Source organism: Caretta caretta, chromosome 7, assembly GCF_965140235.1.
Source record: "Caretta caretta isolate rCarCar2 chromosome 7, rCarCar1.hap1, whole genome shotgun sequence".
Taxonomy (NCBI): domain Eukaryota; kingdom Metazoa; phylum Chordata; order Testudines; family Cheloniidae; genus Caretta; species Caretta caretta.
This window is the reverse complement of record NC_134212.1, coordinates 8,930,802-9,068,150: the sequence shown is the minus strand read 5'-3', so window position 1 is coordinate 9,068,150 and position 137,349 is coordinate 8,930,802. Positions and strand designations below refer to the sequence as shown.

Below are 137,349 nucleotides of genomic sequence, written 5' to 3'. Positions count from 1 at the left end.
CTCTACCACTTAGTTCGGTAGGGGTTGTTGTGCTTGATGAATGTGCACTTGGCATGGTTGGGTTTAGAAATGAGGGCTGACTTTCACTCACAAATCAGAGTGAAAAGACTGCAGGATGGAACTGTTGCCCGTGTGGTGGTTTTATTATGAGGTAGCAGTGACTGAGTGGATTCATATTTGAAGAAAGATACTTGGATGGATTTGTGCTCTTCAGAGAAGCTTGGGTATGGGGAACCTGCAGTAGGAAGGAAAAGGATTAAAGTAAAATTAACATATGCACCTTGACCCTGTAGGGTGTTGGTTACCTCCTGGGGGGTGCAGAATTTTCACAACTCCCACTTATTGTTTATAAAAGTCATTGACAGCTGAGATATCTCAGCACTTGGTACGATCACGCTCAGAACTTTCTTTAGCTGAACGAAATAAAAGTAATGAAAGACAAGGGGGTCATTATTTTAATCAAAGGCAAGATGGGCCAAAACAAGGGTAGGCGTCTTTCATAACACAGTGTAAGCATTGTTAGGAGGTAGATGTTATGGCCAAAATGTTCACAATTAGGGTGACATCAAGCACCGGCACTGAGATTTCCAAAAACAGCCGAAGGGAGTGAGGCGTTTAAATTGGAATGCAATTCAAAACCTATTCCCTTGTCAAAAGAAAAGGAGTACTTGTGGCACCTTAGAGACTAACCAATTTATTTGAGCATGAGCTTTCGTGAGCTACAGCTCACTTCATCAGATGCATCTGATGAAGTGAGCTGTAGCTCACGAAAGCTCATGCTCAAATAAATTGGTTAGTCTCTAAGGTGCCACAAGTACTCCTTTTCTTTTTGCGAATACAGACTAACACGGCTGTTCCTCTGAAACCTGTCATTCCCTTGTCAGTAACACAAATGCTATACCTTTGGGTTATACGCAGAAAGCATGAAGGGATCGCTGATATGCAGAACGAGCAGTCTGCACTTAGAGTACAGTGTAACAAAAAAAAAAAATCCAGCACATTTTGCATAGTATTCATGAAGAAATTTAGCATGATATGAGTCAGTCCCTTTTTATCCAATGAAGACAGTAACTTTAACATTATCCTTTCTTGGCTGCTGTAGTCTAACAGGTATTTGGATGCAACACACTCACTGGAAGGGGATTTATTGCCAGCCCTCCCGCTGCCTACTTAGTAGCAACAGGAGGGAGGCAGAGTTCATTTGGGGGGCTACCTAGCTGGTCATTGATTTGGGTTATTTAGTCTGGATGCTGAATGCCGTGGGCCAGAGTTCTTTTGCTAAGTTTTTTTTTGCTTGCTCTTTGATTATCATAGCTCTGAGCATTTGGGGGGCAGGTAAAGTATACTGTTTGCTAATTTATAGCAGGCATGGAGACCAAACATTGGCTTGTCTGCAGCAAGGGAAGGTCGTTCCCAGGGCACAGTGGCAGTTGTATATTTTGTGCATAGGGTATGCTCCTCAAGACGCTCTGGGAGTTATTGTTTTCTCCTGGTGATTACAGGAGTTAGGCCTGAAAGGGGCAGCACTTGGCATGAAATGGCGAGGCCACCTTGAGCAGATTCTCACCAGGTGTATATCATGATATTTCCACTTATATCCATGGAACTGCACCTATCTTTATCAAGTGAGGGACTAGCCTTGATTATTAATCCATTTGGGTTTGATGAACATTCATTTGCAACTTTGGTGGAGGCCTTAGGTGGGGGGGTTCCTGTTTTGATAAGTTTTGGGGCCTAATGATAATTGCAGGGTGGATTTAAATTGTCTGTAATGTTGAAACTTACTAATAAAGATGCAGCCTCCTTCTCCTGCACTGTGCTGCTGCCCACCGATTCATTTCGTGGGGCTTATCCGTGAACAGAGAACTACCATCTGTTACGTGATAAAGGAGCATGGTGTGTGCATGACAATGATTATCATTGGACATCATTCATTATTCCATCAAGAATGTAGAGTGTTGGTCAATAAAAAGGCATGTTTATTGAGTTGACTGCTCTGAATTGTTTTTTTTTCACCACTTACCATGCCAAGACCCTGATAATATAATGAAATATGCCTTTTACCTCTCATTTCATCTTTGTCAAACTGACCATACATTCTCAGTTTGTCATAATTAAAAGTACTTGAGCAGCATAAGAAAAATAACAATTAATCATGCCTTACTGCAGAGGGATCTGTGGAAGAGTCTGAGAGAGTCAGGACAGATGTTGCTAAATGAAGGTTTTCAAGACCAGATGAAAATGTTGTGTTGAAGAACATTGGTGAAAGGGTGAATCCCAAGCTCACTCAGAGCTGGGGAAAGTGTCTAGTGATTTCTCCTCCTTAGCCACCTTTACATGAAGAGTTGTATTCAGCCTCTCATCATTTATTTATCATGGTGTTAAGTTACTCTAAAGTATTTCATCTTCCCTTTCTGCCCTCTTACATATACATCCTTTGATGCATCATAATTCATTATTTAAGAAGCATGGATTCTACTCAACTTCTTAAAGCTATTTTCCGCCCTGTAGCTTAATGTTGTTGGTCATTTGTATAATTATGTCAACAGCATTTCAACAGGCGACAAGTGTTGATGGTTAGTAAATCCCTCTTTCCTGAATTCCTCAACCCAGTTCCCATCCCCCACACACATCACCTGATGATAATGAGGCATCAGTGTAGGCTTTTGAGAACTTTTAAAAAAAACATGGAGGAAGGGCAGTGGGCTACCTCCGGTGCTGAAATATGGTCAGTAGAGCACCTAAATATGTGCTTAACTTTATGGAGGAGTGCAAGTGCTTTGTTGAATAGGGATTGACTTAAGCACGTGCTGAATCAGAGCCCAAATGTTCCTCTACAAAAAAAAAGATGGAATGGGTTAGTGGTGAATGCACCAGAGTGGGAATCAGGAGATCTGGGTTCTATATTACTGGCTGTGTTGGAGACTTTTTTGGTCAAAATCAAACCCTGCACCTTTGGTCAAATTAAACCTTTTTGTGCCTTTGTTTCTCGATCTGTGAAATGGGGAAGTCTTACCACACAGGAGTGGTTTGAAGCAAAATGCATTTATATTTGTAAAGTGCAGTGGAATCCTCTGATGGAAGGTATTGTCGAGTACAGAGTAATCTCTGTTGACGTTGTTAATTACTAATTTGGATAATAGCTGTCAACAGAAAAAATCGCAGCTGAAGAATGCATCAGCACATCTTGAGGACTGAGAGCAGTGCTATAATGTGAACTGTGGTGAGTAATCTATGTGTTCATTGGGTATAGTGCTTGAATGAATGCCAAATGCAGGCATTTGGTTTGTGTTTTTCTTGAAGCTTTACATGAAAACTCTGTAGGACGTGTGTGCAACAGGTTATCGTCTCTTCAAAGCGGATCTTAATTGTTCACCCTATGTCTTTTTCCTGACGAGAGAACTGCAGAATTAATCCAGTGCAGAATATTAAACATTTCATTAAAATACTGCTAAGTAAATCAAGAGTAACACAGATGCTCCAAATCTCCTTCCGGTGCCCTTGGTTGCAATACTGCCTTTGATATTATTCAGCATTTTTAACATTCAACCCTGTGGAAAAAAAATTGGGAACACTAGACTTTTTAATTCATGCTTCAAAGAAAACCATTTCTGAATGTGATGTAATAAATCAGTCATTACTTACTAAGTAACCTTAAAGCTTTCTTTTTGAAATCAAGAATCCAGAGGAGAAATAGGGATTTTAAAAAATTGACAGCTTTCTGGGCATTTGATGTAAAGCCTGTTTTATTGATCAGATTTCAAACAGTATTTGATATTAGTGCCATGCAGTGACATCAAATCAGAATGTTGTTCTCGCCTTAGAAACAACAGTAGAAAATATAGAATCCCCGTATGTCCCAGAAGCTTGATCTTTCTACAGAAGGGACTTATGGTAGTATTTGAGTATTTCTCAAAGTATTCCACTGACTCAGCTGTCCACAAGCCAACATCTTTTCCTTAGTTTTTTCTGCAATGCAAACATTAGATCGTGAGTTTCTTTTTTTAGAGCTTTTGTGGATAGCCCCATCTTGATAGACCAACATTTACTCGTTCAGGATCTCTTTCTCGATTATCTAGCAACACATCTACGCTGTTTGCATAACCAATATTCTTCACCTTCTCAAATTAGTCAGGTTTTTTTCAATACAAAAATCCGTGTTGAAATGTCATAGAGCCATGAAGTTTAAGGCCAGAAGGGTCCACTAAATCATCTAGTCTGGGACCTGTATATCACAGGCTGTCAACATCACCCAGTGCACTAAACCCAACAACCAAAATGAGACCAGAGTAGTCTCCTATGGGCTGTAATACACTATTATGTGCCACAGACAGAGAAGTTGAGGTATCAAGGTGTACCAGTGTCTGTGTCCCCCCCTCAATGGAAGGGAAATTATTACAGGAGATATATCCAGATAATCCTGGCAAGCAACCCAGACCCACAGGCAGCAGAGGAAGGCAAAAAATCCTTAAAGTCACTGCCAATCTGACCTGCCAAGACTTTGGGATTTCTGTAGGATGGATACATCCATGGATTTAGCAGCCTGTACCGTAAACTCTTGCTTGCACTGGAAAATAGATCCTTTGCTGGAAATGCTTTTCAGCAACACTTCCCCCTAAGTCACTTCCAGTTCTGGCTTAAGCATAAGGCCTTTTCTGTGTTAGAAACTGTAGAAATTGTGTTAATTAGCCTAACACCACTGAAACCTGTATTAGGACTGGTGGGATTTTTTTCTAGAACTTCCCACTGTATACGAGGCTTCAAACTAAAGCACACACATCCATTTTAATAGTTTCACAGAAATGTACTGGAGGCTGGCCTTAAGCCTCCGTTTTGAAATGGTGTTAAAATTAATTTTGCCTGCTCTGCAGTTCACATTTAAAATGTGTTTGATCATTTTCAGCAATCGTTATTGTAGTGTAGACGAGGTTTAAGCAGCCAGGTGTGAGACCCTCAACACCATCCTCTATATTATTGAACTACATCTCTTCACACTCTGAGATACAAGAGTACTGCTTTGATTCTCAAGCCTCTTGTGCGTTACAAATTTCCAACTGGGAAACAGAACCTAAATCTACAAGCTGCTATTCAGCATGGTATTTCCAGTCTATTAAAATGGCATTTCTAGTGGCTGCATCTCAGCCAGATGGGTTTCAGAACTCGAAACACTCGAAACACAACAAAAGTCACTTTTGTCTACTCAGAGAAGGCAGGGAAACAAAGTGAGTACCCCAAGTACCAGAAAGAAAAAGCCAGGCAGAAGAAACGCATTAAAATTATATACTATTAGCTTGAGGTGGGTTTTTTTTTTTGCAGGACTAATTCTATTTTCACATACCATCTGTGGTACAGGGGAAAGAAAGCCTATAAGGGTATTGTTGTCCGTTGGATATGAAACAGCATACTCAAGTCAGATACAGCACACGGTTTCTAAGCCCTTCAGAGCATATCATTCAGATCAAATTCTGCAATGTGGGTGTCTCTTCACAGCTTCATGAAATGTGATAAACAAGCTGGAGCAGTTCAGATCATTCCCTCGCATTTTTCAACAATGAAAGTTGTCTGCCTGTTCACCTACTCTGTTGGGTTTCTTTGGAGTTCTTCTGTCTTCTCAAATCTTTATCACATACTTTTCACCCCACTTTTCCAGCTCACTAACGAATGTATTAATCATTAGTGCAAATCATTTGGGCCTCTTCCCTCTTAACCCTTTTTCAGTGTTGAAAACAGGCCATTTATACCTCACTCTTTGTTTCTGTCTCTTAATCAGTTTCTGATCCACAACAGTACTTTGTCTTTCATACCATGGCTGCTTAGTTGTATCAATGGCCGCTTGTGAAGGACTTTGTTCGAGACTTTTTGAAAGTCCACATAATTTATATCTACCACTTCTCCTTAACCACTATTTGGGGGTACACTCAAAGAATTCTAGAGTGGAAGCCACAATTTTCCTTTTACAGAGCCTAACGCTGAGTCTAAGGGTTTTAATTTACTCAATTTTGCCCTTAAGGATTTCTTGATTAGCTTCCTCTTTTCTTTTTTTTTAATTCCCCCTTTCAAAAGTTGTCACCATACTCATTTTTAGCACTATCTCTCCCCCAAAGACATTGAATGTTATTATATTTTTGTCACTATACCTTGCTGTCACTAATACTTTAATTGCCCAACGGTAGTTAGGACTTGAACTGTTCCCATCATTCTGTCCCCGGAGAAAGGGCTGGTTGGGATACTTCAGTTCAGGACTGAATTCCAATGTTTGGGACTCTGAAGCCTGATGGCAACTCACTAAAGGATGGGATCACCCTGACCTGGATGTGGGTAGTGAGTTTTTCTGTGCATTGGAGTTTAGTAAAGTTCTAGCTATTCACTGAAACCATAGTCAGTTGTGGGGAGAATTTATTCCCCAACCTCTCCATGGCAGCACAAATGACAGAGAGGCTGAAGATGTAATGACACTTGTAGTAGTATAAATTATTTACCGAACAATAGATAGGAGAATGCCATCTACTGCAGTGTGCTTAACGAATCTATAGCAAATACTTCTATAGTCATGCAAGATCATTTTAAATGCAATTTCTCCACCCAAGCATTTCTTGAAATATTTCTCAAGAATATTTTGTTTGCCAGGAAACCAATTCCTATCGTACTCTTAACATGCTGCTGGATATGACTGTTTATATGTATTGTCACTTTGAGGGAGGCTTGTGTCGTTGTTGCTTTTTAAATAAAACTGGTATATATTTTGTCTTGGAGATCTTCATTCTTTTGGGCACCCGTGTATTAAGCTTCCATGTTTTCTGGCATGTGCTGTTTATAGAAGTTCATCAGTTAGCAATAAAAAGGCATGAGGAAGAGAAAATATTTGGTGTTAATTTGTAATAGATACAATGCAAGCTCTCCCCACTTTGCTGACATTCTACTGTATCAGTTAGTGAGGTTAGACTAAGGGGATTATAAAGGAATTCCTACCATTGGTTTTCCTGGAATAATCTTCTTTATGCAAGGGTCAAAAAGGATAGGGATTAATAAAGCAATTAGGAATCAGATACAACATGCCATTCTGTTTGCCTACTGTTTATAGAGTCTATTAAAGTGGAGGATGGGGAATAAATCTAGACTGAAAAGGAAGGCCATTTACCATTTTAAATTGAACATAGTCACTAGCACAAAAAAACCCACAGATGACTCTGTGGACTTCAGCACTTTTGCTGACCGTTAAGGGCTTGGTCCTACTCCCACTGAAGTCAATGCAAAGACACCTCGGGATCTCAGATCCACCTGTTGATAAAAAATAATCTCAAAATTAAACGTTGACAGACTTTTTAATGTGTCTCCCCCAAGAATGCAGATCGGCTGAGTATGTACATCTCTCTAGAGAGAGTTTTACTTTTTTACGTATGGAGCATGAGGTGTGGCCCCTCAGTTCTAATTTTCCTTTGGGTGTGCCACAAAGAAAGGGTTTGGCAGGACTTCATTAGCAGAAGGATTGTTGCCCTGGGTGATGCTGAGCAGTCATGCCTATGAGGAAAGACTTGGAAGGTTTGCTATGAAAAAAGGGTGTACAAATATTTGTCCTGGCAAATAGCTTTTTTAATATGTATTTGTGTCACAGTATTGAGTAGAAGCTCCCATCAGCGTCTGGGACACCTCTTTGTGCTGGGCACTGTGCATTCACATAATGAAAAGATGGCCCTTGCCCCTAAGAGCTTACACCCTAAAGCCCTATCCTGCAAAGACTTTTGCACGTTTTTAGCTTTACGTGCTCCTTGTGGTTCAGTTGACTTCAGTGGGACTACTCCTTTTCCATCAGATTAATCACATATGGTGTTTGCTGTATTGCCCTGTTGGAGCTGTTAAATTTCAGGGCAACTGCACCATTCTCTAGTCCAACAAGGGCACCCAGTGTAGGCTCCTGGCTCTTCAGCCTTCACTGTCTTGCCTCTCTCTCTCTCTCTCTCTCTCTTCTGACCAGGGTAGTTTCAGGCTGCACAGCTCCCTGCCCACACTGTGAATTCCCCAACAAAGTCAGACTCCTGAAGCTGGCCTGCGTTACTTTTTTCCTCAGAGATGGTAAACAGTGCAATTGCCCCTGTTAAGTTACCACCTTCCTAAGCAAGCACATTTATTCTTAAGGTTAAAGCATTACAGAGAAAACACTAAAAGAATCTAGAGGCCTGCTAATGAGTTTACCAGCCAGCCCCGCCCCCCACGCCAGCAAGGCCTCCGGTTGGTGACCTTCAAACCTCACATAAGGGTTTCTCCTTTAGTCACAAATTGAGCCTTTGCTTGGAACTAGCACAAAGATGGGCCAAGTCCTTCCAACCCTTCCCAGGAAGAACTGCTCCCCCGCCTTGGACTGAAGGTGCTGTCCATATGTGAGATCAGAAGGGGGCCCTGAGTCAATTTAAACTCAGGCTACTTATTCAAAAGCCCTTTTCTTTGTATACTGGTCTCTGGAGAATCCAGTTTGAACCAGTAGATGCAAGTCTCTCCTGGGGGTGACACCTCTCTAGAGGTGTTACCATCTGAGTGAATTTGCCTAATCGCCCCCCACCATTCTTAGTTCCTGGAAGGCTGTGGTTCCCCCTTCCCATGGAATTACAAACAATCCCTGGCCCACAAAGATGCATAAATATTTGCACTTTTAATACAATGAGCTTGTAAAACACTTAAACTTAATTCAGTAAGATTTAATTTAATTTACTACAGTTAGTCCAGGGTATTGTGGGAAATTATTATATCTGGCACCGGGGCCTAACTCAATCACCTGTGTAAACAAACTTCCTCTGTCAGAATTGTTAGCTGCCTCACTCTGAATTAGAACGGAAGTGCCAGAGGCCGTGCTCCATATGGGGGAACAAAGAGTAAGTCTAATACTGGAGAGAGACCTACACAGCACTCTGCACATTGCCTTTCGTTGCAGGCCCCACGGCCTGAAGGTGAATTTCACCCAGAGTGCTGTGTCAGTCGTTCAAACAGATCAGCAGTGCAAGGCAAGAGAACTGAATTTTAGTTCTGCTGCACTGACTGTGTTGTTATTCATAAAATGATAACATACAGCAGCAATCCAGATTACGCCTAGAAGACACAGTAACTGCACTAGCTTTTGATTATGCCCACTCTGAGGTGCTTCTGTGCTAGAGGATTTTCAGGTTCTAGGAGGTTGGTATTAACCGTGATATACATGCAGATGGTCATATAAAGAAAACATCTGTTAATAGTCTGTACTAAAAGCATTGTTACTTGAGTTAATTAAAAGATAATGTCAGTGCAATTGGACTGGGTGACTGTCTCCAGCACGAAGATAAATACTAAAAGAAAACCAAGGGGATTCGTAGAAAATAAATGTGGAAATGGTAGAATGCTTGTTTTCAGAAGTAGCAGGAGCCCACTCAGTCACACTGTTACATGTCATTAATTATATTAATATTCCATATGATGTGCAGCATATCTAACAAGAAAGAGTGAATGTGGCCCTTTCACTAATCTGGTGGGTTACTCTACATTTAAGTGGAGAAATGGGCTCAGAAAAGCACATTCCGTTTTGGTTTCCAGAACAGGTAAGTCTATTTGTGGGGAATATGGACATTTTTCACACATGGGTTTTACTGTGTCCGTAAATGCCATCGGGTGTTTGGTGCTAAGTTTCATGCCCAAAAGAAAGTCTTTGGAGTTCCCTAAAAGTAAAGATTGACTTGTCCTTTTTCACTGAACCTGATGCCTACAATACAATACACTCAGCATTTCCTAAGGGGGAAAAAAAAACTGGGTCCAAACACACACCTTGTAATTTACAAACATATCATATATAATAAACGAGCCCTTTCCTCTGTGTCCATATAAGTGGGCTGAGGGCAAAAACTATGTGAAATAAAGCTCTCTGGAACATAGAGACTAGACAACACAATGGAACAAAATCATGTGTGAAACTGCCTGAAAATGCTGACTAGGAGTTTCAGTCGATAGAGAGCCTTAAAGAGGAAATATCTCAGTAGCTGATAAAAGCACCCATTATCTTATGCAGCTTCTGACCTAGTTCTTGGAGTCCTACCTCTTCCTAAAAGGGATGAACCACACTTGCTTCCACATCCAATGTTACAATAGGAGCCATTTCACCCCGGCATGAATGTCAGAATGGCTGCCTCCAAAGTACTACGCACCAAAATGCCAAGCAGTTTAACTTCAGCCACTGCCGTGGCAGGAGGGAGCAGTCCTGCTCTCATGAATCCATGTGCTAAAGACCCAGTTACTAGATAAACTCAGGCTCACAGGGAGCAGGACCCGGAGCTTTCATCCCCTTTCAGTGGTACAGAGCCCTCACCACCGCTGGGTAATAGCTGTGTGAGGGGAACATGACACAGTGCCGGTACATGACGGCTATGTGACATTGCCCTGTCAGTGAACGTCAGAGCGGCACAACAGAGTAGCAGCAATCGGTTGCTTAACTAGACACAGCTGCAACTTGGGCTGATGCTATGCCAGCCTGAGCAAGCAACCCAGAGAAAGATTTTTATGTAGGAGAGAGGAAAGAGGTTGTTGAATTGCTATCTGGCCGCTGATGCCCAGATGGGTCTGAAGTGGTTCCCCCAGCATAAGAGGTAGGGTCCTTAACAGTACAGTACCCAAATAAGGATGCATATTGATCACACTGCCTATCAGTTGAGTCAGGGCAGTGGTTGAGAAGGGCCATTGCTTCAAGGCCAGTTACTGGGGCTTTCTTGTCATCTCCACAGCATCCTCCAATTTAGGAGTAACTAGTTGTTCCAATAACAAGGTGACCGGCGTGGGCTGGAATTTTGGAAGTGACTAGTGACTTTGGGTGCCAGCTGTTTACACCCTGAACATCTGCATGGGTCAAGGGCAAATTTAATGGGTGTTTCTTGGTATAAATGTCCATTTGACAGTAAATACAATTATTCAGTATTGTTGAAAATTGGAAGTTATAGTGACCTGTATCAACCTGGAAGGGCTGTGCTTTTCAGCTTCTGAAAAAAGTTCTCTATTGCTCTGGTAAAATGTTTGCTTCATAGAATCCCCCATTTGCAACAGCTGTAATAAATGTCTGTTTTAACGATTGTATCTCCTGATCATTCTCTGCAACGATTAATGTCGTTTAGCCCTTTGATAGTTTATAACGTGCTATTGTCATGCTTTTAAGACATATCTGCAGCTGCAGGTATTTTTAAAGACACTATTCCTTTAAAAGGTCGTTTTAAAACACAGTTGGCACTGGGGTGTGTGATGAATTTTTAATAGTTAAAAACCTAGCCAGAGAGCAAAGAAATGATTTAATGTTGTAAATAAATCTCTTTGTGGGGTTTAATGTGCAAAAATGGACAGCAACAACTTTAAAAACTTTCCACAAATGCTTAGATCTATACAACAGTACACTCTGTATATGTATATCCCTAGCCAGTAATGGTTTATTGTATCTTTTTAGGTTTCAGAGTAACAGCCGTGTTAGTCTGTATGCGCAAAAAGAAAACCTGGATTTGTGCTGGAAATGGCCCACATTGATTATCATACACATTGTAAGGAGAGTGATCACTTTAGATAAGCTATTACCAGCAGGAGAGTAGGGTGGGGCGAGAGAAAACCTTTTGTAGTGATAAACACCCATTTTTTCATGGTTTGTGTGTATAAAAACATCTATTGTATTTTCCACAGTATGCATCCGATGAAGTGAGCTGTAGCTCACGAAAGCTTATGCTCAAATAAATTGGTTAGTCTCTAAGGTGCCACAAGTACTCCTTTTCTTGTATCTTTTTAGGTAGTGAAGAAGGGTACGAAAACAATGGTTTCCTCTATTCTTGCTATGACAAAGTTCCTCCTCTACCTTGGTGGGTCTTGCGCTTATTGGTGGATTTGCTCGCCTTGGAGCTTCACAGCAACCCTCAGTTTGGCTGTTTTCGTGAACCCACAGTCCAGGTCAACTCCTCCTGTGTCTGACCAGGAGTTGAGAGGTTTGGGGGGAACCCAGGCTTGCCCTCTACTCCGGGTTCCAGCCCAGGGCTCTGTGGATTGCAGCTATCTAGAGTGCCTCCTGGAACAGCTGTGTGAAAGCTACAACTCCCTGGGCTACTTCCCCATGGCCTCCTCTCAACACCTTCTTTATCCTCACCATAAGACCTTCCTCCTGGTGTCTGATAATGCTTGTACTCCTCAGTCCTCCAACAGTACATGTTCTCACTCTCAGCTCCTCACACGCGCACCACCAACTGAAGTGAGCTCCTTTTTAAACCCAGGTGCCCTGATTAGCCTGCCTTAATTGATTCTAGCAGCTTCTTGTTTGGCTGCAGGTGTTCTAATCAGCCTGTCTGTCTTGTCTCCAGAAGGTTCCTGATTATTCTGGAACCTTCTTTGTTACCTTACCCAGGGAAAAGGGACCTACTTAACCTGGAGCTAATATATCTGCCTTCTATTACTCTCCTGTAGCCATCTGGCCCGACCCTGTCACATTGCATAATAACCATTAGGTTTGGAGCAGCTAGTTTGGATCGTCCAGGGAATGTTCATTGTGGTTGGAGTTCATCTCTCGATCCTGGGTTCTCAGATTGTGGCCTGTGCATTACTGAGAGGGCCACGTACCCCTTCTCGGGAAGCCATTCTGAGACTCACATAGTGGAGGAAGAGATTGGGAATGTTGGGAGGGAAATTGTGAGTCCGTAGAACACCCTACTTGTACAGCATGATCCATAGGATTTAACACTGGAGATCTCTGCCCTGGAATAAGCAACAAATTGATACAAATCTGTGGTCACTATGACCAAATTTCCAGATTAAAATAGATGTTCTGCTACATTTCTGCTAAAAAAACAAAAAAACTCCTTGTTATCGGTGACATTAGCTCATGGCAAAAGGTAGAGAATTCCTTGAGGAAGAGGTAATGCAATGAAATTATTCGTGTAATTGATTAGCATACTAGTTTAAAATAAAGAATAAAGATAACTTATTTTTTTAATTAACCAAATGTATTGGGCTGCATGTAATGTACAGCTCTGCCTAAGTTTCCTGTCCATGAGAACCTGGATTTCTGTGCTCTGTCAGCACAGGTTTCTTCATTTTCAGAGCACACGGGAAATCTATCTTTCCGGCCAACCCTTCCTCTAATCTAAGACTCTGTATCTTCTTCACTTTTTCTGAGCCGTATTAATTCTTGTCGCTAATGGTGATGAATGTAGATGCCACAATTATAGTGCTATTGTAAATTAATAGATAAAACAATATAATGAAAGTTAATAGGAATTGTGCTCCTAAGTCACTTTGTCACTTTTGCAAATCCCACTGGTGTCTAAAATAAGGTTAAATATGAATTATTAGTGTGTTTGAGGTAGAGAGAGAGTTTTAAAAAGGAACTGAAGATTGGGGGACTTTGTTTTTGGGCATCCACTCTGAGACGCTTTAAAGGGCAACGATTTTCAGAGGGCAACTGCTCAGCAGTTTTTGAAAATCAGGCCCTTTAAAGTGTCTCAGAGTGGGATTGGATGCCTAAAAATGGAAGCCTCCAGAATCACTAGTCACTTTTGAAAACACAGGCCATAAAAGTGTGTGTGTGTGTAAGTATATGTAATATATTAACCGGGGGCATGAGACAAACTTAGCTATAGGAATCATCCTGTGCTTTTCCTATAATATAAATATAAATCATTACTGTGACACTTTGGAGGTCAACTCAGACCAGTAAGGGGTTCTGCACCACCTGCCCCGTAACCCTGGGTCCCTCCGTGTTGTGCGGCTTTGGCTCAGAGCCCTGAGACCACAGCAGCACAGTGGCCTCAGGCTGAATTCCCTCAGCCTGGTTATTCCTTGCAGGGTGACACCAACAGCCCTTCCAGTCCTGAGTCTCCCCGAGACTGTCAGCCCTGCCATGTCCAGTGCCTCTCACTGGAACACTCGCAAAGCCTTATCTGGTTCACTGCTCCTTTAAAGAGACAGAAGGCAGCACCCGCCTGTTAGTGTGGCTGAGGATTTCGCTCTTCACTTTGAAGCACAGCATTGAGATGCTTGTGCAATAAAACAAGAGTAAATGAATTAACAAAAAACAGAGCTTTCAGTGAAGAATTGGGATAGAAATGGCTACTTGCAACCAAAAGGAAAAATACATTTCTAAGACTTAACAAAGCTTAACAAACTAGAGGCTTTTGTTCAAAGTAGTTTTCTCACTTCCCGTTGGGGCGGGAAGAGTGAGGGTGGGGGGGGTCGAGCACCCCCTGGCACATCGGAAAGTTGGCACCTGTGAATGGGACTTCCATTGTTTTGGTTCCACAGTGTTTAATTTACATTGCCTTCCCTCCTGTCTGGCAGGAAACCTGTTTCTCCCTTTGTTTGGTCTTCGGCTTTCAGGGCTCTGAGCCAAAATGGCACAGCACAGAGGCCCACAAGGTTACAAGGCAGGCAGTGACAGAACACCTTACAGGTCTGGGTTGACCCCACAGTGCCACAGATCCCTAAAACAAAACTATACTAACAAAAGCCATATACCAGCTAAAACAGAAGAACCACCAAGAACCAGTTAACTAAATTGATATAACTTTTTCCACCCTCTGCCCTCATCCATCCCCGAGATAACAAACCCAAATAGTTTGGGGTCCTGCCCTGCTTATGGAAGGCACTCTGCCCATCCCTGTGATATTCATGTTATGAAAATCTAGACAGAAATATAAAATACCAAAGATGCATGCTCTGGCTTACGTGGAAGCATAATCTCAGCCCTCGATAGAGAAGATATGAAATAGGTCCACCCTTGTTGACCTTAATTGCCATGGGACATAGATTAGCAGATGGTCCCATGGATAGACTGCTGCTATATTATTTCATTTGGAGTTTCTATAAATATCCCTAGTTAATTTATGCAAATTTATTCTTTTAACCTCCTCTAATGTGTCAATATCTTCCTGGCAGTCAGGTATCCAGAATTTAATATAATGTACAAGGTGTGGTTGCACCAGGGCCAAATTAAGGCATATGCACTATAGGATTTTCCCTTGAGCCTCAGGTCCTGCATCACGTGAGTACATCACAATCTCAGCTCTCCTTGAAGGAAAAAAGTAATTCTCTAGCCCTCATGACTGAAAAGAAAGAAAAGAAAGGCTTGAGAACATGACCAGAGCAAACTGAAGCCAGGATGTTTGCCTGAGTCTGCAAACAACCTGAAACAATAGCTATGAGAAGAGTAAACGGTACCATGCATCTGAATGGCGTCTTAAATCCAGAGCTCCACCAGCAAAGGACTCTGTATGTGACAAGAGGAAAACACTGCAGCAGACCTACTCACCTTTCCAAGTAGATATGCCCTGGCTGCTGGGTAAATACTGGGCACACCCAGTATGAGTGTGTTTGGGGGAAAAAGGGGGGCGCTTGCACCTCCTGGGATGGAAATGAGACCCCATGTTGCTACCCTTGTTTCACTGATAGTGACCCCTGCTATCACCATGCCTAGTGAGAGGCATGTTCACACGGAGGAAGTGGGGTCACAGGTGTGCAGCCAAAGGGTTCCCAAATTCTGGTGTGTTTAAAACCCTGGTTTGCCTTAATCCAGCTGTGGGTTGTAACAATATTCTACAGAAACCTCCTAGCTCTGTGATGTGTGATTGTTTTATCTGCTGCATTCCCAAACTTCATCAGCCTTTTCTGTTCAATGTCCTATTGCAACCTTGTGTCCAATTTGCTGTCCACTGTCACCTCCAAGCCTCATCCAGTGGCACCCTTTTCCAGGGCTGTCCCTCCTGTTGAATATCTGTGTCTCAGATTATATCTCCCGTGGGTGGATTAACTTCCATTACTTGTGGCTACATCTCACCTTATTTTCTATGTGGTTTTTTTTAACCCTTTCTGCATTTTTGCTGTGTAGTTGATTCTGTATCGTTTGGTGTGGTCACCTCCTTGCTCTTCCATTTCCATTATAGTCAGATTTTTGGGACAGTCCTTTGTGAGGCCCTGCTGGCTGCTGCTCTTTGTTCCTTGCATTTGTCTTTTTCAGAGGAATTGCCGCCTATTGCACCGTAACTACTAAATCATCATTGGGATTCCTGAGACTTCTGCCATACTGGTGGATTTCAGTCCTTCCTTTTATTACCACTGCTGCTTTGTGCATGTGTCACCTAACCCACTGACCTCTCACTGGGGCTGGGACCTGCAGCACCAACGTTCCAATTCGACAAGGTACTTAGGCATGTGTCTAGAGCTGAGCATATGAGTAATTCCATTGAAGTCAATGGAACGACTCACATGCGTAAGTAACTTGCTGAATTGGGGTCTAGGGCTATAAGCATCAGCTTCCACTGATTGAGCTAATGGAGTAACTCCAACAGTTGGCAGATTTAGTAGGCTCTTATCCTCTAATTTCAACCAGACAAAATGGGGACAAAGACTCATGGTCTTCTTGTGTGGGATTCATTGATTCGAAGTCCAGAAGAGACCACTGTGATCATCTAGTCTGACCTCCTATATAACATGGGCCATAGAATGCCCCCACAATAATTCCTAGTGCAGATCTTTTAGAAAAACATCCAATCTTAATTTAAGATTTGTCAGTGATGGAAACTCCACCACAACCCTGTGTAAATAGTTCCAGTAGCTACCCACACTGTAAAAATTTAAATCTTATTTCCAGTCTGAATTTGTCTAGTTTCAGCTTCCAGCCATTGAATCATGTTATACCATTCTGTGCTAGATTGAAGAGCACATTATTAAATATTTCTTCCGCTTGTAGATACTTACAGACTGTAATCAAGTCACCCCTTGACTTTCTCTTTGTTAAGCTAAATTGAGTGAGTTCTTTGAGTCTGTCACTATATGACCTGTTTTCTAATCATCAAATCACTCTCATGGCTCTTCTCTGAACCCTCTCCAATTTATCGCCCTCCTTCCTGAATTGTGGGCACCAGAACTGGACACAGTATTACAGCTTCAGTCGCAGCAGTGCCAAATATAGAGGTAAAATAACCTCTCTATTCCTACTCAAGATTCCCCTATTTATGCATCCCAGGATCTCATTAGTTCTTTCGGTCACAGCGTCACATTGGGAACTCATGAGTCAGCTGACTCCCAAATATTTTTCAAAGTCGCTGCTTCCCAGGATAGAGTCCTCCATCCTGTAAGTATGGCTGATGTTCTTTGTTCCCAGATGTGTACATTTACAATTAGCCTCATTAAAACACATATTGTTTGCTTGCGCCCAGTTTACCAAGAGGTACACATGTGACTCCTATTTCTTTCAGTGCATGCAACAGCAGCAGGATAGGGCTCCAGATTTCTTAATTTCCCAGATTCTTTACCTTCTTGGCATTAGTACCATGGTATTGCAGCCGTCTGTGAAATAATTCCTATCATAGGAGCTCATGTCCCCTGTTACTAAACTTCCCCGAGTCTCTCATTCAGTTCCGCTATCTGGGGGAAAGCCAGGATGGCTTCTGTGGTAGAAGCATTTACTTTTTGGATTGTAGATTTAGCTTCTATGTCATTTAGGAGCCTCTTGGAATCATGTTTGGCTGTAGCTGTTATCCAACCGTCCAGAAGCAGACTCTTATTGACATTTCGCTTTTTGCTTTTCATGCCTTGTGTTTCTTACCCAAATAATTTTCCCCCATCACTGCTCTTGAAGCAAGCACATCCATCAGCATGTGATAGTTATCATTACAAATAGGTTAAGTTCAGGGAATCTTTAAGTCCAGTTTTCCCCTTGTAATCCACTAGAAGATCCAGGAAGGGGTAAATAATTAATTAAAGCATTTGATAAACAGATTAGGCTGGATATTTGAATATGGGGGAGAATTTCAGGTTTATTTATACTAGGGTACCATCCAGAGGCCCTAATTAAATATCTGGGTCCCATTGTGCTAGGCATCTATATGCATGTATAAGATAAATAATAAAGACTTGCAGAGTGATAGTTTTTGAATCGTTATGTATCCCATCACTGGATCAGAAGCACATATTGAAAGACTAAGGTCCAGATTCTTCTCTCAGCTACTCTGGAATAAATCCGAATGAACTGCATTCACTTCGGTGGAGTTGCTCTGGATTTACAGCCATGTAACAGAGCAGACTTTAGTCCCTGTTCACTGTCATTATACTTTTCCATCCAGAAAGGAAGATTGTTTCCAATCTTACTTAAACTAAGCAGCTTTAATCATTCAGTTTGGACAGCACCAAAACTGGTGTGTGTGTGGGGGAGAAACAAACACCACAGACATGAGAATCCTATAATCTTTGGTTTAGTTGTAATGAAATTTTCCAGAATGAGGAGGAAACAGATGGATTCTGATTAATTTCTTACTGAGAAAATTAAGTATAGACCTCGGCATCCAATGCTGACATCAGTGAGGTGCACGAATGTCACTCATGCATCCAGAGTACAGAAAATATCACCATTAGACTGTATTTCATTTGCCTGTTAGATGCTGAACTCCGAAGTGCACAAGGATCCTATGCATTGCATTTAGCCATGAATTAAATATACAGACATATGTAATCCTTTCCGGTATGCCAGGTTGCTTATCAAAATTGAACTTGATGAACTGAACGAAAGCTGTATAGCTGCCATCTTTTCTTCTCACTATAGAGTCATTATTTACTGATAGACAGAATATTAAGACAAGATGCTCCTCCTAGAGAGAATATTCAAACGTCTCTCTATAGAGTTTGAGTCAGGAAAAGTAGCACCGCTTACTCAACTCTGTCAAACGATGGGACATTAGCTTGTAGGGCTATATTTTGATCTCACATCAGTGTAAATCAGAAGATAACTCCACAGTGGCTTCATTGGAGTCATTCTGTGGTTTCACTCATGCAGTCTAACCCAGGGGTTCTCAAACTTCATTACAGCGCAACCCCCTTCTGACAACAAAAATTACTACACGACCCCAGGAGGGGAGACCTAGGCCTGAGCTCGCTCGAGCCTCACCACCCAGGGCTGAAGGCCTCGGGCTCAGGCTTTGGCCCTGGACCCCAGCAAGTCTAACGCCAACCCTGGTGACCCCATTAAAATGGAGTTGCAACCCACTTTAGGGTCCCGACCCACAGTTTGAGAACCACTGATCTAACCTATATAAATACATGTTAAAGAAAATGTAATTCATTCACCAATTGTTAGGATGTGGTTGAAGCCAGATGGATATAAGAGGCTACAGCTGCTTGCCTTATTTCAATGAGTGGTCCCACTGAAGTCGGGGGACCATACAATGTTAGTAAAGTGAGGGAGACCTGATCCATGTTGAGGAAAGATGTTCATTATGACTAACTTACATTGTTTTAGTTAATTGCACTTGACTGTTCAAAAGGATGTCACTTGCATAGCTACCAGTGCATTTCATCACAGAACTTGATGACCGAACATAGAAAGTAGGGGACTCAGATTTTTTCTGTGCTTGGATATTTTTTCTCCCAAAGGAAAATCAATAACATTATATTATAGATGGGTGTTTCCTGAGCTTTGAAAGCTCCCCTACTGGAAAATGAAACTCGAGGGACCCCTGCTTCAGCTCCACCGTGTGTTGTTAAATGTCTGCTCATCAAATGTATACATGTCCCCACTTCTCTTTTGCAGGATGCTGCTGTAGATCAAGATTTTTTGAAAAGATTCACATTTTGTTGCAAGTGAAATAAGTCTTTCATTTTTAGAAGCTAAACTTATTCTAGAGGCTAACTTCTGGAAGTAGAATAATGGCTGTTTTACAGTGGAGGAAAATTTAAAAATCCAGGTTTGCTGCACTCGTAAAATCATAGAAGTCACATCTTTTAACATGGAGTGTTTTGAAAATCGCAGATGCACTGAATCTTGAGAATAGCCCCGAAATGACACTACTAAATGGAGTCCATCTTTTAAAGTCATAACGTTTATTTTAAGTGAGTCGTGCAGTTTGGGAAAACCTGACCCTGAGGTTCTTGGGGTTTTGGTTGTTTGACCAGGTTTTGCCCTGTGCTGACATATCATCTGTTCTTTGTCTGTGAGGTACAGAGGAACTTTTGGTTCAACATTGGTCAAACTGGACAGTCTCTACGTAAAAGAATAAATGGACACAAATCAGATGTCAAGAATTATAACATTCATAAACCAGTCGGAGAACACTTCAATCTCTCTGGTCATGCAATCACAGACATGAAGGTCGCTATCTTAAAACAAAAAAACTTCAAATCCAGACTCCAGCGAGAAACTGCTGAATTGGAATTCATTTGCAAATTGGATACTATTAATTTAGGCTTAAATAGAGACTGGGAGTGGCTATGTCATTATGCAAGGTAGCCTGTTTCCTCTTGTTTTTTCCTACCCCCCCCCCCCAGATGTTCTGGTTTAACTTGGATTTAAACTTGGAGAGTGGTCAGTTTGGATGAGCTATTACCAGCAGGAGAGTGAGTTTGTGTGTGTATGGGGGTGGGGGGGATGTGAGAAAACCTGGATTTGTGCAGGAAATAGCCCGACTTGATTATGTAAAGAGTTGTCACTTTGGATGGGCTATCACCAGCAGGAGAGTGAATTTGTGTGGGGGGGTGGAGGGTGAGAAAACCTGGATTTGTGCTGGAAATGGCCCACCTGATGATCACTTTAGATAAGCTATTACCAGCAGGACAGTGGGGTGGGAGGAGGTATTGTTTCATATTCTCTGTGTATATATAAAGTCTGCTGCAGTTTCCACGGTATGCATCCGATGAAGTGAGCTGTAGCTCACGAAAGCTCATGCTCAAATAAATTGGTTAGTCTCTAAGGTGCCACAAGTACTCCTTTTCTTTTAGAGGAACTTTTCTCAACTTTCATGCTCATTAGAGTACAACTGATGGTTTCTGTGGCCAGAAATATGTAAGATTCTAAAGAAGATGGAGATTGATTTTCAGAAAGTTGAGGTTTGATACACAATCACATGTGGGTTTTGCACACACAATTAACAAAATGGCGTGTACACCCAGGTATTCATACCCATTTATGTCTGAAGCTGCCATGATTATGTGCCCAAAGATGGTACACAGCTTGTGCACCTGCAAACTTTCTGAACAGCACCATTCTCATTAATGATCTAGGCCTGTTCTCACTTCCTCAGTCGTTTCATAGTGCTCGATTGATGATTGATTGGAGATCCAATGCTAGACACTCTTAGACAAACAGCTTCCTGTCTTACATCCTCCTTTGACTTCGTTGCTAGTGATGAGAGGGCATGCTGCCCTTTCATTGTGTCACCTGTCGTGGTGTCCCGGGAGTGGCTGATGGCCTCTTTTGAGACTACACATTATTATTATTTATTGCCCTGATAGTGTGATAGGCACACCCACACAGGTTCCGTTTTGGCCCTCCAAACAAAGTCAGAATGTCTGTCTTTCCCTTAGAGAGACAAGGTGGCTGCGGTAATGTCTTTTATTGGACCAACTTCCATTGGTAAGAGAGACAAGCTTTCGAGCCACACAGAGCTCTTCTTCATATATTTCCCTTATTTATTTTAATCTATACTGGCAACCTACGTCAGTCCCAAGCTCCAGCTCTGCACTAAGGCTCCTAATTTAGGGCCTGATCCAACTCTCATTGATTTGTGTAACCTGATTTATGTCACTTACCATTAACCTTCCACATATTCTCCCTCCCCCAACCCCCCCACAAGAATATGCCTCTCTTTGCAATGACAACCTAATCCATTCTGGCTACCTAACAGCCCTCTCCCTCTTTAGATAGTGTTTGCTGTCAAAGCTTTTACTTGAGGCTCTTTCACTCTGTGCCAAGTCCAGGTGGTACCCTGCTGCCTTCTTCCTTTGTTTTCTCTCTGTGCACCACTTAAATCCCACTCAAGCCCTATTTTGAGGATTTAAAAGGTGCATTGGCTTTGCTGCTGGACCTCTGACAAGGGGGAATTTCATCCTACTAGCAGAACGGCCATCTCCTACCACAGGCTGCACAATGCTTTTCCAATTCAATTACTGCATTGCCTCAAGACCTCAGATGCTCCCAGCACTGCCCCTCCAGGATACAATACTTTATTAATGACCTGATTTACCCCATTGCTAGACACAGCTTTCTTGTGCTTACGGTCCTTCATTTGCCGTCTTTACAGATTTTTTTTTCACTGAAAAATGCCTGGATTTTACAAAAACTATTATTTTTATTGATTTTTTTACCCCAATTTTGGACCACTCAAGTACATGAAAATACTGATTATGTTAACAAAATGCAATACACTACAGTAGGTAGATGTGTTTATATTCATCTATAGGCTAAGTGTCAATGGGAGGCTTTCTGTTAAAGTAAGGCAATGTAGTGGAAGATACACACACACACACATGCATGGACCGTTAATGAACCGTTCATGAAATAAACCACAGCATTAAACTGCTTTTACTTTCAATAGACTTACTTTTCTCTATTTGTTGCTTTTCCGTCCTCCTGTCCCCTGATATTAACCCCAACATGTACCCAGAAAACAGTGAAATTAATTTTTTGCACTGATTTTCATCTTCTTTAAATTTTTGTAACAAGCGCTGATACACTTCTAGGAAATTTTAAAGAAAATAAAAACTGAATGTGAAGGACCTTGCTCACGCTAGAGATGTGAAGTAATGCAAACTCAGAAAAAGAAAGATCCTGCTCACAACAGCAACACATAGGCCTGGGGAAGGATGTAAAGGAAGAAGATGCAGAGCTGTTAGGAAGAGGTGAAATCACGTAGAGAGACCAGAGGTGGATTTGTGATGAGGCTAACATTATGGGTGTGGAGCTTTTAATTAATTAATTTGTAAAGTAATCGTGCAATCGAGTATTCAACAACTACAGAAATGGGTCATGACTAAAAATAGTTGAGTAAATCAGTTAAACTGAGAATATACTTAGTCAAGTGTAGCCATTTCCAAGATAGAGAACGATTAAAATTGGACGTGAGCATCAAGTCGCTTTTGTCTTGTTATGTAAGTGTCACACCTGAAAGACCCAATTAGCACTACTTCCCGTGTACAAGCAAGCCACTTTAGATATTAAAATGAGGTATAATGATGAATGAAAGTGTGGGACGTGTCTTGGTTATCCTAGGTTCATAACATATAATTGAATTATTTTTGTAAGCCTATTTTAAGACCTTTGATTTCTGGCTTCTGTTTTTAATTAATCAGCCTGCTCTTGCCCTTGTGCATTATTATGCTGTTCATTAGCATTCCATGAGACTGCAGAAGTTTGACTTCTGAATAAAGTAGTGTACAAAGAGAAGGGAGGCTTTTTATCTAACCACTTAATAATTTAAATGGAACTCTTCTTTAATCATTGTTTAACTGCACAATAGCTGTTTATTTAAAATGTGCATCAGCTAATTTTGCAAGCAGAAATAGAAAAATATGGATAAACATGTTTAGAAATAATGAGCCTTTTAACTATTCTAATCATCAAAAGACTTAAAACGTATCCAGGACTTACTCTGGCTCATCTTGGTGAGACAGTCATAGAGTTTGGTGAGGTGTCAAAAGGTACAAGCCTACTTCTGTTCGAGGGAAGCAGTGGACCCTGGTAACTGAAAAGCTAAAAGCTGATTGGCAGCGTGAATATTGTTGGCATGGCCTCCAGCTGTGATGATTGGGTCTTGTGAAAGAGGAAGAGGTGGTTTGATCACAGGACTGGGGACCGGGGACAACTGAGTTCTAATCCTTTCCTATAGGTTTACTATAAGAAAAGGAGTACTTGTGGCACCTTAGAGACTAACCAATTTATTTGAGCATGAGCTTTCGTGAGCTACAGCTCACTTCATCGGATGCATACTGTGCAAACTGCAGAAGACATTATATACACAGAGAGACCATGAAACAATACCCCCTCCCACCCCACTGTCCTGCTGGTAATAGCTTATCTAAAGTGATCATCTCATTGGGCAAATCATGTCGGGCTAGAGCCAGCAGGGACTTTCCCATTGATCTAAATGGTGCAGGATTAAGACCTTAATCCCTTTGCTGGGCTTCCCATCTGTAAAATGGGAACTATAATTCCCCTCACAGGGATGTTTTGAAGATTCAGTTAGACAGTATTTGAAAAGTGCTCTCAATATACTAAAAACAGTAAGCATATGTTCAGCATTTGTATGTTGAAAATGTTTTACAGCCATTATCTAATTTATCTGAACAGCACGCCTATGAGATAGGTATTAATATTCCCACTGTAGAGGTGGGGAAACTGAGTCAGGGCGAGAGATTTGTTCAAAGGCAGAGACTTCGTCAGAGCTGGGATGAGTTCACAGGTCTGTCTCATGCTCAAAGCGCCTCCCACACAAATGCTGTGTATAACCTAGTACTCTAGTACTTTGCATAGGGTAAATAGGTCTGAAGCAGTGCAGACTTATACAGGGTGAAGTAGCAATGAGCTGAAGTAGTAAATTGCACACAGCCTAGCTATAAAGAAATTAAATTATAGCTCTGAGCAGCCAACAATTGTCCATATGGCTGCTTCACACTAAGAGTGAAATTCAGCACAAGGCCTACATGGGATGTAAGCAGTGCATGGGTGTGTGCTGTTCCTCTGGGCAGGGGTGAATTTTACCTTAACAGGATAGTAAGGACACCACAATACCACCTCCGCAGCCTAGAGAGTCTGTATGCGTCTAAATTTTCAAAAATGGCTAGTGATTTTGAGTGCCACCATTTTTGAGTCACCAATGTAAAATACCTTTCAAAGAGGCCTGATTTTCAGAGGGTAGGTGGTCAGCACTTCTAAAAAGCAGACCCCCTTTAAGCTACCTCAAGGTAGGCACCCAAAAATTGGCCTAGCCAAAATCATTAGCTGCACTTGAAAATTTAGGCGTGTCAGTTTATATCTAGTGCACCAATCACCATTGTACCTGTGTAAGAGTATTGGATTGAAGTGTGTGTGTCTGTTTAAAAAGTAACTTGCAATTAGGTGCAAAGTGCATTTGCACTGACCAGACCATAAATGTCACTTTAATGTTTTCTGTTGGAAAAGCAGGAAAAACGTTTAAACCGAAGATGTACATTCTTTCTCTATAAAATAGTTCACCTAGAACACAGTCATAACACAACAAATGCTCTTACCACTCCCCAGCCCGGATATTTGGAATTTTGCACTGATGTGCAAGCCCATTACAGTCATGATTATTTGTCAAATGCTGCCAATGAAGCTGGCACTGTATGAGCCAGAGGAGAAGATGCGGCTCTAGCCCCGAAGAGCTGACAACGAAGCAGGAGGACAACACAAAACACACAGATAGAAGCTTCCTCTGGTTCTATCTCAAATCTTTTAAAATATGTATAATGGGTGATTCAAGGCATTTTTCTTGATAGGTTTCAGAGTAGCAGCCGTGTTACTTTGTATTTGCAAAAAGAAAAGGCGGACTTGTGGCACCTTAGAGACTAACCAATTTATTTGAGCGTGAGCTTTCGTGAGCTACAGCTCACTTCATCGGATGCATACCGTGGAAACTGCAGAAGACTTTATATACACAGAGACCATGGTATATAATGTATATACCATGTATATAATGTCTTCTGCAGTTTCCACAGTATGCATCCGATGAAGTGAGCTGTAGCTCACGAAAGCTCACGCACAAATAAATTGGTTAGTCTCTAAGGTGCCACAAGTACTCCTTTTCATTTTTCTTGATGTTATTGTCCGAGGGCTTCACAAAAATTTGGAAGCAGGACTGAAAGAAAAAGAGAATGGGAGCACTAAGCTAAGAATGGAGTCCCACTCACAACGGGCAGCATGGAGGAAGAAATGAAATCTGACACTAAGGGCTTTAGCCTGCTCCACTTTAAGTCACCATTAAAACTCCCATTGATTCCCCCTCCTTCGTAGGAGTCAGATTGGGCCATAGGGGTGAGGGGAGGCAAGGGATTTATTGGTGGAACTGGATTTTGTGGGACCCTCGCTCTCATTCTCTGCAAAATTATCTAAATGGGTTGCATTTGCCGCTGTAAATTTAATAATACAACAGATTGCGCTAGAGAAGGTAGAGTGATTTTTAAGGTCTTGCATATAGTAATGCTGGAAAAGTTAGACAAAGGTCAATTTGAAGGACCATACTCTTCAGTTTTACTCAAAACACCTGTGGTGGTCCACTCAGTTTATCCACTATCTCTTTGCATTACATGGTGACGATGGCTGGTACTGCAATAGCACCTGAAGGCCCCACCCAAGATCAGGGTGCCATTGCACTACGCATTATACTCACACAGTAAGAGACAAATCCTCCCTAAAGAATCTGGAGTCTAAATAGACAAGGCAGGCAAAGGGGGATAGAGGAAAGTGAGCAGTGGAGTTGCTCAAGGTCACCCAGTAGGTCAGTGACCCCAAGTCCAGCCACTAGAAAACTGCCAGTAAAACATCATTTTTTATTAAATGTCATTGAATTTTAAATTTGACAGTCCATTTTCTTATGGATGCAGTATATTACTGACCAGACCTGTGACCAGAAGAAGGTTGGCAGGTCAAGCCTCTGGCATGCTAAAACGCTTGCCAAGTTGCCAGTGTTTTCAAAAGAAGATGCTGACCATATTTGCAGACCAACCCTTTGCTTGGGAATTGGCTTTATCCTCTTCCCCCAGCTAGGGCATGCCCAGCTCTCTGATCCTAGCAGTGAGTCTGCTAGACAGCGAAAAGCTTGGGCTGAGTGGGAGAGCAGCATGTGCTGTGCAACCTGGGGAAAACATCCAGATCTTACACTGCAGCAACTTGAGTTTCCTCACTTGCAGGCCCTGGAGATGCAGCACGCATAGGATAGGGCACTTCCCAGAACCAAAAGGCATCTCCACTTGTAGATCGGCACTTACTGTGCGCTGTCCTGTGATGGCAGGGGCAAGAGGAATTGGGAACCATATGGAGTGGAAAGAGGGGGAAAGAAAGAGAATGGGGTGCCTTAGGAAGAACAACAGGTCCTGTGCTTCCTTCCTCCCTCTGAAAAGGTAGCAGGCAGAGGGACCCAAGTTTAAAGGAAGGGTTAGTGTATTTGGGAAGGTTGCTTGGAGCCTTTGTGGGCTCAGCTGAGCATCCATCTTCCAGGATGCTTATCTGAGCTCTGAGTCTTCGGAGTTCCCACATCCCTCACTGACCCAGGAATTGTTTGCCAGACTGAAAGTGGAGACTTCTTTGCCAAGGGGCATTTGCACTCAGACATCACTCTTTATGTTGCAGGGGCCACGTAATGGAGAATGGGACTGCTTGTCAAAATGCGGACATGGTCCTACTGTAGGGTGAGGGAAAATGCATCCACCCTGACTAAATTGGCCTTCAACCTTGGTTCTCCACTTGTAAGGTAATTCCCTTCTCTTCATGTGCCAATATATATTTATGCCTGTATCTGTAATTTTCACTGCATGCATCTGAAGAAGTGGGTTTTTTACCCACGAAAGCTTATCCCCAACTAAATCTGTTAGTCTTTAAGGTGCCACCAGACTCCTCATTGCTTTTGTGAATACAGACCAACACGGCTACCCCTCTGATACTTTTTGGGTGAGGAAAATTAACTGGAAGGCGGAGAAAAGGGGAAGGGCGTAGGGAGAAGATGATTTCTGAGGTCTGCTCCCTTTGGCTGGACCTGTTGCCCATCAGCATGACTTGCACCGCTATTCGACACGCCCCACGAGTGTGGGTTCTTGGGTCTCTCTGTCCGCGTAAGAGATCAGTGAGTTTGCAATCGCTCCCAGTTAGTGCCTTAGCTCCGGCGGCTCATGCTTTTCGCGCAGACGGCCCTGGCCCAAGGCCGGCAGCATCCGCAGTGTTGGTTACACCAAGACCCCCCCACCCCAGGATTTGCACGGGATGGGGGACAGCGGGCGCGGGTAGGTCTCAGGACTCAGCTCACCTATGAAATCTCCCCCCCCCCCCCCGCGCCCCGTTATGAATGATCTGAAACCTTCCTCTTCTGGGGTTAAGGTGGCCACGGCGGGGCTCCATGCGGGCGCCCGGAAAGCACGGGGAAGGGCACGGAGACCTGGGGGCCGGCCGACTGCCCCCCCCCCCTCCCCAGTTCTGCAGCCAGCGGTGGTGACTCGCCTCCGGCGCGGGGGCGGGAGCGGGGCTGGCCAATCAGGGCCGGCTGCCATGGCCAGGGGGGTGGCTTTCTGGGCCACTCTAGTTTCAAACCGGAGCTGCTGCAGCCTCCCCGGCTGAGTCTCCGCTCGCCGCGCTGGGGCTCGCCCGGGAGTCGGGCGCAGCTGGCCGCTGGGGGGAGTCCCCGGGGGGGGCGCGTCCCTCCCCTCCCCAGCCTCCCGGCCCCACCGACCCGGCCGCTTCGGAACGTCCTTCCCCCCTCCCCGGCTCCGGCGGGCGCGCTCCGCCCGGGCCATGGGCGATGAGCCTGGGTGAGTGAGCGCCGGGACGCGCCGGCCGGCTGCAGCTGCGCCCCGGAGCCGGGCTCGGACCCCGCGGCCCCATGGCGAGCGCCCGGCTGCCCCAGGCGCACGGCTGAAGACAGGCCGGGAGAGGGCTGGGTCCGTCGGTCCCCGGAGCAGGCAGGCAGGCAGACAGACAGACAGACAGGCAGCCCGGCTCCAGGTGAGGCCGGGGGGCGCCCCCCTGGGTCTCCTAACTTTCGGGGCAGGGGGAGCGGGCGGCTCGCCAGCCCTGGGTCCTCCCCTTCGGCTCCTTGGGGGTCCGGGGACCCCAAAGTCTGGGGAAGGGGCTTGTTCCGAAAGGACCCCGGAGCGCCTGTCCCCCGGTATCCCGTGGCGGCGGGGCTGGGGGAACTGGGCTGCTCGGTGCCGGCTCTCTGCTTCTCGGGGGGACCCCGGGGGGAAGTGGGGTGTATGTGAGCGGCCCCGAGCAGGGGGAAGAGCGTGGATCTGCGGGGCGGGGAGCGCCCCAGGGCGGGTCACCCCATCAGCCTCCCTCCGGGGAGAGCCCTTGCGAACGGCTGCCCGTGAGTTCGAGCCCGGAGCCCGAGCTAGTGGCTGTCGGGCGAGCTTGGGGAGGCGGCGGGGAAGAGGCTGCCTACGGCTGGCGGTGGGCTCTGCCCTGGCAGCAGGGGTAGGACCCCGCCGTGCCGGGGAGTTGATGCGACTAGCGGGGCACCAGCGGTGGCCGGTGGGAGCTGCCCGGGTGCAGCCGCGGCCGAACGGATCGGGTTTGCTGGGGGAGGGCGGAGACGTGCCGGGGTTTGTGGGGTACAGGAGGAGGGTCCCCCTCCTTCCTCCTCCAGCCTATTGGCACCCTGCAGCCGGGCCCGCTGAGGAAGCGCTGCTGAGGTCCCGGTTTAATCACGGGGAATTTTATCGGGGAGATAAGCGCCTCGGCGCCCAAGTCCTGGGACAGCCGCGATCCACCCTCCTCCTGGCCCAGAGGGCAGCGCTGGTTAGCCGGGCTCTCCTCGCTTGTCTGCTCCGCTTGTTCGCTTCCTCGCCTCTTCCTCCGAGCGCTCGAGATGCAAGACAGGGAAGCCCTGGAAGGGGCCGAACAAAGTTTCGGTCCCATCAGCCTACCGAGTTCAATGTGGTTACGGTTCCTCTTGCGGTTCTGCTATTGCCCGTCTCCGGAGTCCTCTCCAGCCCACTACGCGGGTGATCAGGGCTCGTGTCCGCAGCTTTGGGTTTACTTTTGATCACTTGCGTTTGAAGGGCTACAGAGCGGAGCCTGCCCTCGAATGAGCTTTCAGTCGCTCCTAACCACAGCTGGATTTGTTTAGCCAGAGGGATTGCTCTGATTCTGGGAGACTCCAATACCCACCCAGCGCCAGACTGAAATGTTCTCTCCCCTGTCCTGAACGTGTCCGCATCTGTCCGCGGCGCTCCGTTTTGTCTGGCAGTGTGTGTACAGACGACAATATGTTAAAAATACACAAAATAAGAAGGTTCATAGGATTTTTTTTATATTGCCAATTTAAACTATATTTTGACTCTTTCTCACTGATTACTCGTGCGGTACAAAATGAATAACTCTTGACAGCATACTCCCCATATGCCGCTCAGAATCCTCCAAGGTGCATGCTTAATCATTGCATTACAACTTGAGCACAGATGTGTTTTGAAATTGCTTTGACATATATGTTTTTTCTGACAGTGTTTCATAGCATGCACTATGTGCATATTTCTGTAATTATAATTGCTATGTATAGTTAAAGGGCACAATAGGAATTTGCACTTCGCTGATCATTTAGTGTAAAAGTGTTATTAACAAAGTGCAACATTTGTTCTGCAAACCGGTAATAATACAGTTTAATCCATGAATGCAATTATCAGAATCATTATGGATAAATAACGATTTATCTGTTCCCAAAGTGACCCTCTGAGTATGTGCAAGCTGCATCAATTCACCAATCAGGACCTCCATTACTTGAAGGTAGACCTAGCATTTTACAATGCTTTTTTTTAAGTACATCTGCCTTCAGATTTGACTTGTCTTGCCACCCCCATAAGAAAGTACCAGCATGTCAATTTACATTACTAAGAGTATCTATATTTGATGTAAATAACATACTTTCATGGCTGTTCTACCTGTGAAAATGTCATGAGCAATCAGAAAAGCTTATTTTTGCAGATGTCATGGTTACATTTTTGTTCCTGAGAAATGGATTTGACTTCATTTTGCTAAACATTATGGTTCCTGAAATAGTTTTTATTTCCTGGACCAATTGTCTCACCACTGGCAACCTCTTAACATTTTCAAATGGGAGTTCTTGAACACATACTTTATTTTAGCTAGGGATATTACAATCCCCATTCCTCTCAATGAAGCAGGCATTCTTTGTTGACCCCATTCCACTTTGAAAATAAAAAGCACCCGATCCTCTCTCTTTCAACACGTAGCTTTATTCTCTGCTCCAGTGATTTACTATATCACTTACACTGATGATACTTGCTATGTAGATGATTGGGGTAATGTGCATGATGTTAAAACTGCAGTCAGTGGGGATTAATGCATGGGTATGACATCACCAGCAGCCAATCAGGTGACTGCTTTGGACACACATTGACCAAAACTGTATTCTAAAACTGATTTAGTGATTCTGCATTGCTTCTGATGACTAGGGCAAGTGTTGACAGAATGGACTGATTCTTAACAAGTTTGGATTGCCTTTCCCCTGTCCCCAAAAGGAGTTGAAAAATACCCACTTTTCAAAGATTTCTGGTTAAGAGATCGGTTGAATGTTGATACCTTAGTTTTCAATAAACCAGACATTAGTACAGTGTGCTACTGCCTGATTATTAAAGTAAAAAAACCAACTTGATGAGTTCTCAATCCAGACCATGAGTTGTCATCTGAACAATCATGTTTCTATACATCCTATATTTGCAGTTGCAGGCACTAAATAACATTAGTGCTCTGGATGTGATCCTACTGCAACCTTTATATGAGTAGCCACAAAGGGTTGCAGACCTGGGCCCTATCTTTTTATTACCTTGCTATACTCCAATTAAAAAAAAAAACAATAGCTTTCGGTAACTTTTGCAGTATTGGGCCGATATTACTGAATCTGACCCAACTTTTGTAATGCACATAATGTCTATGTACAATCTGTTCTCTTCCACTTCATGACACTCACTTAAACATTATTGTTATGTTATCATTTTGGGCCTGATCCAATGAAAAGATTTTGATTGACTTCAGTGGAATTTGAATCAAACCCACGTGTGGATATACCAAATACGGTCTGCTTGTAACTGGTGTACATTCCTTTGTTACTATTTTTTTCACATTCCCTAGAGTTCACACTTTTGAGCCAATTTAAAAATATTTTGTGCACCAGGTTCAATCACTGGAGTGTTTCATTTATATTGTTTCTTAGCAATTATTAAATAATCACTGCAGTTTTCATATGTAGGAAGTATTAAATTTCAGTGACCCGCATGAAGTATTCCCGCATTGCCCTGATGCTCCCCAGGAGTGTGTGTTCTCATGCCTTGGCTACCTGTAAGAGGTGACAGGATACATTTAATGAATTACCTTTTAAATTAGAAGGCAGTAAACAACTCATTATTTGATTAGAGCAATATTAAAATTAGTAGAATGTTATAGTCTTTTCATATCCTGTGGCACAATTTTACTAGCTAGGAAGTGACATGAGTTACTGCAGAGAGGGGAAGTCTCTAGAGAATTGTAATGATTTTCATCTGTGTGAAATCTAATATATATATATTTTAGTTGATACTATTGCAGAGTTTTTGCTTTCTGGTTTAAATAAATACAGTTTGTTATTTTGAGTGAATTTAGCGCTTGTGAAGTGTGTTGGGTAGACAGCCTTGAAGGTTGAAATCCCCTAATTAGAGAACAAGAACAGCTTCGGCAGTGCTAAAGCAAGTGTGATAATGGTCTTCAGTCCTGTTTTGAGGGGTCCTCTGCCTTCTAGAAATGAGATGGTAGCTCTGTCCCCAGCCTCACTTAATTTTTGGCCTCTATTCAGGCTTCCCACCTGTGGTCACTGTGGTTTATGTGATGTGCTTAACTGCCTGCTGAGGTCATGATCCAAAACTTGTTGAGAAGACTCCATTGATGTCAATGACCTATGGAACAAGCCCTAAGAATGTCATTTCAGTTCACATACACCACCAAACAGGTATCACATGGTGACATGGGGTGGATTTGAACTGGTGATCAGTAGCAGTGAAAGTACGTATACTGTCTTCATTGATTCTCCTCTGCCAATTTTTTTATTTAGTTAGGGTCAACTCCTGCAGTCCTCACTCAGTCAGAACTCCCATTTTGCCGGAGTAAAGAATGACGCTCTCAGGATGATTGTGCCTGAGTAAGGACAGGCTCTATCTAATACTGCTTCTGATTTAAAAACATGTGTGTGCAGGTAAACAACAACGAGGTGTTTGGTTGAGGGTGGTTAATGACAGTAAACAATTTTCAGGTTCTCCTTGAAGAAAGGTCCCTATAAAATCTTGAAAGTGTTCCACACTTGGAACTCCCTTTGACATTAATGCGTGTTCTTCCTGCTGTGAAGCCACTGCAGGATCAGGTACTTCATTTACAACTACGCTTAATTTTATTTTACCGTAAGGGGTGTATATAGTTAGTAACACCTCGATGCTGCAAAGCAAACATTTCATACTTCTCCTGCAGCGTACGTGTCCCTGCCTAAGCCATTGTATTAAAGAAATTTCCATGAGCCAGGAATGCTAGAATCTCTGCAGCATATATTCACAGAGCCAGCTACCATCCCTGCACTGGCTGGATGGTGTTTTCAGCTGTAATGCATGCTGAGCGCTTGCAAACGAGGGGGATTTACTTTGGATTTGTGCCACTGTAAGCAGAGTGTCCGTGCTGCTCTAAAGAATCCCAGGAAAGCCAATAGGAAACGGCAGGTTATTGCAGATTTCCACAAGCCACATCACTGAAACGGAACACTTTTTAAGTGGTTGCTTTGTAGCTCCTTTATGCCATGGGCCTGATTCCTTACAGGAGTTACTCTATTGGAGTCCATGGTTTTATGCCAGTGGACAGCCCAAATGAGGGAAAGTAGAATTAAATTTCATGGTGGTGCTACTAATTTTTGAAAAATGTAATAGTAATTGAAACACAATGGAAGGGAGAGCTTTGACCATAGAATCTTCATGGTCAGGTCTGTCTTCTTGTAGAATATTTTCCTCAACAAAGTGCCCACACAAAGAACGTCTCTCTTTCTTGTTTGAAATGACAGCTCCTGTGCTCTGGGAGACTGAGCAATGATAAATAAAGCAAGCAACGGTATTTATAAATCATGCTTTGCATGCAATGCTGAAGGTAACAGTTTGGTTAATATACCTGGTAAAAAAACCAAACAAACAGGTTTGGGCTTTGTTGCCTTTGTTTTCTGAACCACCAGCTGCAGTACAGGTTTAATTATGTTGGTAAAGTCCTGCTGATAAGAAGTGTGTGTTTTCAGTTGGGCTAAGCCTGGCCATCCTAATTGTGGGAACAACTTGCACCTGGTAAAGGTAGGTTGGGACACTGACAGTTTGGTTCTTAAAGGGACAATAAGCAATTTTTCCACGCTGTATCAAGAAAAACGAAAACATGATTCCGGTTGTCAGAGCAAGCCCTAGGCATGGATAAAGCAACTAACAGATTTAACAATTTTGAAATGAATTGCAAACCTCTGGCTCATGTTTGTACAGTCCAGGATATCAGAACCTATGCTTGCATTTTACAAACTATGCACCACATTCTCCTTGGACATAGATTTCAAGGGTTACTAATTATGTAAGTCTGCGGAGAATTTGGCCCTTTGTTCAGGAGCTTTAGTAAGAGTGAGGGCCAAATCTAGACCTCTTGGAAGCAGACAGAATGGCACTGAATGTTTAATTCTTTGCAAAATTAAGTTTTGGTTTTTGTACTGAGATGCCTTTCAATGGCAAACGTTGCAATGCACAGATAATTGTGATAGCTTGAGAATCTGATACAGCAATTAAACAGCAGGATTCTGTTCTTCCATTTGTGTGCAAGAGACATGGATGTATTAAGAATTCAAACCTTAGCATAAGTTATTGATGTGTCAATGGACTCCCATATTGTTACCCACCTTAACATTGTGGAGGTTGTGGTATTTTAGGATCAGGGGATGTATGACTGGTTGGGTCTAGTTACCTCAGGATATCTGTGGCGCTCCCATTACTCAGTGAAAAGTTTGTGTTTCTGGTAGTTTGATCGGTGAATAGAAGTACATTGCAGACGTATTTATGTAGTGAAGTGCAGACGTTTTCATTACTAAGGAAGGATTTATCTTGTTACAGTAGTGAATTTAGGATGCTAAGCTGTGATATTTTTCCTGTTTCTAGAATGTTATGTTGCATTAAAATCAAATCCGGATGACCATCCTTTTCAATTTAAACCACTACAAGATGCTAATAACGTTGGAGACAGCAAGTTTCCAACTTCAGAAAAGAGCATCATTTATTATTTTTCCTGGTAAAATTCATTCAACCCGCTGAGATTAACTGTAATTTTTTTAAAATAAAAGAAACTTGGTTTGGATCTTCAGCACCAATAACCCTTGAGGATCCAAGCCATGACATAGTAAATCCATCTTAGTAAAATTAGATTTTTGGGTCTCCCTAATCCCCCCTGCTTCTGGAAAAATAAAAGATCCTAGAGCACATTTAGTGGGTACCCCACAAACCCTTTTCATTCATCCCTGCCTCCTGCTCCCAGTCACTGGGAATGATGAGTGAAAAAATCTGAAAAAATCTTTTTGGACCTGGCTACTTTCTGCTGTTGCCCTGTACGCCGCAGACGTTCAGGCTGGTGGGGGGAAATTGGCTGAGCCATTCCCCCAGGTTCCTACTATTGCTGCTCCAGTGGATGGTTTCTGATTGAGCACCAGGGTTCTGAAGTTCCTTCTGCTCTCTTCTAATGAACAGAAGAAGTGGGATGCTTGGCTTTGCTGGTCTACATGTGCAGCTAACTACATACCTTGCCCCTGTTGCTGGAGGCTCCGCTAACTGCTCTTTAGAGGAGCTGTGTTTCAACAACAGGCAAACAGCTGCTGTTTCTGGATTTGAAGTGGTCCGTAGAACTTCTTAGGAGGTCTTTGTGGCTGGTAGGGCCTCCACAGCCACCCCAGCCTCTCTTCACAGGTGTTTTGGGAGGAGGTGGGTTACGAGGCTGCATGCTGGGATATATGGGGTTTAACTCATGGTGGTTGTTGCTGGGCCTGACTCTTGCCTTTAGTCCTGTGGCGTAGTGCCTTACTCCCAGGAGTAGTCACACTGATTTCAATGGAACTACTTATGGAGGAAGGATGCAGCATGAACACAGGTGTACAGGACCCATAAGGATCATCTGCTGCGCTTGTGTTAACAGAATTTGAGCTGTTTGATATGTTAATTTTTGTATCAAATATTGTGTGCTTAATTCCTGCGAAGCACCTAGAGTGTAAGATTGGTGCAATAAAATTTAAACAAAACACAGGTTCAAGCCCATTTGTATATAAAAGTACTCGGGCAATTGAATCTGAAAATGGTTTCATAACTTGTTGGAATATGGAAGAATTGCTGTAAGGGGGTTCAACAGATGGATTCACTTCCGTTATTTCAGTTCCTTAAGCAGCCGTTCTGAAACTTCAGGTGAACATGCATTATTCTGAGGAATCGGATAAGAGAACATTTGAAACTTGCATGACTGAAGCCGAAATATATTTCAGGTGGGTTACTGGGAAAATATTTACCAATTGCAGGGTTTGCTTGATTCCAGGCTAAAAGGGAAAGAAATGGGAAAAACTGAGTTTTTTAATCTAACATTGACTTTTAGTCTGGTGCTGGATATTTTATTATTTTTGTTTAGTTTTATATGTTTTAGCATAAATGAGTAGGTATTAACATAATCCGAATATCTTCACAAACACCTACTTTTAAAAATCTGCAGTGAGTCTACTATTTAGGAGAGTCTTACCTGAGAAGGAATCTTCCCCCAATTTCTAGATGTACCTGACACAGATAAATGCAGGAAGGGATGGTTTATTTTATGGAAGGATTAATGGAATGCTCCAACAGAGGAATGGATCGCTACGTTGCAAATAAAGTATGTTTTAAAAATGAATGGCATTCAGGATGTACTCATAAATTAAAAGCACTTCTACCAAAAAAAAAAATCTATGTTCGTCTTACTGTGCATGTTGTTAATAGTTCAGGACATTCATTATTTAGATTTAGCAATAAAAAGACCATACAGAAGCTTTGAGCACCTCAAAAATAATTAAACTTATCATAACAATGGTAACGTGTATATTAACTTCAGCCTGCTTGCAGCATTAAATAATTCAATGGAGATAATTTACCTCAGTCAGCTGATAAATAAATAAACTCCCCTCCCACCCCCACCAACCTGGAAAAATCCCCAGAACATCTCTTTATGTCCATCCTGTGCAGAAGCATACCTGTTCTACCGCCCACTCCGAACCAAAACCCTGAGAAATAACATCAAAGTTATTGTACAAATGTGAGAGCTTATTGCAAACGTAGGGGAAATATTCCTTCCAATGACTTGTTACATGACTTTCAGTTCTTAACAATCTTGCATGGGCTCCAAGCCAACCAATAATGTATCCAGAAATGTCCAAATTCCTGCATATGATACTCTAAATCAGTTTTTCAGCCCCATTTCATTTGCACTAGTCCACCCCCCATGCATGTATGTAGCGAAACCAATTAAAAGGGCTATACAATTGTTTAGGATTTAAACAGTTAATTACGGTATAATCCTGCATCCCCCTAGGTATCCAGTACTCTCAGACTTTAGCAGAGGTTACATATGTATAAGGACAAAAAAATTCTGACCCTGTTTCTGTCTACAGAACCCTGCAACCAGAATTGGGTTCTGCAATGGGACTTACTCGCATGAGTAAAGGTGAAATGATCAGGCCCATAATTGCTTCATCTTAAGAAGTTGTATCTAAATTTGAGTATTTCTCAGATAATGTTAATTTATTTGAAAAACTGTAGATCACATTTGTTCTCTAGTCACAATCTATTCTCTAGTCACAATCTATTCTCCAGCTTTCTGTTTGTTGTTTTTGTTGGGAGGATTAAGGGGACCAGCATTTAACCAGCCTCTTTGCAAAAGGCCATGAAAGCCAGAGGAAAATCAATGTTTTTAGCACTGGTAGGCTTTTGAAGTGTGGAAGTTGAACATATTTCCCAGTGAATTGGACTTTATCAGCGAATAAGCTATTAATGTTAAATCTTGCTTAGGACTGTAGCAGATGATGGCAGCTATATGTAATAACTGATTGTTACCAATTTGGTTCTCCTCTTTGCTAAAAACACCATACTAAATAAACCAATTTGTAATGTTGGTGTAAGTACATTTTTATATACAAATATGTTCTGTTACAGTTATGTACTGCAGTCTTTTGTTTAAAGTCTTTTTTTTGCTACATAGCGGGTTAAAGCAAAAGATGTAACAAAAGTTAAATTTTGAATACTTTACTAAAATTGCTGCTGGTTATGAACAGTAAGGTTTAAGAATAACATTATAAAATGGGGTTTTGAATGGATCTTTCTGTATTTCTAATTGGAACGCTAACAGTAAAACTGTACCCTCCATATAATACATATGCAATTTGTTTTTAAATGTCAAACCAATTTTTGCTGCTACTTTAAAAAAAAATCACAAGAAAATAATTCTGTTCAAGTTCCCCTTAAATATGACCAAAATGACAATGACATTATTAAGGAGAAGGACCAGACTAGCTGGAGGATATGCATTCGTCACATGAGTTTCACAAATAGATGTTGATTTAGATATTGATAGTAAAGACACGTTCTAGTCATTTTATAGAATTAACAATTGATCTGCTTGTTACGTCCTAGTCCTTCGTTACAGCGTGTTTATTCATTATTGTCATTACAAAGTGGAAGTAGCTGAGATCATGATGATTAGCAATGCAAAATCTAAAAGCAGTGAAATCTGTTTTAATATTAAAACTTTTGCACGGATACACCCTTTTGAGTAATGTATTGATTCCTGCATTTCACAACACGACTTAACTTAAACATCTTTGTCAATTTGCAGTTCACTTACATTTTTCAGAAACTCAGGCCTATGTGTTTTCACAATATCAATGAATCAGGCTTGTAACAGTGTAATGTGTAGTGTAAAACATTCTTTTCAAATTATATTAGGTTATGTCTTGGTCTATGTAAATATACATAGATATATAGTTACAACTGATACACTTAAATATGCTGGCATAGGTGAATGCAGAGATGGTATTGCAGCAAATATATTCATGATTGTTTGTTTGCTTGTTACTAAATGTATCATTTCTTCTAAATCAGCGGTGACTTAAGCTTGGGCAAACTTCAGAACAAAAATACCCAAAGAGGCTTCTCCTGGTATATTTGACTAATATATTGAAGAAGATAAATAGTTATTTTTAAAATGTATTACACAGTAGAACTGATCACAAAGGGAAACCATGTTACAAATCTGAAAGTTAAGGTCACCCTGAGATGAAAAGGACACTTACGGTGACTAGAAAACCTCTGCTTCCTGAAGAAATTGAGATTCAAAGTTTACTCTTTTCACAGTTTCTTTTATAAAGCTTTGGGATCCCAAGTGTAAAAGCAGAGTCTGTTTTGATGTTCAAATATTTCAAACTATATAGTACATGGAAAATAAGATTCTATCTTCCAGCCAATGCTATAGATTAGTTTTAGTATCTTAATTTATCTCAGTGTATCAAGCTCTAATGATGAGTTTTAAAATACAATATCATACTGTTTTACAATAAAATTGGTAAACATTTAATTTAAAACTTTTAACCAATACTTCCCCCCCCATCTCTTCTTTACCTTTCCCAGATAACCCTTCTTGTTCTAAAAATCCAGCATATATTTTAGTCATACACATATCACGGAGCAAATAATGCATAATTCACACTTCTTGTGTGAGTATGGAGGTATGCTCAACAGCATTTTATTAGGATTTGTTAATTACAGTAATGAATTATTTTCTGTCTGACTCTCTCATCTTAGCTAATATTGCTAACCTGTTTGAGCTGAAGCAAATCAGGACAACATTGATATATATATTTTTGAAAACTGAATAATGGTAGATCTAGACTCATAATTTTTTAATTAGGTCATTTATCTTCATCTATGTTTATCAGTGGAAAGTACTAAGATGTAATAGCAGTTTTTTATGACATGTTTACATACATAACAAAAATTAAAATGTAACCGAGTTGTGTATGGAATATTTCTAATTTCTTCTTTAATTTTCAGCACAACTTTATAGTGGTTTTTTGTGTACTAGAGGGGTTTAATTTGCTGCTTGTTTTGCTGTTTGCAGTAGTATGGCATGTCATTGCTTATACAGTAGTTTAACTTAGGGTGTAATTAATATTTGAGTTCATACTTTGAGCCTCATCCTGCAAAAACACTGCAATGCTCCTTACTGAGAGTAATAATACCTATCTTTTTGTTTAGTGCTTTTCATCAGCAGATCTCGAAGTGGTTCAGTCCTTTAATGTATGTATCCTCACAGTCCCCCTGTGAGGTAGGAAGATGGTGTTATCCCTCTCTGACCTTTTACAACTGAGGCACAGAGAGGCTAAGTGACTTGCCCAAGGCCACATAAGAAGACTGTGGAAGAGAATGGGATTGAACCCAGTTCTAGGTTAGCACCTTAACCACTGGACCATCCTTCCTCTCATAGTCCCTTTCTGGTCAATGGGACTGCTCACTGTCGTAAACACAATATGGGTTTGATCCTGTGCCCACTGAAGTCAACAGTAAAACTCCATTGACTTTCAGGGTGCAAGTAAGCCTGGTCCTGTTTCTAGGACTGGGTCCATAGCCATTATGTTGTGGATGGTATTTCACTGTACAGAAGCTCATATTCTGCTCTTGGGTAAAATATACTATGAATGTTAATGCTGGCAAAATACAGGGCCAAATTCTGTTGTTACACTTGTGGAATCCCATTGACTTTAACCCATGCACTCAAATCCATCCTCATTTGTTTTAGTAAATAAAAATATGAACAGCTGAAAAATTTAGGAGATATGTGATCTCTCAAAAGCCATTTAAAATATATAACTTGCAAGATCAACTTAAAAAAAAAAAAGACAGAATCCTGCACTCCTTATTAAAGCATAATTCCCATTGTCATCTCTGGGAATGTTACCTGAGTAAGGACTGAATCAGAACGTGGGGTTGTATTTCCTATGTGCAGTTGTACGCAAAACAAACCAACCAACCTTCCACATCAAAGAGACTGGATTATGTAGTACTGAACTGCTGCGGTATTTTTACACATGGGAATCTCAAATTTGAAGCCGCTGGCATTTTTTTAGGTTTAAATTTACCTTATGTAAATTCCTTCCTACTATATGAATTAAATGTTTATTTGTTGTGAAATGGAGGGGTATAACTATTCAGTAGGGGCCTATTCTAAAGCCCATAGAAATCTAGGGTAAAATTCTGGGGAGAGGAGAGTAGTAGGCTGACAGGACAAATTATTTATAGCTGGTCAAAATGTTTTTCAATTTTTGATTGGAAAAAGTGCCAATTATTTTTTTATGGGAATCTGCATGAAAACCATTGTCTGACCAGCTCTGCCAATCGTACCCGACATGCTGCCATGCTAAGGTCTCAGTCTTGCAGTTGATGTGATACCGCCTCTGTATCAGTGCAGAGACCCACTGATGTGAATGGGGCTCTGTTTGGGTGCAGGGATCCATCAGTGCTGGCTTTCGTTATGTCAGAGTGGCCATATACTCCTGTAAAATTGTCTGCTGTCTGTGGCCTTTGTTCTGGCAATGTCCGTCACTGGAGAGGACCACTGCCCTAGTGAACAATAGCTGATCTGATCTGCGTTTCTTTGACAGAATGATAGAAGGGGATAAGGGTATATTGCTCATTGTATTTTTCATCTCACTTTTGTGTGGCAGCCAGAGAACTTGATTCTGTGGATGCCCTCATGGGAGGAATCCCATATACGGTACAATGCCGTGAACGAGAGAGCATGCTTAAATTGATCTCATCCTTAAATTTATCAAGAAACTCCCAGGTCATGGTGGTTTTCAAAGATGAAGATCCCATTGCCCAGAATAGGATGTAGCTATATATGAAAATTGGGACTAGAGCAGTTTAACTCCTTGTACTTCAGGTCAGTGGGTCACTGCCCCTGTTGTTATAGCATTGTCCAAAAGCAGTGTTGCAGTTCAGTGGTTTTCATCCTCTCCAGACAACTCTATTGCTTCTCTAGCACGAGACCTCAGCTGGCTCCCACTGCTGCTTATCCAGTTGTGCTTGGAATTGTGCTTTGGCTTCTCCTGACACCAGTCTCCCAGCTGCAACTCAAGCCCAGCCAACTGGAAGTGGGGACGTCTCAAGGCCAGGCACAGAGGGTCATAATTACAATGGCAAAGGGACCCTAGAGTACCATTCACAAAAAGCCTGAGGTAAGGTGCTAGCACTGGTTTGCCTAGCAGTGGTAACGAACTGTTACTATAGTTGAGTAATAAGTTTAGGGCCAGTGGAGCTCTTGGCTGATGGTGGGCAGGATTCGACCCTTGATAACTTTTAGACTAAAACTTTCTTTTTCAGGAAGTTGAAAAAAATGGTCTCAGCCAATGACCTGGAATATCTCTTCCCTTTCTAGGGAAATACCTGCAGGAGAGGGTCTGGGCTGCAGAGAACTATGGGAGGATCCCCTTTTAGTGTTTTCCTAGGGTGCATGGCTTGTTCTCCCCACACCTTATAGGTGGTCATGTCATCAAGGTTTCCTTTGCCTCCATTAAAACCCAGGACCATCTTTTAAGGTGATTCCTCCAGGATGGAAGAGCTGTGATGCTCCAGTTGGCAGTAAATCTCTGCCAGTGTTTCTGTTGGGCTTGTGTATGAGCAAACAGTCCACGCCTCCTAAATCCCCCTATCTCAGAAAAACATCCCCATATCCTATGGAGTTGGATGCAATTCATCCCAATTACTCTCTGTGGGGTGGGGAGAGAACCCTCTCCCCGAGTATTACTGGTAGCTATCTAAGTGTAGCGGGATGAGTGTTGGCTCAGACTCAGCTTTGATTTTTCTCACTTTTATTGGTTCATCTCAAACTTTAATTTTACTCATTTCATCCACACAAATATTCTGTTTAAACACCAGCCACGTTATGGACTTTGCTACATTCGAAATAACAAAATGGGAGCTGGTGTTCCTAGTTCAGAAGAGGAAAACTGCCAGAAGCAAAGAGGTAAATTAGAGCTGATGAAAATTAATTGCAAACCTGTTCAGTCTGGTCTGTCTTATTGTACCATTATTAAATGGTGTTCAGAAGATCTTAGTCGTAAAAAAACAAAACAAAACAAAAACACGTGCTGACTTGTGAGAATTCAGCAAGCAACAGGCTGGGACTTGAATTTCCTTCAGATGTTCCCACTTTGATCTTCACTTTCAATTTTTCATATTGTTTTGGGGCCTTATTGTACTGTGAGAAGAGGACCCAGATCTTTGTAAGCTTCATGCTGATAAGTTTCTATTGAATACTCTCCTGAGTGGTTGAGTTGCTTGTGACTGTGTAGAGGGGCTGAGGGGTGTGGTCCTGAAAACAGATGGAGCCCAGGGATCTATGGGGGAAAAAAGCTTCAATCTAAGGGATCCCAAGATCTTTACACTGTGTCCAGACCCCATTCCTAGGTGTCTCCCTAGAACAGGGGTTTTTTCAACCTTTTTCTTTCTGAGGCGCCCTAGACATGCTATAAAATCTCCCAGCCCATCTGTGCCACAATGTCTGGCTTTCTGCATGTAAAAGCCAGGGCTGGCATTAAGGGGTAGCAAGCAGGGCAATAGCCCGTGGCCCCAAACCACCAGGGGCACCTAGAAGCTAAGTTTCTCAGGTTTTTGCTTCAGCTCCACTTGGCAGGGCTCTGGGCTTCAGCCCCATGCTGCGGAGCTTTGGCTTTCTGCCCTGGGCCCCAGCGAGTCTAATGCTGGTCCTATTTGGTGGCCCCCCAGGGACCCCTGGATGAGAACCACTGTCCTAGAAGATGCTCTGCCATTAGCTGCCCTGACAGGATTGTGCCAACCTACCTGAATGGAGAGAAGACTGCATGGAGCAGAAGTTACTACGTATTTTTCCTAGTAGTATTCACTTTCGCTGGACATTCCATTACCAAGCCAGAGACTTTTCATAATCTTCAAGATTAGCTGTGGAGACCTTGGAGGATCAAAAGAATGTTGACTATTCATGAGACACTGCTACTCAAAGGTATTAAGTTGATCAGGGCTCCTGCCAATGGAGAAATAATCAGGAAGATCCTTATGTATTTGAAAGGCAAAATTAAACAGCGCAGAAGTCTGGGTTAGGAAAATGAACATATTTGTTGTGGGTAACCAAAATTAGCCAAGATCATAAACCACATCCATGTCTCCCAATGTGAACTGCATCTTCTGACATACAGATGCTAGTGAATATTTCATACTTGCATATGCAGGTCCTCACAATGGTGGAATATGTACAGGAGTTAGAACTGACTTTTCAAAGACGCAGCAAAATATTTGGCTTATTTCTAACCCCCCACCCCTTCCGAAAACCTCTTTTCATATAATAGGATTCAATATTGGGATAATGCAGCTCTGTTTGACACAAGCAGAATCAGTCTGTTCTCAGGGTCATCTGATACTGTGTACTTTTGATTAGCAAAGTGTGAAGGAGCACGTGCACACAGAGTGTTTTATGTATTGAAAATGTTTGCACTATTATAAACATCACAGTCCTCTGCTGAATCTCTTTCAATGATCTTGAGGTAGCTTCTCCCTTTGATTCATGCCATTGGTGCATCACATTGTCGGAGTATGTCAGGGTGCATCACGTTGTCAGGGAGGGGTTTGATTTTTTCAGAAGGCTTAAAAGAACAGTCCTTGCAGTAATGTGGAAAAGGAGACTTTTGTATGTCCAGAGAGAGATTAAAATAGAAGCTTTGTGCTGCAGTGTACAGTGACTTACAGAGGTCTTTTGACTTTATTTGAGACTAACCTTCTAGTGAAGAAAAGGCAACAAGAAACAAGGGCATAAAACAGAAAGCAAGCTGCATGGGTGTTGCATACAACCTCTATTGGAAGGGAGTGGATTAGAGAGTCCTCTGACCAATTTGAGCAGCATTTGGGAGTTTGACAACTAAGCACCTGACAGTTGTTCGGGTGGCAAGCGAATCGTTAAGGAGTGGGAGATATGGGAAATCTACAGGTTACCAGGTGAACTCATGCCAACGGCATATCAGAGAAGGCTGATGACCGTTCTGAACTAAACGCTTCCCCTCCATTTTTGAATGCAGTGACACCCTCTGCTGAGTGAAGATTTCATTATCTGCAGGCTGTCTTCTTATTAATCTTAGCCAAGTAGTGTGTCATTTGTAAGGGGATGTTTTCATTTGGAAAGGGGGCGGGAAATCTAAAACTATTTTCCTCATTGCTTTTTGCATCTAATTAGTAGCCACTAGTAAACTAAAAGACCCTAACAAATTTCTGCTGTGGTCCCTGAGACATGGTGCATTTCTAATAAGAGCATGTTTTCATCAAATAGTCCTGTTATATTTCTTGCTAATGGCCCATTCTCCATTTGTATATCTGCTCTGCATATTACAATGCTATGGAAGTACGGCATGCTATAAACCTAGAATTTGAATCAGTGACAAACTCAAAATGCCTTTTAAAAATGTCTCCCATGGAACTTGTACAGTGAAGGAAATTCAGATGGGAGCAGTTAAAGTGAGTGGGTTTCACTTTTGTGTTCCAGCTCATCAATCATTAAAGAGATGCTGGCAGGTCAAATGGGCCTAAAACTGATTGATTGATTTATGAGAAGAATCCTTTTTTTTTTTTTTTTTTTTTTTTTGAAAGAGTCTAAATCTCCAAAGTTAAATTAAAAACAACAAACATCCATACATTAGGGTCCTAACTAGGGAGTGATTAATTAACTCAAACCGCACCTGTCCATTAAATCATCTAGTCTGACCAGTTTTTCACAGAACATTAAATTTCTATTTGAGCCCAGTAATGTGTTTGGGTAACACATGCCTTCCAGAAGGGCATCTTTCTGTGTTTCGAGAAAGGTGTTTTTTGTTGGTGTCCCTAGCCTCTGTTTGCCAGAAGCTGGGAATGGGCAACAGGAGGGATCACTTGATGATTACCTGTTCTGTTCATTCCCTCTGGGGCACCTGGCATTGGCCACTGTGGGAAGACAGGGATACTGGGCTAGATGGACCTTTGGTCTGACCCAGTATGGCTGTTCTTATGAGAACCTCCAAACCACAACCTCCGCTAGACACACACCCTTTCCCTGTGACCTCCTGCCAAAAGCAGTGCATTGGCTGGCCTGCACCTCCACAGGACCTGGGCTGCCATGTCTCCCCGGCCCAGAGGCCAAATACCTATTTAGAGATTTGTTCCAGGATGCCGCTGCCTCTCTGGGGAGCTGTGGATAGTGCCATTACCAGATCTCATTTGCTTATAGATGAACTTCAGGGATATCCAGTGTCTGGGGCTAGATGGGTGTAAGAGCAGGGTGGAAGTGGATGAGGAAGTGGGCAGAGGGTTTTCACAGGATGACTGATGGGGACCAGTTGGGAGAAGGATGTCCCATTGGGAAAACTCAGAAGGCTTGCGTACTTAGGGACCCATGGAGGTTTTGTGCCCATTACAAATTCTAGTGTGAACAACTTGTGCTGCTCTATGTACCTGGCTTAGCACACGTGCGCTGGTTCCCTTGAGTTAGAATGCACAGATAACCCATCAAGTGAGGTGTAAATGACAGCATGGGATTAGGCAGGCTTCTGAAAGAAGAGTCGGGGAACGCCTAGATTAATATTAGGGATGTGAATGGCTTCAGCAGTTTGTTTTAAATTGACGGATAGCCCAGGTAATAGCTAGTCAGCCCAAGCTCTTTGGAAATATTTGTCATTAATCAGAGCTCCTTAATGCAGCTCCCTTGGAAAGGGCTCCAGAAATGCAGTCCCAATTAGAGCAATTGTACTCGCTTTATTAGTTCCTTCATCATGGGCACTACTGCAAACAAGCAAGAGTAGGGATGGGAGAGCGAGATCCTGCTGGTGCAGTTCTAATTCCGGAAGCTGAGGAGGGAGGACCGTGCTACTGGAAATCGGAGGTGAAGTGAGCTGTGGCGGGGAAGCAGAGTCACTCTGGGTTACAGGCCTGAGGCAGTGGTCTCATTGCACTGGCAGGTGGAGGGGGACTTGCACAAGCTCCTCATTAACAGAGCCAGGCATCTGGGCCCCACAGGAGAATCTCTCCGCTTTTATTTTATTTTATTTTTTTTTTAAAAAAACCACCCCAAAGGTAAGTTTCTATCCTTTTCTCTTGTGAAGAGAGAAACCCATGCAGCTTGATTGCTAGGGCTGAAAGGAGCAAGAAGCTGGGCTCTGCTGCTCCAGCTGGAAGCTGGGCATTGGGGCCTAAAGCTGTGTCTTCCCCCGCTGCCTCAACATGCGCTTGTGTACACGGGATTTTCACTCTACTGTGGCAGTGTCCACATGGGATGTCATTGCGTGGAGTCATGCCCTGGCTTGTCCCGCAGTAACTTGCTGTGTAGCCCAGCCATTAACGTAAAATGAGTGAGTGAAGGATCACTCTCGCCTGTTCCTACTGTTTGTTTGCAGGAGTGCCCATGGAGTAGGAGCTAAAAAGGCAAGCTGCCAGCGCGCACGATCTTTCCATGCGCCTCGCCGTTCTATTGTTTGTCATAAAGCCCTACCTCCTGGAGGCATGTGGTTGGGTGAGAATATCAAATTTAATTACAACAACAAAATACGTTTTTTTTTTTTTTTTTTTTTAAGTCCTCCTGATGGTGGAGACAAGCTTGAGAACATGACCCACGTGCAGCCTCAAAACCAGAAAGTGAACAAACAGAGCCCACAATTACATTTTTAAAGTAAGTCACAATTTTTTTAAGGCAGTCACGTGATTTTTGAGGGTCTTGACTCATGGTTTTTGAATGCTTAGTGTTGGCAATACTATGTATACCAAAGAATCTTCTCGCTGACTTCCCCCGCGCATCCCCCATCCTTGGGCTGATGCTGTGCGGAGTTGTGATAATGAAATTAGCTATGGGGTGTATATGTTGGGGGAACTTACCCAGGCTCTTTCCAAACTATTAGGCCTGGCTTGGCTTAAAATTTTAGCCCTCTCTGAGCCTGGGATGCATCTGACTGCCACTCACTCAGGGCCTGGTTTCACTCTCAGGGCAATAATGGGAGCTGGCTCAGACCCTCCGTCGTCTGCTACACCGGGGTGCACCCGCTGCAGCTGGAGAAAGTTGCTTTTGGCTCCCCTGTCGCCTTAGGATCACATGGGGAATGTGCCGGTGAGACAGTGCTGAGGCCTGACAGGTGGGGTCGGCTCTCTGATGGCTATAGACTCAATTAGCTTCCCCAGTGATGGCTGCAGCCAGCCTCCCCATGCCAGTGCCTGCCTGCCCATCCTCAGCAAAGGGCTAGAAAAGCCAATACTGGGAGCAAGCCTGGAGACCCTCCTCACCACCGGTCCTTCACCGGCTAGTTGAGGCCCCCTTGCTCCACCTGACTGCCAAGACTGGCTAGGGACGACGGCCCACAGTCAGAGGATACTCACCTTCCCCAGAATAGATGAGTGTTTCCCTGCTGACTGCCGCAGGGGGCTTGCTTCCCAGCCATCCCACTGATGGCAGGGCACCCACCATGAGGAACGGATGCTAGGTAGGTGAGCTACATAGAACAGCCTACATGGGACGAGAGGAAAGTGCAGGAAATGAAGGGGAGGGATAGAAGGGTCTAGGAGTTTGCATAGAGGAGGAAGAAGGGGAGGGAGATTTTGTTTTTATTGGGGAGGAAACTGTATGGAATTTGCAGGGCTCCTTGGGGTGGAGGGGGCGTCTTCTAGGACATGTCCTGAATCTCTCTAGTGGAGGTGGAAAATGGCAATGCTTTTGGCAGGGCAGTGTTGGTGGCTGGCTTGAGGGGATATCCTTAAACTAGTCCCTCACCTTTCCAGTCATGCTGCCATCCTCCATACACCCTATCTGACTTCTCAGCAGCCTGTTGCTCACTGCTAGGAAACCTGATGAGGTTTCCAGTGACAGAACAGCATGGCATGAACATGATGCAACAATGGCCTTGTCCAATGTTAATTGAAGTCAGTGAGGTCCTGAGCAGGGCACCGAGTCAAGTCCAGTATTCATCCTGAATGCCCAATTGCCGCGTTACATCAGCTGTTCCCATTACCTGTTTGCTCACCCCTCCATCAGGATTAAAGACAAATCACCTTTTTAAGGTAAGCCGTTGGTTTTGAAAGCACCTGTATAATGTTAGACATTATTATCCGCTGTGATGCTGGTAATCCATAAATAAGTAAAGATCTGTGAGAACCCCTGTCTGGGTGTATTTTCAGCCTTTTAACTAGGAAAAAGATTGGACAGGATTGGGATAATCTTTTAAATGCAATTATTTATTGATCTCACTTTGACTCATCCTACTAGCAGGAATGCCCTGCTAACCTATTAGCAGTATTTTGCTTTCAGTCAGTGATTATTGAACAATGAGGAGTGGAGTTTAACAAACCCTTTTCAGGAGTAGTTGTTGAACTGCAGGATCTGTAGAGGGAGGGAAACATGGGGCTTTCCCCATTTCACAAGGAACAGCTTTTTAAAAGTGCATTCACTCATCAGAATAAATTTTATGGACATGCTCCCTTAGGTTAGATGAGCAGTTTTTTTTAGGCCTGGCAGCAGAATGCTTTCCCATTTGGGGGCACTACTGTCCCCCCCAAAAGAACCATTTTAAAGGATTTCTAGACAGAATGCTATTAGGATGCTGAGGGTTGAAGGTATAGCCATTTGACCCCATGCTTCCCTGACTTCTGCATATTGCATTTCTCATGATTATTTAATGTTTATTTTTGCATAAAGCACCATGTATATCTTTGACGGTATAAACAAAGAAATAATCCTTGGTTTCTAAGGATAAATTTTCAGCTAGTCCCAAACTGATCTCATTGCAATAGCTGCTCTGCACAGAGATGTGGCTGTAGATCTGTTTTGGACCAGGTCCTGCGTTCCTTACTTGAAATGTACTCTGGCAAAACTTCCACTGAAGCCAGTGTAGCAAATAGGGTCCTTCATGCATGCAGAGCATGTGGTTGGGTGCCCAGCTGCCCTAGCTGAATGCACTAATTAGCTCAACAGCCATTTTTGCTGGCAGGTGCATGTGCAGAAACGGGTAAACTGAAAATGTCTGGGATTGCTATAGATTATGGGGACTGGTGCGTTAAGTGGTGCAGTGGGCTGTGAGAAATGAGATGTTCTGTTGCTGGCCACGTTCATGCTAACATGGCTGCCAGAAATGTGTGTCCAGCCTGTAATGACACTTCTGGAAGTTTAGCACTGCATTTCTGAAATGCTTTCCATTACTTTTTTGTAACAATTAGCTAATGAGTCCCATGTGGCGTGATTACCCCGCCGCAGCGGAGACTCTGCCAGTCTGACTCTTTTGCTCAGAATGGAGGCATGCGTTCGACAAGCACACGGTGCGGCGTTTGCACCTCGAACCGTAGCTATTGCTGGGCTTTTCTCTCCTTGCATAAAGTTTTAAGAACTTGGGACAAAATGAGCGGCGGGCCCGGGTTGAGACTCTGCTTGGGGCTACTGAATGAGGGAGGCCATCAGGCTCAGCCCTGGTCCTGGTCTCAGGGTATGATACAGCAGCCTGTGCGAGGGCCATGCCTGTGGCAAGCACCTCCTTGCCCCGACACCCCCCTCTCCAGAAGTGGGGCTGGTTTTGGGGATAGCACAGGAGTAGGTATGTTGGCGATGTGACATCAGAGAGCTTCCTTCCATCAAGAGAATTTTGTTGAACTGTCCAGATCTTGCCACCAGAGAAGCATTAAAAGAGGCCTAAATACGCCCAAATCGTGGCCCTGTCTCTGTAACACAGACTTGTTGTACAGTGGCCATTCACTCAGCCTCTACATTCCAGCTCCATTCCTCTACATACCCTTGCTGGGGTTTCCATGGGGCCATCTTTCCCCTTCTCTTGGCTTTCGGATTGAGTGCTTATCCTCCAGCTTATTCACAGCCAGTGACCATCCACATCTTGTTTGTGATGGGCATGGCTAGGAGGAAGCCACTGGAAGACCTTTACTCCTTGAGCCATGGCTTGTCCTAGCAGCCCCCACGCACCCACTGAGGAGGGCTGCATGCAGCTTCCTCTACAGCCCACCACCTCTGCCTTGCAGGGCCGCCTGGAGAATTCAGGGGACCTGGGGGCAATTCAGGCATTGGGGGGGCACTGAAGGACCCCCCTGCCGCCAAAAACTCTCATGGAGGCCCCTGTGGGGCCTGGAGCAAATTGCCCTACTTGCCCCCCCTCTGGGTGGCCCTGATGCCTTGCATGTCTAGCCGCAGAGCAAGGCAGTGATGTGAGGGGACCTCTCCCCCGGGAGCTGCACTGGGACACCAAATGGCTGCTGTCTTGAGGGTCTCAGGGCCCACACGTGGATCTGCAAGTGGGATAGTTCACCGAGCAGCCACAAGGCTGCAGGTCAGCCATGCTTTCCTTTAAAGGGAGGGGGAATCTCGCTGGCATTGCTTCCAAACAATGGATATGAACCGGCTCATCCTTTTAAACCTGAGTGATGACTGCAAAAGCTGCTGACTGGGCTACATCATGCCTGTTAGGCAGAGCCCATAGTAGGGGCCAAAGGGGAGCACCAGGAGGCATCCTGCCGGAAGGAAGCAGAATTCCTCTTTTGCGTGCAGAGGGAGCATGCCCATAGGTGCTGGAACTTAGGGTGTGGGGGGTGCTGCCGCAGCCCCTGGCTTGAAGTGGTTTCCATCATATACGGGGTTTACAGTTTGGTTCCATGGCTCTCAGAACCCCCACTATACAAATTGTTCCAGCACCCCTGAGCATGCCTGCATTTCCTTATGTACCCCAGCCCTGCTCTGGGGCCAGTGTGGAGTGGGATGGGGGCCTGTTTCCTTTCTGCCCTCTCTAGGTGTAGGAGAGGAGCAGTCCCTGTACTTCTCTGAATGCAGGGACTGCGTTTCTGCATGGCCCTTTTGTGGGCCCTACAGCTGGGGAGTGGGGAAGGGTTTCTGAGCCCTTTCCCGCTCTGTAATGGCCAGGTCTCTTGACAGATCTCCTGGGGGAGCTAGGAGCTGTATTTATACTTTAATGGCATGCTTCGCTTTTCATTACCCTTAGAGTTCGTGTTAATCCTGCCAACTCAGTGTAATTACAGTCTGATTCCCTGGATCCTTCCTGGGATTCCCTGTGGGATAATGTAGTCTTGGCTTAGACTCAGCACCTGTCTGGAGGGAAACACGTCTCCCGCTGGATCACCCGCGCCACTTCCTGCGGCAATCTACGTTTCCCTGTAACACCTCCTAGCCAAGCCCTGCTCAGCGCGTGTGATTGGCTGGAAGCACTGCCCAGGAGCGTGAGGCTGCAGAATAGCTTTGCTTGGCTCTCTGCAAGTGGGGGGGAAAAAATCTCCCTGGTAAATCTCAATGAAAGACTTGAAAGCTTGGACTCTGAGAGATTCTCTGCCTTTGGTGTTTGCGTAGGGAAGCTCTGATTTCTGGCTCTGTAGCCTTCCCAGTGGAGCAGCGTTATCTGTGTTACCTCTCAGGTAGGATGATGATGACTAATAAATAACGCTATATGAAGGAGGAACCCTATTCTGACTCCCATCCTCACACTGAATTGCACTTTATTGTATGAGTCGTGCTGTTGATCTTCATGGGATGACTCATGGAGTGAAGGCTATTCCACGAGATCTGAGATGGAAATTTTAAAATTTTTCTACCTGGCTTGAGAAATTTGGCTGTTTGTGGATCTTTGCAGGGAAAAGGGGGATGGAATCCTCTTCATCTGGCTGCAGAGTGGCTCCTCCAGGTCTAATGTGGTCATGCTGCAAGGGATGGTGGCTGATGCATTTATACAGTGGTAGACCCTCAAGCCCCAACCTTTATCTGCTCCAGTGCCTTGCATGACCACACACAGGTGCAGCACCCATGGAGCAAGGGAACACACAGGACATGTGTGTGCCTAGCATAGACACCCCTGCTCCAAAAAATAAATCTTGCTCTGCTCCTGTAGGTGAAACCTTGTTGGCCCTCTGCGCCATTGGACAGAGGGGGAAAAGGATTTCTCCCCATGCAAATCCATGATTCTATAATATTTTTGACAGGCTGTAACTTCCGATTGATGCCTTGCTGAGTAGCTGGACAGTCACTATAATATCCATATTACTTGGTTTGCCTAAATCCATGATTCACAAGCTGGAAGAGGTAGGTTTTTGACCTTATGGATGACGATGTGGTGTTCAGAGTTTGTTTAGGGATCATACTTTAGTTAGAAGGCTTTCTGTTGCATCCATCATACGGAGAGACTAAGCTCTTAGAGCGAGCAATAGTAATTTCTTAATGATGTGTACGCAGAAAACACGTACCTGCTCAACTGTTACTAGGCCAGTTCCAACAGCCACACAACTTTTGAGTCCCAGCCTCACTCTTTAGCCCCAGATTCTGTCTCTGCATTCCACTTCTGCAATTTTAAAGCAATGAGAACAGCGCCATATTTCCCAAAGGACTGCACAGATATTAGCTGGTCCTTACAATGCTGCTGTGAGGTTGGTAAGTAGTATTGTCCCCCGTTTTCAGTTGGGGAGGCTTTGGCAGAGGGTAAAAACCATTTTCATCTTTGGGGCCCTCCATTTGTGCGTGCCCAACTTGAGACCGCATGGGCCTGATTTCTAGTGGTACGGAGCATCCCACAACTCCCACTTGTTTAAACTGCAGTGTGTCAGGCTAGTACGTTCAAAAATCAGGCCCCAAATGACAAGACTGAGGCCAAAATTTTCATAAGTACACAAGCGACTTGATCCAAGGCTATGCCATGAGGTGTCAATAGAGATGGGATTAAGAACTCAAGGTTTCCCAGGCTAACGTCCAGTCCCCTTGGCTTCATTGCCCCTAGTGACATTCATAGCACAGAAATGACCTCTACTAAGAGCCCTGTTGTGGTGTTTAGTCACTGGCTCACGTTGGGAGTGGCGTGGAATTGCACCAATTGTACGGGCCGCTAAGTGGCACAGTCCAATCCTGAGTGGCCTGATATGTTGCAGGACCCTCAAGATGGTGTTTCCTTGAGCGCCCCCACGCTCTGTGTGTAGCTGGGAGCTGTGATTTGTGAGTGGCCCTTGTGTGGGGTGTGCAATATGTGAAAGACTTTTCGCCCACGTCCCCATTCCACAAGGGCCATACTGGTCATAAGTGCTTTCTAATATATGCAACACTTGTAAAATGAGCTGATTCAGTCACTCGGTTAACTTGGATTAAATACACTACCTTGGCTTGATAGGAGCCATTTTGGTCTGCCATGTTGTAATCCAGATGTCTCGTTTTTCCTGCTAGACTTGTGCAGTAATCTGAATCTTCAAGAAATTTTTCTCTGAATGCATTTCCAGGCACTCAGCAACTTCTTTGCCTTGGTGTGGGGAAGAGAGAAATCATCCCTGTGCCCTTTGCTCCTTCTCTTAACCCCTCTGTGGGCCTGTGTAGCGTCATTCCAGCTGAGATGTGCACAGAACCCCTTTCACATGTGTTAGAATGCTCCTTCATCTTCCAGAAGGAGTCCACGCTGAATAACACAAAGCAGCCTCCTATCTCCCAGGGCTGAAGCACGCCCAGCCCCCTGCTAATTTGTTCTGTCTAGACAAAAGCAACTAGAATACTCCACAGACTGCTGCTGCCACTGTTGTTTCGCTGGGCATGGTACCTTTATTGCATCACTGGTCCCGTTCATTTGCACAGGACTGCCTGAGGAGTAAAGTCCTACTCAGCGTGAGTAAGGGTGACACCGGGAGCTGGCCATGCATCTGAGTACAGGTCTTCGTTATAAAACTCTTGAATGAGTGGGTCTGTAGGGTAAACACTAGCAGACCTTTCTCTGTAGCCGTGCTAATGGTACCAGGAGTTGTTTAACTGTATTAGCTGTTTCCTTGCCTGCCCTTGGGGGCATCTTTTTGTCTTCAGAGGCTGATGCTGTATTGGCCTATGTTGGGGCTGGGTGCTCTGCAAAAAGGAGACGGAGGCACCCCGGATGCAGGGTATTTACTCTGTATTCTGGGCACACAATGTTGAGAAACATTGCTCTGCTCTGCTCTGCTCTCTACACCTACCAGGATTGCGCCCGGGAGACAATGGGGCAAAAAGGGGATTGATTAGAGCCAAGCATCCCTGTGCTCGATTTTTGGCTCCCCAAGGTGAATTCACAGAGACCATTTCCCACCTAACAAATAACTTGCTCTGTTGCAGAACTAACTACAGACACATACCGGAGGCAGTTGGTAGTGACTAGGAGGGGATTACGGCTGCTCAGGTGTCTATCACCCACTCCCCCCTCCCATAATCTTGAGAATGAAGAGAGTCTGCCTGAGAGAGAACATCACATGTCAATGAAGACAAGAGCGGGTGTTTCCACACAAGTATATGGTATGAGACGACGCAGCAGTTCTCAAACTGTGGGTCGTGACCCTGTTTTAATGGGGTCATCAGGACTGGCGTTAGACTTGCTGGGGCCCAAAGCTGAAGCCTGAAGTCCTACCACCTGCAGCCGAAGCCCAAGGGCTTCAGCCCTGGGTGTCGGAGGGTCAGAATACAGCTCCCTGCACCTGGGGCTGAAGCCTTTTGGCTGAGGCCCCCACCACCGGGGTGGCAGGGCAGGCAGGCTCAGGCTTCAGTCCGCCCTCCTGGGGTCATGTAGTAATTTTTGTTGTCAAAGGGGGTTGTGGTGAAATTGAAGTTTGAGACGCCCTGAGATGGCATATATTCTGTGTGAACAGCCCGGATGCCACAGGGATGGACACCTCAGGGCTCTGTATAGATAATCCCATATTCTATGTGTAGCGTGCACTGATGGGCTGGATGGCTTTATTTTATTTAGGTCTCGTTAGTATTGTCTTGTTTGTTCCCCCCGTCGTTGTTAAACGGGGCTTTGAAATATTCCAGTGGAAAGGGCTGACTAGCTGTGACAGGTTGAAAGGCTGCCAGCGGAGAGTGGAATGTGACGTCATTAAAAAGCACTTTGAGAGAGTTTGTTTTGCTTAGAGGTTTTAAAAATTGCTAGTAAAGCCTGTTGTGTTCCTGCAGAAGTCTGAAAGGTGCTGGGAACTGTCTGCAATCTCTTTGTAACTGAATTTTAGGCCGTGTGCCTAGTTTTTGTGTGTGTTAATGTTAACAGAACATTTGTAGCTTCTATTACCTCACTATTTGAAGAGCTTTCTTACTTCAGTTAGATGTAAGGTAGGCAGTTGGAAGTGATAAGGCCTGACTTTCTCCTCCTGTATTCTGGTGTAAATAAGGGGCAACTGTACTGAAGTCAATAGTTACCTGGTGTAAAATGAGAAGAGGATCAGGCCCATTGTATGAAGGGTACGGTGCTCTTTTTATCCTCTTGCACACACAATCTCCAAATCATCTCAGTATTTATTAAAGGCACAACCCTGCCAGCCTCACTCATGCGGGGTCATGTCTTATTACACAGGACCTCTCATGTAGTAAGATACTACTCCGTGAGAGTCCAATTGGCAGAATCTGGCCCTTAAAGGGCTTGCCTTTTACAGTGATGGGATATTGGGGGAATGTCTTGGAATTCAACTAAGGAGACGTTACCCGAAGCAGAGTCATTTCCGTTTTCCTTTAAAGAGTATTATAGCACCATCTGCAAGGGACTTAAGGGTCATGGTAGCAAACCAATTCAACACGCTCTCTAGTAGCTTAGAGGACTTGCGCAGTCATTGGACGGATGAGATGAGGAATATCACGTAGGAATAGGAAGGTGTTATTACTGCCGTATATGGCATTAGTGACCCACTTACTGGAATGCTGTGTCCAGTTCTGGAGTCCACCCTTCAAAAAGGATGTTGGAAAGGTTGCAGAAAAGAGGTACAAGTGTGGAAAACCTGCCTGACCGGGAGAGACTAAAGTTTGTGAAAGAGAAGTTTAAGCAGTGACTTGATTCCCATCCGTAAGTACTGACACGGAGGGAAAGATTTCTGGTAGGGGAGGGCTCTTTAATATTTCAGAATAGGGCATAATGAGATCCACTGGGTGGAAGTTGAGGCTGGACAAATTGAGCATAGAAAAGGTGCAAATTTTTCATAATGAGGTTAATTAACCACAGGAACGACTTATCGAAGGATGTGGTGAATTCTCCTTCACTTCAAGTCTTTAAATCAATAATTATAATAGACTATCTAGCTCTCATCTAGCGTTGTATGGCTGTCTTTCTAAATGCTGTGCTCTAGCTCTAACAGAAGTTACGGGCCTGATGCAGGAATCACCAGGTGAGGCAGGAAGTCAGACTAGACTAGATGGCACCTTCTGGCCTTAAAAAAAAAATCTATGAAATGTGGTTGGGGTGGCTACAGGGGGCTAGATTGTGTCACAAGAACATGGCCCCTAAGAAAGGGCGACATGTTGCTTTTCCACTCCAGGAGCATAACAAGGAAAGAATTGTGGCTCATGGAGCCACAGTCCCCCTGCCTGTTTCACCCTTGCTTCTGGGTGGAAGGTAGTAACAGGGCTGGATTTAGGGCCAGGCAACCCAGGTGACTGCTTGGGGGCACCGGGCTTGGGGTGCTCTTTTAGTTGTTAGCAACAAAAGGGAAAAGAGAACTTTTTGAAGTAAAATGTTTCAGGTATTCCGTATGTGGGTTCATTTTTCACTAACCTCCTAGAATGTCCTGGACCTTTCTAGAATCTCATGGAACCTTCCAGGCATTCTTAAAATTAAAAAGCTTCTATAGAGGATACAATTTTTTTTTATTTGCTTATATATGTCATGCATAAATACATTTGCACGGTAGGATCTGTAAATCTGTATCATCTTAAATGACTGCGATAAATCATGCATACAAATTGTTTCTCAACGTCATGAAATGGGCTACAAATGCAATAAAAAAATAAGGTATTCAAAAGTTTAACAAATGGAGGGGAGGGGCACCAAAGACGCTCCTTGCCTGTGGCACCATTTGGTCTAGGGCCAGCTCAGGGTGGTAAGTACTTCTCTAGTCGCCTATAATATCTGCAAATCATGACCCCCTTTGCCATACGCTGCCTCAGCTCTGCCTACCCTCTCTTCACCTGCTCCCCAGGCTCCTGCTATGGGGGGCAAGGAGTAGGAGCTGTTCACCTCCTACATAGCCAAGTCCAAGAGGATAAGGGACAAGGGTCTTGATCCCTTTTCTGCCACTGCACAAGTATGCAGGCCAAGGTCTTGGGCAGAGTCTTCAGAGACAGCCAGCTATGCAAGAAGGCCTGCAGGTAGGCGGGCCACTTGTCCAGTTTTAAACTGGGCAGTCCTCCTTTTGGATGGTTTGTCTCCTGTGCAGTACTGAAACAAAATGGAACGTGAGGTTCCGCCCCCGCTGGTGTGACCTTACATCACCATGCATGCGAGGACACACTGGTGGTGGCGGGGCATACCATTCCTGGGAATATGTGAGTGGCCTCCCTGTAGTTCAGGACTGAATTGACAGAGTGGATCTTACTCGTGGCAGAGAAACGGTGCTCACAACATTTGTTTGGTGCCGGGGGGGGGGAAGGGGGATGACTGGAGGAGTCTGACACCAGCACATTAATATGATTAATGACAAAACTTAATTTGCACGGATGGCTCATTCGAACACAAAGGAGAACTCTCAAATGAGAGGCTTTGCAGCAAGCAGGCGACATTGAGGGGATTTCTCCAAGGGAGAGGCTGGTTCTGAGTTAGAACAATAAGGAGTGAGGTTTCAGAAGGAGCAGTTGCTGCGTATTCTATAGATGAGAGTTAATGAGATTTTTTTTCCAGTAATGTCGAAAGTTGGAACGGTTTAATATCGCTTTGCTAAATTATGTGTACACAGTCCAGGGCACTGCCTTATTTCACATCAGCCTGGGACTATATACTATAAAATTGCAATGAATTCCATTTAGGCCGTTTCCGATATCTTAAAACACAACTGTAATTACAGCGAATGGAAGAGTCAAGTGGCTTTGCTGGCACGACATTCTTTGGAAATATGTTTCTAGCCCACTAGGGGGCACCCATGTCCCACTAAAGGAAGGCTGAGCATTGTGAAGTATCTGCAAAGTATTTTCAGACTCTGTTTTTTTTTTTTTAACCTGCTCTTACCCTTTTAATCTGAACTTCGCCTCAGGATGGTTTGAAAGAGAAGTGATCGTATTATCTGTTGCCTTAAAAATACTTGGTTTGCTACACATTAAAAGGAAATAACGCCTATGTGGATGGCATTAAACAATTGCAGACGTATCTGATCAAATGATCTTAAATACAGTGAGAGAAGAATAGATTGCAACACCCCCCCACCCCCGTTGTATGAGTTTTGATTTATTTCAGGAATAAATGCTACATGTTAGTTTATTTCTCTTCACAGCAAAATGTTGTCAGTCACACAGGCATAGCTCTTATGTATGAGGACCTTCCCCCCCCCCCCCCATGCAAGGTGCTGCATTCCCTCAGTTCCCATTGACGCCACAAGGAGGTGCTCTGCACCATTCATGATCAACTATGAAATACCTGGCGCTTATATAGATGCTTTTCATCAGTAGATGGCAAAGGGATTTACAAAGGAGGTCAGTGTTCTTATCCACATTTTACTGCCTTATCCTCCATTTTAGATGGAGAAGTGGAGACACAAAGGGATGAGATGTCATGTCCGAGATATCCAGCAGGTTAATAGCAGAGCTGGGGATAGAACCCAGGGTTTGGGACTCCTCGTGCAGTGTGATAGCCACTAGACAAAATTGCCTGTCATTAGAGTCATAAGGAATGCTTGCTGCATTTAAAATCAGTTCACTGAATCAGGTGGTTTTAACTGGTGGAAACATTTCCTGAAGAATAAATTAGGTTTGGGATCGTTTTGAGAATTGCATCTTTGACACTCCGTTTAGATTACATGAAGAATTAGAGATGAGGGACAAAGTCCAATTAAATAACCTGGACTAATTAAAACAAACACACACAATTTTCTCTAGTAAAGATAATTAGGCCTTTGGCGATTAATAGCTAAATATCCACTACTGGTCACATTTGTTTAGTTCTAGAAATGGGCGGTCTCTCTTTAGGACAACTTGGACATTTTGTTTTAGCACTTTTAATGTCATGCCAGATGTTTTCCAATCAAACCTTAGCACTGAGCATGGATGGTTTTGAAATGTGTGGCCTGTAAAACTTGGACCTTAATCTCTTCCCCCGCCCCCTCCACTAACAAATTGCATATCTTGATAGCTACCCCCCATTATGCTTCATTTACTAAAATGTAATGGTTCAAAATGGTTAAATAAAGACCTTCAGTAGTTTAAGGAATTTCTCAGCTCTCATGCTGACAAATCTCCTTGTACAGTATATGGCATGTGAATTTATTTCATTTATGCAAATTATTTTACAGAAGAAGAGCCTCTTAAGAGATGGGCCATCTGTCTCTGTCTCTCTTCCCCCCCCCCTTTTTTTTTTTTTTAAATTGAGGACATATTGGGTACATTTCAAATTAAGGTCCTATTTATAAATTCTTGGACACCCTTATCATCTTTTAATAGCTCATTATAAAGGATGTTATAAAATGCACTGGTAATTACCTCTTCACAGACGTTAAAACTAGCTATAAAAAGATACTTTATAACATGCAACTATTGGCAGGAAAAAAGCCCACTTTTTTTTTTTTTGTACTTCTGTTTAGTTATCTGCCCCCCATCACCATTAGTGTCTCAGCACCTCACAATCTTCTAATGTATTTATCCTTACAACCTCCCACTGTGAAGCAGGGCAGTGTTTTGCAGTTAAGGAATTGAGGCACAGAGGGGTTAAGTGACTTGCCAGAGTCTGTAGGGGAGCCGGGACTTGACCCATCTTATTCAGCCTTTGCTCATGCTGGTAAGCTTTTACTCATGTGAACAGTCCCATTGGCTTCAGTGGAACTACTCATGTAAGTAAGTGCTCACCTGCATGAATAACGGTTGCATAATCTGTTTCAATGTCATAAATGGAAGCTTAATATAGGAATTAGATAAATTCATGGAAGATAGCCATTGATGGACCTATTAGCCAAGATGGTAAAGGATACAAACCCATGCTCTGGTGTCCCTAAGCCTCTGACTGCCAAATGCTGGGAATGGGCAACGGGATGGATCAGCTGATGATTGCCCTGTTCTGTTCATTCCCTCTGAAGCATCTGGCCTTGGCCACTGTCCGAGGACAGGATACTGAGCTAGGTGGACCTTTGGTCTGACCCAGTATGGCCTTTCTTGTGTTCTTAAGTATTTATTAACATGACAGTAACATATGTGGAAGTAAAAACCTTACGTTCTATGAAAGAACAGTTAAATTGCTGTCAATGTGCATCTAAGAAAACAGGTTGCTTGATTCAGATTCAGTTAATAGATGGATGGAACACTTACTCTGTACAACAAACCATCTTCATTTCACTGGTAGGCTAAAAGAGAATGAATTGTTGGACACCTGTTGTCTTGTACCATGTTGTTCAGGACAGGGAGTTGTCACTGGGTTCTGTAGTACTATTCTAGAGCATGAGGAGACGGAGGTTAAATGGACTTTGCATTTTCCATGTAACATGAGAGAGCTTTACAGTCTCCCCATTAAGTTAGGTTTTGAAATCGGGTTAATGAATAAGGGCATGATCTTACATTACTTACACATCTGAAAACCCCATTGAAAGGGTGCTCAGGGATGGCAGAACTGGGGTCCCTAGAGAGCCCTTCAGACTTACTGCAAACCCTTACTTATGCAAGTATATCAGGGGGCCAATCCTGCAAATTTCAGAGTGCCACCTACTGGTACTGAGCACCCACAATGCCCATGGGCCGGTTATTGCGAAGCACATCTCCAGTGAAGTAAAGGATCTGGCCCATTGAGGCCAGTTGCCATTAAGCCGCTCGCTCCCTTCCGGGATCAGGCTCTGAGCCTGTAACTGGCCAATGAGAGTATCGTTACCTGCCCCTGGCACTGGGGACTGGCTGCATTAGAAATCCAGACTTCCCCAGGAGAGATCTTGACTCGGAAGGTCAGGAGTAATTGTATTGTTTGTGCAATCTGTAAACAAGTAATTGTTCTGCTGCTGAAAGCGTTGCCACACCCGCTGGGTGATGCAAGAACCAGCATTAAAATCTGCCAAGGGGAACATTACTTATATGGAAAACAGGCACAAAACCCAGTGTCAGGACTAAAATCTTGGAATTTCTTTTAACATAATCAGGTGAGGATTTTTTTTTTTTCTATTTTCTTTCTCTTATTGACCTGAAGCAGCTAGTCTCGGCCCCATGACTGGATTGTGGCAATCCCGTCCCCACAAACAACCCCATTCTTTCAAGAAGTTTTGCATCCAGATAGCATGGGGAAGCCTTGAATTATGGTAGTGGCAGTGTCCTCAGTCTTTCTCTCTCTGTTTAGTGACTGCAAATTGGAATAACCCATACTTTGTTTTTCTTTAATCAGTAAACACACAGAGCAGGTTACAATAAAATTCTCTTTGCTTCTAGACAAACCTGCAGGATATATACACTAGTACATTTGAGTAGGAAACCGGTATGACCTAAAAACTTAGTAGTATAGTATGGTATTGATTTCTGAAAGGGCAATGTAAAAATATATCTGTCTAATTTGAAATGGACAAACATGTATCGGACACAAAACACATCAGTCATTCTCTCTTGTATTTAAAAAAAATCCTAGAATTTTTTTAACTAAAGCTGAGAAGTTTGTTTTTTCTTCACTCATATTTATAGAAGAAATTATTAATAAAGACAATAGATCTTTGTCTTCAGATGCCACCTTACTAAAACCTTTCTTGAATAGAGTTGCTGCATTGTTTGGATGCAGGCACATGCCAATACTCTCCATGTTGGTCAAACAAGGAAGAGGAAGAAAGTGATTTAATTTGTAGCTTGTTATCCTGATATTACTTTAATTCCAACAATTTCTATTTTTCTCACTGCAAACTGAACAGCAAAAGATCAACATTGCAAAGCATGGGCTTTCCTGCTCTGAGCATCAGCCACTGAAAGGCACCTGCTAACATGCTTTAATGACCCCAGAGATGCTATGCCCTCCAAAGGAAGGGTGTAATTTTGTATTTCTTAAAAGCAAATTCCTAATTGTTCCCATTGCATAGCAAAATAAGAATAGTGGTGATAGAAGAAAATAAGAAAAGGTCATTTTGATCACTCGGTAGGCAAAGAGCACATTATTGTGAGCGCTGACAAATTACACGGTGTCATATTTCTGATAGTGGAAGGTCAAGTTGAGCCCGGGGTAGGAGAGAGAACAAATATAAACAATAAAAGCAAAGGGACTCGAATTTTTATGCGATGAAATTTTCAGCTCATTATTTTATGGAACACATGTCAATAAAGCTATTAGAGTTTCTCTGCAGAACAATTTCTTGAAAATGCAGCTTCTGGAAAAACACACTTATCAGCATGAGATCTGGTGACTGTCACCGACTAGTCCTGATAGCAGACCCGGAGAATAATGTGATCCATTGTCAAAATGTAGCCATATGCCATCCTTCCGAACCTCTGTTCTTTAGATCCAGGGTGACGCTACTAATGTTGCAGTTAATTCAAAATGGGAATGGTGCAAGGTGTCATAATTGCAACTTGGTTTCAGTAAATGGAGTGCTTACTCCCCACCCATCTCCTACCCCTCCCTACCCTGAAACTGAACGGGGATGGGGGTGTGGATGTGTGATGCTGTCTCTGAACAGCTGGGATTTGGCCAGATGTGGAAATACTGGAGTTCTTCCAGTATTTCTGTTTCAACTGGACACCAAATGCACCAGGAATTTCCCAAGAAAGCCTTTTTAGTGAGATTTCCAGCCCAATTCTGCAGGCACCAGAGGTTTGGGTAATTCCTGAAATGCATCTGAACCTGTGGGACTCCAATAGCCCGTGGAGAGTTTCCCCCTGTGCTGGGGAACTCTTCTCTGCATCCTGCATTGGCCCCACCCACATCGTAAGAGGGAGGAGCGGGCATGACAATGGGTGGGTGGGGAGGTGGCCCAGCAGAATGGAGCTCTGTTATGCCTGCATAGAAGTTACAGCTGCATGGAGCAGCTCTATCTTGCACTGGGGCCAGGTTGCTGAGGAACAGGGAGAGAACAAATGGCTCTCTGCAATGCTTAGGTGGGATGCAGAATGTGCCCCATGGTGTTTACCTGATGGAATAAGAGACTGAAGTCAAAGGGCCTGATCCAAACCTTATTGATGTCAATGGGATTTTTTCCAGGGACGCCGATGGCCTTTGGTTTAGACCCTGAGCAGGACAGGAAGCAGACAATGTTTCAGGTGATCATGGGATCATAATGCCATTCCTAGGTCCCAGAGGGGTGAGGAGCCCTTCCCAATCCCTAGAACTTGCTTGGTGGCTGGGCAGCCTTATGGCTATAAGGAACTACATGTATGATCAAATACTGTATTCATTGTATTTATTATTTTTGAATGGGATGATCTCTGCATAGTTAATCCAGTGATCTTTCAAAACTGCCTTGTAATATTTTCTCTGTATACTTGAAAACAGTTTAACTAGCTCTCCAATACTTTGCTGCCTTTTGACTCTCATTGCATTGTAGATGGCACTGTAAAGCAATGATTTTGTTGACAGAACTCTATTAAACATCACCACTCCAAATTCTAATTGCTGTCTTATCTGGTTTCCTCTGCAGGTCCCCAGAGTGAAGGAAAATTTCTGAAATGCAGAAATGCTTGTTTGTAGCTGCAAATGGGAATTTGGAATAACTGTGAAAATCGCACTGAAATAATTGTGTTTGATTGGAACAAAATTCTTGCAAAGTCCCCAAGGTAAGACAACTTTTTATCTTTGGAATTGGCAATGAAGATTTGCCATTCTGGTTAGCAGTAATGCCCATTTGAATCTGTCAAAGGGAACAGACAACCCTTTAGCTCTCACCTTGCAGGGGGAAAGGGCCCAGGCCCTCAGTCGCCAGGAAACAGGGTGTTGGCCATTCTCTGTGTCCAGACCCCTGCACATACCTGCCCTCTGCAACAATCATACACCCTTATCCCACCACCTAGATACTTAGAAACTGCATAGGGGAAACTGAGGCACCCCCACACTATTCAGAGGAAACATTAAGAACAGTCCCGCTTCGTCACATCTCTCCCCCCTTTGAGACCGAACTGAGCAGGGTCACTTTAACTGAAATTCGAAGTCACCAACGTTCCCATGGATGCCCCAACATCTCTCCCGTTCCTTGGTGGGAGTTGCACCAGGCCCTTCCAGTTTCACGCCCTCCCTTAGGTCGGGGGTGGTCGATAGCACTCACATGCCGCATGTGGGAAGGTTTATGTGGCCCGTGCCCTTTTGCCACCCCAAAATCCCCCGGGGGCCAAACTGGGATCGGGTCTTCTCCCAGCGCTCCAGTCTGGAGGGCTGCAATTCGGGCTCTCTTGGTTAAGAGCCTGCATCTTGACCTGGGCCACATACTGTTCACTTCCAGAACTAGCATGGAGACATCCCTTTCTCCACAACCTTGTCTCCCCAACAAGCTGGCCAAGCACAGCCACTTGGTTATAGGACTGTTTAACTTTCTTAACAGCTTTCACCTCATTTTTGAGAGAGTTCTCCTGCTGACATCACCTGCTGCTAAATGTGGTGAAATGCCCACCTCCTATTATTTAGTGTCATCTCACTTCAGTTTTTTTTTTTCTTTTAAAAGAGATCTTTATACTAGTGAGTTGTGGACAACACCTTAGTCATTTTCTTATTCATGCAAAGGTTGTAGTGCTTAACTATACAGGTACAGTTAAATTGGTACAATACCCCCGAGTGGCAATGCATTTATATCCGTCTAAAGGTGCTTTATATTGGTACAGCTGTTTCTATATGATAATGGGAATAAGCTCTGCTGGTATAAGGCATCTTTTATACCAGTATAATTGCATCCATAGGACGAGTTGTAACTACATTAGATTTTGTACCAGTATAACTATTTCATTTAGGGAGTTGATTTGTTTTATTATGTGTAGGCCAGGCCTCAGTGAAAGAATTTGTCTCATATTGGTCAAGAGGGCCTTGAACTGAAATCCTGGATTCACGCCTCCTCTGACCTTTGCAGGGGTTCCATATTCACATCTACAGCCCAGGCTCCTCTCTCTAGATCAGTACATTTAAGAACTTTTTGCCTTTTTTAGAGAGTAATTGCATGATACGGTGGGCAGCAAACTGCTCCTCCCTGCATTGCCTAAAACTTGGCAGGTTGCGGAGGCCAGATTTTCAGCCAAGTCCAGCACTCCTAATTGGAGCCAGATTTTTAAAAGAGCTCAACTTCCATTTAAGCACCTACATGAGGGCTAGGTTTTCAAGAGTGCTCAGCACCCGGCTGCTTTTATCGAGAACAATGGAGAATCAGCTTCCTCCCTCAGTGAGAATAATGGGAGCTGCGGGAGCCGGAGCACTTTACTTAGATGTCCAAATGAGGTAGGAAGAATTTTCAAAAATCTGCATCCTTGTGCCTGATTGTCAGATCTTGGAGACTCCCCTTAACTTCGCCTGGAGTTGTGGGTGCCCAGCAGTTCTGAAAATCAGGCTCCAAATGTTTAAATTCTAAGGGTCTAAGTCTGCTTTCAGTTACACTGTTGTGCGTCTGCAGGAACACCGCTGGCTTCAGTCATGCTCCTTCAGGTTTACAGCAGGGAAACTGAGGTCTGAATTGGGTTAGCAGCAGATAGTTTGGTCTGTTTCCAACGTTTATGCTCAGAACAATTGAATGATCTTGATGACCAGAATAACCGCATATATCCAAGCTACATATTTTGTGTGCACTATTAAACACCGTGCTAATCATGGACTCCAGATCAAGCATTCAGGGGCATTTGAAGCAAGGGAAGTGTGAAGGTGAAATTCTGCTCTCTGTTAAGCAGTGACTCCCCTTCGAAGACTATGGGGATAAATAAAAGAAGGATCTGGCCTATAGTTATCTTGGCAGAGGTAAGCGGATTCTAAAGCCTAGCTGAGTAGGTTATTATTTTTTTTTCTGATTGCCATAGACTTCAACCAGGATCAGGCCCTAGCTGAAAACACTGATTATCCCTCTTACACCAGATTCACAGATTCACTTTAATGGAGTTGCTGGATTCAGACTGGTTTAAGTGAGAGGTGACTCAAACCCCAGACTGATCGGTGGAAATGGAGCTCCTCAAAGTTTAACAGCTGGCCCAGTCCTGAATGAGTTCCACATGGGGAGTACTTCCAATGCATGGCCCAGTGTGAGTCTCCATTTTGTGGGTCTGATCCTCATTTACACCAAGACTCCTTTTACACCATTGTAGCTGTGTAAATGGGAATCAGGCCCTGTGTGTTTCCCCTTTTACAGCTTTGTTTGCACAGCGTAACCACACACTGGCTTCAAGAGGCAGGTAGCTGCTTACGATAGGCAGACATCTCCTTCCCTTTAAAGAAGATCTTAAACTCTTGTCTGGCTGCTCTAAGTATAACTCCATTTTCTTAAATCAGTGGACACTGTTTACTTTTTAAATAGTCACCGTACAACAAAGATGGTTTATAAAAGAAATTTGCGGGGAGCAGCAGATGCTGCAAGGACAGCTGAGCAGGCACTGATCAGTTTACTTTTCACCAGTAAAAAGAAGAGGAGGACTTGTGGCACCTTAGAGACTAACCAATTTATTTGAGCATGAGCTTTCGTGAGCTACAGCTCACTTCATTGGATGCATACTGTGGAAAATACAGAAGATGTTTTTATACACACAAACCAGGAAAAAATGGGTGTTTATCACTACAAAAGGTTTCTCTCCCCCCACCCCACTCTCCTGCTGGTAATAGCTTATCTAAAGTGATCACTCTCCTTACAATATATATTATAACAAGATCATAAACACCCATTTTTTCATGGTTTGTGTGTATAAAAACATCTTCTGTATTTTCCACAGTATGCATCCGATGAAGTGAGCTGTAGCTCACGAAAGCTTATGCTCAGATACATTAGTTAATCTCTAAGGTGCCACAAGTCCTCCTTTTCTTTTTGCGAATACAGACTAACACGGCTGTTACTCTGAATTCTTCACCAGTGTATTTTTTTTTTTCAATCGTAAGATAATGGGTGTTGCTAAAATATATTTACAACAGGCTCTTAGCCTGATGGTTTGTGATATTGCAAAGTACTCCTGTGAGCTGTTTGGGCCGTACCAATATTGCCACTAATGAAAAAGCAGAGAAGGAAATGCAGGAAAGGAAAAAGAGGCAAGTCGTTCTAAATGAGAAAACATGAGATCTGGGTTTTGATGGGGTATGGATTTTAAATGTTTAAAATCAAATGGAAATGCTTTCTCAAGCCGTTATGGTCGAGGTGTCCAGTTCGTGAGGTCTCCTCTTTATATAATTTGTAAACATTCAGAATGTTCGCCCACTTGCGTGATCTGATTAGCCTTTAGCCTTTAGATTATAAAGCCTTTAGATTATATTACTATAGCCTTTAGATTATAAAGTTTGACTTTATAATCGAATAAACAAACTGCCTTGCAATTGCGTCGGGAAAGCTGAACTGAAATCTGCGCCAAAAAAAAAAAGAGGACCATGTAGTTTTGTGGTGTTCATTTTTTTGAGTGGTGGTTTGGTATCAATAAGAATGCTCAAGGTAGACTTTTCCAAATCCCAGCATGCTGGTTAACTGCAGATCAGGAGTTGCTGCTCTGAAAACCGTATTTAGTTCAATTTATGCACATCCATAAACTAATTTTGAATTCGTTTGAGACATTCTCGCATACAGCATTTGCTGAAAAGATGGAATCTAAGGGTACAAGTGCACAGCACACTCTTGGGTACTTTGTATAAATAATACATCATCATAATTCAATTTAAGAAAATGATCACATTACCTTTCCACATGATGAATGCTACTCTGGAAGCCATGGCAGAGGAATGAAAGCCGGGAAGACCTGGGCACTAACCTGCCCTCCATTGGGCCTGATTCTGCCACCCTTACATGGCAATGTATCTTACTCCTCAAATAGTCCCACTGATTTCCTTGGAATGAGCTGTGGAATAATTTGCTACTCAGCATGAATGAGAATACAGGAATCTGACCTTTTATATTGCAGCAGTGCTGTGAGGAGCAGTTCCCCAACACCTTGATGTGGTAGGCAATGCTTGCAAAGCAGATTGCGGCCAGGTTTCTACCCGGGCTCAGCCCCCATTATTCTCAATTGGAGCTGTTGCATACTGAGTCTTTTGTAAAAAACCCAGCTACTTCACTTAAGTGCCTAAATGGGAGCTGAGCTTTTATTTTGAAAATGTGTTCTGAAAATTTATTAAATCATAAAGGGATTTTCCTGTTCTGTTTCTGAATCTGAGCTGGGTCCAGTTTAAGACCTCACCTGCTCAAAGTAACATTCAATCTGTAGATATTTAAATTTAATGTTGCTTTGAGTGTGCAAGGTTCTTACTTTTAAACCTCAGATTCACAGAACCTAATGAAGTCACTAAGAACGTACATGGGTGTGTCAATAACCACTGCAGCGCTTCTAATGATGAAACACGCTTAGCAAGGAATTGATCCCAACCCAATTGTGAATTTGATTTTTGTCAGTATTACCTGGTAATAAACCATTTCAATCACTCGTCGGCATCTTTTCAGCTTTCCTCTTCCCAGAAGCATTTTTACACTGTTCCCTAGTTATATTGTTCTTTCACGCAGCTGCTTTCTTTTCTGCCTACAGGATGAGATTCTGTGCCAAATCAATGCTGCTATCTCACTGGCTCTTTCTGGTCTATGTGTTAATGGTGTGCTGTAAATTGTTGTCCGCCTCTAGCCACCATCCCCGAGGGCACACAGGTAGGAGCTTTTAAACTCATTACATGCCACTGAGACCAATTAATAACACTTGCAGAACGTTAGAGTCCACTTTTTAGCCATGGATAATTGATGAAGCTGTTGACAATGTGTTATAATCAGTGTGAAAGGTTAAAATAACAGCAAAAAAGAGTTGTAATTTTATGTAGTGCTGTTCACAAGGCAGTTTTGGAGCAACTTCACAGTTGTTAAGATTTTGGGACTTTATTTTTTATCATTTTCCTTTTTTTTTTAAAAATCTTAAACAGTTATACGGATAGTTTCTGTTAATGTAGGCCCTTATCAATGGAAAGATTCCTATTGGATCAGGCCCTTAGTGCTACCCGAGTCAATCCTTCCATTAAATTACCCATACCCTTCTTGTTAAATTAATCCTTACTGTATATTATCCATTTCCCTAGCATGGGTATTGAGGCAAACAGTGAGAAGATATGATTTGAATCAGAAGAGGAAGTTGCTTTCTTGCTATGTTAGATGGTAGCACTCTTATCTCTAAATGAGAACCTCAAGTCTGGCTCAAGTCTGATTCCCAGACTTGGGCTCATTCCCAGTGCTAACTCTGCTGTTCAGTACTAGAAAGTGGAGCTTCATTTGTTAGAGGTTCCATCTTTTAGGTGAAACAATACATTGATGTTCTTCCTAAGCCTCTTCCAGTGATTTGTCCAGGTGGAAGCTAAAGGATCCCTGTGTTCTTGCCAAAACCTTCTCTAATTAAAACAAGTTCCAGCAACCTGGATTTGAACTCCATACAGCTGCTGTATTTGTCTACATGCTCATGCTAATCAGCATTGTTGCGTCTTGAAGAGTTGTACAAAGCACTAACTTGGATTTGTACTATAAATAACAATCAGCTGCCACCCAGGTATCACCTGGGGTTCTCCAACATGTGAAGCCTCTTTATCAGGCTGCTGTGTGTTACCTGGCACTGTTTTTGCAACTTGAAAACATTGAGTGCACTGATTGATTCATGAGCTATTGCAATTTAACCTTTCTGTTGTTCAGAAAAGGTCTCAAGCTCACTTCGATGCCTGGAGTAGTAGGATTTATGGGAAATTAAACAGAAAAGAAACGGTAAACATTAGTTATTTGAGGGCTGATATTTGCTGGGGAAAACTGACATAGCTCCAGTCATGTCAGTAGGAATGAACTGATTTACACTAGCTGTGGATACGGCCTAATATGTATGGTTGGATGTAAATCTGATCTGAAACAGACGTGATAGCTTGGTAGTACGTGTGCTGGAAGTGCTTGGTTGCTGCTGCTTGCACCAACTGATAGATGACCTTCTAATTAGGTAAGACACACTGTAAAACGTTCTGTACCTGGCTAAAAAGTTTCAGCACTACTTCAGTTAATTGAACATCATAGGATGATCTAGTGCTACCCTTGTCTCTCAGGTAGTCCTTTTCCTCCTCTGTGGAAATGGCTCACATTACAGGGGAAAGATTGGTTACAGACAATTGCACATTGACCAAGGGAAGGATTGGATGCAGACAATTGAGTGTGGCCTCTCCTGAAAAGTCATTTCTGAGCAGTAGGTTCCTGCTGACACAACAGTTGAATTTTCTTTCTAGAATGCAAGAAAATTAGCAGTCGGAAAACACGCTTCTATAGATGTTGTCATTCAACCAAGAATTCAATCACAGCCTTGTAAAAATTAGCTTTTTCATGCCTTTTAAACTGCACTTTACAGACAATCCCAAGGGAAATACCTGTGACAGGAAGAGAACATCTATTATGTGTATGCATGATGGGTGTTTATGAAACAGTGCAAATTATGTCACTTTGCATGTCAGAATACTTAATTGCATATTTTGAGTTGACAAAAAAATTCTCTCTCTCCATATCAAGCAGCTATTGTAGAGTATAAGCAACCTACTTGAAAATTACATCAATCTGCTTAAGTGGATCACTCTTGGGTTGGTCCAAGACACATACAACTAATAGACTCTTAAACTTTTGCTTTTTATGATAAATTAGGCCAGAATCTGTGGTGCGAACTCAGGCAGAGCTCCCATTCAACTGGAATTTGACCTTTGTTTTATATAAGACTGTATATTTAAGTGATTAAACTTATCTATTAGTACAGAAGCAATGACCCAATTCTTGGGTGGAGGTCTAGGAAAACATCGATAGGCTGCTTTCAAAGTGGCTGGGAGAAAGTGTTAACCATGGAGGCACTGAGAGGGCATAAGAACAAATTCAACCTTTCATCTCAGTGCAGAAATCGTCCTTCGCCCCTTTGTCAAATAGCTGCAGTGTGTCGTTCACATGGGGAGATAAGAAATATGTCTCACTACAGTGACATTACAATGGAAATCTGAGCAAAAGTTAAAACTGCACCATCTGTGTTCTGTGTTCGAGTTCACTGTACACCAGGAATGATCGAGGGGAAGAGACTCACAGATTAGACCTTCCTTCCCGACATTCTGCTCCCAAAGAGCTGTTCTTTAGTTCCAGCAACTTCTGAGGATTTTGTACCTTCTCCCTCCAGCCCCAAAACAGCACCACTGTTTTACAAAAGTGATCGTGTAAGAGGAACCTTTTGCCAGTAGGTAGTAATGTTCAGTCTCCCTTTTAAGAATAGTTTCACTTTAACAGGAGTCCACAGAGCTTGGTCTGGATAGACTCCAGAAGGAGAGGCTGCACACCTTCTGAGAAATGCTTATGCACACTGAACAGGTAACATTACAGCATGTTCATAGTATCCCCCAGGGGCCTAGCTTTTCAAAAGAAACTAGTGGTTTTGGGTGCCCAGTTTGAAACACCTTAAAAGGACCTGACTTTCAGAAAGTGCTGAGCATCCACCCCTGAAAATCAGGCCCCCTAAAATGTCTCAAGTTCCCAAAGCACTGGTCACTTGTGAAAATGTAGATCCAAATACCAGTATTATTACTGAGGAAGGTGATTAACCCCTAATGACGGGCTGGTAGGATTCAAGCTGGAAAACCCTGTTAGGTTCCCCCCCCCTCCCCTTTTTAAGACCCTGATTCAAGGAGAGACTCCCATTGACCTCACTGGTGTTTGTATTCTTTATGGCCCAGACCAAGTTCTATAGCAGTCTCACCAATACTCCGCTTGCACGAGTGACTCTGTCCATAAGAAGCCAGCAATCAGCAGAATGCTGTCAAAGTGGAGAAGGTATCCTGGAACATCTTGTCTGAGAAATAGGATCTAGGCACTACAGTAATACTGTCAAGGTTCCTCCCCCTCTCTGAACTCTAGGGTACAGATGTGGGGACCTGCATGAAAAACCTCCTAAGCTTATCTTTACCAGCTTAGGTCAAAACTTCCCCAAGGTACAAAATATTACACCCGTTATCCTTGGACTGGCCGCTACCACCACCAAACTAATACTGGTTACTGGGGAAGAGCTGTTTGGACGCGTCTTTCCCCCCAAAATACTTCCCAAAACCTTGCACCCCACTTCCTGGACAAGGTTTGGTAAAAAGCCTCACCAATTTGCCTAGGTGACTACAGACCCAGACCCTTGGATCTTAAGAACAATGAACAATCCTCCCAACACTTGCACCCCCCCCTTTCCTGGGAAATGTTGGATAAAAAGCCTCACCAATTTGCATAGGTGACCACAGACCCAAACCCTTAGATCTGAGAACAATGAAAAAGCATTCAGTTTTTTACAAGAAGACTTTTTTAATAAAAAATAGAAGTAAATAGAAATAAAGAAATCCCCCCTGTAAAATCAGGATGGTAGATATCTTACAGGGTAATTAGATTCAAAAACATAGAGAACCCCTCTAAGCAAAATCTTAAGTTACAAAAAAGATACACAGACAGAAATAGTTATTCTATTCAGCACAATTCTTTTCTCAGCCATTTAAAGAAATCATAATCTAACACATACCTAGCTGGATTACTTACTAAAAGGTCTAAGACTCCATTCCTGTTCTGTCCCTGGCAAGAAGCAGCATACAGACAGACAGAGACCCTTTGTTTCTCTCCCTCCTCCCAGCTTTTGAAAGTATCTTGTCTCCTCATTGGTCATTTTGGTCAGGTGCCAGCGAGGTTACCTTTAGCTTCTTAACCCTTTACAGGTGAGAGGAGCTTTCCCCTGGCCAGGAGGGATTTCAAAGGGGTTTACCCTTCCCTTTATATTTATGACAAATACGAAGACTAGAAAAGCCAAGGGTTAATCTTTGCACCCTCTCTCTCTGTACTGCCCCACTGCTCTGTCTCCCTTTGTTTTGCAAAACATCCTTCACTGCTGGAAGGCAGCAACACAGAATAGACTGTCCAGATACAATGCATTAAAACTAGAGCTCCGCGATCCTGATCTTGACCCCAACATAGAGGCTTGGGCTTGTTTGTAATTAAAATAGTGTAATCTGTTTGACGTACATTTCGAAAACATGCTTTAAGACAGAGGTAAATAAGCAACAAGCAGGAAGAAATATCATCCCTATACTGTGCTGGAATGGGGTGGGGCCACTTTTACTCCAACAAGGTATCGTTTCTGTCTTTGTTCAGCAGTCCTAGATGGCAAGTTAGAATGTGTGGAATAAATGCTTTCTCAGGTAACCGCTAATTTATAGGCAAGATTTGCAGGTCAGTTATTTTTTGTTCACTGCCTCTATCACAAGCCAACTGAGTAGCTTTGGCTTTCTTCATGCTGTGCCTTGTTCCTTTACTAGCTACCTGAAGTGCTCCCACCCTGGGTCTGCTTGCAAGTGGCTGGGTAGTGTGACCAAATAATACTTGGCTTGTTCTTACCCAGCAATGGAAAATCCGTGCTCTGAAGCCCGCAACCTTCTCTAGCGACTCCTTAAAGCAGAGCCCTGCTCTGTATGGTTTACACAGGAACAGCGATTTATAGTGAATGCAAGGGCCAGCTTTCATTTGCAAACTCTGATGGGGCAGGATTGTACTCATATTGATGACCATTTTCTGGGATTCCACCAGTGTTCTACTTTGCATTTTTTAAGTGATGCATGAATAGGGAACACCAAGATATGTAACGGCTTGGTTTTTATACAAACCATCTTAATGAATAATACAGGAGACATCGAAAACAAAGACTCTCCCTTCTTGCTTGCTGGGCTTAGGGAAAGAAGTGGCTTTTTCAAATGTGCTTTCCCCCCTTCTCGCAGTGCTTTCCTGGGAGGTGTTAGCTCTGCCTAGCAGTGGGACCATCAAATTAAGTCCTTCGTCCGCCATGCGAGAACCTCCTGTCATTTAGTGTGTGCGAGTGTTGTATGTGTATGGGCAGGGACCAAAGAGCTACCGTTGATGGACTGGCAGACTGTCTGCAGCACCAGAAGAGAATGTTTGGAAAATCATATCTTTAACCAACCCCCTTTCTGTTTAGCAAACCAAAGCTGAAGAAGCAATCATCAGCCTGGCAAAAGCTAGTGTAATGCACGGGCAAAGTGTGTACTGTCCCCCTCTCTAGTGGTTAGTTAAGTACAAGATAATGGCCTACTATAGCTGACAGCCTAACTGCTATCAGGAGTTAATGGGTGTGTGTGTGTGTGTGTGGTGTTGGGGAAATATTACATAAGTAAAGTAGGGTATGGTTTTGGGAATCTGATCAGAAACAGGGGAAAGAGTAGTGTAGCAACACAGTAAAAGTCTGAAAGAGTGTGTGTGTGTGTGTGTGTGTGTGTGCGCGTGTGTGTGAGAAGGACTGGATGTTGTTGGGGTGGATTAGGGAGCCGAGTGGCAGCCAGCAGAACAAATGAAATCTTTGTAACCAGAAGGGCAAAAAACAGAGGGTCATTCCTTAAGCACAAAACTGCAATTTGTGTTTCAGTGTATATGTCTAACAGTGTTTGCTCTGCTGAGATTCCTTCTCATTCCTATGAACTTGAAATGTCATTGTCACTGAAACTGAAATTCAAATGTATCTTTCTAGTAAGATCAGTGAGGGACATTCTCCTCTCTTGATCATGTTTTTGTATCAGGCTTTTTTGCTGCAGACTCAAGACAACAGTTCAGCTCAGCCATGAAGACTGTCAACTTCATGGGTGAAATCCTGCTCCCATTGAAGTCAGTGGCAAAACTCTCATTTGACTTCACTGGTGCCTAGACTTCACCCTATGTGTTTGATTGAACACCTTAGATTGCAAAAAATGCAGTCATGCAATGCATGCCACCAACAATGCAGCTTTCTGGCAAGAACCCTCCTGCTGTGGTTCTCCCCATGACATTTGCATGTATGGGGACAGTCGTCGTTCCAAGCTGAAGGTGCTTTAGTCAAAGTGTACTTCCAGCAGCCTTTCAGTTCCACTAGAGGGCCCTGTGATGCTAAAAACCAGCTCTGATAATGCAGAATAGCAGACAGGCAGGAAGCTCTGTCTCATGATCTAAGTCATAACTGTGCATTTTACTAATTAGAATTGTGAGCCCTTTGTATTTCCATGAGGCAGACATGGTTAGTGTACAATATGCTTTAGCCCTTTGTTCTATTTAGCTCCTCTTATGTCTTAATGTTTTATTCAGTGTTCGCAAAAAGAAAAGGAGGACTTGTGGCACCTTAGAGACTAACCAATTTATTTGAGCATAAGCTTTCGTGAGCTATAGCTCACTTCATCGGATGCATACTGTGGAAAATACAGAAGATGTTTTTATACACACAGATCATGAAAAAAAAAATGAGTGTTTATCACTACAAAAGGTTTTCTCTCCTTCCCACTCCACTCTCCTGCTGGTAATAGCTTATCTAAAGTGATCACTCTCCTTACAATGTGTATGATAATCAAGGTGGGCCATTTCCAGCACAAATCCAGGTCGCGTTCCCCTCTCCCGGAGAAAACCTGGATTTGTGCTGGAAATGGCCCACCTTGATTATCATACACATTGTAAGGAGAGTGATCACTTTAGATAAGCTATTACCAGCAGGAGAGTGGGGTGGGGGGAGAGAAAACCTTTTGTAGTGATAAACACTCATTTTTTTTTTCATGATCTGTGTGTATAAAAACATCTTCTGTATTTTCCACAGTATGCATCCGATGAAGTGAGCTGTAGCTCATGAAAGCTTATGCTCAAATAAATTGGTTAGTCTCTAAGGTGCCACAAGTACTCCTTTTCTTTTTGCGAATACAGACTAACAGGGCTGTTACTCTGAAACCTGTTGTTCAGTGTTTGTTTTATTACACTGCTACCAAATATAAAGGTAGCCGCAATATGAAGTCCTGGCTCTTCAAGTACTAAAGTGCGAAAGGCAACTCCGTTTTAACAATAGGATCCCTTTACAAAGACAGAGTTCTCTGCGGGAAATTTTTTTATGAGCAGAAATAGAAGGAAAAAAACCTTGTTCCTATTTTCTGTAGTGTTTATTCATTTTGAATAACAATAGGGGCTTGGTACGCAGAGGATAGATTTTGACAAAGACTTCATTTTGGATGCATGGGTCTGCTACCACTAGGAAGTAATTCAACGTTAATTTGGTCTTTTTATAATGTGAAATATAGCCTCTGGTGTAGTTTTCCACAAAAGTGCACTTTCGCCTTGTGGAATGTGATCGTATGTGAATAGACTTGTGTATTGTAAAAACCCAGAAAAAATTAGATTAACTGATTAATGCAAAGCTTTTGCATAACGTGTTTCAGGATCCTGAAAAAAATACTGTCCTTTCTCAAAGGAAGGGGGGCTTTCTGAATGATTGTCTCATTTAACATACACACGGCCAACTACAGTGTAGCAATCTGTGTAGCACGAGGCTGAAATTATGCTCTTTCCCACAATATCAAGGTGACCTTATTCTAAAGCCATTGGGAAAAGCTTGTGAAAATACCAACTTATTTTATTCATTTTACATTGACAGCGTCATTTTTTATAAGCGAGCTATCTGCAATAAATGATACAGCCTCACATCTCATTGACCAAAGTCCTCACCAAGCGGGTTTTTTTTCCTCTTTGCCTGATCTATTTTTTATAACTGTTTGGGCTTTTTTTAAAAAAAGAAAAAGCTGTAAAAGAGCAGGATCATGCAAATATGAAGGGAATGGAAGCAGTTTCTTCTGTTGCACTAGAAGGCTGGTGTGGCTGGAGCCTGGACCTGCTTGATAAATCAAAATCCTCAGCCAGAATGGAAAGGAATCTCCTCTTCAGCATTCATATGAGTGAACTGAGCATGGTAGCAATGGAGCATGAGGGGGAGCAGGTTTTACTTCTTGGATGGTGGCTGGCACTCATGACAACCTTGTGAGGTGTGCCGGGGAAGTCAACCAGTCATTAATGTGTCCAGTATTTCTAGTGAAGACAGAACTGGGGAGGAAGGAAGGTTCTGGGGCCTTGAACTGGAAATCGGACAATTCCAATTCGATTCCTGGCTCTTACAGGCTTCCCAGGTGACCTGTTGCTTTAATTTAGATGTTCTACATAGGCCCAAAAGGTCAAAAGTTTTAACATGACCCTGTCACTGTCCAGCATTAAACCATTTTAAACAAGGTTCAGGGTTTGATATACAGAGACCTCAGGGCTGCTTAGTACCATGGCAAAAATACCATTAAAATAATTTAAACCTTTTATTAAAGATACAGAAAAGATGGAAAAAGCATTGACACATTTCAAATGTAAAGTATGCCTTTAGGCTTTTGTTTAAACCATATCCTAGGTTTCTGTTTCCTTTCCCTTTTAACTGGAGAGGTTTTGTAAGGAAAAGTGGCTTGTTTGACAGTCTTTGAGATGGTAATACCTGTCCTTTCTGGGGAAAGGAGGAGAAGTGAGTTGGGATGGGCTGGAGCTTGTATCGTTAAAGTCTGATTCTGTTTCCTGGAAGATAAAACGAGATGCACGTGGAAGGGGAAAGAAAAGAACAGTGAAGATAGTTACATTTTCTATCTTTGGTGTTGAGTCTCACATGCAGCCTCGCTGCTGGAAAACCACAGGCACTGCACAATGTCTCATCAGCCACTTCGAGACCTGGCGAACTTGTACCAGCATTGGGCTGTTTAGGGCATTGCTTTTAGCAGCCTCTCTGGTCACCGGCTCAGAGAAGCATTGCAAAATATACAGTCTTGGGTGGCTAAGCCAGTCTCTGATTAGACTGAAGGCCAAAGGAGAAGGATAGGAAAGAGAAGAAATAAGATGGAGAAGAAAAAGTACTCTGTGTGTGAGAGAGAGAGAGAGAGAGACACACACACAGTCTCACATCCCAGGTGGTGGTTGGGATTCATCTTGATCCGGTGGAACTGGTGATGTCATCACAGTCCCTCTCTTGGCCTGGTCTGGTCAGGACATTTCTTGAGACTCACTGTATACTCCTAGGGACATTCTGTGCCAAAACACTAAAAATCCCACACACTATTTTTAAATTCTGCAAAATTCTTCAAATTTTATTCATCAAAATAGCACTACATATTCATGCAAGTTTCAATTATTTGGGTAATTTATTTCAAAATACCTGTCAGCATGTATGTCTGTAACAAGACCGACACTCACAAAAGTTTCCCCCAGGAGCAGAGAGTTAAAGAAAACCCTATGCCAACCTAGTTCCCATTTCTCTACCCCCTCCCCCCAGAGCCTAGCCACAAGGCCCCCCTTCCCCAGATACCCACACCCTCTCCCCTCCAGAGCCCATCAGTGCCCCTCTCTCCCAGCCCAGATACCCGTCCCCTCCCTCTCCAGGGACCCAGAGGGAGAAACAGCCTGATGCTCGCTACCAGGCTTGCATGCAGTTGCCCGCTTATCACCCTCCGTCCCTCAGGGCATGCTGGGAACTGCAGCTGCCAGGAACCCTCCCTTCCCCCAGCAGTGCCTTCTATGTGTGCGCTGGGCTCTGCTGGGTCTAGTGGCCCCTAGTGGCAGCTAGCAGCACTGCAGCCCATTTCTGTGGGGGAAAGGGAATTCCATGCGCACGTTAATTTCTGCAAAATTGTGCAGTGGTGCAGAATTCCCACAGGAGTATACACTCTGCTCTGCCTGAGGGGAGAGAGCCTGCCCCACTCCTACCTCCTCAGAAACACCCAAAGCCCTGCCCTTCCACGCTGGGCGTGCTACAGTAGCAAGCGAGCGGGACAGTGTGTCACTCTCACACGCATGACTGCCCATCTTTCTCCCCCACACTCACCCCAGCAGTGATTTACCTTTCTACGAGCTGCTCCGGGTGCCCAAACCAACCTGCCTGTGCTGCCAGGAAGGGATATGTGACTACTCTTGCTGCTTCCTTTTGCTTCCCCATCAGAAGTCATTTTTCTGTGGGAAAGTAAAGAAATCTGTGGGGGACATGAATTCTGTGCACATGAGGTGATGCAGAATTCCCCCAGGAGTAACTGTAACATCATTGAGCCTTTGTCATTCTGATCCCAGCATCTCAAGAGATGATGTGGGTGGTACTCATGTTAGGGAAACTCACTTCTTCCCTTCTTTTAGTCAGCAATGGTGGAATAGCTCATTCCCTTATTATTTCGTCCACCAATTAGACCTAATTTCCAACACAACAATTTTGGTTAATTGAATTTTGGTTCCACGCTTTGTTTACCAGACTGGATCTTAACCCAGTACTTCAGTTATATCAGGAGTCTCTTTGTTTGGAGTAATTCAGGTTTTCAGACTCCCTTTTCAACACTTATTGTTATTGGTTATTGTGACATGTTATGAACTTTCATTCACTTTTTACAGTGGCGCTCACAATGAGGGTAAATTTGTAGGCTCAATTATAGCAAGTCGTTTAACCTCTCTGGGTGAAATCCTGGCACTGTTGAAGTCAATGGGAGTTTTGCAATTCCTCCATGCCTCAGTTCTCAATCTTTTCCTTGAATGTCAGGTCCCTTTCATCCCACTGTGTAGTGTCTGTTTAGATTGTAAGTTGGTCATGGCAGCAGGGACTGTCTCTGCCTATGTGCCTGTACTGTGCCTGGCAAAGTGGATTTCTGAGGTTGGTTGGAGTCTATAGGTGCATCTGGAATGCAAATGATGATGATAATGGTAAAGGGTATAATATTAACTTAACCGGAACTACAAGAAACACAACTGGAGATTCAGCTGATTTTGCCTTTCTGCCGAGTGTTTGGAAATTATTGTACTTGTAAAAAGTAGGATGAAGGAAATCATCTAGATTAATGATTAACAGGTCAAAACTTTTCATTAATTAACCTGGGGGGTGGGGGTGGGGGGCGGGAGGGTGGTTTGTCTGGAGCCTAGAACGGCCAGGGAAAGGGGCTGAAGACCCTTTCACTTCTGTTTAACTAGTTTGAATTCAGCCTAGTGGTGCTCAGTGTTGGCCATCAGAACACTATCATGGGGTTCAAAAGGGAGCTAGATAGATTCATGGAGGATAGGTCCATCAGTGGCTATTAGCCAGGATGGTGTCCCTAGCCTCTGTTTGCCAGAAGCTGGGATTGGGTGACAGGGCATGGATCACTTGATGATTACCTATTCTGTTCATTCCCTGTGGGGCACCTGCCGTCGGCCACTGACAGAGGACAGGATACTGGGCTTGATGGACCTTTGGTTTGACCCAATATGGCCATTCTTATGTTCTTAACAGTGTTTGGTAGCCTGTGTCTATTGAAATCCGTCCTTTTGGTCCAGTTCCCAGTGGACAAGCATTCACCTCTCTCACTTCACCAGTACGAAGGGCCCACTTTGGCAGCTTTGTAGCTAGTCTCCACCGAGATGCCCAGGACTGAGTGGAAAGGAGAGTGAACCTGTAGAGGTGATCTCTTCAGGTCTGAGCACGTTACGGGGTAAGTAGAGAAGCTCTGTATTGCCAATGCACATGTTGCGGCTCGTCTGTGGATAGAGGACTTCACACTCCAGAGCTGTCTGTCTGATACCTCTCACTGAAGTTCGTACAACCCAGAATATTTGGGACAACAACTCTCAGCAGAAAAGGTTAGATTTTACAATATGACCTTTATTGAAGAGCAGACCAGTCATTGTTATGGAACTCGTAGCAGAGGTACCGACTTTCTAATATGTCGGTGGGTGCTCGAACCCTGGCTCTGCCCCAGGCCCCACCCCGCCCTGCCTCTTCCTGCCCCCGCTCCACTGCTGTCCCATTCCACCCCCTCCCCTGAGTGTGCCTCTACCCTTGCTCCTCTCCCTCCCCCCAGCGCCTCCTGCATGCCGTGGAACAGCTGATTGTGGTGGGCGGGAGGCACTGGAGGGAGGAGGAGGAGCTGATGGCCGGGGGGGGCTGCCGGAGAGTGCTCAGCACCCACCATTTTTTCCCCCATGGGTGCTCCACCCCCGGAGCACCCCCAGAGTTGGCGCCCATGACTCAAAGTGCAGTGCGCTGCAAATCACTGCTGTGTGGAAGGATGGAAGTTGCTCTAGGGCCTGATTCGGGTACCCATATTCATGCTGAGTAGCGCTTACCTGAGTAGCCCTGGGTTATCGAATAAGGGCCTTAGAATGAACTTCAGAATAGGACTCTGAAGTGGCACTTAAGTGTTATGTAGGCCTTGTGCGGCACAGGGATGAATTTCACCCTGAACAAATACCAGCCTACAGTCTGATAACAAATCCATGGAAATCAATGAGTCTTTTCATTGACTTCAGTGGGTTTGGATCAGGCTCTTCGCGACTGTCTGAATATTTCTTGTCCTGACCTCTGTTTCTGTAAACCAAAGAATAGCTAATTTATAGCGGGTGAAGCTGTCAACAGTTCCTTGGCATTTTGCTTTGGTCAAAGAGCCTCTCCCAAGTGCTGCTTTTCAAAGTGAAATGCAGCTGTCTGTTTTTTAGTTTACTGCGGTAATCTTGCATTCTTTCAGAAAAGTGACAACCCCTGGAGGACAGTGGAGTCTAAATGGGGAGATTAAGCATGTCTTGTTGGGTTCAGCAGGGTAATCTCTTCTCATCAGACTGGAAATGATATCCATCAGCACAAGAATGGATGCCACGCTCAACATTCATTATCTTCCTGGATAGCAATCTTTAACAGTACTCGCTAGAATACAAAAAAATTATGAGCAGGCAACTCCAGGATCAACATTTCTATTACCTGGTATCTGACCCACCTTCCTTTGGGGGTTTCCACTTTCATTTTCCTGCGGGGGCATCATCCACGTATCAGTGGATCCAATGATGTCCATTGCTGTCATGGTTATATTAGAATTTTAAGCCATACTGTTTGATAAGTAGGAGGAAGAGTTTCTATTTGTTAGTCTCTAAGGTGCCACAAGTACTCTTTTTTTCTTTTTGCGGATACAGACTAACACGGCTGCTACTCTGAAACCTGTCATTAAGCTTTTATGTACCTCTTGCAGTATTTCATCAGCATCTCTCCCCATAATCCTCCTAAAGGCAATCTTCTCAAAGGGCACCATGAGACCCCCATAAGTGCTATGGAAATATATACCCTACTTTTATTTTCTGCTTTGAGTGATGACGCGAGTCGCTAGTATATTCAGTAGGTCACAGGTAAGGCTTCTGGTATGGAATGGCACAATCCTCGTCATAAGGTATTTTCGTTATGTTTTTGTCTTTGATTTTGTTTCCTGTTATGTTTGCTTGAAGTCCTGCTTGGCAAAAATAAACGTACTTAAAAGATTTAACGTAATCTTTTGTGCATGAGGGCGATCAGCTAACAGCACAGACTCAAACCCTGAATTGTGCAAACTGCCATAGACCATCTACTCCACCTACACCCTTGCTCGTGTAAACTTGTGTGTCTCAAGAGAAGCTCTGGGGAGTTTCTGATGTGCTCAAAGGTTGGACAGTGCTGAGACTGGTAACCCCATTTTCAGTTGTGCACTGAAGTGACATGCCTAGTGCATCTCTTAGATTCTGTTCTTTTTCAGCCTACATTTTCCACCCCCCCATGACTCAAGTCCCGTTTTTCAGCCTACTTTTTCCAGTTCTCCGCCCCCCCGCCCATGGCTCAAGTCCTGTTTTTCAGAAGAATATTGGCTCAGCTGTGCCGAGCTTTGCACAGGCTGTAGAGAGCACAATGAGCCTTCCTCATGCCTCCCGCCCTTGGGCAGCGGCTGGAGGCAGCATAAGGAGTTAAACACAAGGACGCAGGCTCGAATGTTAGCCTCCCCAGAAAGAGCCAAGCTACGTCCCTGCCCCCCTTCACATCAGCTGTTGCTGAAGAGCCAGAAATTGAGTCCTACGAGATCTTTGTTGGATGTCAGACAATGGCTGATGCAGCAGGTTCAATTGCTGCGGGACACCTTTGAAGGAGCAAAGACCATGCTTCTTGTAAATCAGCCCCCGCTGTGTGCACCCATTCCCCACTGTTTTACAGTGTCACGCACACAGTGTTATTTGAAGGTGTCATAGCTTTCTTTGTTCCCTTTTATAGAAGTCCTCGGCAAGGTCCAGTTGGTACACTAGGCACAGTCTGAAAACGCAGGAGCATTTGGACCCATGTGATTACAGTTCACATGAACAGTAACTTTGGGAACATTCTGATTTGTGCTTTTTTAAATGACAGAGTAAATGTCACCAATGGAAGTGATGATGAGTTTCCTTCAAAGACTTGACATTTTTGAAGTGGTGGGGCCCTCTTCAGATGAGATGCACCATATAGTCTCACTGGCATTTGTTGTCCTTTTCAGATACCTTTCTCTCCACCCCCCCCCCCCCCCCAAAAAATCAGTTCATTTGAGAATGAAAGAAATAAAAAGGTAGAGTAATTTGGCATAGTGCAACTGACATCACATTGCTCCAGTGATTTACACCAGCTGAGGAAATGGCCCAAAGTCTGTGTACATAAATATAGATGTATCTTTCTCTTGCTAAGTCATCTAGCTGTAACAAAAGGGTTCAAATTATTCAGTTTTTCTCATCCCAACTGTTGTGGCTGTACAGAGGGGGGCCTGCTGGCTTCTGACTCTGTTCTGTTTGGAGTTGGTGTTGCTAGAATTCTGAAAATTCACGTTACCTGCAGTGATTTTTTTCCTTTCAGATTTTTTTTACATTTCTAAGACTCTTGCTTAAAAAACAATACCATGATTGTGCTGGAAGTTGACTTTTAGAGATTTCCCCAGCTTGGCTGTCTGTCAGGATGAGCTGTCTGAGTTTGGGAGTGCCCTCTCTCTTGGAGATTTTAATAACTTCCTTGCATTGTGCTCACCTCTTTGATTTTTATCATTTCATGGAACTGGGCAAAGGAGAGGGAGAGATTACAGTAATTTTTTCCAGCCTGCCCCCATGCTATGTTTCTGTGTCTGAACTATAGAAGAAAGCATTTGTGTGGTATTTCTGTTGGTAATACCGTGACAGGGGTGTGGTGATTTTGTTGTTGTTGTTCGTTATTTCCACCGGAAATGCAAAAAATGCCACCGAAGGCAGACATTCTGTTGAAACAGTGTGAAAATGCTGGCATCAGCAAAATGCAGTTTACTCTGAGTGATGTCCCAGTCCCCAAACGAGGAGCCAAGATGATTAGTCTGCAACATACGAATAACTCTGCTGTGCTGATGTCAAGAAACATCCCTTTTATCTGACTGAATCGCATGCTAGTTGTGCCAAACTAAACAGAGATATACAGTTTACTGTGAAAGCATACCCCCCTCCAATGGGAAGAATCCACCTAAATAGTGGAACAGTGACTATCAGTGGGACAAAAACTAGAAGCATTTATCCAGCTCCCACAAAATGTGGAGATTTGGATTAGCTGGGACCTGGATCAGAACCAAACCTGGTTTTGGTTTTGCAAAACCACTCCAATTTTTGTCTGATTTCTAGCAGTGACCATATTAGGCAGTACCCGGGCTACAGTACTTCGTAGACTGAAACATGGGCTTCTTGACACATTTTTCTAAGTTTCAAAACAGCGTTCTGACTTGAAGAAAATAAAATGCAACACATACACATGCACCCATCATTGGAGGATGAGCTCCAAGGCCAACATTTAGCCATGAATGCCTAAAGTAAAGCACCAGATTTAGGCTCCTAATAAATGGGTTGACATTCAGAGGTGCTGAGTACCCAATGGACTAGATGTAGGTGCTCAGTACCTTTTGAGAATCAGGCCACTTGTTTCAGTGCCTAAGGAAGATGCTGCTTAAATGCTCAGTTCTAGAGAGAAACATTTTGGGGTGGCATATTCAGCTTGGCCCCAATCATGCAAAATGCTCAGTATTTCTTGTTTACATTGTGATAGCTCCTCGGAGCCCTAGTCATGGACCAGGATCCCATTTTGTTAGGTGCCATTCAAACACAGAACCAAAAAGTTTTCCTTACACCAAAGAGTTTACAGTCTAAGGGGATGTGGGCAGTGCAGACATCTGCCAGCAAAGCTATGTGGGTGCAGGATGTGAAGAGGTATGATCCCTGACTAACACAGCTGGGTTGGCAAAAGCCCCCAGTGCAGTTTTACCAACTTATTTTTGCCAGTATAGTTTTTCACTTTGGGGGTGGTGGAATAAGCTATACTGGTAGAAGTGGTAGGAGCACTTTTCTGATAATGCTATACTGGTAAAATGCTCCTGTTTTAAACATGACCTGAGTAAACACTTGTCCATGGGGTAACTTTACTCACGGGAACAGATCCACTGTGCTCAGAGACTACTCATAATAATAATAATGCCTACCTACTTATAAAGCTCTTTTCATCTGTAGCTCTTTAAGTGCTTTACAAAGGAGGTAGGTATCCTTATTGCTCAGATGAGAAAACTGAGACACACTCAGGTGAGTAAAATTATCCATGTGCATGTTAAGTATTTGCAAGTTCAAGGCCTAAGGGATGAGCAAATTGGATTAGGTGCAGAACTGTGCCCAAGATTTTTTTAGTTTGCCTTGTCTTGGACTTTGCAGCTTAGCTCCTGTTTATGCAAAGTATAGACCAATTGCTTAAATAACATCACCAAACTAGTTTTTGATAGCTGCATTTGCTGGCTAGCTGCTCCAAAGCTATGCAAAATTCCAGGCTGACAAATGATTGGTAAGCGCCGACTGAAATTATTTTCAGTATTTCCTAGGCCTCAGTCCATTAGCTAAGTTGGCCAAAAGGCCATGAACAGAAATGGTATTCTTGAAATATTATTAGCATTTTGCAGTGAATGCTAACTACTTACGTTTACAGTCTATTACGTTTTGCTCACTGTATTTTATTATGGAATGTGACAGGGGGACTCTCAGACAGAGTGTTGTGACATAGTAAATAGTATTAGCAAGTATTATTTTATGCCCAATCAAGGAAAAACTGAGTTGTGAAATGATGAAACCAAGCAGGGAACAGACAATGCGGTGGGGGGGGAGGGGGAGGAGAAGAACAACAAGTTTTTGGTGCTGCTCTAGCAGATGGTTGTAATAAAGAAAGCGGACATTGCTAATCGCCAGACTGTGGTTTCCCCAGGATGGGAGTGTGTTGGAGAGAAGAAAGCAAAGCGCCTCAGCTTCTCTTGCACTTCCATTGCAGGGATTGGCACAGCTGCTGAGAGTCTACTCCAGTGGGTAACAATTCATCTCCTGCAGGGGGCCTCTACAAGGCCACCTGTCACTTAAGCCCCATTCACGGTAGTATTGAAAGGGTACTTGCCCTGGCCCCCTGCACAGGGGTGATTTCACCTTCATGCCTGTCAGCACTACTCCTCGTTATTGCCCATAGCGTCGCTAGCCAGCTCCAGAAGAGCTGGGCAGAGGCAGGGCCGTGATCCAGACTGCCCACTGTACCAACCAGCAGAAATGTTGGTTAGTGCCCACTGAACCCCCTCAGGTGCGACACCCTGGCCAAAAGGGCAAATGCGATCCTTGGATGAATAACCAGAAGAATCTCAAGTAGTAGCAGAGGTAATTTTACCTCTGTCTTTTGTATCTGTGGTGTGACCGCTGCTGGAATGCTGTGTTCAGTTCTGGTGTCCTCAACTCAAGATGGATGTTGGTAAACTGGTGAGGGCTCAGAGAAGAGCCATGAGAATGATTGGAAAACATGTTTTAGAGTGATAGACTCAAGGATCTATTTAGCTTAACAAAGAGACGGTTAAGAGGTGCCTTGGCCACAGTCTAGAAGTACCTGCATGGGGAGCAAATATTTGATAATGGGCTTTTCAGTCGAGCAGAGAAAGCATGATCCAATGGTTGGAAGTTGAAGCCAGACAAAATCAGAATGGAGATAAGGTGTAAATTTTTAACAGAGAGGGTGATTAATGATTGGACCAATTTACCAAGGGGCATGGTGGATTCTCCATTACTGGCAATTTTAAAATCAAGATTGGATGTTTTTCTAAAAGATCTGCCCTGGGAATTATTGTGAGGGCAATCTATGGCCTGTGTCATATAGGGGTCAGACTAGAAGATCACAGTGGTCCTTTGCACAATGGTCCCAGAGTACTTCAGAGGCAGTACGGTTCCCCATTGCTCCTAATGTAGGGGTCAGTGCCTTAAAATTGGGTCCTAAAGCAGAGTTGGGTTCAGTAAGATTCTCGTTCAGATGCTCTGATAAATCCAATAATCTGTTTTTAAGTCTGAGACCCTTCTTTGCTTTTAGCTCTGGAGATGCTGTTTGGCTGGGGAATGAGAGGCAAGTTTACAAGAGAAGGTATTTTCTGTCCATGCTGGAAGGCAAATGGTGTAGAAGCAAGGAAGTGCACAGATCTAATCCTCCTGCTGCTGGTGCATTTATTGTAGAGTTTTGTGTGTCACTAGAGGAGTTCTAGGCTGCAACTTGCAAGTATATATTCATTGCAAATCTTATTTCAGAGCATTCTTTTGTAATGTGTTCCTTAAATATCAGACTGTCACTTCTCTCCACGCTTTGGGGTTTTTTTCTCCTCTGTATCTGATTAAAAATTGATAAGTAATAAACTAAAAAAAAATTGTCAACGGTGCTGTAACATGCTGTAAATAAAGTGTAAAGGAAAAAAATGGATGAAAATGAAAGACAAGGGGATATGACACGCACCGGGATAAACACTGAACCTTGAGAGGAGTATTGGTGTATAAAGAATGTCATCCAGTTCCAAAGAGCTCTCTTGTGCTATGAGAGCTACTTGTTGTTTTTTCTGCATAAATCTGATGACATAAACTATCCATGCTGTGACAGAGAGAGAATGTCAAGCTGATTGATAAAGTGAGCAGGACATGACAGTCTGCAAGGAGGACGAAAGGCAAAAAATCATTTTCGGTGGAGACAGGGTCTCATGATAATGTTTAGCGCTTGATAAGCGGCTTGAGGATCAGAAATCAGATTTAAATTACTGGGTGATGAAATGAGATGGAGATAAATAGGTCTGTTCTAGTGATTACATCCCCTCTTGACTAGAATCAGAGATTAAATAATATATTGCACTTCTTCAGTTAATTCCATTTTCCTGTTTTCAAACAAGGGTTGGAATCCAAAACAATTTTAAGCAATAACCCACTGAAAATGTGCCAAGACAAAGATGATTTTTCATGTTACACACTGTAGCAATCTTGTCTGTATAATGTTTATATGCATTTATTAATTACTGGCTCTTTGCTATTATAGAGCCATCTTGTTAATGTTTATTTTTGAGAGGTTTTTTTTATAAACCACAGCTTCGGTAGTAAAATCCAAGACATTTGTTTACTGACCATAAATTGAAAAGCTCTTCAGAAATATAAACTAATTGGACCGTAGTGCTGTAAGAATTAAGCATGCTGTTGGGGACCTTGGGCACAATTCTCTTCTCGGTCCAAGTGACACTGAACACAGGAGTGGTGGGGCAAAGGCAGGTATAGGCTACACTTGCAGATCCCTGCCCTGTGGCTGACCAAGGTCTAGTTTGGTTTCCAGCAGCCTCAGGGCTGCTCTAAATTATGCTTAGCTGCCCATAAGCCCAAGGGAATATTCTAGAAGCTAGGAGTTGCTGGAGAGTAGAGTCACTCTGGCTGTGTTTCCACATCTCCAGGAATGCCCCCTATACCAAGAGCTTCAAGGGGAGGGAAGCATAGAATCACTGTGCTGGCTTTACATTACTTGGGACTTGTCCTTAAGCAGAAGGAAATCCTGTGTGACCAGGTAAGCTGGCTTTATAGCCCCTTTGCACCACGGTGAGTGGAAGGTTGTTCCTGGGCTGAAAGTCCAATGAGCATGCGAGGGTCAGGAGTTGGCAAGCTAAGGGGTCAGCGGGCATTTGGGATCCACCACCAAGAGAATCTTGATTGCTGGCTATTGTTTGGGAAAGTTCCGACCATGACAAGAACAAATGGAGGTGGGACTGTTCCAAGACTGGATGCAATGATAATTTTAAATCTGTTGTATTTCCATAACACATCTTATGAAAGTATACAAAGGATAGGGGTGGGAGAATAACACACAGGTGCAGCAGTGTTTTACTGGCAAAACCATGCTGAAGTTATGGCCTGACAGATTCATCCTCATGTTCTAGCCTCAACATGAGCGCCGCCCCCCCCCCCCCCCCCACACACACACACTTTCACATGATTTGCTGCAGGAATTTCCACATGTTGATGCCTTGTTGTAAAAGCCCATTAACATCAGGAATTTACCTTTGTCATAGATTGTTCTCTGGCAACTTGTCTTGGCTTTAAATTATCATGGCCTCTGTTTCATTATTCACCAGTAATGATGTGGATGATGAAAATGTAAAGCTGTCATTTATCAATTCAGAGGCCTTCAGTTACCTACCATGGGGTGTTTAAGTAGAGAAAAGAGAGAATCAAGTTTTAGTATTTTATTCAGCTTTGTTGTATTTCAGAGCCATGGAGCTTCCAAGTATTACGACAAGGCAGAGACAGGAATTTAGGACCAAATTTGTAAAGGTATTTAGGCACCTGAAGATGCGGATAAGCACCTAGTGGTATTTAGATATTTACAAAAGCCTAAGTACCTAAAGGTGCCTAAATAGTGTTGTAAAACTGGCCCTTAGAGCTCAGAAACTGATATTTTCACTTGGTGAATTTAGGTGCTTTACAAGGATACGGTACTTAGGACGGAGGCTTTTCATTCTCCTAATTCAGGGGAAAAAAGATATATTCCCAGTATTTCTTATGGGTTCTCTGGGAGGCCTTGCCCCTGATACACAGATTAATGTAGAAAACAGCCTTTTCTTCCACTTCATCTTTTAAATTCTATCCGTCTATTCAGGCCAGAAAGGATCATTACTATGTTACAGGCTGATCTCCTGTATAATACAGGTCATAGGACTTTGCCCAGCAATTCCTGCTTTGAGCCCCAAAATCTTATCACTGCTGAAAAACACATGGGATCAAAATGTAAAGAATCAGCAGAGCAACTCTCACAGGCAAAGGACTTCTTCCATCATAGCACAATAACAGTAGACAAGCGCAATTATATCTCATTAGGATTCTTTAGGAGCTGACTTGTTCTTTATTCCTCTGAAAGTGACAGCTATGCTGAGTTTTGATGGCAAGATGCACAATAATTTTCAGCTAAGCATATGACAAGAACCCACATCCCATACCTTATAGTGGTCAGCCATCTTTACTCACTGATTTAAAAAAAAAGTCATCTTCACCACTCGGAGGCAGTACAGGAATATAGCAACATGTTATGTTCAGCTTCTTGGCTGAATAACATACAGAGCTGTCCAATTTAGAACATATTTCCCCCAACGTTAAGGGGTTTTGTTCCTATTTAATCTTCTATACTTTGTCACTCTGCATCCATGAGACACAACAACTATCTAATTTCCTCTGTTGCATCTGAAAAAAAAAATCCCTGTACTAGTTGTTAAAAGACCCAGGTGGCTGAGTAACTACATAGTACATTAGAGATGTACCAGGGTGAATTTCATGGGTCATACTGCAGCAATGAACAGTCCAGACCATTGAACATTCAGGTCAGAATTTTACCTGGAAAGATAACTGGCACTGAATATGAACGTTTCCCCTCTGGTTTTTATTAGGCTATATCAAAAGCAATTAAAATATGCAGGAATTTACTTCCAGATAGCTCAAACAAATAATTTAATTGATCACCACTTAAAAATTATCCCCATCTTAGCTGGTTTTGTAAATATATTTGCCCTTCAAAAGTCCCATTGTTGTTTAGAGCAGCTTCAGCATGTATGTGGTGATTTAAAAAAAGCAATCTACTTCACTAAAATTTGTAACAAAATTTTGTATTGCATTGCACATTTGCAGCATAAAATGTTTCATAGCTAAACATCAAGGTTTTATGGTGTAGTTTTGTGCACACGCTCCTTCATTTCAGAGTGTTTGCATTTAAATGGTGGCCAGCTAGTCTCTGAAGTTAACAATCTATTAGAATGAAAATATGGGAAATTGACATCAGTGTTGGTGCTGTATTTTCAGTCTATTTGTTTGTACAGTCCATCTAGCAGGAGGGGAGAGATTCACGTAGTAAAGGCGCTCTCTGCAGTGTGATAGATTTGAAGTCTCCAGGTTCACGAAGGTGAGATTTCTGAGAAATGCAACATTTGGGAGTGACCCTAAATCAACAGCATGAGTTTTTTTTATAATCCTTGGATTTCTAGTCTCCTGACATCTGTGGGTCTGGTGACAATGTGTTCTCCTGTATTCTTGATTACTTTGTAATAGCTGTGGTCAATTTCAATTCATGTTCATATGAATATCATACTCTCTATCTTTGGAGTTGGTTCCTAGTTTAAGAAGAAGTGATCTTATTTTTCCAGGGCATCTGAAAATGGTATTAAAGAGTCCAGTGGATAGGCAGTGCTATATATTTCCAAGCAGGGAATACAAGTTTGAATCACACCGTTTATTTCCCCCTACAGGCAGCAGGGCCTCCATGCTGTGCAGCCGGGAATGGAGAGTGAACTGTGATTCTACAGTAGTTCTAGCAGGACCGTTAGGAATCCCAGCCAGAGGGTATCTGTTATGACACCAGGCGAGCGTGTATAGATCAGGGGTAGGCAAACTTTTTGGCCCCCACTTTGGGGTTCCGAAACTGTATGGAGGGCTGGGTAGGGAAGGCTGTGCCTCCCCAAACAGCCTGGCCTCCTCCCCTATCCACCCCCTCCCACTTCCCACCTCCGACTTTCCTCTTCAGAACTCCTGGGACACCCTGCCCCTAACCGCCCCCCCTGGGACTCTCACGCCTATCCAACCCACCCTGACCCCTATTCACACCCCCGCCCCCTGACAGGCCCCTCAGGACTCCCATGCGTATCCAACTGCTTCCTGTCCCCTGACTGCCCCCTTACTATGCCACTCGGAGCGCCCGGCTGGAGCCAGTCGGAGTGCTGGTGGCATGGTGAGCTGAGGCTGTGGTGGAGGGAGGACAGCAGGGGAGGGGCCGGGGGCTAGCCTCTGCGGCCGGGAGCTCAAGGGCTAGGCAGGAGGCTCCCATGGGCCAGATGTGACCTGCAGGCTGCAGTTTGCCCACCTCTGGTATAGATAGTGAAGTGAGGGGAAGTTATATGAATTTTCTCCTTTAGGCCTGTACAATTAATTTGGCCCTTAATTTCATGACAAAACACATTCTTTGCAACCTATCTCCAAACTTGCTTGGACAGATGGAGATAAAAACCTTTGTGAAATTTATTGGTGTGTGTAGTAGCCACATACACTGGCTACATAAATTATTTTGTACTGCGCTATGGAAATCGCGGCTGTCAGGCTTATAAAATTGTCAGAGCTGTTTGGGTCCTCTGGTTAGTTTAAAAACCCAAAGGTAGAAATCTCTTTGAAGGAGGATTTCTAGGAATAAAGAGATCTCTTAATTAGGGTTAATTGTGTCATCCAGCTAAGGTAACTGGTTATCCGTATTAATCTAGCCCTGCGATTGACCCTGTGGGAATGGTGCTGCTGAATGCCCCAGGTAGCTGATGATGAACGAATGCACATGTTTTAAGGTCCAGGGAGAGGACAGTTGGAGTCTATTTTGCTGACAGGCACACATGCGTGCGCACACATATAACTTGGGAGTTTTAAGGGCACACCATAACTGTCGACTGGGATTCCCCTTGTACATTTGCTAGAAGAGGATGCAATTGCACATCTAAAGAGATGATTAATGTAGTTGAAATAGTTATGTGAATGGGTTGCTATTAAGTAAGATCCCTATGTTGGTGTCATCTGCTGTGCAGCAGGAATGTTTGGAGCTTGGGAAGGATACTCTTTTGGTTGCTGTCATAAAATAGCTTGTCCTCCTCGTGTCCGGCTGATGTATTTCATTACAGTTCATTCTGATGTAGGATGATAACTCTTCTCAGGTGATCTAATGGCTAGAACAATCTGACGAATTCAGGAGGGACCTTGAATGTTTGCATGTCAGACCAAATGGGTCTGTTGCAGAGCAAAACTGAGAGCAGTGGTCTGCCATTTAGGGGAGGGTGGAGGGATCAGTATTCGGGCAAGCAAAAGCTTAAGGCAATTTTCAAAAAAACGTGAAGAATCAGTTAAGTTTCAAAACCCCGTAAATTATAAACTTCTGAGTGTTACCCAAGCTAGATGAGATGGGGAGTTATTTAACATCAGGAAGGTTGGCTTCCTTTTGCGGACGCTGGCACAGGTTTAGGACTCAGGCTGGCAATGGAAAGCTAGCTGAAGCAGCTATGACTGCTCTGTAATTTCAGCCTTTGTAGCATACCTCTCGAGCGAATACCTGAGCGGTCGACTTATCAGATCTCTTGATTTCTGCTCAGGTAACTGATTCTAGTGCTATACAAACTCCACGGCCCACCTGTGCCACCACTGTTTTTCCCATATAAAAGCCAGGCCCAATGTTAGCGGGTAGCAAGCAGAGCATTTGCCCAGGCCCCAATGCACACAGGGCCCCCAAAGCTCCGTTGCTCAGGCTTTGGCTTCAGCCTGGGGTGGTGGGACTCAGGGCCCCAGGGATCAGCCTTGTGCGGTGGGGCTTCTTTCAGCCCTGGGCCCCAGCAAGTCTAATTGCCAGTCCTGCTTGGCGGCCCCCCCGAAACATGCTTGCGGTTCCCCAGGGGGCCCCAGAGCCCTGGTTGAGAACCACTGACTTAGGTGCTTCTGAAATCCCACTTGTCGAAATCTGCCCCCTGTTAGTTGCTTTGATTATGCTAGTGATGCCACTTTTCATTCCAAAATGACAGGGAAACAGCGATGGCAACTTGCCTATCGCATCTTGTTCGTCATGTTCAGTGCCAAAGCTGTGAAGTGTATTTTAACAGTACGCCATAAATAATTTCAAGATGGTAACACCGTAACGTTGGAAAACAAGTATTTAGTTAGCCAAACCAGATGACTGCAGTGCAGTGCACTGCTCGAGAAGAGATGCACTTTCATTCCTCAGTCTCACGTTTGAATCCCAGCAGGCAGAAAGGAAAAGTCTACCCTTGAAATCTGAAGGAGGCTAATTTGAGACGTCTTGTAGCTTTCTTTGTGTAACGGTTCTAAGCATTCTTGCCCCTCGTGACCTAATTATGTCACCTGCATGCTGCACAACTTTGTGTTTGAAGCAAGACTGCCACAAGGCATGTGAGCTTTGTAGTGAAATTCCCCATAAATTGGATTTCGTCTCTTTGCTTCACTATGAGCTGCTGACTTCAACAGTTTACCAAAGGTTGGAAGCTCAACTCTTTTCGTTTTGTTTTGTTTGTTCCTTCCAAAAGGCCAAGGATGTGATGATAAAACCCGTAAGTCTTTTTAATCGTTACCGTGTAATTAGAGCTCAGAGAGGCTGGAAAAAGATGTCCTGTGAGGAAGCTATTTTCCTTTAAAAAGCTCTCCGAACATGTAAGTGAACCTTGATAGAGCTTTAGGGGAAAAACAGTCGTGGAAGTTAGGGAGGGAGGGGAAAAATATCCAACAAAATCAAGACTTACATGTGCTATTTTTATTTAGGGCTGGAAAGAAAAAAAATCTCTGGCACCACTCGGACTCATTTGCAGATAAAAACAATTGAATACTAATTATTTCGAAAACGCCTTGTCAGAGCAAGAAAGACTGATTCTGTAGCCCAGTGGGTAGGGCCCTGATACGGAAGATCTAGGTTCAAGTCCCCGTGTCCTAACCACTACACTAGTGGCTATTCTGGGGTGGGGGTGTCCCTCCGATTTACTGTGGAAACATTTCAATAAATTCTTTGGTTTAGTCTCCGTGTGGGACAAGAAGAACATTTCTCACCGAGCGCTAATATTGGCAGCTTTCTCCCTTTGTTTCTCTCCACTAATCTCACGATCTCTGAAGTCTTAAGCATTTGAAGACAATCCTATCAGTGCTTATATCCCTGGTTTTATTTCACACCTTAGCCAGCTTATTTCAGCTTTACATGCAGATAGCTCTGTTTTTTCAAATGAGGTTAGTTATTTTTGTGGGGGTTGGGTTTTACATTTGTTTTCATATGAAACACATAAAACAAAGCCCCTGAGTGACAGCCCTGGAGAACGACAGCTCTATTTAGTCAGAGTGAAGGGTTTCCCACAATGCCTTGCTGATGTACCTTAACTCGAAGCTGCCTCTAGCAATGAGATGGAGGTGTGATTCTACCTTTGCTCTCTCTCTTTGTGTCCATTAAACCTGGAAACTGGATTGAGACTGATTTCCCAAAGGGCCAGAAGATCGATTAGATATTAATTTTTTGGTTGCTACTGACCTGAGCCACATTTGAATCCGGTGAAAGGTTCTAGGTCCCATTGCCAGTTCCTGGAGCCATCCAGTCTCCTGCTGCCTGGTTTTCAGGTTGTAAAATTATTCTTTCCACAACACACACACCTAACACATTACATTTTAGAGAAGCTGAAATAAACAGAATTTAAAGTTTTAGGGCCAGATCCTCAGCTGGTGTAAATCAGCCGAGCTCCTTTGGCTGAGAATATGGCTCATAATATTTTGAAGGAATGCACAAAGGTGCATTGATCCAGATTGATCTTTGATCTTTCATCTGTCATGAGAGATTCTTGGTTCCTGTGAAAGTTGTGTGAAATCTCCATTATTTGTTACGTTGTGAACAAATAAAGTTATTGCACCAAATGCTGCACAGCACGAAAGCACCAGACTATAAGGTCTGCAAACTGAACCCCTAAGGGTATGTCAACGTTTGGACCAGGGGGGTTGAGTCCTAGCTCAAGGGGACATACTCATGCTAGCTCTCATTGAGCCAATGTGCTGAAAGTACTAGTGTAGCTGCAGCAACTAGTGGTGGGCAGGGTTAGCCGCCCTGAGTACAAACCCGTCCGGACCCCGGGCGTACTTATGTGGGCGGCTAGCCCAAGCCTTGTGTCATAAATATAAAGGGGAGCGTAAACCCCTTTAAAATCCCTCCTGGCCAGAGGAAAAAATGCTCTCGCCTGTAAAGGGTTAAGAAGCTAAAGGTAACCTTGCCGGCACCTGACCAAAGTGACCAATGAGGAGACAAGATACTTTCGAAAGCTGGGAGGAGGGAGAGAAACAAAGGGTCTCTGTCTGTCTATATTCTGCTTTTGCCGGGGATAGACCAGGAATGGAGTCTTAGAACTTTTAGTAAGTAATCTAGCTAGGTATGTGTTAGATTATGATTTCTTTAAATGGCTGAGAAAAGAATTGCGCTGAATAGAATGACTATTTCTGTCTGTGTGTCTTTTTTGTAACTTAAGGTTTTGCCTAGAGGGATTCTCTATGTTTTGAATCTAATTACCCTGTAAGATATCTACCATCCTGATTTTACAGAGGTGATTCCTTTACCTCTATTTACTTCTATTTCTATTAAAAGTCTTTCTTGTAAGAAAACTGAATGCTTTTTCATTGTTTTCAGATCCAAGGGTTTGGGTCTGTGGTCACCTATGCAAATTGGTGAGGATTTTTACCAACCTTTCCCAGGAAGTGGGGTGCAAGGGTTGGGAGGATTTTGGGGGGAAAGACATGTCCAAACTACATTTCCCAGTAAACCCAGTTAGAGTTTGGTGGTGGCAGTGGATATTCCACGGACAAAGGATAAAATTAATTTGTACCTTGGGGAAGTTTTAACCTAAGCTGGTGAAAGTAAGCTTAGGATGTTTTCATGCAGGTCCCCACATCTGTACCCTAGAGTTCAGAGTGGGGGAGGAACCTTGACACCTTGCCTGTGCGACGCGACTATTTTTAGCATGCTAGCTCAATGAGAAGTAGTGCAAGTATGTCTCCTCGAGCTGGGGATCACGCCCCCCGCTCCAAGTGTAGACCTATCGTTTGTCACAGGACTGCTTAGGAAACAGTGGGATTGCCACTTTAATATGTTTGTCCTTAGATTTTAAATCAACAGCTGTTTGTGGAATAAGTACAAGATTGCAGAACTTTAAAATGAAAACCCTGGCTGTTTTCCCCCAAATATTCAGTTGGGCCAGAGATAAGCTGTATTTTTCCTTGGCATATGCCAACATTTGTGTGGCTTGAGTTTTGCTGTGCATCTACAAGAGATCACTGAGCAGCAGGCCAGAAGGAACTCAACATAAGCATCGGTTTTGCAGAGAGCTTCTTCACCATGCCTGCATGCTGTAAGGTATGACAAATGAAAAAGAATGCAAGGGGGTTGCTGTATCACTGAACAAAATTTCATTAACTATCAGTTAAAATGAATATCAAACCCTTCCTTCTCAGCTGAAGACTCAGCAGTTGGTATAATATTGTTAAGGAAGAAAGGATGTTCAAGTGGACACACTGGGCTCAGCTGGCATTATCTAAAACTATGATTAATATAATTGATACTTCAGGAGGGATTTTAGGTTATGCTGCTAGATTTCTTTCCTCCTATTGTGGGTCTAGTTCTGTGGTGATTCTTTTACAATGATTATCTTTCCCTCTTTTTTTTTTCTTTTCTTTTTTTCTTGTTTAATATTTTGGATGTCATCCTTTGTCAGCCATACCGTAGATGGACTTAGGAATGTTTTCCCTTTTAATTTTGTGCTTTGCTTTGAGTCCTATGTGTTTTATTAACTGGGTTTATTTTTGCACTAGTTTTGGGGGTGGCAGCTACAGGCTTCATTAACGGAAGTCATCTGTCCCGCCATCCTAACCAGAGGAAGAGGCTGAAGACAAAAAGGAAGGATAGACTGGCTTAGTAGCAGAGAATGGCCAAGGACCTGCACTAATGATTTGTCAGCTCATAGGTGGACAAAAGGGGAAAACCAGTTTTGAAGATGAGGGTCCCGATCCAGATCCAGGAAAGCAGTTAATCACACACTTAACTCATATATTGGAGGATCTGGGACTGAGTGATCACTGAGCATGACAGTTACCTGCTTAAAGTTAAGCATGTGCTTAAGTGCTTTCCTGGGTCAAGAGGGCACCTTGTGCATTCATTTACATTAATGCAGAGTGGGTGTAAACACTACCATTAGGACAGGGGTGGGCAAACTTTTTGGCCCGAGGGCCTCATTGGGGTTGCAAAACTGTATGGAGGGCTGAGTAGGGAAGGCTGTGCCTCCCCAAACAGCCTGGCCCCCCTCCCACTTCCCGTCCCCTGACTGTCCCCCTCAGAACCCTCCCTGCTCCTTGTCCCCTAACTGCCCCCTCCTGGGACCCCTGGCCCCTAACCGCCCCCCGGGACCCCAACCCCCCTGCTCCCAGTCCCCTGACTGCCCAGACCCCTATCCACACCCCCATCCCCTGAAAGGCCCCCGGGGCCCCCACACTTATCCAACTCCCCCTGTTCCCCGTCCCCTGACTGCCCTCCGGGACCCTCTGACCTTTATCCAACCCTCCCCCCCCCCGGCCCCCTTACCATGCCAATCACAGCAGCATGTCCGGCCACTGCGCCGCCTGGCCGGAGCTAGACATGCTGCCGCTCCGCTCGGCAGGAGCGCGCAGCCCCACTGCCCAGAGTGCTGCCCACGCGGCGGTGTGGCTGCGGGGAAGGGGGAACAGCAGGGGAGGGGCCGGGGGTAGCCTCCCCAGCCGGGAGCTTAAGGGCCAGGCAGGACAGTCCCACGGGTCGGATGTGGCCTGCGGGCCATAGTTTGCCCACCTCTGCATGAGGATGTTTTCAAACTGCTGTACATTTTAATTCAGTATCTCTCCCTTGTAACCCTGTGGTATGATGCAGTATGCAGATAGCTGAGTAAGAGGAGGCACTAGTTTTCAACATGAACAAGTCCACTGGGTCATATTAACCTCCTTCAGTCTCTGTGCTAAATAATTAAAATAAACGAGGTAGTGTTTAACTATATGCATTTCGAGGGTTTCTGGAAGAGCTTGTTAGTTCAATACCCTAACATATTGTCTTCAACCTTCCTGAGCTCCAGGATGCCTTATTAAATATTTAGTGAATATTGCTGAAAAAGTCAAGATTTGCCTCTCTGTTTTTGGCAATTGATATTTTCAAATGGCTTTTTTATCCCTTAAAATACTGGCCACATATAAATAAGTAGCTTTCCAAATTTGTCAATACCATATGCCATAAAGGAAGGAAGTCCAGTATTTTTCATTTTGTTAACCTAGATCTTGATAGTACAGCAAGAACAAATACTCTCAGAAATCTTTGTTAGCCAGTCTTTATCCCTGACTTACTGTAAAAACCTATCCAATAACTTTTCAAGTGATTGATGTGACAGCAATTCCTTCAGATAGAAGCAAAATATGTGTCAGTTGCTGACCATGGTTTGAAGCTGTCGATATCTTTCTGCTCGTTTCCAAAGCAGTCAGAATGAGATTAGCTAATTGAACAGTAATTATCTGTATTCACTGTTGAATGGTAGTTATGGGTGACAAGTGCTTCGTGCTTGTGAGCTAAATATATGCATCAAATAATTCAGAATGTTACATTTTTAAAAGTTAAGGCATTACCCTGCACTAGTGACATCACTGACTTCAGAGAGCTTAGACTCGGGCCCTTAGAGGTGAAAATCTTGCAAGGGAAGAGGGGAAGATTTTTTCTTTATACTAAGCGGTTTTGCTGTATAACTGGGCACAAGGTAGCTTAATGGATTAAAATGGCAGCAGTGATCTTGTGTCTTGATTGCAGTGAATTAGGGGCAAGGCAAAGACCTCTAGGAAAGGATTTTATAGTTGAGCCCCTGCTACAGCATATTGGATAGTAAACAACAAAATAATTTATCATACCGAGCCCAATGGCATCTGACAGTTGCTTATCTCTGCTCGGTGCTGGTGAAGGGGCAAGGCAGGACATAAACCAAATTGTATCTGGTCTCCTGGCTTCTTACCGGGTGAAGTTAAGACCATGTCTCTTCTGCCAGTTACTGTAAAATACTCTTTTTTTTTTTTTTCCCTGGTACTGGTGCCTCATCAAACTCTTCTTGCTGTTCCATAGCCCCAAACTGAGGTTGAGATGCATTTCCTTTGTTTGGATTCTCAGTTGAGAAGTCAGGTAGGGCAAGGTGAATATATTTTATGGAGCTGTACAGAGAACCTTATGAGCAAAGATATTTTCTGTTTCTAATGTTAAGCTAATTGATTGTCTGCATCCCTTGAAACATAAACAAGCCAATAGTCCAACCCTCCTCAAATGCTTTAAATTACCCTTTATATGCTCTTAAGGAAGGTACTGGACTGCTATCATGTTGAATCTAAACATAGGTTATATTCATTCTAGTATATTGCCAGGTATCCTTATTCCGGACCTTACCTGTTCTTCCAGCTGTGCATCGTGATCAGTCACAACATGATGATTGCTACTGTTAACAAGGAAGAGTGAGGAAATCCTGTAAAAGAAGACAGTCCCACTTTTGACAAGATAATTCAAGGGAGGATATGTTCTGGTGTTTCACTGAAGTGCCCCCGTGCTCTACATGGTTTAGATTAGCAGTTATCTGTTACTTTTGTTTTTTGGCTGAATTGCTGCTTTGAATTGACAGACACTTTAAAAGTTTATCTAAAGAAAAGACCTACCTGTAGTTGAAACTGTCGAGTGTTTAAAAAATTATTCATTTCAGTCTCCTTTACCTAATTTCCGTGTCTTTCCTAGCTCTAGATGACTAAGCATTCCTGATGAGAAATTTCAATGATTTTAAATAATGAAAAAACCCCCCAACTCATGCTTTACAGATGCTGTGTACTTTTTAATTGCTGAATACAAAATGTCTTCCTGCAGGGGATAAACAACACTATTTTTTTTCTAGTACATTGAAAGTAGCTGTCAAATTTGCTGCTGAATAGCATCTCTGATTCAGTGTCTAGTAGTTAGCAAAATTTAATGAATACTTATTGCAGACTGCAGTGGCTCCCAGTAGGAGGGTTGCTGGGTTTTTTCTTTTTGACCCACTTCGTTGTTTGTTTTTTATATTCATTCAGTTTTGTGAAATACCCCTATTGGTGTCCCTTCCATAAATTAAAAAAAAATAAATCACACCATGAACATAGACAAAAGGCTACCCATAAATAAATCCACCTCAACCTAGACCCTCCTCAGCTACTTTAGAGAAGGGGAGCCTGGGGGTGGAGGGTAGACTTTATGGCTGACCAGAAGGTTAAGAAATCTGGACTAAGGCAGGGAGGGAATTCCAAAACCTGGTTCAGAAAAGGAATACAAGGATGATTCAAGGTCTGGAAAACCTGCCTTGTCGTGAGAGACTAAAGAAGCTCAATTTATTTAGTTTATCCAAGCGAAAGGTAAGAGGTGACTTGATCATGGTCTACAAGTACTTACATGGGTAAGATATATTTCTGTTACTAGAAGCCTCACTAATCTAGCAGAAAAAGGCCTAATGACAGCCAGGGGTTGGAAGCTGAGGTTGGACAAACTTAGACTAGAAAGAAGGCTCCATTGCTCAAAAAAGAGGGTATCTGGAATAAGTTACCAAGGGACCGTGGTGGATTCTCCATCTCTTGAAGTCTTTAAATCAAGACTGGCTGTCTTTCTAAAACAGCTGGCATAGCTGAAATAGATGTTATGGGCTTGATGCAAAAATTACTGGGTGTGGTTCTGTTATGCAGGAGGTCCGACTAGCTGATTCTAATGGGCCCCTCCTGGCCTGAAATTCTAGGAACCAAGGACCCCTTTCGGAGAATACTCTGCCCAGAGCTGCTGCTTGTTTGTACAGAGGAGGCTCCCACACAAATGCCTCTGCTGATCTCGGGCTGGGCAGTATATCACAGGGAGAGAAATGCCTCTCTGGTAACCAGGTTCCAAACCGTGTAAGGATGTATTAGTTGAACCCAGCATCTTGAGTTCTACCTGGAAGCATGTGGGAAGTCAGTGCAGATTACCGAGGGTTTAATGAGCTCCCAGTGTATAACCCCTGAGTGAGCCGGCTGTAGCATTCCATCCCCAAGCATAGCCCCAAGTAGAGCTCATTCGGGCAATCTGATCTTGAGGTGACAAAGGAGCGGATACTTGTGGCAAGGTCCGCGTTGGAGAGAGCGGCCCACGCTCATCTTGCCACAAATGGGAAAAGTGCTTTTTGCTACAGAAACTAGCTGGGCATCTACAAGCAGCCCACGATCTAACCTCCCCTCCCGCCAAAATAGTGGGGCACCGAGATGGTTCAAATAGCTCCCCACAGCCCACCAACATTCTCTGTGGGAAATGCTGGAATCCAGCAAGGAAATGCAATTTGAATCTCCCTGAATCATTGCATCAGATGGGGCTTCTGAACTCTGTCCTGGAAATAAAGGAGATGGAGTGGCTGTCTGGTTAAAGGGAACTAGAGAAGTCTCTGCAGGGAAACCCTAGGAAAGCCAAGCTTAGGAAGAAAGCCTGAGATTTTCATTATTGGTATTTGAGCTTCCAAATATCTAAACGGCAGGGAGGAGGTTGTGTGTGCACTAAATAGTGTGCCAGATCCTCAGGTCCTTGATTTCAGGGCCAGTTCAGAAGCCAGGCCTATGGGCTGCTCTAAATTATGTTGGCTGGCCATGGCCATGCCTCCTGTACTGCATGGTGCACGAAGTACACCACAGTAGTCAGTTACACTGGCTTAGTTGAGGACTTGTCTGTTTTCTTCTCCCTTGCACCATCCATCAATGCAAAGGGAGGTGGTTTGGGGCCCAGGATCCAGCCCGGTGGATGTAGGTTTCCCAGTGAGGTGGATTACTTGGTGGATTATCATTGTCCTTGTGTTTAGCGACAATACCAGTTTTATGTTCTCACTCCTCGAATGTATTAGCATTAAAACTGACATGCAGGGATGCAATGGATGAAGCTAAAATGATTATATATAGCTGATCATAGCTCAGGTATCCCAGGACAAGAATTTGTAACTGCTGGGAACAGGTTTGGATTCTGACCCATTCTCAGTGAGGTAGTAATTTAAATTCTTCTTAGTGTAAACAAAATAATTGAAGTGAAGTACATAGGCAAACTTCATTTTTATAGGCCATGCCCAAAGGCCCAATTCTATAAGGTGCTGAGGCTCTTAAACCTACACTTTAAGCCAACGGGAGCTCTTCACCACTGAGCACTTCGCCAGTTGAGCCCTAAATCCATCAAGATGTAGCCTTTTTAAACTGAGCCGGTTATGTAGTTTCAGGTGGTTGAGATTAAACATGTATCATTATTTTCTAGATTCTCAAAATACAGTATGTTCGGGACACTTTCTATGGGGTGAAAAAACTGCTTTGAAAGCAACCATTTCTGTGCTACTGTTGTGGAACACAGCTGCCTTGTGAAAGCTTTTCAACTAAGGCCACTGCCAGGGCTTGCATATTTATGATCACCCCAAGCCATCTCCTGATCTGCCACTGATCTCAGAATGAAGAAGAATCATAAACAGAGCCTCATCACAGCAAAGGACTCACAACATTGTATATCCGGCACTGTATTTTATTGTTTTAAATCCAATGACTGGTTTGTATCTATGTCAGAATCGTTCAGCCTGTTCTTCTCTCTCAATCCCCCCCCACACCCAGCAAGGGCAGGAAAACCATGAAGGGGGAAATTTTACTTTGACTTCTGTGTTGTAATATTTATGCTTTTAGAAGCAAGAACATGGAAACCTACGTCAAAATTTTCTTCCACTTTATATCTACGATCAGTGAGTGGCTAACAATATGTCAGCGGGAAGTTTTGAGGCCATATATCATATATAAGATGACAAATCAGATAAAAAGCTTTTGCAAAGCCATTACTTTGTCAGCAGTTTTATGCTGAATGTTTTGCCAGTTGCCTAATAACAACTGAGGTTCTTATTTAATAAGCTATTAGGTATTTTTTACACAGTGATATTAAAGTGCTCGGGTTTTTTAAAAACACAGTTTGGCATTATAGTTCCATTATTTAATCTCCAGTGACTGGTAGTGTGTACTCCAAAAATTAAACTGGATGTTTAATTTCCCCCAACAGCAAGTCTTCTAATTTCCTGTGTTCAGAGGAACGTTTTATATAATCACAGATGCAGTTGCAAGGGGACTGGATGGCTTAGGGCATTAGTAATAAGATACAGAGCCTTTCACCTCAAGGTCACTGTTTCTAATCCAGATCTGATTGGAGGGATTGCGAGTACCTTCTGACAGGTGTTTGGTGTGAAATGAGCTGAAGGTCTCAGTACTGTTAGTGAATAGATAGCCCCATCGGAAAAGTCACCATCACAGGGGCTTTCTTTTTGGCAGTCTCTTCTGGGAGGTTCTGGGATGAGTGCAGATAGACTGGAAACTACCCTCTGGCCTGTACAGGACACAGTGCTTCTGCTGCTCATAATTTTGGCAAGCAGCAGTGTGAAATTAACAAGATTCTGGACAGATTCACTGCTGCTGTTCAGAACCTTGAGGGCAGCCGGGGGAACGGTCCAGAATCAATGTTACTTTTCTGTGGCTACGGCTACTACCGCTGCTTGGAAAGGTGATGAGTGGCGGTAGGGGAAGGAAGTGAAGTTATTCATGGGGGAAGGCCCATTAAGTAGAGGCTGTTAGAGACCTAGAGTGGCAGAAGTGCCCCAGCGTGGAAGCTCTGGAGAAGGAAGGGGTTAAGTGTGTGCCTGAGTGAACAGGAGGAGGAATGGTACTCTTGGGGAAGCCTCACCTATAAACACCACCTTGCCCAACTGAGATGCCAAAACAAGCCTAGTTCAGAGCAGTGTGTGTGTAGGTCTTCATAATATGAACCTCCATCTTTCTTGCAGATTTTGATCAGCGATAAAATCATTAACAAAGTTGATTGCACCTGCTGTCATGATTCAGCAGTAATTAAACTGCACTTCATGCAGGTCTCAAGCACCTGCAAACCAGATGTCTTGCAGAGACCCGTTGCATTCTGCCCTCTATTACACGGCGGCACATCTGTCAGGAGCAGGGCCTTTTGCTCGCTTCCCACATCAACCCTGCTTCAGCAATGAAAATGAGGGATTCCATATCCCATGACCATTACCCCCTCATCTACTCACTTAATCCAAACTCTATCCTTTGGTGCATTGAACTGGGATAAGGTACAGAGGGGCCTAGTACATTCTTAAGATGCCTATAGGTCTAAGAACTTGGTTATAATTAATATGACTTGGCTTGCAAATAAGGTGATAGCCAGTTTAAGATCAGGAAGAAGTATCCCAACCATGTTAACAAGAATTTGATATTTCTTAATGAGACACAAGCAACAGGGATTAAAACAAAAGAAAAAACAAAACTGGAACAGTTGAGCTCATCTTTTGAGAATGTGACCAAAGGGAACATTTTGAGAGCTTTTTTTTTTTTTTTGGTAACGTGCACAAATTACAATGGAAAATGACCATTCTAATTAGAGGAACATCTTTGTCGAAAGATAGTGGAACTAATGACCACTGAACGAGGTCACCTTTAATCTTATTCTAAAAGGGGAGATGGCAGGGCATGGCTGTTAAAGTCAATGGCTCTTCGGGGAGCGTGAGCAGCACTGCAGAAGTTAATGGTGTGCCCTCTCACGCCACCTGTGGCTGCTACGTTCTCCTTCAAAGCAGCCGTCGAATGTCTAACAGTTTCAGAAATGACATCTGCTTCTCTCCCCTAGTTGTTTCCCTCACATCTGCAGCGACTGTGACAAAGCACATGCTCCTCTTCGTTCGCCCTCATTGCTCTGACCTTTCCTGTGGCTCATTTTTTATGCTTTGCCTCCTTAATGGCTATTAGCAAGTGCAGAAATGAATTAGAATAGTCTCATTAGGGTTTGGGGAACATTCACCTGGTGAGAAGCCCAACGTTTTCTTGAAAAATAAACGTTCTTCAGAGCGGAGACACTCACCAGCGTGCTTTGAAAATGCCATTTCCGTGCAATTTTTCTGCCTCCTCCCCCGTATGCTGAGTGTTTTCTGCTTAGAAGGAGCCGGCCCTGTTTTCTTCAGCAGGCCATTTCCTGTTTTTCACACGCTCCTTCTAGAAAACTCTCCTACTCCTTTGCATTTCAGTGGAGACCAAAATCCAGATATTCAAAAATTTTGTCTTAACCGCTGTGCCTGTAGCTGCTATCGCTGTGGTAACAACTGACCTGCTGGCTACTGTTGTACTGTCATTGTTTCCTGTTACAAACGTAGGTAGAAGTAATCACAGCTGCTTGGCTTCTGAGATGAGTTTGGCTGCTTCAGCTCAGTTCATAGCAAGTGGATTTCCACATTATGGGGGCAAAAAACCCTCCTAAATATTGCAATCTGCAATAGTTGTCCATCTTGGCAGTGCTTTTAATGAAGAGAATAAGGATTGAAATGCCATACTGGCTTTCCCCAGAAGCGATCTCTCTAGCCCAGGCGTAAGGCACAGGCTAGCGAAGCTTTCTACGGTCTGTTCTTGTTGCATGGATTATGGAGGTGCCCTGGTGACTGTGTAGTTAGGGTGGGATCCACAAAGGGATGTAAGCATTGCAGTGCTGAGTGTCTATTGTTCAGGCTCCTAGAAAATCACAGGAACACTCCTGCGATCCCCAAGGCTGAGTTAGGTGCCCAGGCGCCCTGTGCCGTGAGTGGGGGGAAGAGTGGGGGTGACAGGCAGCTAAGGATACAATCCAGAAAAGCTAGCTTAGGTGGGCAGCCACCTACCATGTTAGCCTATGGGAGATGCTGCTCAGAGGGGTGTGTGCTAAGCCCTACCTCTCTCTCTCAGAAGTAGGCGCCTTTGTCAGCTTAGTGATCCACAAACGAGAACCTGCTGCCTCAAGACAGGATGCTTTGGTGCCTGAGCTGGCTTTTGAGAGAGGGAACTAGGCCCCTGCCTTACTCCATGCAAAAGAGGAGGGCAAGGAGCAGATCTTACTTCTAGCCCAGTAGGTAGAGCATTCATCTGCAATGTGGGAGACCCCGGTTCAAATCCTCCTTCTCTGCTGGTGAGGGAGAAAGGATTTGAAGAGGGATCTACTACTCTCAGGAAAGTGCTCTAACTTCTTAACTATGGGATATTCTGAGGTGGGGCCCCCTTAGCCTCTCCTGTTGAAGCTGTTGCACTCTGGATAAATAATGAAAGGGTGGTTAGAACAGGGGGACTAGAGCTGGGGTCTCCCATCTCCGAGGTGGGCTTCCTAAGCACTGGTCAATCCGGTTCTCCCTCTCTCTTTCTCTGGTCCAATGACCGTTGTAGTATTTATCCACAGTGGAATAGTCTGTGGAGAGCAAGTGCGCCTGAGAATGCGAATGACTCATTGTTGGACAGGGTCTCTTTCAATTAAGAGGTTGAACTTGAAGGCCCCGATGCTGAAGTGTTCTTGGTGCAGGACCTGAGAGTTAGAGAACTAAGATGCCTTAGAATTTTGACCTATCAATGTTCTGGCAAAGTCTCTTGTGTTCCGAGTGGGATCTGTAAGTAACTACTGCCATCTGACTACAGGAATAACACACATGCGTGCTCACACACCCACATGCATATATGTAACTTTAAATGGTGCCTTCTTCATAGAAAGTTGTATTAACCCATCATATTATCAGCCTGGGAAAATATCTGATACATAAATATAGCTTCAAGAAATATTCATTACTGCAACTTGCCAAATGAGAAAACTACCAAATTAGGATACAATGTACCGCATCGTTAGAGACGGCAGGTTTTTGCACTGGAAAATAAAAATGCAGTTATTGGTCTAATCTATGCACAACTCTGGTTAACACTAAGGGACTAATAAGGGGAATCTGGCATTTTTCTGCGACCAGGAAAAGAAAACCCCAGAAAAGAAAGGAAAGATAACTGTCAGGCAGCAATCGCGGCCCATCCCTGTCTTCCAAAACCACCTGCAATGTCTGCTAGTGAACCTGTGGCTCAAGGATTGGACTCCTCAGTCACCAAAGGACCCATGAAAAATAAAACATGTGAAAGAGATCAGCCTCGACCTCGAGGGATTACCAACGAATAAGGGGAATAGAGAACCATTAATTATTTGTATTACAATAGTACCTACATATTGAATTGTTTTAAGGGTCCTTTTCTAATGCGTAAGTTTGGACATGTGCGGAGAGGCTGACTATTGGCCTAGACTTTTTTTGGCCTGGATGTTGTTGTGTTTATAAGTTGCTATGTGGAATAAAGGTGATGTTTTTTAAACCAGGGTGTGCGTAACGTATCTATAGAATGTTCTGCCTGAAGTAACTGCGGGGTGGGTGGGAAGACCAGTGGGAAAGGACTGGAAATTTTCAAAAAGTCCCTCTGCAGAGAAACTGGTCAAAATGACCTGGCCAAACTTGCACAAATATGTGTAATCGATCGTGGTAAACCAACCAGAAAAGAGAATAACAGCACAAAAATAGCTTGGACAGCACAAACAGAAAGTTGATTCATGCATATTGCATGACGTACGTAAGATACTTAATATTCATGATATTCAGTGGTGATTGGAAGAGGAACTAATAACTATGTAATTTGGATGAGTATAAATATGAGAGAGAGATTGTAAGGGCTGTCAGAACATCCTAGAATAAATCTAACATGACCTGTCTGCTCTCCAAGAGAATGGTAAATTTACTTTTTCTGTACGTCTGTCATTTCCTACTTTAATAGTAATTATAATTTCAAGGAATGCTCTTGCTTAAAATACAGGTTTGACTTAAACCTGAGTGTGTACCTCTCTCACAGGCTCCAGCTGAGGGCAGGGCTCATTGCGCTTGGCCCTGTATGTACATACAGACACAGCCAGGTATTAAACCTAGATCTCCTGAGTCCAGTGCCTGGACTACATCATCATTCTTTCTCAGACTTTAACTGAACTGAAGCACTGAAATTTTCAAGAATTATTATTCAAAGACCAGGCAGATAAAAAGGGACGGTTGAGAGGATCAAGTGCTCTGCAGCTTCTTGGGAGAATATTTTTACATGGCTCTCTCTCTTTCACAATTGCAGAGTGGCATAAAATACGATGCAAATGCAGCAGGGGGGAGGTGGGTTAAAAATAAAAAGCAGCAATAAAAAATGGCTGTTTCTTTCTTCAGTGTGCTTGAAATTTCACTCGTGCTTTGCACTTAAAAAAATGTACTTGCTAAAATATCCCAAGTCCAAATAGTTGTATAACCAAAACGGAAGCTCTGGTAGATAATAAAACCTTTTAAAATGTTCTCATGCCACTCAGAATTAAAAACGTATTTGCGCTGTTTAGTTTCATGACCTATTATTGCTTAGCTGGCAATTGGATCTTAAACTTAGACTATTCCAATATCATGCTTGTCTATTTCATCAGAATACACCCAAGACAACCATGACAGCTATATAAAACTTGTTTTAAAACAAGGCAAACTCTGAACATCATTAAGCAACAATGATCAAGGCACAGGGTCTTTCCCAGAGATTTTGTTGGTGGCCCTCTGCCCAGTATGTTAGCCAATCTGATTTCTTGTAACATCTCTTTACATTCCAGTCACCTTATATTTTAATAAGTGCCTGTTGTTTTAAAATGTCATTTCACATTTCCCAGCCAAATGTGTCCTACTCATTCACAGTAACCTCCACCAGCTCTTGCTTTTCCAGGAACCAGTTCTGTTAGTGGCATCACATGGTTTGTAATGAACACAAACCAATTAACAGTGAGAAGGAATTACTGTTGAAGCTGTTCTTTCCAAATAAGAATAATAAAAGGAGAAATAGGAAAAGAAAAACCTTTATACAACCCCACCTTTTAAAGACAAACATCACTCTTAGATCTTTCATGTGCAGAATCTCACATGATGGCTAAATAGTGAGTAATTATTTATCTACTTTTCTGTAGAGGATCTCCAAGTTAATAGGACTGTGTCTGAATTTGGCAAACTGATTTTATTTAATAGGTGAAATACACCCTCGTATAAAGGACCAGCACAGGTTCTTTGCACTGCTTAAATTCCATTTAAATACTATTCTGAGTGCTTCAGAGAGATTTAATTAGCTCATATGCCTTGTGTGGGCTGTCTGAGTTTCACCCCTCATACTTGGAGGCTACGGGGCTGATTTTCATTTAAAATTAAGGAAATGTTTCTTTCCAAATGTGTTCTGTTTTCTAGCACGTGACATAAACTTAATCTACAGGTAGCTAAAGCAATAACTTCGGAGCTAAAAATGCTGTTTCACACTCTCCAAGCTCACGTCATTCCTGTCGCCTGGAGGATGATACATTTTGAATTAACTAGATTAATTGTTCAATGCAATAAGGCCAAAACTGGCCACTTGATATCCCAGGTGACGGGGTATCCAAAAGGCTTGATCCTCAACATTTGTTTGGTTAAAAGAACTTAATTTCCTTTTTGTGTTGCAGAGAGCCATATGTTTCACAAAGGAAATAACAGGTATGCAAGAGGCACATGATTATGAATAACCTAATGCTCATCCATTGTATATGATCTGACCGGGAAGTGGATGAGTGGTTATATGTAGAAATAAATTATGAATACTACATCAAAAAGGGGGGAAGCTCACATAATATATATAAGCATATTTTAAAAGAATTCTCTGCTGTATCTTTGAATGATACAAAATTTCCAGAACAATCTGAGACCATCACAAGAATAAAACAAAAATCAAGGATGTCTCTGAGGCTGATGGGTGGGATGGGTGAGACTGTGATAGAAAAATATGGGAAATCTATTTGATGATGGAAAAGAGCAAATGTATTTCTAAGCCTTTTCATCTGCCTCACTGCAGTTCTCTGTTTGATTTCAATGATGTTACACTGGCATAAAAGTGGAGTAATTTGGTAGTGAACCAGACCCAAGGAATAGGATCTGTGCTTTTATATGAAGGGACTGCTTTCCTGCTCTAGTCAGATATTGCTTGTATCTGTACATTAGCAGCATCGTCCACTTACTTATATTAATATTGTCATCCTAGCATTTGTTTTCACTAACAGGTGAATTAAGGGGCTATAGACCCAGTCCATCATGGTACTTAAACACTGAATCCAATGAGACTACTTGTGTACTTAAAATTAGGCCTCTGTTTAAGTAACTTACAAAATCAGGACCTCCATACTGTATTCTGTGTATAGTACGTAGCCACTTCCATCAAGGTGGGTGCCTTACCCCGGGAGCTGAAGAGTCCTCCAGGGTGCTAGTCACATTCCCTCTCTCTTTCACTCACGATAAAAGTGTGAAAGAAGGGGCAAATAACAGGAAGAGGGCTGCCTATATATATGCTAGTGAGTGAATGGTAATGGGCCATGGGGGAAATATTGATGCAGTGTAGAGAAGAATACTGCTTGTTTGCTACAAGATAGACTGGAAAATGCAATCCTTTCCCTGCATTCCTTCAGAACCACATGTTCACAGAACTGAAAAGAACTGGACTAAGATGTCAAGCTCCAGACAAGAAACAGTTAGCACCCGTGTACTCTGAGGTGCAAGACACTTTATGATCTTAGAATTCGTTTATACAAATGACACACGTTTTGGGCCAGACTGATTACTGATACCTGGATGAGGAAAATCCGTATTCATTAACTTTAGCTCGGTACCAAAGCATGCAGGGTGGTTCATCTTCTAATTCTTCATTTGCGTCCAGGTCACTCTCCAATCACTGTCCTTTTTTGTGCAGCAACTTTCCCCGCCCCCCAGCCCCCCCACATTTGCAACACCTGCTTCTGTCACAGCTGTTTTGATTTATCGACCACTCCGATTTAATACTTTGTTCCTTGGTGAAGTCTTGGAGCTCGTGTCTGATCTAAAGTCACCTACACTACTTATTTTAGGGGATTTTAATCTCCATATGGATGTGCCCTCTGACACCGGCCAAAGAATTCACTGTACTACATGATTCACTCCAGCTTTGTCAGCACGTCCATGCGTCTGCACATCTGAGAGGTCATGCTTTTGATTTGATTAACTTCTTGGGTCTCTTCTGGCTTGCCAATACATTTCTAGATTTATTGTGCCCTTCGGATTCCACACAAATAAGTTGCTTGTTTGAAGGGAGTTGTCACCTCAGCTCATCACTTCCAGCCCAAAATGAGGAATGTGATCAGCGTTCATTCTCCAGCTGGAATTTTGCAATGCTGGCTTGTTGTTCTTTGCATGTGCTTGTATCATTTACCCTGCATGACCCAGGGAGTGCAAATATATTCGAGGGAATGAAGGCTTTAACGCTTTGAGTCTTATTCACGTTGTGGTTTGGGTTAAATCTTGGTGTTATGGGCTGCCGCCTTTCATTCAGGATAAATGTAATGAACTGGCTGAAAGAATAGCAGTAGCATCTAAAACCCGGGCACATGGAAGGCTTGAGAAGAAGCTGAACTAGGGGGCCCGAGGGGTTTCAGATGAAGGGGTTTGGTTTGGTGGAGCTGTTTCTGTCTGAGAGCGTGTGAGAGAAGAGGAAGTGAAAGTCATAGAGTTTAAGGCCAGAAGGGACCACCAGATCATCTATCTGGCCACCAGACACCACCGAGCACCCAACCCTAAACCCAGCAACCCAAAATATTACAGCTTACAGGAGACTGAATATGTGCTCCAGATAGAGAATAGAGACCAAGTGGCCAGAAGGCAAAGCAGACAGCACTGGGTAATGTGGCCCCGAGAGAAGGCTAAGAGAGGTAGGCTTGGGACATGGGGAGCTGGCTGGAAAGGCAGGTATGGAACAGTGACCAAAGGAAGTGTCTCCTGCTATTTGATTTCTACTGCGTTCAGGGAAACTAGACTTTATACATAATTATTGTAAATAAACAAGACTGCATCAAAGAAAATAGCTGGTTCTATCATCAGTTTCTGCTCATAGTGGAAACAACCTGCATAGCCCCAAACTTTTGACTAGCTGCTCAAGGCAAAGGGGTTAACAATATAAATGCTTTGGGACTCAGAAGTCCTTAAGCATTGAAATCAGTTTTTAAAATAAGGAGTGCACCACATCTTTGCTTGCTTGCTTTGTGTAGATGATTTTAGGGCACCAACAATCGTGGTAGAATAGCTGGGCAGCAGCTATGTATTTAAGGAGCACAAGAACAAGGAACAACAGACTTAGCTCCTTGCTGTTTGGAATGGCCATTATTGCCTAGCTGACGTTTTTTGCACCACGTTGTCTTTTGTTCATTGTGTCCAGGTCATTGTTAAAAGGCCCATCTTAAATATTTACCCTGAAAGCAGCTGGGCTTGAGCTCATTCTAATCTCTTGTGGTGAGGTGCTCCTTAGTCCAGAGCCCTCCTTTGAGACTAGCATCCTGAGACTTTCACACTGGCTCTCATCAACTTCATAGCTCTGACGAGTGAAATTGGACACAGTTAGGATGCAGTGGTGATCGTTAATATAGACCTTCTGCTTTAGTCCTTTTACAGCTTGGTCACAACCCAATCTGCGGGAGCTCCCAGTGGCTTATTGCACAGTCACTCGGGCTGGACTCCCCACCCCTCACCCTGCTCCAGGGGGGGCATTGAGTGTCCACAACTGCGATGCCCCGCTCTTATTGTGTATGCTGGCCACATGCTGCCCTTCCAACCACCCTGTGCTGCTGTGCTCATGTTCCGGCCACACCCCAGGCCAGGGCCCACCTCCTGGCCTGACCCCCACGTGCCTCCCTGACCACAGCACCCTGGGTGGCTGCCCAGGTTGCCTGTCCCTCAGAGCATCCCTGAAGGCTAATTCAGAAAATACTCTGGGTGCAATGCTTTCCTCCCATTCTCGGGGAGGGGAATCTGGTGCTGTGTTGCGTGTTTTCTTCCCTGGGAGTCGTGGGGACCTTCTGCAGCAACTCCACATAGTTGGGCCTATGCAGAGTGGGAGGAGGGATTCTCGGGGTAGGTACATGGGAGCATCTGCTAGCTGCAACATACTTCCTTTTGGGACTTGGTGAATTTCTGAGCAGAAATCTGCAAGTTAGTAGTGCACCAAGCAGCATCGAGTCCTCTCCTACAGTGCTTCTCCCATTTGGAGGGCGAGTTAAGGCCTATGTGAAGAGTGAACTGTCCATTCTAAGGGAGCCAAGATACAAGTGAATAGGGATTTGGTGGCCTGCATAGGTGCCCAGTTTCTGTGGGGATGGAACCGCGGGTCGCACAGGGTTTCACACCTTGTCTTCTCTGCCAGGTATGAATGCCCTCCTCCCTGAATGGAGGTGGCCAAAGAAACTCCCTGAGGAGAACCTTGCTCTTGATCTGTTACCAACAGAATGTATCCCTTCTTGGTGATTTCCCCTGTTGGCATGCCAGGATGTAACTAAGGGCAGTATTTGGATTGCAGCTCTTAATAGGGGAACAACTGTGAGTTCTGAGCATTTTTATAAGAGCGCTAATAGGGGCTTTGCTCTTCAAAGTCTGACTCTCTAGAGATCGCCTTCCCCAACCCCTCTTTGCAGTTCACTCTTTAATGGCTTTCCTGATGTCTTCTGGCACAGAGTTCACTTCCTATGGTCTTCAGTCTTTTAAAATTCTTTAATCCCTGCTTCTCTATTGTGTTGGCTTCCCAAGAGTGCATTGATTACAAGATATTTTTGGGCTATTCATAAGCTGTTCTGTCCTTATGCTGTAAGCCGTGCCTTAAAAGCATGACAGGAAGGTTTCTTATTCAATGCAAGATGAAGATTAAAATGTGCAGAAAAGTGGAATCCCCATTCTTAAGTTCCTCCTTCCTGGGGCTCTCTGCCTTTGGGTGGGTGCAATAGGTTTCAATAGATCTAGGCAGAAGAATAGTCTGTTTGAGTTGGTCGTTAGTTTTGTGGGTTTTGCTAACTCTAAAAGCTGCACCACAAGTTAAAGACTCAACGCTCCAGGCTGCTGAGCTCTCAGGAGCGGAGTGTGGAAAGCCGGCAAGCTAACCCGGAGTATCGGGGGGTAGCCGTGTTAGTCTGTATCCACAAAAACAACAAGGAGTCCGGTGGCACCTTAAAGACTAACAGCTTTATTTGAGCATAAGCTTTCATAGGTAAAAACCCCCCATGGGGTTTTTACCTATGAAAGCTTATGCTCAAATAAAGCTGTTAGTCTTTAAGGTGCCACCGGACACTGAGTACTGAGCATTCGCTCAGCACCTGTTCACAGACATTTCCTTATAGGTAGAAGAAAGTGCCTGCTGCTCAGCAATCAGCGTAAATACCTTTAAAGATGTGCATGGATGAGCAAAAAGTAGGCATGACCATGAGGATGGAGAAAGAGCAATGCAGTGAATGCAGATGATGCACATAGCAGACATCCTCTGGCTTTTCAGTGACTTCCACTGCTAAGTGGGAGGAATGGCTTTACCCCCCAACGAACTAAAGAGCTGCACTAAGAAGAGAAGGGGCAATCAAGAAGGTCTTTTATTCCACTCTCAAAGCTGAGCACCCTACCTTTACCAAGAGACAATTGGAGGATGTCTTTCCTAGCCTTCTTGAGCAGTCTGGAAATATGAAAAATTGTATAGTAATGTAGTTGTGATGCTGGCAGACCAGATGCCAGCTCATGCTGAAGCCCCAGGTCAATTCGCTTGTGTATTAGTACAGATTAAAGTAATTGTATTTGTAAACTTCATGAAAACGAATAGGTTGTTACTTGCATTGTTTTCACTTATTTGTATCCTGTTATAATGTAGTAGCAAGTATTTACATTGTGCATACCCCTGTAAGTAAATAACGCACCAAATGCGGAAGAAGCCTTGTGGAATGCAAATTAAGAATTTTAACAGAAGAGTGCTAATTTGAAAGCAAGTGGTCATTGTGTGTGATGATCGGAGGTCAAAGGCTCTAAATACATTCCTCACTCAGTGTCATCAAAGGAAAAGACCATGTAGGTAGTGACAGTCAGCTTGTTTTCCGTGAGAAGAAGCTATAAGAATGGATTAAAAGAAAGATCCTTTATCTCTGGACTGTTTGGATTCTAACAGGGCAGAATAACTGAATGAGAAGATGGAGATCCCCAGAATTATTCTGGGTAGCTCTGAGAGACTTTTGGGAAACTGGCAGATTACAACATCTCTGCTACCCTTTGGAATTATAGACTGTGACTTATCTGTATATATATTTTACCTGCTTTAACCTCTCAATAACTCTCATTTCCTTTTCTTAGCTAATAAATCTTTAGTTAGTTTACTATAGAATTGGCTACCAGTGTTGTCTTTTGTATAAGATATGGAGTACCGATCGATCTGGGGTAAGTGACTGGTCTCTTGGGACTGGGAGCACCCTGACGTGATGTGATTTTTGGTTTAAGTGAGCTTTTATCATAAAGTCCAGTTTATCTGGGTGGCAAGCGTGTCAAAGGGGGACTCTCTGTGACTCCATGGTAAGACTGGTATAATGATCCAGGAGTTCACATTTGGTACTGGTTGGGTGAAATTTAATTGTAGAACACACCACCAGTTTGGGGTGTCTGCCCTGTTTTCTGACAGCCTGCCCTGAGGTAGGCACTCACTATTGTGAACTACTCCAGACAGAGTGACAGTAGCTACCAAGCCAAGGTACAAAATTCAGTTTTGCTTTCTGCAAGTGTCCTGTTGTCACTGAGCACCAGCATGGCCTAAACCCTGCACTTTGCTAACATGGTGTCATGGCTGTAAACTCCACACACATAATCATTTCAAAACAGGTCTTATTTTTTTAGGCTGCATGCCTAAGGCTGAATCCTGCTTGTCTTAATTAGATGAATAGCCCCATTGGCTTAACAGGACTACTCATGTAAAATAGGCAGGATTTGACTTTTAAAATGTATGTTCCTTCAGCTACATATTTATTGTTGGATATATTCCATCCATATGATATACAAATCTGTGAGGATTTGTATCTCTCAGCATAACAGGTTAGCATCTTTTCCTAGTCGTTAATTGCTGGACACCAGATGCTAAGCGTTGATGTTTCGTATATAGTGCATCACAGATTCAAATATGTACATTTATGTAACGTATGTGTACCAATTCTTGATTTTTTTCCTCACTCTGTTTTAAGGTATCATCTTTTTGGGCCCAATCTAGGCCCTGATGTTGCTCAATTAAAGACAATGGGAGTCTTGTCATTGACTTCAATGAGCACTGGATCAAGGTCTTATTACCTATAGAACATAAGACTGGAAGGGACCATCTCAGTCATTGAATTCATTCTGCTGCTACTGCAGACAATGGGAGTTTTTACATTGATTTCATTGGGCATTGGATCAGGCCCTTTGTTTGATTCTATTTAACAATAAATAAATAGCTCTTTTAAACTAAAAACAAGCTTCTATAAAATCTTGCAGATCTTCAGGCTTCTGTTTATTGTGGCTAAAAATTACTACACAGAGAAATTATGTAGAACAATCGTTTGGAATAAAGTGGTGTGGCCAGTTTCATTCTTTATTTTATATATTGACTTATGGAACATCTACTGTCCTAGAAGCAGGGTTTTTATTTATTATTATTTATTATATGACTATTAGGGACTTGCATGAAAATACACAGCCTGCCAATAAATCTAATACGGTAACTATAAGAGAGATACTTTTATGCTGTGTTCAACATTTTTCATTCTATAAAATGCCTTATGTATTTTACTGTGGTCGCATATTTTGCTTAAAACAGTTGTGTGTGTGTTTTCCCCCTCTCTGGAAAAAATAATACATATATTTTACATTTTGAGTCTCCAAATGGAGGAGTAAATTTCCTTTTTCAGTATTATATATATCTAGTTTTCTGTCTATTAATATTGTTCTACATACCAATTTGACAGCAGAAATCAGACATATCTCCCACTGGATTTGAAATACTTGTGAAAGCAAAACACACACACACAAGGAATCGAAATAAGCCAATCTAATTAAAAAAAAAGTTTAATTTTTTTATACTCTCCATGTGTGAAAAACCTCCTTAGAAGCTTAAATATAATATTCCCAGCTTTGCTGATTTTTTTTCTGTGGCTTTCTGTTTTGCAAACTCTGGGCTGGATCCTGGGTATTTTGCACATGCAAGTGGAAAAACTCCATTCATTTCAACAGGATGTTTTTGCGTGAGTGAGCAGAGCAGGATTTAGCTCACTGATATTTGCTGATGCATGTTAATAGAGAATGCATGTCTGCTTTGTGCACTGCTGTCTTCATGTGTTAACTAGAGATGGGTCAAAACTGCAAAGTTCTGCTCTAGGTTCACTTTCCCTAAATTTAGGGGTGTTCAGATCAATGATTTTGATTCAATTGATATTAGAAATAATGGACAGGCACTAAAGGCCTGATTCCGATCCGATCACTCACGTTGAATGTTACCTTAGGGGTAGTTAAAGTCAGTGCCTATGTGTCTCTCCTACACAGTCCCTAATAAGGGGCGATTGAGAGGTAGTAGGATGGCTCTGGCCAGAGCCATGCTGTAGGGTAGAGCAGTCACTGAATGGCAACGTCTTAATATGACAAGTTCCTTGGAGCCGCCTTGTGGTGTAGTTAAAATGCACCAGGGCATATTTTTCCCATTGTGGACAATGTTGTTTTTTTTTTTTTTTTCAATTTGCTGGCACGTCATGATCACTTAATAATCAAACATATTGTCACTGAGTACTAGTGGACAATGGGGAGGGAATTTCTTGGCAGTTAATTGGGGAGCTAATTCATCTTGGCCCAGATGGTCATTAGCTTTTAGGAACTGTCCATGCTACAGTTCATTACTGCTACTGACTTGTGAGCTTTTCTGTGGCTGGGAGAACAGAACAATTCTCCAGGGCTTGTCGCCAGAAAGTTCTCCCGCTTTTTTGATGTAGCTGATGTAGTATTTTGTACGGTCTTCGTCTAGGTTTCACTTTCTTTTTATTTAACCAGGCCTTTGATACTATGTACCTGCTTACACTTATGTGTGCACCTTGCATTCTTTTCAGACAAAGTCCCAGAGCTGCTTTGATGGCAAATACTTTCCGACTCTCTGCCTCATCTTTGTGTCTAGCTAACTCATTAAAAAAATCTTTTATATGGCATTGGTAATGGACAGGGTGCTTTACAAACATAGATAAGACCCATCCAATGCCTTTAAGACCCTGTAATCTAAATAAGACAAGACAAACACAAGGCAAGGCACTTGTCAGCAGTTCAGGAGATTGAGAGTGTGGAGATAATTAATGATGAGAAGGGGAGAGGGATTGTTTGAAGTGGTGGTACTGGGGAGGAGTTGGAAGTAGTGGAGAGCGGGTGCTTGGCAGATAGGGAGAAGGAAATCCTCCCCTGCATAGTGGGGGACTTGATAGGAGGCATGAAGATAAGTTGGGGGAAAGAGATGAAGGGGAGAGTAAGAGAGGAATTGGAGGATGAGTAGGGGGAAAGGAGAGCAAGGTAACATTATCATAGATGAAGGCAAGGAGCTTGAATCTGATAAGAAACAGGAAGCCAGTGGAAGTATTTAAGCAGGAGAGTGATGTTTAGATGTATTTGTAGATCTCTCTGTCTATATCATCCGCCTGTCTAGTCTATCTAGTAAACTTGTCATTCTCTCTATGCGTTTATAAGGGCTGGCTAATTGATGGAGGGAGGCAGATAGAAAAAACAAGCTCTGTTATGATGAACTAATCTGAAGTAAATATAACATGTGATGTGCAAGTCATGTGCCTGATCCTGCAGGGGGCACTTTGTGCCTTCCTTTCCAGGGGCTTCAGCGAGAATCAAAGTGGCTCATCGTTTTGCAGGACTGTGCGTACTCTTGACACAGTAAACTGCTACATTTTCCTTGCATTGATTCTCTTTTGGCACCATGACAGTAATACCCCTCTCCCGCAACACTTCTACCTCTCTGATTTTTAGGCCACCACCAAGTCAAGCAAGGAACGTGTGAGGTCGTCGCAGTGCATCGTTGCTGCAATAAGAACCGAATTGAAGAACGGTCGCAAACAGTCAAGTGCTCTTGCTTCCCGGGGCAGGTGGCTGGAACAACAAGGGCCCAGCCCTCTTGCGTCGAAGGTAAGCAATCTCCCACTCACTCCTACTGCTCTTTGGCTCTCTGAGATGTTTAGTCTCCTTGATTATTTGACTTCTTGCTGTCTAGAAAGCATAATCCTTCCTTTTGTTAATTTTGGAAACATCTCTGTTTGTTGATGATGATGAGTGCGCATAAATCTTGGTGTAATTAATCTCCTTAATATATGTCTGTGCCAATAAATGTCTGTTCATTTCATGTCTGTGCCAATAAAACTTCTTAGTTTTTCCACATAAAAATTGTACTTTAAACTAGCCTCAAAACTACACAAGTCAAGACATTTTGAGTTTAATCATTAACTCATCCAGTTGCCTCTAGACATAGCAGCATGGCCATGGAATCATTGGGATGTAAAGAAACCACTGGCTGGTCATCGATCCAGTACTTCGTAGCCATGGGCAAGCAGATTAGTACTGGGACATCTGGTTTGTGTGAACTCTCCTCTAGGCTGGCGTAATCCAGCACCCTATATTGATGATGAGCATCTGCACTGGACCCCCATGTGTCTCCTCTGGCCTATATCCATTCAACTTTTTGTGCATTCTGACCCAAATGAGATGGTGGGCGAAGAATCCCAAGAGAGTTGATTATGTACCATTGAATTGGATACCACAAACAGTAGGTGGCACCCCTATGATCTGATAAATGCAAAAGCATAGTACAAACTGATCTAGTCCATCACCCTTGCCTTCGGGTTAGTTTGAAGAACTTTACAATCCATAGGCACAATGGCACAGTTTAAAGATAGATTTACAGTCTTCAGTTTGTTGGGACTGCTAAATATCTCTTTTTTTTTAAAATAATACTGGACTAGACTGATTTATAAATTAAAAAGTTATGAAAGAAGAAATTTTCTCTTGAGTTGAGATTTTATAATGCAGCCAGCTAGAGTGAATTTATGTAGCTGAAATATCTACCCCCAAAGACTCAAATCTATCTAAATATTTCATTGTTTGTCTCCGAACACACATTCTGCTTCTGGCCATGGGATGTTTTTATGTTAGGAAATGGCTAATATAAGTCTTCATTGGCTTCTTTGTCAGTAAGAATTAAAAGGATCTTTATGTATAAAAGTCTGTGAAATTTACATTTAAATTGAAATAAAGCAGAAATTTTTTAGTAGTTTACTGCTAATTAATATTGACACAGAAATCACTGTCCTACATTTTTGTTAATCCACAAGTAAGATACTTATCTTCTGTTTTCATTGCTTTTCTCACAAAATCATGACCTTTAAAAGTTAAATATAAAATACCCTCGGTTTCTCTGACTTTCTATAATGTTTCACTTTAGGAACAATCCTACAGATAAATGTAACTGTCTGATTTTAGTACTTACTTTTACCTATTTATATGTTTTCTATTTCTGAGACCCTGTTATTTTATTTAGGAATTAGATTTGGCTTGATGTCTGAAATATCTTGTAATGCAGGGGCACAATTCAACCTTAATTTTTCAGTTTACTGAATAATTTTTCCTGTAGAATCATATGCAGTACCGGTACCTTTTATGTAACATTCCATGCAACAGTTTTACTGTTCTTTATGGTGGATAATAAAGTTTAGACATTTATGAAAATATACTTTAGCGTTACAAAGGTAATACTCTCTGCTTTCATGACAGAATGAAGTGCATGGTGCAGTGGAAGTCTAATTTATTTTGTCAGAGCAAACACTTGCTGAAACAATTTAATGACTTCTTTTCCTTCAAGTGTGCTTGAGATTAAATAAGACCAAACATTTAGAATGCAAGATTTTTAGTTATAAAAGCAGAAGCTCTTGATTTGTTTCCCCCTTAAGGTGATGTTTTAATATACTTTTATGTATTTTTGTAAGTGGATGACATTTTATTCCTCTCCTGTTGCGCAGAACCCATAACTATCTGCTCACAGGCTCAAAATTAGATTTTTGACTATATACACAGACTTCTGAAAGCCTCAACAGTGCAAAAGCCAGAAAGAGATAATGTTCAACATGGCCCGACTTGTATAACTAATTATTTTAAATATAATGAAAGAGATTCATTATTCTTTTTCCAGAGATTGTACCAAGGTCAAGAAGATTTAGTTGGACCACATTCTGCATGAGAGTTAAAGGTCTTGTTGAAAGCGCAGTGTTACTGGTGACATTCTAACTGAAACAAAGTGTAATTTAGAGTGCTTATTTTGAGTGGCTTTTTAAGGTATCTTCTTTTAAACTTAGCTAATGTTATTTATATTCGGGTAGCACACTTCCCTTTGTGTCAAGCACTCCGTATACATGACATAATAATAATATTTAAAAGCCCGTTCCTGCCCCCAAATTCTTGACCATCTATACAGCCATAGTAGGAGAAAAGTGAAATACAAAAGACTTGACACACAATTTCACAGTGGGGTCCTGGTCCAGGACTAGGTCTCCATATTACGCCAGAACATGAAACCCTTGTTCAACCTGATGAATACTTACTCACATGATTCGTCCTATTGATTTCAGTGGTGCTACTCGCATCAGTTCATGTACCGTTATGTAAACAAGGGTGATACAAATGGTATTAGTTCAGGAAGAATTATGATGCCAGAATGGAAAAAATCATTAAGGAAGAATAGGAAGCCCTTAGTAAAAATACCTTAAATAATAATAATCCCTCTCTCTTACCTAGTGATTTTTGTCTATAGATCTCAAAGCACTTTACACAGGAGCTCAGCATCATTATCCCCATTTTACAGATGGGGATGCTGAGGCCCAGGAAGGTGAAGTGACTTGTCCAGGGTCACCCAGCAAAACAGTGTCAGAGCCAAGAATAGAACCCAGTTCTCCTGAGTCCCAGTCTATACTTAGTAGTCTTTGTAATGGACATAATTTCATGCAGACTGCCCTAGGGCCAGGTACCCCAGGCTTCCAGGATCTGTGGCTCTGGTGAAGGTCTGCCATGTGGACTATCCTGGGGCCAGGGATCCCAGGGTTTCTATTTCTGTGGTGTTGGGATTTCTCTCAGGTTCCCAAGGACCCAACTCGACTCCGGACTCCTCATCAGGTTTCATTGTTGGCATACAATCAAACTACACAGAGCTGATCAGACTCATGGGTAGGGGTGGGTACAGGGCATACCACAAATTCAAGGAGTACAAATATTCGTTACTTTATATAAAAATGAAACCTATATTGACACATGCGTCTTCCATTCTACATCATATTGTGAACTTTATGATTGGCCAGGTTATTTTCAGGATCAATTCCTGTACATATCATCGGTTGTTCACCTGCCACATGCACACAGCCTGTTTTGTTAGTTTCCTCCTTGTATTTTGTTAGTTTCCTCCCCTTGTGCTTATCTTCCTTCTACACATTTGTAGCCATTGCTTCTGACCCAATTATTTCTTGCCCCTGTTTTTATAGCTTATCTTGTTCCTGCTCTTGGCTACTGGGGCCACTCATACTAAGTACGGCCTACACATGGCTCTTGGACAGGGCTTGTGGGGTTTCCAGGTTCTCTGCCGTGGAACCAGGACCCTGGAGGTCCTGGAGTAGGTTTCCAGGGTCTGTAGTTGCAGACCAGTCTTGCCATGTGGACTGCCTTAGGATGGGGACCGGAGGGCTTCCAGACTACTGGGCCAGTTGCTACCAATTCCTGAGCTGACCTGAGAGTCTGGAAGCCCTGGGGTCTGAAATTAACATTCTTGTCAGTTGCATAGCTGCTAGCAGCATGAGACTTTCTTGGCTCTTCAGCAAATTGGGAAATTATACTGGCTCCCGGGTGGAGTGTTGTTTTTTTTTTTTTGTTTGGTCTTTCTCTTGTTTCATTAACTTGTTTCTTGACCAGATCCCATTGAAGTAAATGGGAGCCTTTTCATTGACTTCAATGAGATCTGGATTGGGCCCTAAGTGACCTTTGTTATTAAGTTCTGTGTGTTATGGCTTTTGGTGTAAGTAGGCCATGAAATAGGTTTTTAAAACAATAATCCTTATGGCATTTGGAGTAGAATCATAGCTCAGCTGGGTAATTTGAATTTTTAAAATAGCTTGGACAGATGTTAAAGAATATCACAGAAGGTCAAATTAAAACAGCAATCTTACTACAGGAATACTGTATGTTAAAATAGAGTACAATATAGTGAACTGGTGGGTCAGACTTAAAAATACATTCAAACAAACATGGTGACATTTAGGGCCAAATTTTCAATGAGGCCTCAGTTTTGTGCTAATTCATAATGGCCATGTATGCACGTAAATTTGGGATTATGCGGTCAAGGTGAGTGCCCATGTGCATTTTGTGTAGACCTGGATACTGCATGTTCGCTCTAGAAAATAATGTCACTACAGAGTTAGGCATGGAAACTTGGTACTTCACTGGTCAACGAGTGTGGCAGTCACCTTAGCTGCATAAATATAGAAATGAGGCTTTGGGTGGGACACAAACTGGGAGTGAGAGAGATGGAATGCCACAATGCAGCCTGTCCACAGCAACTATCCAAACCCACAGGCTGGAATAGTGTCTACTGCTGCTCAGCATACCCGCTGTAGTGTATTAGGACCTCTGGATATACGTAGTCATGGATGCTTTGGGTCTTTGCTCAGCTCAGCTCTAGCTACCAATGTGCATTGGCCTGGTTTTGACAAGCACAGAACCCTTTTTACAGAGCACAGGGCATGCAGAGGTCCATACATGGTCAATCCATCCACACCGCCACCCTGGGAATCAGGGGATACAGAGTGCCATAATGGAGTTATGCTAACTTACATCTGCTGGGGATCTGCCCCTAACTGTTATGTAGAAATTAAAATTTGCCAAACAAATCTGGCGAGGTGAGGAATTCTACCAACGTGGGGCTAATTGGAAAACACCTTCTTCTGGAATGTGCCTGGAGAGGCGAAGGTTGGTCAGAAGATTGTTGGCAACTAACCATGTGCTACAGAAAGGAATGCAACATTAATTAAATCCTGGGAAAGCCTTAAGTGCCTTGAATGTAAGAAATCGAGCCTTAAATTGAATCCTCATTCATTTTACCCAATCTCATTTGTAAAATGGGTCTAGTAATATTTTCTGTGTTGTGAGGCTTAATTAGTATTTGTAACATGCTTTGCACTTCTAGAGTCTTTCACCCAGGGAACTTAAAATGTTGGTAGTAGCAGAAGTCAAAGTAGCTCTCTAAAATGAAGAGTGGAAAGGTGTATTTTCCCACCAAACACAGGAAAACCCCTCTGGTATTCCCTGGCAGAAGTACTCTTAAAATAGGGTGCAGGGGGGAAAGAGTATTTTCCTTTAAAATAAGGCATGGGGGCCGTATATTTTTATTCCATGTTCATGATAGCCAACTTATTACATTTTTTCTCACTAAGGTCATTGCACTTTGAGTACAGCAAACAAGGAACCATCTATTTGTGTGTACGCGTATCGTATACACAGAGAGAGAGATTTTAGTACTGAACGCTATTGGCTAGATTTTTGGTTTTTGAAAGTTTTGAGCAAAAAAAAAAAAAAAAAGGGAAGACTATTCCCCCCTGCCCTGCAAGCCTCATTTCCCTGGGGTTCTTTGAGCCTCCGAAGACAGGCCAGCCGCATGCTTTGAGAAATACTACTGTCAATAAATTAAGCTGCCAAGCTCAGAAGAGAGTGCAGAATATGAAAGGAAGAATTTTTAGTAAACAGTGAGTAAAAAAAATAAGAGAACCTGCATAATTGCCTAGTGTTGCAGCTGTAAGATGTGATCAGAGCTATAGAAAATTTGGTTTAGTAAAGGTCAACTCCTTGTGCTATGAACAAGCGGTAAACACTTAAATTCAAAGTGATCATTATGACATTTAGTTTTCTCCCATTTCCTTTGTAGAAATAAACTTCCTTAAGTAAGTACCTAAAGCTAGGATGACAGACACTACCAAGAGGATAAAGCATTAATAATTCTTCTCTGTGGTGAAGCTACCTTTCCTAAATGTGTTAAATGTATCTCTAAGTAAATCATCACAAGTTGAACTATCCCTCACCCAGGGCAATACACTATTTACTAGTAATGAAATCTACTATCACTTCCCTGCGGAGCTGTGTCAGCAGATTTATTCCAGGTAGGGCAGTCCACAGTCGATTGGTAGATGTCACGCCAAACTAGTCTTCTGTTCCCTCAAGATGTTGGTAGTATATGAGATTAGTATACTCAGAAAGGACGGTGATCAATTGTTCTCTATGTCCGCTAACGGTAGGACAAGGCTTAAGGTAAGTAGCATAATCTGAAGCAAGGGAGATTTAGGTTAGATATGAGGAAAAACTTTCTATCTATAAGGATAGTTAAGCTCCGGAGTAGGCTTCCAAGGGTTGTTTGGAATCCCCATCGTTGGAAGTTTTTAAGAACAGGTTAGACAAACCCCTGTCAGGGATGATCTAGGTATATTTGGTCTTGCCTCAGCACCGGGGGCTGGACTAGATGACCTCTCAAGGTCCCTTCCAGCCCTACATTTCTATGATTCTATTTGAAAAAATAGTTACTGAAACCTCTCCAAGAACTCTTCAATTTGGTAAGGGGAGGAGATATTTTAAATCACTCCATGATTCAAACAGTGATAGGGACAGCAAAAGTTAAGTAACTATTTCTATGAAGAAGAGTTTAGTCTAAAATCCAGCCTGAGAACTTTCCTATTATAGTAATACAGAATGCATTTTTCAAATGAGTAAATGTGCCCAGAGACCTAAGAAATACGGCACTACAATATAGACATTATGGACCCAAGAGAATCCTGGCATAAATTGACATAAGAATTGGTGCGATACTATAGCAAAGAATTGGTGGTTTGCTACATCAGATAGAATAAAATATATTAAGTATATCAAGAAAGGGTTTCACTTTTCTGAAGAAAGGTATCAACACAGAGCAGAAACCAGCCAATGAAAGAAAAGAAATTGGAATATCATTGAAAAAGAATCACAACTAGAAATGAGCTGAAGTTGAAATATTTGGGCCATTTAAGAGCTTGCAGGTCCAATGTCTGATTTACTCTTTGGTGCTTTCAGTTAGTGGCTGTGCTGGCTTTTTATGGAATAGGGTACTTCTGGAAATTATGGGCCTGATTCACTGTCATATTTATTCCGTTTTTACACCATTTGAAATCCGCAGAGGTACTCGGACGTAAAACTCTAATAGTGCAGGGGTGAATCAGGTTCTATATTGCAGTGTTATTCAGCTGGCATTGGAGATTCATTCCTGAAGTATTGCTTTGAAAGGGATATTCAATCAGGTGTTGGAAAGGGGTTGAGAGGAGAATATAGGTTGAGAACACAAACGAAAATAGCCTCACATTTAGTGATGCCCAGTGTGGGTTAGTCTCAAAACATATCATGACCAATTAATTATAATGGTTGCTCTCAGTACAAAAAAGAAGCTGGATAGAACAATGAAAGAAAAGAAATAATTGCACGTGTACATGGAAACTGGGAGGTTAATAGAGAGAATCTGTGCTCGGTTAGTGAAACAACTTTGTACTTAGAAATACATGCTTACCTAAATACATGTAGCATGCAAAACAAATCAGAATTTTGGCAAATAGCAAAGATATAAAACAAACTGATCAGCTGGTAATAAACTCAGAATGGAAATGATCTCTAAAGTACCACGATGCACAGTTAAGTTTCATTCAAATTAGTCAATCAATAATCAATCAGCTGGAGTAGAAGCAAATATCTGGTGACAAGAACCATGTATTTGTTCATTTATATATCCGATAGGTTGAATGGAAAGTATCAAAAGTCAAACTGTTATTCCAAAAAGGTATTTTTCAGTCCACAGATGCCTCTAAATGCCACCTAGACTGAAAGAATACCTTCGAAAATAAGTAATTGAATCAGCATTTCAGCAACTGAATCTTCCAGTGTCAGCTTGCTGTTCGTTAACCTAATTTGACGGTTGCAGCAGTAGGAAAGTACCTTTGGACTAATGAAAAATTGTTTATCCTTTACATGAAGTAAACTGTGTTATTTTTGTACATCTCTTTAGAACAAGGTACTTTGTTAAGTATGAAGTTCAGTATTTTGTGCACATAGTAAAATAGTGCAAAGGAACGAAATCAACATTTGTCGCTTTATTTTATTTTGCAATCCACGTTAGATTATGTAAAATTGCAGACCCATGTCTTCCAAATTGTTTTCTGTGATTTGGTTAATCCCACCTACAGTACTAATGTTAAGTCAGGAACGCATTGCAAAAGTTTGTAACATTTTGTGGCAAAATATATCTGTTGTTTGTTTGCATTAGTAAGAAGTCACGGCTACTTTTGTAAAACTAAAAAGCACAGTCGGAGACCAATTGTGTTGAGTAGAAAATTGTTAAATCTGCATAAAGTATAATAGTCTACTGTAAGAGTTACAGGATGCAATTGAAAGTAGATTCTTAGTTAACTATTCCTATGCGGTTTTTTTTCAATGGTATTAAAATAGAGTCCCCACTTCTGGGTCTTTGTTCTATGTGAGTCTCTGAGAGAACTCTTGTAGCTCAAAGGTCTGAGCCATTATATTTTCTTACCCACTGACAGAGCCGCTTCCAGCCTAGCACATACATCCAGGTTAAACATTTACTATCCTGCACTCAACAGATGGACTCCATTTGAGTGTACACTTTTCATAGCAAGCACGTGTGATATTCTTATTAGCTGCTGCTGTTCTTATTTATTAATTGTATTACACTGATGTGAGCATCATCTGCTTGTGCCATTTACTCTCCATCTTGTCACTAGGTTTTTGGGCCTATCAGCTGTGGCTGGGTTCAGGGCTCCCTTGGAAATCCATTTCATTAACAGTTCAGACCAGATTGGAGTGGTCATAAGGAAGTAATTGCCAGAATTCTTCCCAGTCCCTGCATGTCCTGCTTGGGATGATAGTTCTTTGGTTAGAGACAAGACCATGAGCCATGCCCAGTCCATCACAACTGGGAAAGAGATGGTACCACTTCAGCCCCAACCTCCTCCTGACCATGTCAGCTGCAGGGTGTGAGGACTGAAGCCTAACTATGATCCTTACTGCCATTCTGACACCTGTTTGTCTAGCTAAGGTAGTTTATCACCATGATATCTAAGCGTCCATCTCCACACCAGCATCATGGAACCGATATCCTGTCTATCCTGAGACATGGATGCAGCAGTTGTGGACAAGTAGTACTTGGCTACACACTTCAGTAATGCTCAGCAGTGGGGTGTGACTTCTAACGCACACCAATGTGCTGCGCACTAACCGGCCTGTGTCCACCCTGGTGGTGTGTACAAAAATCCCCTCGTGCCTGCTAACCTAATACTAGTTTTGGTGTGCATTACTGCACTGTGTAGACAAACTTGTAAGTGCTAACATCCATAGGCAAGAAGCCAGGGCAACTTAAACGTTCGCTGGCTAGCATAAATAACTCAACTCAGGGAATTCAAGGGGACTGCAGTACTCATGCGAGTAAGGGTTTTAGAATCAGGTCTTTGCAGACTGGTTAATCATGGTGAATACATTTTCCGCCGAATGGATAAATGCGAGATTAAATATAAAAAGAACAGGACACTATAATTTTTAAACAAATAAGTGGCTCACAGGTCACTTTCCTGTAGCTGAAACGATCAACTGAATAGAAAAGATTGTGCTCTGTTTCTGTTTCTAGCCTCCATTGTCATCCAGAAGTGGTGGTGTCGCATGAATCCTTGCCTGGATGGAGAGGACTGTAAAGTGCTACCGGACTATTCAGGCTGGTCTTGCAGCAGCGGAAATAAAGTCAAAACCACAAAGGCAAGTACAGAGAGCGTGTATATTTAAAAGATATGCAGTGTTGTTGTAGCCATGTTGGTCCCAGAATATTAGAGAGACCAGGTAGGTGAGGTGATATCTTCTATTTAACTGGCTGAGAGAGACAAGCTTCCGAGCTTACCCAGAGCTCTTATCCGTGTAACCTTGTGTCTCTCACCAACAGAAGTGGGTTCAATAAAAGATATTACCTCACCCACCTTGTCTCTCTATATTTAAAGGTGACAGTCTGGTGACAACATGCGCTCGTTTCCATTGCCCCTGCTCCGCAGTTAGCATCAGTCTCGCCATCTTCAGTGTTGGGTTTTTTTAAAACAGTGATGTGTGTGGTTGCTCCCAGCTGGATCTTAGCTGAGGAGCAAATACTCCCCTCTCCAGCACCTAGCTTGATTAAATTAGCTGGGTGCTATACTGATCCGGCAGAGGGCCGATTTAGGGCCTGCACATCCCTAGCACCTCTCTCATTCTCAACGGAGGAAGGGCTAGGATCCTCCTAGTGGGTTATCACGTGGCTAGCTCTGCCTCAAACTCAAAAGTCTTCCCAGAGAGCTGAGTTTTGCACCGCATGGGGGTTAGCATCTCCTGCACTGTCTCCCCAAAATCCTGCCCTCTCATCCCTTTTCGGCAGGATGTCACCAGTGCCCTACGGCAGGAGCAGGATTTGCCCCTTCTGGCCGGGCTTGGTCTGTCCTGAGGACAGATTGCTGAGCATGCCTTATTGTGCCCGTCAGCAGAGAGGGTCATTGTCACGGGCAAATAGTCAGGCAAGCCCACCAAATTCATTTTGGGCCCAACTCTTCAGCCTTTGATCGGTGAATAAACCATGCTGCTGTGAACAGTCCCCTGGAGGTCAGACTGTTTGCGTGAGGAAGGACAGCTCACTTGTATTGATAGCAGGATAATGACCTTGACTTGCAAAATGAGACTGCAGGGCCAAGATTTTCACAAGTGGCTGACTAAAGTTTGGTTCCCGACTCTGTGGTTAGACACCAAAATGAGTGACCTGACTTTCGAAGGTGTGGAGGATCTGCACTGATTTCTGAGAGGAGCTGTAAAGCTCTCTGCACCATGGAAGGTCTGCCCACCAACTTAGGGGCATAATTGTGGGCTTACCTTCAGCTGCCCATTTTTTAATGTCTTGGCCAAGGTCTTAGTTAGGAAGCCCAGATTCCTAACTAATGACCACTGACTGAGGCAAATATCTCATCCCTCTGACTATTTAACAAGCTAAAATTAATTCAAGGAGCTAAGATTTGGCAACACATAGTGGACTGTGTGGCTAAATACATTGTGAAAATAGCAGGCAACAACCTGTAAAGTTAAATGGTTAGCCTTTGACCCCTCTCCACATCGCTTCAAATTGAGAATGGATTCGGCTGTTGGTTATGAGTTAATAAGCAAATGTTGCTGCCAGATTCCATTTGACAATGACTGTTTCACACAGTAGTGAAAGGATATAATAAATTCTATATTAGATCAGAAAAAATTAAATGTATCAGGCAAATGTTATGTGATACTGTGAGTAGTCATTAGCTGGGGGATAACAACCCAGATCCCATGATGATGGGCTAACTAAATACCCAAGTAGAGAGGTACAATTCATAGTCTGAAAAACACTGCTGCTGTTTTCAAGGTTAGAGTAATTGTTAAAAATTAATATTTGCGTAATACTATAGTCCTGGTAAAAACATATAAATCATTGCCATACCCCTGCCTCCCGCAGCTTACCATCTCTGGCCCGGATCTTGCAATTGACAGTCCATATGTACAGTGCATTGTAAATTGCAGGATTGCGGGGGGATGGGTCCATTCCTGTGAGTTGCTAAGCTCCTACTGCAAACTGCTGATTATCTTCCATCTGTGTTAAAGTCCATAGAAGTGGCGTGCTCTCATGGGATCAGGCAGTAAGTCAGACATGGAATGAGGAGAGATGACTTCAAACAAAGGAGTGAGCTGGAGAAAGTAGAAATTATATATAGGAAGTAACAGAGCTACCCCCATTGACATGAGTGAGGGATCTAGCTCTATATATCTAGTAAAAGGCAAGTTAAAATAATTTTTAAAAATTAGGCACGGGTTAGGTATACTCAATGGCTTTAAAAATGAACAAAGGAAAGGGTTAAAAGGCCAAACTAGGAACATTGCCAGGATTAATAACATAAGGGCTGGTGCTGCAAGCACTTCAATGCATTTGGTTTCCTTTGCTCCCACTGATTTCAGTGGGACTGACCAGGCATCTGAGTGTAACTGCTGACGTTTGTGAGTGTTTGAAGGGCCTGGCTCATAAACAGTGAAAAGAGGCAGCAGGAGCTTGGCGTGGGGCAAATTCAGCAGGTGCTGTTTATATTATTATCCCTAAAATAAAACACCCTGCAACCAGCAAACGAAAGAATAGGCTAATGCATTGTGATGGCCATGGGGATGTCTTCAGAAAGGCAGAGTGGGGCAAATCATTCTGCCTTCAGTTAGACCTGTGTGAATTCCTAGACCTACCCAAACCCATTGGGGTCCAACTGAGGGCAGAGTTTATCCCTGAGAAAGCTAGTGTTGTTTCGTGAAGCCCCTCCTTTCCTTGGCTGGGGCGTGGAGTAAGTTCTGCACTGTAGCAGACCACTCTGGAGGGACATTTAATGGAAAGGGTATGCAAAGAACAGGTGCACGTCACTTGTTCTAGCATATTTTAAATATAAGAAATGTTCATTGTAAAATGCAGTGAGGGGAAAAAATTGTTTTCTTAAATGGGCAGATGTGTGAATTCATATATTGGCAAATACTTATCGATAGAAATACAGAGAGATAGGTATACTGGAATTAATGCTCTGATTATGCTGTGTGCATGCTTTTTCCCTTTTCCACTCCCTTTGGAATTTTTTTCTCCCTCCTTTTGGATGGTAAACTCTTGAGGACAGGGACTGCTTTTCTATAAGTGTATGTCTAGCATCCGCCACAATGAGGTCCCTAATTCTGACTCAGGACTTTGGGCACTGCTTTAATATAAATACAAAGATGAAGAATAAGTAGCGTTATGTTTCAATGTCACCTAAGCTTGGGATCCTCTTGAACCAGTGACAGGCTGCATTTCCTTCTGGGCACAAGACAATAGCTTCTTCAAAAGAAAGGCCACCCAATGAGCTGCCCAGCAATGCACATTTCTTAGTATGAACTCTGATAGATCACTGCTTCTTTGTGGTTATTCTGTTTAATGTATTTTGCGTGCGGACAATGCAGACACGTTACTGCTTATGCTCTGTATTCATATACATAGACACATCGATATTAAAGTCAGAAGGGACCATCATGATCATCTAGTCTGACCTGCACAACACAGGCCACAGAATCTCACCCACCCGCTCCTGCAATAAACCTCTCGCCTATGTCTGAGCTATTGAAGTCCTCAAATCGTGGTTTAAAGACTTCAAGGTGCAGAGAATCCTCTAGCAAGTGACCTGTGCCCCACGCTACAGAGGAAGGCGAAAACCTCCCAGGGACTCTTCCAATTCGCTCTGGAGGAAAATTCCTTCCCGATCCCAAATATGGTGATCAGCTGAACCCTGAGCATGTGGGCAAGATTCACCAGCCAAACATACAATTTGCTTACCCATCCAGGCCTTTCTGTATCTATCTATGGTGCTGCATTCCTTTATCAGGAGGTAAACCTGTGAGGTGTACTGTGTGAGGTGGGACTATGAATGCAACAGTGCTAAATCCCCAGTAGTAGTGACATTTCATTTAGCACTGCAAAAAGACAAAATCTCATAGTACTGATCCCCAAGTTGTCATGACACTATCATTGGTTTTTAGGATTCTGCCACTTGAGAATAATTCTCAAATAATAAAACTTTATTAATCCAGCCAAGACTGACTGGAAAGGTATAAAACATTTTATGTCCTTGATTAATTTATGCATATACAGTAAATTCATTTGTATTACTGCTTCCAGCTATCGTGTAGGGCTGTTACAAAAAATTATGAAGTCTGGCACTGCAGTTTCTAAATAACTGTGTACAGTAGAAGATTTTACTGTAAAATAAACAGGTTGATTTTACAATCATTACTGTCCTGTGGGAGAAGAATTATGTATGTTGTAATCAGCGATCAGGATTTTTTAAAAAACGAGTTAAGTAGAATTGACAAAAATAGCACTTCAATGGACAAAAATCTTGATTCCCCATTAGGCGAGTGGTACTGAAACTGGACACTAGTTGATATAAAATAGGAGAACATAGGAATAGCTGTATCTGATTAGACGAGTGGTCCGGGTGACCCAGTCACAGCAGCTGGCTGAATGCTTCCGAGGGAAAAGTTATAAGAAACCTCTAGATAGACAGCTCTAGAATGACCTGCCCAAAGGGGAAGATTCTTCTTAATGCCCACAATTTAGTGGTTGGCCTATGTCTCAAGTTGTGAAGGTTTAAATCCATTCCAAATTTAAAAACAAGGTTTATTTAATCGATTTACATGTTTGATTCCTTTTTGAAGCCTATAAGGTCTTGGCCTCGATGATAGTTGGTGGCAGGGAGTTCCACAGACTAAATATGCATTGCAGAAAGTAAGTTCCTTTGATCACTTTTTACGTTGACTTTCAATTTCATCAAAATAGTAGCCAGACATGCAGTCTGAGACACTCATATATTTACTGTGTATTTATAGATGTAGTTACAATGACTAATCAAGGAGAGTGAAACAAGTAAATGCTTCTTTCTTGGAGTAATTGTCTTGTGAAGTCAAATAAAAATGAATGGAATACTTTCTGCCCATGTTTATATTCATCAAGGAAAGCAGACCAACAGAGCTGTTTTAAAATACATTTTAGTTGTGATTAGAAACTAGATTTTTGATGTGCTTAATTGCTGACCAGCTAGCTAGCAATTGAAAAATTTCTGGGAAACTTAACAGGGAGTATATACATGTGTTAAACTTCAAGCACTGTTTGTAAAGATACAAGCACTTACCTGGGCAAAGCAACATTCTCAAGCAGGGCTTCATCTCCTCTGAACTCAGGCATCTCATTTGCCCCCACTGTCCATCATCTCAGTGTCATTCATGAGTCTGAGGATTCCTTTAACTCCCGTGTCTGCAAATCTGCCCATCTCCCTCTCTGGAAACACTGTCTGTGTTTGCCACTGCCTCAGCTCCAACTCCTCTGACCTCCTCAATGCTTCCACCTTCTAGTCTGGACTATTTCAACTCCTTTCTCCAAGGCTTTCTCAAGTTGCCCTGGAGAAAGCTGCTGCCCACCTTCTCACACAGATATAGGAGCATGTCCACATTGACTCACAGAATCAGAGAAATGTAGAACTGGAAGGGACCTTGACAGGTCATCTAGTCCAGTCCTCTGCACTGAGGCAGGACTAAGTATTGTCTAGACCATCCCTGACAGATGTTTGCCCAGCCTATTCTTAAAAACCTCCAATGATGGCGATTCCACAGCCTCCCTAGGTAATTTGTTCCAGTGATTAACTATCCTTACAGTTAGGAAGCTGTTCCTAATGTCCAACCTAAACCACCCTTGCTGCAGTTTAAGCTCATTACTTCTTGTCCTCTCCTCTGTGGTTAAGAAGAACAATTTATCACCCTCCTCTTATACACTTAAAGACTGTTATCACATCTCCCCTCAGTCTTTTCTTCTCCAGACTAAACAAAGTCATTTTTTTTCAATCTTTCCTCATTTTAAAATAATTTTTGATGCCTCCTCTGGATTTTCTCCAATTTGTCCACATCTTTCCCAAAGAGTGCTGCCCAGAACTGGACACTATACTCCAGTTGAGGCCTTATTAGTGCTGAGCAGAGGAGTGACTTCTCATGTCTTGCTCACAATACTCCTGCTAATACAGCCCAGAATGATGTTTGCTTTTTTTGCAACAGTATTACATTGTTGACTCCTATTTAGTTTGTGATCCTATGACCCCCAGATCCTTTTCTGCGGTACTCCTTGCTAAGCAGTCATTTCCCATTTTGTATTTGTGCAATTGATTATTCCTTCCTAAGTTCAGACTTTGCATTTGCCCTGATTGAATTTCATCCTATTTATTTCTGACCATTTCTTCAGTTTGTCAAGATCATTTTAAAATCTAATCCCATCCTCCAAAGTGCTTGCAAGCCTGTCCAGCTGATATCATCTGCAAACATTATAAGTGTATTGCTCTGTGCCATTATCCAAATTATTTATGAACATATTGAAGATATTGAATCTCTAAACTCGACTAGTTTCCATTGCCCATGTCCAGAATCCAGTTCAAAATGACCCTCCTTATTTATGAAACTGCACAGACTTGCTCCGCTGGCCTTACTGACTCTCTGTATGTTCTGTCTCTTTTCTGCCTCACATTCTTTACTCACCTAGCATCAGCCTCCTCTCTGAGGCCTTACACATGATCGCTCTAGCGGTGCAAGTGCCTTCCACTCTGCAGCTCATGCCTTCCAGAGCCCTGAATCTCTCTGCGTCATTGACGCGCCATCTGGTTTCCACATTTATCTGAAAACCCGTCTTTTCTCCCTCCCTAAACCGCTAGGTTGGCTCTCGTGCTTTTAGTGTTTAACTGTGCCTCATGTTGTCTGGCTCTGTAAAGCATTCTGGGATATCATTTTAAAGAAAGGTGCTATACAAGATAATGCCATAGGGAGAGGTTTTCAAAGGCACAAATGGCACGCAGGCATCTTATTCCCAGGAAAAGGGAATTAGGAGTCTAACTGTAAATATGTGTTTTTGAGAATCTTTCCTTCTATTGCCAAATAGCATTGTACTCTATACTAGTTTATATGACTTCTGGTTACATGCAAGTAATATGCAATACATAGATATGCTGAATGTAATGTAATCATTTAACATGTGTTCATCTAAATAATTTCTTTGCAGGAACAAAACAGTTTTATCACCATTGCTCTGATAGTTTCTATGTGTGTAACTCTCTCTCTCTCTCTCTCTCTCTCTCTCCTTTTGTAGGTAACACGATAGCAAAGGATAAACCTGTGTGTCATTGCTGGAACAATGGGATTTGCAGCTGTGGTCCTTTTCTATTTTACATAGTCCCATTTTTTCCTGAGAATACGGTAGACTTTACACTTCAAACTTACAAAATTAGTGAGCTTAGAAGGGCAATACTTCTTTTGACTATGGTGGCACTTCTTGATGCAGGATTTCCCCATGCAGAACTATACACTTTTAATTAAAAAAAAAAAAGGGGGGGGGGAGGGGAAGAATTTTATGACTCTACTGAAAATACACTTTGGATTCTCCAGGATCCTACACCTGCAAGCAATTCATAGAAACGCAGACCTGTTCTTCTGAAGCACATCAACTATAAGACTTTATTTACGGCACTGACGGCTGTGAAATCATTTAAATGATTTTAGATCTTTCAAGTAGCTTGGGGGAAGATGGTTACATTAGAAAGAACCGGCATAAATTCATTAGAAGGTACCATCTATCATGTAGTACAATGGACCAATGTAAAGCTGGTCTAAAAGCTAAATGAACCTAAGGGATAATGGTGGTAAACCATGTCTCAATGCATTTTCAGCTGTGATTTAG

The 137,349-nt window shown here is 43.0% G+C and overlaps 1 protein-coding gene across 5 annotated transcripts; it reads left to right on the top strand.

Annotated features, from left to right (window-relative positions):
* The first annotated feature begins 27,606 nt into the window (after window positions 1–27,606).
* On the top strand, window positions 27,607–136,904 carry TAFA4 (TAFA chemokine like family member 4). 5 transcript variants are annotated; one of them, XM_048858769.2, is made up of 7 exons: window positions 28,278–28,456; window positions 47,172–47,266; window positions 64,114–64,249; window positions 69,143–69,258; window positions 119,916–120,071; window positions 129,679–129,803; window positions 136,762–136,904. In XM_048858769.2, the coding sequence occupies exons 3-7, from the start codon at window positions 64,170–64,172 to the stop codon at window positions 136,771–136,773; spliced, it is 489 nt and encodes a 162-aa protein (XP_048714726.1). In that variant the 5' UTR covers window positions 28,278–28,456; window positions 47,172–47,266; window positions 64,114–64,169; the 3' UTR covers window positions 136,774–136,904. The 5 variants fall into 5 exon arrangements, with proteins under 5 accessions (XP_048714727.1, XP_048714728.1, XP_048714726.1 ...); XM_048858772.2 differs by lacking the exon at window positions 28,278–28,456 and adding an exon at window positions 43,363–43,588; XM_048858770.2 differs by lacking the exons at window positions 28,278–28,456; window positions 47,172–47,266 and adding an exon at window positions 27,607–27,741.
* The last annotated feature ends 445 nt before the right edge of the window (window positions 136,905–137,349 follow it).

What these genes read in the sequence shown, in the direction of transcription:
- TAFA4 (XM_048858770.2), top strand. Translation starts at nt 64,170, where the DNA reads ATGGGAATTTGGAATAACTGTGAAAATCGCACTGAAATAATTGTGTTT. An exon ending in CCATCCCCGAGGGCACACAG is followed by an intron (nt 69,259 to 119,915) that starts GTAGGAGCTTTT and finishes TCTGATTTTTAG; the next exon opens with GCCACCACCAAGTCAAGCAA. An exon ending in CCAGCCCTCTTGCGTCGAAG is followed by an intron (nt 120,072 to 129,678) that starts GTAAGCAATCTC and finishes TTCTGTTTCTAG; the next exon opens with CCTCCATTGTCATCCAGAAG.